The following is a 121896-nucleotide window of genomic DNA, read 5'->3' on the forward strand; positions in this document are numbered from 1 at the left end:
GCTGAATCAATGATTTGCAGCTGTGAGAGCTGCCACATTTATTTCTTTAATGATTTTTTTTCTACCAAACCTCCCCATTGCCAAAGCTGCCTGGGCAAAATGAAAACATATAAACATTTAGAAGTTTGTTGTAATTTTTTAAGCAAAACAAAAATGAATGTGCCCTAAAAGCAATTAGACTGTGTAGGTCAACCATTATTTTTTTAGTTCCTTTTTTTATACCAGCATATTTAGTAGCCAGAAAACTGCTGGAGTCTCTTTGCAAAATCCAAGCAACGTAAAATCACTGACCTCGGTTAAACTCCTGACCAGCCCAGCTAGTGAATAAGGTAAACAAAAATCCCACAACTAAAGCTTGATTTTATGCCCCAGCTGTGGGACAGGATGTGGATATTTTAAATCAAACAAACTAACAAAGAAATGCAACCACCGCCACCAACTTCCAAGCACCGGGGTGTAGCCCCCCATCACCCAGAGCAGCACGAGTCCTTCCCAAAGTGCTCCTGCAATAATTCCTTGATGAAGCTTGACTCAGAGCTCCTGAACTGTTAGAGCCGACCCGGAGTTCACCTGGCATTAATTTAAAGCTCTGACTCAGGTGGTATATGCGGAGGGACCCAGCATAGGTTGCTGCAGCTGTTGACAACCTTGAGTACGCTAGGCACTGTCCTGATTCTTTGTAGAGAAAGAAAAAGGGGAGTTAAAATCATTGAACCTCCTCTACCAGTCAGATGCTCTCATCTACCATATCTGATTTCATCGGCACAACAAACTTATGAGGTGACGATTATTGTTCCCATTTTACAGCTGAAGAAACGGAGGTCCAAAGAAGCAAAGCGGCTTGAGGAATGTCACCCAATAAGTCAATGGCAGAGCCAGGAATAGAACTCAGATCCCCATGGCAACTGCCCGGTAAGGATGGAATGGGAATTCCCTGGCATGGAGAATGCATTCCAGGAATCTCCTATATTAGGAATTCTCAGACCTAGTCCTTACCCCAAAGTTCAAATACTTCAACCTGGCCCTGTGACTAAGAGGGTTTCCAGGTAGTTTAAGGAAAAGTAGTAGAGTTATTTTATAAATGCCTCTTGTGCTCGTGGTGTGCCTATGTCAGCCAGAGCGATCATATCTCCTTTGTGACCAGGTCTTAGGAGATGAAGAGGACAATCCCATCTGGTCTCTGAATCTTGTCACCCGATAGCACAGGAGCCAGTCTCTTCTGGCCTAATCCTAAAACTCCCGTATCTCCTTTGGCAGGCTTAATTTTAGCCTAGAGGGCTACGGGGTTAGAAGATAATGGGTAAATATTTTAGGACCAACTCCTCATAAAAGAACAGGGAGGCCTGGGAGAGGATTTCCCCAAATCTAATCTAGCCCTGGTTGGACAACAGTCAATCTGTGTCCTGTGGACTGTGCCAGTTCACAGTAAAAGGGTTAACTGTTTACTGCAAATTTTACATAGTTCTCAACCCAGTGTTAAAATCAGGAGAAAATGCTTTTTGAAAAACTACGTACCATGAGGTTTTCTTTTTTTTTTTTAAGAATTAACAGTAGAATTTAAGGCACTCAAATCATTTGTCTCCTCTAAAGCCTCATGTCTTAATGACTACAAACTCTTGCCTCTGGAACCCTGGCAGGATTTTAGATTGGGTGTTAATTAATCTGGGGGAGAAGGGGATTGGCATGCATTCACTTGGAGTAGGGAGAGATTTCGTACTTCTTGAGGAGAAAGAGCAGAGGTGAAATAGATGTAAAAATGTATCCCTCGGGCTTCCCTGGTGGCGCAGTGGTTGAGAGTCCCCCTGTCGATGCAGGGGACGCAGGTTCGTGCCCCGGTCCGGGAAGATCCCACATGCCGCGGAGCGGCTGGGCCCGTGAGCCATGGCCGCTGAGCTTGCACGTCCGGAACCTGTGCTCCGCAATGGGAGAGGCCACAACAGTGAGAGGCCCGCGTACCGGAAAAAAAAAAAATGTATCCCTCCTCAGCAGGACTTGGTTCCCACAGCTGAACTGCTGATTCTACAAGCCGCCTTCTGCTTCATATGAAAATGACCTCTTAGTTTTGCTCTGATTTCCTTTTGGTCATAATTACCTGTTATTATAATATTCTCATTACCACAATATAAAACTGTAGAGGATTAAGAAAATATAAAAATCACCACTAATCCTATCACCAACCAATAACAGTTTCCAGGGTTTTTTTTTTTCCCCCTGCAAGTTCTTTTTCCCTCTGTATGAGCTTTATTCATCCATTCAACAAAAATTTATTGAGCAACTACTTCTATGTGTCAAACGCTTTTCTTTTCCATTGTCGTCGTCATCGCGGTAAACACCATCTTTTCCCTTGTTTTCACTGAATAATACAGACGGCTTATATTTCTAGCAACAGAAAAGAAAAAGGCAACATAAAACCCATCAAAATTAAACTCCATTCCTGAAGTCTGATGTGATGTCCTGGGAGTATCTTGGCATTTACTCTGTGTGGGAAGTAACTCAGGGTCCATAGTCTAGTTGTTTCTCGTTCATTTGTGCCCAGGGGAGGGGGCTGTCTTAGCTGCTCCAAGAGCACTGGTGGTCACTTACCTCTAGGCAGACCTATCCGCCCTGTCACATCTGGGCCCTTGACGGGGAAGGAGAATTGTCCTCCCTGAGAGGAGGACCTTCCACTCCACACCTCCTGCACCTTCTCACCTCTGCTGACCTGGGGCCTTGATCTCTTTGTCCCAAGGAAAGAGCACAAAATCTCTAGACAGTCTGTTCTGCCCCTCGGGCCGCTAGAAGAAACAAGATGGCAGCCCCCAGCTGGTCACTCTGGCCTTTTGTGATGGTCAGCCTGGAGCTTCACTCCCTCTAAGCCCCCTGGCCTCCCACACTGGAATGTAAATATAGAAGCCACCAACCTTCTTGGGATCCAACAAGCAGCGTGGGGGCCTCCGTCTTCTCCACCTGCAGGCACTCAGAACTCTCCCCCCTCCTCCCCCCAACCCACCTCAGGGCCCTGAGCTGCTCTCCTCACTGTTCATCAGCTTCTTCACCCAAACCACGTGAGAGAACATGAGCCGATAGAAAATGGGGAAGCGGCGGATCCAGCTGACTTCTGGGAGGCCTCCTCGTTACACAGATGGGCTTACTGAATGTGAGGGGCCCCGAGGAAATGGGGGTTTCACCTCCTTCCCCATTCCTTACTCACCACAACTCCCATCACCATCCTTGCTCTTGGAGCAAAAGCAGCACACATGAGGACTGAAAAAATAACCATAGTAATAATAATAGTCAACATTTCTTGATGATGACAATGAGCCAGGTCCTTTATGCCATGCTAGGTCCTTTATGAGGATCATCTCAATTAATCCTTGGAACAAGTTAGTTATTATCCGCATTTTATACACAAGGAAATTTGGGCTTAGAGAGGTTATGTGACGTGCCCAAGGTCACATAGTTATTAAGTGGAGGAGGTGGGATTTGGACTAGAACAGGACTCCTGAGCATCACCCTACACTACCTCCTGTGCCATTTACTCGCACCTACTATGTGCCAGGCGTTATGGTGGGGCCTTTATACAGGTTTCTTTAATCCCAAAACAACCTATGAAGGAGGCTGTATCGCATAGTACTAAGTAATCTTTTGGAGTCAAGCAGGCTTTGCCTGTTGTCTCTTAAACTCAATTAAGGCGATCGCCTGGGCTTGTGCCTTTCCCCCTCTGCTTTAAAGTGCCATATCGCAAAGAACATGGATTTTAGAATGCAGTAGACTATCTGAATCCCAGCTCTTCCACATGGCAGCTATAGCAGCTTTGTTATCTCAAGTCTCAGTTTCTTCATACATAAAATGGAGATAAACACAACCTCCCTAATGGGGTTATTGGGGGTGGTTAGTTAAGGGACATAATGCAGGTAAAGCACAACACCTGACATCAGTGTCCAATAAATGGCAATGCTTATTAGAAAAAATGGTAAGCATCAGAACCACAATACAAACTCAGGGATTATTGGCTCCAAATACCAGGAACACTGCACTTCCAGGGTCATGACAAATGGCCCAGCAATGTAATCAGGGCTCCTGCCTGAGTGACAGAAAATCGTGTGCTTTTGGAAACACTTGTTTGCTTTTATAGAACATGCTTGCAATGCTAAGACATGTGCACCTTTTCTCATTTTTCTTTAAAAAATGAGTGTACCACACTCAAACTTTTTTGGAGGCCCCTCGTCACAACTTCACTGCAAAGGTTCAGCAAGTTAGGCACACGTTAGAAGAGAATTCAGCAATATTTGCATCCAACATCCCTAATTTACAAGGCAAACGTGATATGATGGATTTGCTCCCTGCCAGCAGCTACTTTGAACACTTTGAGTCATACTGCTGATTCATAAAATGAGGATAATAATATACTTGTTCAATTACCTGAACAACATGCTTCCCAGGGCTCCTCCATTCTCTCCCTTCCTAATTCCCACAGAACAAAAAATGCCGTTTTCTCTGCGGAGGTACTCTTCACGCAAATCTCAGGGATATCTGCATTAAAAGTAAGTGTAAAATTTTGGAAAGTTTGGGCATAGTGGGCATATTTTGAATTGTAGATGATGGCAATGGGAAAAAACACACTTTTTTTTCATTCCATCTGACCCTACTTATGTATCAGGTTGGCCCTAGAAGTAGCTCTGAATTGTAGCACAAAGAGAAGAATACCAGCAAATCTGCCTTTGAGATTGAGCCTTGTCCACTACTGGCTCTTTGACTCTGGGCGAGGCTGAGCCTCAGTTTTCCTACCTGTAAAAAGAGTTGGTGGGGGAGGGTAACACCCAACTGCTAGAGCTGTTGTGAGGACTAAATAAAATAAAGGACATGAAAGCACTTTGAAAACCCTGGGTATCCACAGAGACGTGAGATTTTATTGTGGATTGTAATCATTAAAATCGGAGTTGTCATTGTTAACTGTAAATCTAACAGTAACCTCAATTTGTGTTTAATTCCTGGTGAAAAGCACTTTCCAGAATGTCATCCAGCTTTGGTCTGTGGTCATAGAGCTTACTAGTAAATACTTGTGCACGGGTGGCAAGCGACGTCCCCAGATGTGTCTAAGCCAACATTAACACCCGATAGCCATCATTCCAGTCTGGTTCCTTCTCTCTGAAACACTTTGTCCTGTTTGCAGAACTGGCCCACAGTCGGCACATCTGACGAGTGGTGAGGAAGCCAGTGGCTAGAACAGAGTGAGTAGGGGCAATGAGCTCAGAGAAGCAGTGAGAGACAGGACCTGTGTGACCAAAGGAGGCTGTGATCGAACTCAGGTTCTAACTGGATCATTTCAGGGCCAGAGTGGAAGTGGGGAGGCCAGCAAGGAGACCTTAATCCTGACGAGGGGCCTGGTGGGTTGGACCAGGGAGTTAGTGATGGAGGTGGTAAGTAGTGACTTGGTGCTGGACATAGAAAGGACGTGTAGGAGAACATGATGTCCAGGAGGATCCAAGATTTGGACCCGAGCATCTGCAAAGAAGACAGTACAGCAGGTGTTGGGGAGCCCAGGAATTCTGCTTTAAGAACTATTTTGAAGAATTACATTTGGGGGACTTCCCTGATGGCGTAGCAGTTAAGAATCCGCCTGCCAATGCAGGGGTCACGGGTTCGAGCCTTGGTCCGGAAGGGTCCCACATGCCACGGAGCAACTAAGCCCCTGCGCCACAGCTACTGAACCTGTGCACCTAGAGCCCGTGAGCCACAACAAGAGAAGCCACCACAATGAGAAGCCTGTGCGCCGCAACGAAGAGTAGCCCTCGCTCACCGCAACTAGAGAAAGCCCACGCACAGCAACGAAGACCCAACACAGCCAAAAATAAATACGTAAATAAAATTTTAAAATATACATTAAAAAAAAGAAAAGAATTACACCTGGGAATTTTAGTAAAACATTTATCCACATGTGAGTTTTTGAAAAGGCACACACATCCATAACACACATTATAATTTTCAAAGAAATTGCTTGTCTGTTATCTCATTTGATCCTTAAAGCAGCCTTGTGAGGTTGCTGCTACTTTCCCCACTGCATCATGATTTGATTGGACAAGTGGAATCACTATGGTTTGATATAGAATAAGGGGTTTACCATAGAAATTAGACCTTCTGCCATGGGTAAGCTCATGGAGAAGGGTCTGTGTCAGGTGTTGTGCCTACAGTTGATACTGGAAGTCGGGAGGGAAAGCTGGACATGAAGTGATGGAGAGCAAGGACGTGCTAGAATCCCCATGGAAAATAGGGACCCCATGAACATGAACCAGAGCCTGTGTCCATCTCTCATCACCTCCAGCCTCAAGTCACAGACGACCTACAGGAGAAGCCATGCCCTTTACGTGCAACTGCACACACTCTGACCCAGGACTTGAAAGGGCTACAGGAGGATGTAATAGGAGCTGAAGGTCCAGGTGAAGCGCCACACCGATGAACTGAGCTAGCAGATCAGCAACAGTGTGAGAGTGCGTGCGTGTGTGTGTGTGTGTTGCCACAGTGCCTGCTATAGCATAAAAATAGTTCCTGCTTCACTGCCACCTTCCAAATCTACCACAGATTTGTCTTGTAGCCAACTCGAAATGAGATCCACACAGGGAAGGGAATTCTGGGAAAAATGATTCCAGCATAGCTAAATTGACATGGTATAAAGCCACCACACCCAGTTTACAGACGAAGAAAATTAAGGCCCAGAGAAATGACCTGACTTGCCCAATGCCTCGCAGAACCTTTGTAGCAGATGTTTTTTCCAGAGCCAGTTTTGCTGACCCCTAGCCCTCTGGCTTTAGTTCACAGTTTTTGAATGCTTGCTATGTGCCAGACACTGAACGATCACATCCAATGCTCACCACCACTTTAGGGAGTAGGTATTACATTCCCCAGTTTATAGATGAACATACCGAGGCTCAAATAGGTCAAGTTAAGTAATACAACTACGGAAAGGGAAAGCCGAGATTCAAACGCGGGTTGGTCAGACCACAAGCCCCACACTCTCAGCCTCCTAGTGTGTGGTCTCTCCTCCACTGACCTCATGTCCCACCCTGCTTCCCAGGGTGGAGCATCAGAAGCTGGCTCACGCTAAGAGAGGTCCTGGTACCCCAATTTCTCCTCCGTGGTGCTGGCCTGGGGCCAGTTCCCTCCCACCCCCATGGACAGTGTAAAATCATGGTAGGAAATGCTTTGGTTAGTACAATAAGGAGCTGCACTGAAGGGAACGCGTACTCCAAACACAGCAGGGAAAAAACACCAGAGCACAGGCTCTGATGGGGAAGAAGCCCACCAGCTCTTGGCCACAGGAACCAGAAGCATAAAAATCAAGCAAGTGCCCCCTTGATGCTGAGAAATTTCCCACAGTTCCAAAGAGGCCAGAAAATAGATCTGGGTGGGGACAGGAGAAGGCCTATTGCTTTAGAAATAAAACCTAAGATTTGTGGCTTTAGAGTTATCAAACGACTCTACATTCATTTAATTCTCTTGGTAATAGTAATAATAATAATAACGTAATAGCTATTATTACATATTGCAGTGGACTGCTTATTTTGTGCCAGGCACTCTTCTAAGCACTTCACGTAAATTAACCCAGTTAATCCTCACAGTAAGCATATAGGGTAGGAAGTACTATTGTCCCTATTGGGAAATTGAGATATGGAAGGATTATAACTTGTCCAGGGAGCCCAGGGCGTCTGCCACCAGAGCCTAATTATTCAACCTTTATGCAATACTCATCTGTCCCTCAACAGCCCTGTGAGGAAAGGAGACACGAAAGGAAGGTGACAGGATTATGGTCTCCATTTTGCAGATGAGGAAACTGAGGCTCAGAGAGTGGAATAAGGTGCCTAAAACCTCCCTGCCAAACCCAAATTTGAAGCCAGATCTAGTGAACTGTGAAGCTCATTCCCTTTCCACTCTGCCGCTCAGTCCTGTTCAGTTAGTGAATGGCACATTCAGGACTTGAAACCAAGTCTTCCAATGTCTAACTCGAGCCCAGCACCAGTTGTTTATGGTTTGCCAGAAACACTCATTGCTTTGAATACTCAAGTGGGCAATTTGGCTTCCAAAGTCAGCCTGGAGGCCAAAAGCCATCTACCTGGTGAACAGAAGGGTCCTCTCACATTTTCAGTCAGGAAAGGACCAATGTTGACCTTCCCACCTTGGAAATGTTGCCTCACGCCTTGAAAACAGAAGAACAAAAATAATTTGAGTTTTAGAGGCTGGGCAACCCCAGCCCTGGTCTATGGCCATAACTGTGGTCACCCTAGCATTTAGCCCCTTGGAGGCAATAGTGTAATCACGCCTCTGTAATTCAACAAAACTCACTCACCCAGCATCGGCTTACTAGGCATCCCCTCCAGAGGCACACCCTAGGGGGAGGGGAGGCATGTACATGAGGGAGCTCACACACAGTCCCTGCCTTCGGTGACTTTACTGAGTAGCTGGGCAAACTCCAGTTCCCCTCCCACCCATCCGCACCACCACATACCTAAATAATATCAAGAAACATGGCCACAGGAACCAGTGGAAGCTACCAGGAAAATGGCTGATAAAAATGTCTTTCATCATTCACTCAATTATACATAAATATGTGTAGTTTCCTCTTATTTGTCAAGTGCTGTGCTAGGCACTTTGGATGTGAATCACATTTAATCTTCCTAACACCCCCGTATGGTATGTACTAGTAGCTTTATTTTACGGATAAAGGGAAGCACATGGTGGGAAGATGACTTGCTCAAGATGAGCCTGTGAGATAGTGTTTGTAATTCTAGAATCCAGATCATCTGACATCCAGTTCACAGCTCTTTTAATTCCATCATACTAGAAAGGGAATTATAAGATCCTGGAGTAAAACACAGGAGCAAAGCAAGCAGAGAAAAAAGGGTGAGACAGGCAAATCAATGGGCAGGTCATTACAGATTTTTTACCTACCCATGGAAGGCAGAAATAACTAAGACAGCTAGTTGTCCAGCAAAGCATTGTGTTCCCCTTCCATAGTGGAGCCATGTTGCTAGGAAATGACTGCCAAGCCAAGGCCTCACTTTGTCCTTGCATCTCGATGTGGCTGTGGAATCTGTCATCACCAATGGGATGAGAACAGAAGTCGTGTATGTCACTTTGGGGCAGTGTGTTTAAGAAGTGGTTATGCCTTCTTTATTCCCACTTTTCCCATCCACTGGTAGAAAACAGAGGGTCTCACCACAGACACTGCAGGCATCCCTGCTGGGAGAAGAGCAGTTGGGTAAACAGAATCTCACATTTGGGCTGGGTGTGAGCAAGAAATGAACTTCTGTTCTGTTGGTCCATCATACATTTGGGGGTTTACTTGTTACAGCATCTAGCATTAGGCTAACTAAATATGGCAGATGAGTGCTAGGCTTTGGGTTTTTGTAGAACATAATTCACTCTACCTCTCAGGTAGGCAATAAATCAATAAGGTACATATAGGTTAACCAGCCTTTCTGAGGACAAGAAGGGCCCTTGGCCAGAGGTGTGGCTTTCACTAGACTGAGCTCCTTGGGCTGGCCTGTCTCACTGCCCTCTGCTTCCCGGGTCTAGCACAGCTCCTGGCTCACGGGACACATTCAGTAGGTGCTTTATGAACAGATCACTTCCCAGGTCATTGCCACCAGAACACAGTGAGTGGCCGCAAGACTGAAACTTGATGCAAATATCTTGAAACCAGAAAAAAAGGGAGTATTTCTGAAATGTCTAGGAGAGAATCTGAACTAAGCCTTGAGCCTCTCTCAGCCAGACAGAGCTGACAAACACTATAGCGGATGCAATAAGGAAATATTTTGGACTTTAACAACATTACACATATAACAAAACAAAAGAAGAAATCCCTCAATAAAATACCCTTGTGAAGGACACCCCCGCCAACCCTTATCCCAAGGAAGGTTTCCTAAGTGATGAACTGGAGTGTCCCCATCCTTCTCCTGATGCATAACCATCACTTGTATTCCCAAAGGACTTTTCTACTTAGGAAGTTTTATGGGGAGGGCCTTGAAGTACCCTGGGGGAGAGCTTATGGTAAAGAGATGAGGGAAATACCCTGGGGCTTGGGGGTAGACTTCCTCTACCACCGTATCCCAAACAGCAACTTCCTCTTATCTCTCTCTAGCCTTTTACTCTCTTTTATTTTCCTTCATAGCACATATAACCCTCTGAGAGTATATATACCGATTTGTATGTCTCTCTCCATTAGAATGTAAGCTCATAATGTCAGAGACTTTGTTTTACTCACTGCTGTGCCCCAGTACCTAGAACCATGCTTAACACCTAGGAGGTGCTCAATAAATAATTGTTGAATGAATAAATAAATGAATATATGTATCATAACAAGAACAACAATTTTTGGTAGTTTTCCCACTTTTAATTTGAGCTGTCCTATATTTCAGCTTGGTAGGTATGGTTAGTACCCATCAATATCCAGTTCGCCCCTCCTTCCTGGGCACACAGAAGACCACTCATCCCAATAACCATGTGGTTAGGTGTGGCCGTGGGAGTAGATCTAGCCCCAGGGCTCTGAGGGAAAGTGGCGCTAGCATATCTGGGCTGAAGCACGGCTGAGAGGGTGTGTGTTCTCCAGGAGCTTCTGCCCTGCCTGGGCTGAGATGATGGAGACACCAAATCACAGGAGTCTGGGATTGCCGAGCCGCTGGATGGAGAGCAGCTGCTCTGGAGAGCTGCCCAGAACCACAGGGACTTTGCATGAGTCAGAAATTAACTTGTCTTAAGTCACTGAGATTTGAGAGTGGGTTGTTACTGCAACACGGCCTAGCCCAACCTGATCCCAAAAAGCCTGTTTGCTTCAAATTCCTTTACATCTGAGAAATAGATGAGGCAAATGTACAGGAAAGAGGGAAAGAATAAAGTGTTTCCATCACCCAAATACTAATCTACAATTTCAAAATACGAAAGTGTCCACCACGAGCCAAGCATGGTGCCAGGTCCCAAGCTGGGCCCTGAGGGAATTGGAATGAATCTGAATCAATCCCTCTCCGCACAGAGCTCACAGACCAGTGAGAGAGACAGGCGTGTTATTAAAATATGATGGGATGCTGCGATGGCTATAGTTCTACTACGTACAAAGTGCTCAGGGCACACATAGGGTGGAACACTGCATTCTGCCTGTTCCTATGTTAAGGTCACTCTGGGCTCAGCCAAACAGGAGCCGCTCCTAGAACACTCACAGGAGCCAGACTAGGTCAGACTGTCTCTAGAAGTTAAAGCGGGCGAACAAGGCAAGGGGCAAAGTTTCCCTTCCCTCCTAATCACACTTCCTCTTGGCTTGTGCATGCAGGCTCTCTTTCCCGGTGTGGAAGGCCTCCCCTGGCTCTGCAGGTCCTCCCCTTGGCCAGTCCTCTATATCAGAGCCCTAAGTGGTCTATGAGTCAGGATTCTCCAGAGAAACAGAACCAGATACGTGTTTGTTTATCTGTTTATTAATGATAAGGAATTGGCTCACACAGTTATGGAGGCTGAGAAGTCCCAAGATCGGCAATCAAGAAGTCTGAGACTGGGCTTCCCTGGTGGCGCAGTGGTTGGGAGTCCGCCTGCCGATGCAGGGGACACGGGTTCGTGCCCCAGTCTGGGAAGATCCCACATGCCGCGGAGCAGCTGGGCCCGTGAGCCATGGCCGCTGGGCCTGCGCGTCCGGAGCCTGTGCTCTGCAACGGGAGAGGCCACAACAGTGAGAGGCCCGCGTACTGCAAAAATAAATAAATAAATAAATAAAAATTTAAAAAAGAAGTCTGAGACGCAGGATTGCCCATGATGTGGTTCTAGTCCAAGTCCAAAGGCCTGAGAATCAGGAGAGATAATGGTATAAATTCCAGTCTGAAAGCCTGCCAGGCCTGAGACCCAAGAAGAGTGATTTTTCAGTTTGAGTCCAAAGGAAGGAAAAGACTGATGTCCCAGTTCAAGCCCGTCAAACAGCAGGCATTCCCTATTACCCAGTCGGTTTTGTTCTATTTAGGTCTTCAGTTGATTGGATGAGGCCCACCCACATCAGGGAGGGCATCTGCTTTACTCAGTCTACTGGTTTGTTGTACACCTGAAACTAACACAACATTGTTAATCAACTGTACTCCAATATAAAATAAAAAGTAAAAAAAAAAAAGCAAATGTTAATCTTCATCCAGAAACAGTCTTACAGACACACCCAGAATAATGTCTGACCAAGTGTCTGGGCATCCCTGGCCCAGTCAACTTGATACATAACATTAACCATCATGGATGGTGACACTTGTCCTGACTGCTTTCCCATTGATTCACAGCCGGTTCAGCTTGGGAAGCAAAAAGGGGAGGAAGGGAATCCAACAGACTAATGTACGTCAACGATGGAAGTAACTCTCATTCATTTAGTGGCTACTGCTAGCCAGGCATGTTAGATACATTCTCTCTAACCTTTATACAACTCTGCAACATGGGAGAATGAGCCCCATTGTACAGATAAGGAACCTCAGGATCAGAGAGATGACGTATACTGAGAGTAAGTCATTGTATCAGCTGGTGACTCTGAGAGGTCTGTACATCACAGCCTCATCTTCTAATTCCTGCCCTGTAACCAAGTTCCTGACTTTAATATCTGAGCTATTCTGTCTGCTCCTTAGTCTTACAGCTATTGTTTCCTTCCTATGTGTTTGCAATAGCAAAGTAAAAAATCCCAACCATCTGCCACTTAATAAAAAGAAAAATATTATTGAAATTTTTTAACTCAAAGGACATGGTCATGGCAGTAGGAAGCAAGCAGGGCAGGTAGATCAGCTGATTGCAAGGCTCTCACAAACCCATGTCCCTTGTCTTCTCCCACCACCTCATCTTGCTACTCCAAAGCCATTAAAGAAATAGCCCCTGGCTCTGAACAGCACCCAAGAAAGGCAATTCAGAAGCTGGTACTCTGATGGCAAGGTGTCTTCTAGGTCTATTGCCCTTGAGCTTGGAGACCTCTACCATTTCTCTGCCTGGTTTGCTTTTACAGTTTCTTTAGGACCAGGAGGTTGCTACTTCAAAATGGTCCCTTGCCTTTTATTCATTGGTCAGTTCATGCATGTGACCCAACTGCTTCTCCAATCAGGAGCATTTAAGAAGGAGGTGGTGAAGTCATCCAGCTCAACTGCAGCGGCAGACTGGCCTTAGGAAGAGTCCAAAGGACTGCTGTCATTGCAGCTTTTTTTTTGCAATACGCGGGCCTCTCACTGCTGTGGCCTCTCCCGTTGCGGAGCAGTCTCCGGACGCGCAGGCTCAGCGGCCATGGCTCATGGGCCCAGCCGCTCCGCGGCATGTGGGATCTTCCCGGACCGGGGAACGAACCCGCCTCCCCTGCATCGGCAGGCGGACTCTCAACCACTGCGCCACCAGGGAAGCCCTGTCATTGCAGCTTTAATTGACAGGTACGCTAGGGGAGGACAAGGAGTAAAACCACAAGCATCAGCCAATGTCTTAGTTTGTTCCGGCTGCAGTAATAAGTACCAAAGACTGGGTAGCTTATAACAACAGAATTTTATTTCTCAGAGTTCTAGAGGTTGGGACTTCCAGGATCATGGTGCTGGCAGATTCAGTGTCTGGTGAGAGCCCACTTCTTGGTTCATAGATGGCTGTCTTCTCACTAAGTCTTCATACGGCTGAAGGAGAGGAAGGAGCTCTCTGGAGTCTCTTTTATAAGGACACTAATCCCATTCAGGAGAGCTCTGCCCTTATCACCTAACTGCCTCTCAAAGACCCTACCTCCAAATACCATCACGTTGGGGATCAGGTTTCAACACATGAATCCTGAGGGGACAGAAGAAATACTTAATCTATAGCAGCCAAGAAACAAAAGACCTTTAGGAAAAAAGTATTTCTAATCCTTATCTTTTGCTGAGACATCTTTAGCCGAAGAACCAGGACATTTCCTTGGTTACAAAATTCAACTTCATTAGAGTAAAAAGCAAGATAAACATGCAGTTCTAAGAGTTTCTAAGGACAAGCCAAGGCAGTGTGTGTGTGTTTGTGTGTGTGTGTGTGTGTGTGTAAAATAGGTCTTACTTACAATTATAGCTGGGTCAAGACTTGAACCCAAATCAGCCTTACTCCCAAATCCACACAAACACCAATGTACCCTTCGTTTAATACAATGTCACCTGCATGGGTGATATGTTTAAAATAAGAAAATGCTTATTCCTGCCATCTGAGACACAAGCTCCTGGGGTTTCACAGGAACCTTTGGAAGGCAATGCTTTAACCAGTGATTTTTAGTCTGTCTTTTTTGCTCCAAACAAATAAAAAATAAATATTCATGCTTCCACTGGGAGCAGTAGTTCACTATGGCATAGACATAGAGTTTAAATGCAGGGTTGGGGGCAGAGAGAAGAGGGCATGTGTGGGCTGGACAAGCCCTCAGGTGATTTGGATACATCATGGAGAGATAAATAGTACGGGCTTCTACTGTACAAGGATCCTAATGTTCAGACCTGGTCTTCATGGGACAGATTTCATTTTAGTCCTTTGTTTTCTTCTAACTTAAATTTACACAATTTTTCATTAATAAGACAATTAAAAATAAACTCTAGTCTCCTTGGAGCTCTATGTTTCCTTTATTTCATTGCCAGAAAATTAGGCACAGCTGGGAGCTGCATTTACAGGAGGACATGGACTTTGGAATCAGAGAGACCCAGGCTCGAATTCCAGGTCCTCTCTAGGAAGGACAGTAAACCCCTTGACTCAGTTTCACCCACCCCTTGAGCCTCAGTTTCCTCATCCTCAGAACCAGGTGATCCTATCACCTTTCTGGATTTGGAGGGTCTTACATGCTACAGACAATAAATATTTTCCAGTCTGCTGCCTCTCACTGAATGTTGCTTCAGAAGTCCATTTCCAAGAATTGGCCTAGTGTGTATATTTGTCATTTGAAATAGCTATTCTATTGTGATAATGTGTCACAATTTGCTCTGCCATTTCCCCAATGGTGGTAGTGGGGATTGTTTCTAGTTTTCTTTTCTTATGAATTGGATTGCTATGAACATCTTTACACAGATGACTTTTTCCCCCCTTAAGGGATTTCCTTGGAGTAAATTCCCAGAAGTAGAATTACTGTATTGAAGAATAGAATCTTCTTTGTAGCCCTTGTTATTTGTTGCCAGATGAATTCTCATTTTCTAAGAAGGCTTTCACCTGGGAGAGCCCAGCATTTGTGGTAGATATTATGGGTGGTTTCTGTCTGCCACTGCTGTTCCTGTCAAAAGCCTTACTGGAGAAATCATTCTCAGACTCTCATCCTGCAATTGGCACAAAGTGGTAGGAAATATAGACTAAATATAGAAGAAAGTGGAATGTGTAGGGATGCAGGGCTGGGAGAGTGAAGGTTGATAAAGCTCTCTGCATTTAGGAATTAGGATCTGATTTGACTATGTACTTTGGTCTAGAGGTAAAGGCTGCTGGAAGAAAACACTTCAAATAAGCTAATATTTAATGTTTTCATTCTACATACATTCATGAGCCCTTACCCAACATGTGCCAACATTTATTTGGTGTCTGAGCATAGCCTCCCCAACTCACTTTGTAATATGAGGAAGGCAAGTGGTCAAAGTGTGGTCCTGCCCACCAGGGGCCTTTCCCAGCTCAGATACTAGAAGAGAGAGCCTGCTTAAGAAGCCAAATGAGGGTATGAGTAGAGCCTCAAATCAGAGGCAAATAACAAACTGAGGCACAGAACAACGAATCAAGAGCTTCCCTGAAATGAACAAATGCAAAAGTCCAGAGGAAGAGTAATGGGAGTATATGTGGAGTAAAGGAGAAAACTGCAGGGAGGGAGGGCGATGTAAACCAGTATAATTTCCTAAAAGTTTTTTAATTGTGCTATTCAAATCTTAAATATCTTTGCCAATGTTGTTTTCTGCTTGATCTATCAATAACCGAGAAAGCTGTATTAAAATAGTGAAGGATCTGTTAATAATTCTCTGTAGATCTAATAATATATATAATATATAACTTTGAAGCTATGCTATTAGGTGAATATGTTTTATACTGTTACCTTCCTGATAAATTGAACCTCTTAGCATGATGCAGTGATTCTCTTTATTTTTCTTAAAGCTTTTCCCCTTGAATTCTATTTTGTTTTGCATTGATTTAACTGTAGCTGCTTTTTTAGGTTAATATTTTCCTGCTTTATTTTTTCTAGCCTTTGACTTTAAAATTTTCTGTATTCATACATTATAGTTGAACATCCCATAGAAATCATATAGTTAAATTGGTTTCTATATAGCCTAAGAATCTTTGTGTTTTAACAGGAGAGTTTTATCCATTTACATATACTGTGATCACTGATTGATTTGGATTATTTCTGCCCTCTTATTTGTTTTGTTTTTTTTGAGGTACGCGGGCCTTTCACTGTTGTGGCCTCTCCCATTGTGGAGCACAGGCTCTGGACGCGCAGGCCCAGCGGCCATGGCTCACGGGCCCAGCCGCTCCGCGGCATGCGGGATCTTCCCGGACCAGGGCACGAACCCACGTCCCCTGCATCGGCAGGCGGACTCTCAACCACAGCACCACCAGGGAAGCCCCTGCCCTCTTATTTCTATTTCTCTTTTCTATTCTTACTGTCTTTACTGTTTTACGCCCACTCTTATTACCTTCTTTGAACTGACTGCATTTTTCCTCTTCCTCATCCTACTTCTCCCTGTACTTGTTTGGAAATTAAATGCTCCAAGTCTATTCTTTTCAACAAAGTATAAATAGCATTTTCACTTTTTTCTCAGAAAATACCGTGACCTTAGAATGCCTTAAATCTAATCACCTCCTCCTCCAAACTCACGTACTATTTTTGTCCATATTTCAGTTCTTGGCTTTTTGCCCCAGACACTAGATATTATCATTATTTTAGTTTTCTTAGTTTCGTCTACAAATTTACCAAAATCCCCACTCACCATATCTCCTTGAACATTTCATCATTTTCGTTAATAATTATCTGCTCTTAGTAAACTTTCTCAGTTTTTGTTTTTCCGCAAATTTCTGTATTTTACCCTTATTCTTGATGGGTAGTTTTCCTGGGTATGGAATTGTGGGTTATTTTATTTCAGCACATTGAAGATATCAATTCACCATTTTCTGGCTTCCATATTTTCTCTAGAGAAATGCAAAACAAAACTACAATGAGCTACGATTTCACACCGGTCAGAATGGCCAACATTAAAAAGTCTACAAATGACAAATGCTGGAGAGGGTGTGGAGAAAAGAGAACCCTCCTTCACTGTTGGTGGGAATGTAAGTTGGTGCAGTCACTCTGGAAAACAGTATGGAGGTTCCTCACAAAACTAAAAATAGAGTTGCCATACGACCCTGCAATCCCACTCTTGGGTATATATCCAGAGAAAACTGTAATTTGAAAAGATCCAGGCACCCCTATGTTCATAGCAGCACTAGTCACAATAGCCAAGACGCTGAAGCAACCTAAATGTCCATTGACAGATGAATGGATAAAGAAGATGTGGCACATATATACAATGGAATACTACTCAGCCATAAAAAAGAATGAAATAATGCCATTTGCAGCAACATGGAGGGACCCAGAGATGATCATACTAAGTTAAGTAAGTCAAAGAGAAAGACACATACCATATGATATCACTCGTATGTAGAATCTAAAATATGACACAAATGAGCCTATCTACAAAACAGAAACAGACTCACAGACATAGAGAACAGGCTTGTGGTTGCCAAGGGGGAGAGGAGTAGGGGAGGGGGTGGATTGGGAGTTTGGGATTAGCAGATGCAATCTATTATATATAGGATGGATAAACAACAAGGTCCTACTGTATAGCACAGGGAACTATATTCAGTATCCTGTGATAAACCATGATGGAAACAGATATGAAAAAGAATGTATACTCAATACTCTGTAATGGCCTGTATGGGAAAAAACTCTAAACAAGAGTTGATATACATATATGTATAACTGATTCACTTTGCTGTACACCTGAAACTAACACATTGTAAATCAACTATAATCCAATAAAAAATTTTTTTCAATAAAAATTTTTTAAAAAGAAAGAAAAAGAATGTATATATGAATATACATATATGTATAACTGAATCACTTTGCTGTACAGCAGAAATTAACACAACATTGTAAATCAACTCTACTCCAATTTAAAAAAGAAAAAGAAGAAGAAGAAGAGGCACCAGAGTGCTCGTCCTTTCTCTCTGCCATGTGAAGACATGGCCAGAAGGTGGCTGTCAGCAAGCCAGGGAGAGAGCCCTCACCAGAACCCAACCATGCTTGCTCCCTGATCTTAGACTTCCTGTCTCCAGAACTGAGAAAAAAATTTTCTGTTGTTTATGTCACCCAGTCTGTGTTACTTTGTTATGGCAACCCAAGGAGACTCTGCATAAAAACTGAGATAATATAGTAAAATATACATATATTTTTTCTCTAGAGAAGTCAGCCATCAGACACATTGCTGATCCTTTGAGAAAAGTCTTATCTTTTCTTTCCAACTTATCTTCTCTTTCATCCCACCTCCAAATACCTTTTTTGATTTTCTGGAGTTTGCCATTATTTGTATTTGTGTGTGTGTGTGTGTGTGTGTGTGTGTGTGTGTGTGTGTGTGTGTAACTTGTTGTTATTTTGGATCTGAGAATTGGTTTCTGTTGTATGCCTTATTCTCTGGAAAATAGACTCTGAGTAAAAGATTGGCATGCAGAAAGCTTTTTGAAGAGAGTGCTCAGGATCAAGGTCCGTAAAGTAAAGGAATAGGATTGGAACAGGATGAAATTGGGTTGTGATATAGTCACAAAAACAGCGTCATCAGCCCATCCTATGGGGGACTCTGGCACTTAGATGGCCAGAGTCAGAAGCATTGTCTCAAACTGGGCCAATGTAGCTGAGCCTTTATAATTTCACAGCAATGACTCATTGGACTGAGGCGGCCCTCAAGAGAGGTGTGTGACATTGGGCAAGGCAACTCTCTTCAGCTGTACCTTGTCAATTGCCAACACTCTTAGTAGCTGGTCCTGATGGGGGTAGGAAACAGAATTGGGCTGGAACACCAGAGCATCCACTACAGTCCACCCCTCATGATATTCAGATCTACTTGTTGGAATATGTCCTAGAAGCGTATCTTTCAGGAATTTACTGGACTCTTTTTCTGGAAAAACTTAAAAATAAAGTGAATGGTATAAACTACTGCACTGACTGCTGCAGGACAAAGCAGATACTCATCACCTCCTTTCCTCTACTCTCCAGACCCCTCATCCTCAGCTAGTGCCTCTGAAGGTTTAAACAGCTTTACCTGGAGGGGTGACCCAGGCTCTCATCTCTGAAGGATCTGAACTCTTGGTCACCCTGGCCTTCTCAGGCAATGACTTTTGCACTTATCTATTTACCATCAAAATTAGGTGAAGAAGTACCAAGAGGGCTTCCCTGGTGGCGCAGTGGTTGAGAATCCGCCTGCCGATGCAGGGGACGTGGGTTCGTGCCCCGGTCCGGGAAGATCCCACATGCTGCGGAGCAGCTGGGCCCGTGAGCCATGGCCGCTGAGCCTGTGCGTCCGGAGCCTGTGCTCCGCAACGGGAAAAGCCACAACAGTGAGAGGCCCGCGTACCACAAAAAAAAAAAAAAAAAAAAAAAAAAAAAAAGAAGTACCAAGAAACACTCAAATAAATCACCTGGGTGCCAAACATATTCTTCCCTGCCCCCACTGTGTAACATCAGCTCTACCTCTTCCTGCTAATCAGAATCAATTACCCCTTCCAGGAGGCTGAAGGGATGAGAGAGCAAGAGGTAGCTGAAAAGTTAATGGAATTCTTTCCAGAAGCATTTCCCTTTCTGTAAATAAACTTATGTAGAGCCCAGAGTCGTGGGGATGAAGCACAAATTCCCCAAGTGGATAATTGGGAATGATGGCAAGGAGGCTACTCCTACATAAACCCCTTGGTTTCCAGATCCATGTATTCAGACTACTGGGGACAGCACATCACCTCCATAGCTTTCTTCAGATCAGGCTCACTCTTCTGTCTCGGCACTCATTAAGATAATTGCAACTACTATGATTTTGACAATTAAATGCTGAAATCTCACCTCTGTTTTGGGGATCATGTCATCTCCATTGTTATTAGTATCCCAATTCCCCTACCATGACCTCTGGTCTATAGGGAACATCCATCACTGAGCTTCTTGGTGATGCTGATCCTCCTCTGGTCAGTGTGTTCCTTATTGCTTTGGCAAGTGATGTGTCTTTTGGGCCCACCTGTGCAACATAGTCTTCTGGTGGATTTCCCAGCCTTAGTTTGCACACTTCTCTGAGCCATTTCATCTCCTGTTCCAACATCTTCCATAGCAACTATGGTATTTCAGCTTCACTGACTGTGGGCTATAAGCATTCTGCAAACATTTAAGAGTCATCCTGAAAGTGTGTTAGCACTGTCTCCCAGCGTCCTAGTCAGGGAGAGTCCTTGTCAGGGAGAGTGCTGCCATATCTTTAAACTTTTCCTTATCCAGTTTTATGGTCTGTACCCCATCTTGGTTCAGCACTCTCGGAATCTAGGTCTATACACACTCTCCCAGCTTCTGTTGGTACATGCTGGCTCTGTCCTGCAGTTCCTCTGGGTTATAGTTCCTTTCTTCTTTTACCAGGCCTGGCACTTCCCTAGCTGGAATATGTTGTGATTTAATCCTATATTTTTCTGGTGGCTAAAAGGAGGGCAAATAGGGGTGTCATGTGTTAGCTCACAAGGTAAAGGCCTCTGCATTGTCTTCAAGTGAGGGGGAAACACTAGCCTTTAACGGGGAGTGGTAGGCTACTGCCGCAGACCCAGAAAATTCAGAGCAATCTGGAGACTCAAGATATTCAAGTACGTCAACCCAGATGTCCTTCTGCCACATCTCAGGGTCCCCTTCCTTTCCAATCAGGACTCAACATTGGTAGACTAACCCTGCCTGAGTTTAGAATCTCTGTTACTCTTATGCTTAAATCCTGGGTCAGCTGAGCTCTTTCTGTTCCAGAGTTCAGGTGATGGGAGTCTCCATATAAGCTGCTGAATATTTACCCTCAGTCTTTCATTATCTTTCTCTGGAGCATCAATTTCTCCCTGCCACACTCATCCAATTCCATCCTCCTTATAGAGCATTTCCTCCATATTACTCAAACATCTGACCCACCACTGTATGGAAATACACTTGTATACCTTCCCAGTTTACCACAGTGAAAATTTTAGCCATTTCACTGCTACCTTGTGCCAAGAATCATCTGTGTTCCATCCACCACCAGTGATAACATTCTTACTGCCTGCAGCCAGCTCAGAAATTTTATATTAACATCTGCATTCTTGGACACTCCAGGAACCAACTACTGCAGGTCAGATTTCCTGGGAAGCAGATTTTGAGATGAACATTTGCACATCGGAAACTTTTTGGAGAATATTCTCAGAATAAACACCTTGAAGGACATGAAGGAACAGAGTTGAACAGAAGGAGAAGGTAGGGTATTGAAGCACTCACAGCAGTTCTCAGCTAATCCCAATTGGACCACTGGAGCTTGGACAGACTTGAAGAATAATCCTGAATCTAGGCAAGGAGGCTGGCTTGATTCCTATGCATTCACCACTCACTGGAGGCTGACTGCCCTCAGGAAGGTGTGTGGGGGTGACCCTGGATGAAAGCAACTGTTCACAAAAGTTTCAAGTCAAAGAGAAAGAACAATGGAGCTACAGCGTGAGGACATGGTATGGTCAAGGAAGGAGTTCCTTAAACGAAAAAAGATGTTAGCGCTTTTTAGGCTAAAGGGAAGGAACTAGAGGAAAGGGAGTTTTTCAGCCATCAGGAGGTCTGTGGCCTGGTGGTGGGTAGGATGCAGGGAAGGTTAGAAGGAAGATTCTCCCTTTGCTGAGTACTGATGACACCGTAAGGGAAGCAGCCCCGAAAGCTATGGACCATTTGGGAAAATAGTTCTGTGTATGAGGGTAGATATGTGTGCTTAAAAGTTATTCATTATACAATCATGAGAATGGAGAGGTATGCCTAAGACTCATACAGATGGGGAGAGCTTGAAGGGAACCAGACCTGGAAGAGAATCTGTGCTTGGAGAAAATTTTCAATCAAAAAACTCTGTTGACCCTATTGAATCAGTATTTTCCAAATTTGTATGACCATGGAAGTTTTAATTTTTTGGAATGTCTTTTGATGTATCTCAGAACACTCCTCAAAACACAGTTTAGGAAATGTGGAGCCAGGTAATAACTTGAAGACTTTAATCAGTCTTCTAATGGCCGATTAATCGTCAGGAGAGAAATGGAATGAAATAGAAGGATGGTTGAACTTATTCAATGATGTTTCACTTTGGAAGACATTTACAGAGCATCTACTGTCCACTGGACCCTGTTCTGGGCCCTAAGGACACAGAGATGACCAAGGCAAAGGCCCTGCACTCAAGGAGCTGGCAGCCTGTGAGGAGACTCAGACAGGTCTATAAGTAGATATTATACTGAGTCCCTTGGGGAGGGAGATCCTTGGTGACCAGCCAGGAGCCTGTGCTTGTCCAGACATGGCCTGGACACCTTTTCTTCATCAGAATGGACATGAAGAAGGAGGAAGACAGGAGCTGGGCCTGAGTGAGGGGACTCTTGGAGAGACCAAGAAGGGCAGGGGGAGGCCAGCATTTGGAGCGAGGACCTACCTGGCCTGACTCTGCCATTACCCTGTCATGTAATCTTGGGCCAGGCCCATCTTTTAATCTCCCGAAGCTTCTGTCTCACTTGCAAAGTGTAGACAGTAATAATCCACACCTCACAGGTCCCCATAAGGATCAAATAGGAAAAAAGGAATGTGAAAAAAATTACGTATACCGTAAAGCACTCCACAAAGAGGGATCTTATAGCTTACTTATTCCTTCACAAAGTGCATTTCAAAGAAAGCTAAACAAACTCCCCCAAACTTTCCACTCTCAGGGCTATTTTTATTTTGTGATTTTCCAAGCCTCAAAATGAAATTGAAAAAAAAATCTTCAGCGGCTGCTTTTTATATGGTAGTTTATAAGAGTCAGGGTGAAATAGAAATCATGATAGCACAAGGCCCCAAGTTTACATTCTCAGAGGGAGGCCATGAGCTGGGAGCCACGAGGACTTTAGGGAGGGCAGCTGAAATCACTGACGCCAGCCTGGCTCTAACTAGCCTGTGTAGTTGTAAGTGGCCTAATCAGGCCTGCTTTTCACAAACACAAATAAATAAAAACTGACATTACATCGGGCAACAATATGGCATGCCCTGTGCAATTAGAACCGGCTGAGTTTATGCACCCCACGGTTTACGGAGAAGGCAGCCGTGCACTGCGCTCTGGGGACTGACGGCTATGTGGCTTCTTAACGCACATGTTCCAGGACAGCGGTTCCCAACCCCTCGGGGGGATGCAGGCTTCTTTCAGATGGTTCTAGAGGTTCATCTGTTATAGCAGCCATGTCAATAGGCTGGCTAAATACTGGCTCCCACATATATGTAGGCATAATTTTCAAGTGTGCATGCATCTACAGAGGCTTTGTTCTTTAGGTATTTTCTCAATTAACAGATACTAAGAGCAAAACGACTGTGCCATGCGGGTGAGGTCTTTTATGTTAACAAAGGGTCCTCTTGCTCGAAAGGGTTAGATTCCACTGCTCTAATGTGACAGAAGTCCCAGAATTCATTAGAATTAAATTATAGAATGCTGTGGTGCATGGAGAAAAGGTACCACAGGGGTCTGAGAAAAGACAGGAGTCAAAACTTGTTCTAGGAATCCCAAAGCCTGGACCTGCTCTTGGAGGCAAGAGATTTCTTCTGCATTCTTACTGTTCTTACTTGGTCGCCCAGTGTCTGGTGCTCCGGCCTTGCCTCCCTCCCGAGGGGGCTCCACACTGCAGTTGGAGTGAGCGTTCCAAAATGCAAATCGGAACTTCATGCTACCCAACTCCAGAACCCTACCGCCTCCCCCACTGCCCTGGGCACAAAATCCAAACTCTTTCCAGAGGTTCACAGAGCTCTAGGCAAGACCTCCCCCATCCCCTTTCCTCCCGGACCTCATCTCCTGCCCCTCCCTCTCACTCTCTACTCCAGCTCCTGGGCTTCCTGCCTTGTTTAGAAAAAATCCCAACACCCACGGCCCCCCACTCTGGCCTCTGCATTTACACACATTTATACTCTCAGCCTCAGACACTTCCTCCCTCCTCACCCTTGCCTGAATAACTTCTACTCTCCTAGTTTCACATCTTGGTTTACATGTCATTTACTTTGGGAAGGTTTGCTAGAATCTTCCCCCTCAAGACAGGTCTGAGTTAATTAGCCCTCCTATGGATACAGCTCCCTGTAGCTGTGTCACGGGAGCATGAGATGTGCCTGGTTCCTCAACCATCTCTCCATCACCAGACCTGAAGCTTCGTGGGCTTTGCTCCCTAGCGTGTCCCGGTGGCAGAAGGTCAATAAATAGGCTCTGAATGTGTGCAGATGTGCAATGAACGTCTTTCCTCTTGTGGGATTGGACAAGTAATGCTTTCAGACAGAGGAGCTACGCAGCCCCCGTCCCACCTCCCTGCATAGCCAACCACTTACTACAAGCCAGACGGACCTGGGCACAGGTACTAGCTCTTGTTCAAGAGCAAAGCAGAAACCCGCAGAAGGTTCTGGCACTGGTTGCAAGCTCTTGGGAAGAGAGATGCTTGTGCTGGGGAAAAAATGAAGAAAAAGTTGACTCAGTGGAAAAAACAGAAGACAGAGACAGCTAAAGTACACAGAGCTCTCTCTCCCCCTCCCTCCCCCGCTCCCTCTCTGTCATCTCAGTAATTTGCTGAGCAGAAAACTACTGATATTTCCTATTGAAGTCATAGGATTCTGCTAAGTGCAAAAGGGTCCAGAAAGGGTACCACGTGGCCCGAATTTACCAAACAAGAGAGAGGCAGACCTCAAACGAGAACCCAGGTCCCCCGATGCCAAGTTGCCTCCTCTTCTCAGATCACCATGGTACTTAGGCCTGTGTGCACACTTCTCTGGAGAAACTTCCAAATCCCAGAAGCAGCATATGTGCCCTTGGCCGGAGATGGCCTCAGTAAATACATAGTGCTTCTTGGCTTGCAAAGCAAATGTTTACTCAAAACCCACATAGCATGGCACATAAGTTCCTGACAGCCCTGGGCAGTTTCTAACTCACTTATTTATTTTTAATTTGCTTTTTAGTGCTTATATTTTCTCCATTAGACCTGGAATAAACAGAGTTCCGAGTAGAGGCTGGGTGAACTGAAAAGTGGTTTTTACTAAAAAACCCTAGTCTCTGCCTATTATCTCTAGATTCCAGTTTCTGACCAGTCCATGAAAAAAATCAGTCAAGCTTAAATGGAGGCAGTGCTCCATTCAGGGGTGGTCTTTAAGGCAAGACAACATGCCTTGCTTTAGGAAATGGGCTGAAGAGTTAAGGAGACACATGTGGCTCTCAGCATGTGCCTCAGGTTGAGACCCAGGATATCTGGGTTCTGGTCCTGACCTTGCCTCCAACTAGTTGATGACCTTGAGCAAGTCACTTAATCTCTCTGAACTTCAGTCTCCTAATCTGTATAGTGTGACTAATGATATCATTTTACCTAATTCACTATACGGACAACAGACCAAATTAAAGGTCACGTCCAATATCTCTCCATCAAGTATTTATTAAAGTCCTACCAGGGGCCTGGCTATTCTAGGAACTGAAAAGACAGCAGTGAACAGAATGAAATCCTGTCTTCATGGAGCTTGCATTCCAGTGGGGAGCAGACGTGATAAATAAAACATAAGTAATAGGTCTGATGCTAAGTTCTAAGGAGAAAAATTATCATGATAAGGAAACAGAGGATGATGGGAGCGGGTCACCTTTTTCTAAAGGGTGGTCACTAAGAGGCTCTCTGATATGGTGAGTCTTGGAGGAGGTAAGGGAACAGAGTCCCAGGCAGGAGGAAGAGTGGTAACAAGGCTCCAGGTGGTAAAGCTTGGAGTGTTCAAGTAGGAAGAGTAGGGTGACTGGAGCACAGTGAAAGAGTGGAGAGGGACAGGAGACAGGATCAAGGAGGAAGGATGGGGTTCCCCAAATTTAGTGTGCCTAAGCATCCCTGGAGGTGCCAGGAAATGTGATCCAGAGATGCTCCTGTGTACCAAGCACTAGCCTGGAGTCGAGCATGTGCAAAGGTCTCCCTGGACCACAGTAAACACCATCCCAACCTGACTCAAGAATACACATGAGGGCTTCCCTGGTGGTGCAGTGGTGAAGAATCCACCTGCCAATGCAGGGGACACGGGTACGAGCCGTGGTCTGGGAAGATCCCACATGCCGCGGAGCAACTAAGCCTGTGAGCCACAGCTACTGAACCTGCGCTCTACAGCCTACGAGCCACAACTACTGAGTGCTCGTGCCACAGCTACAGAAGCCCACAAGCCTAGAGCCCATGCTCTGCGACAAGAGAAGCCACCGCAATGAGAAGCCCGCGCACCGCATCGAAGAGTAGCCCCCCCTTGCCGCAGCTAGAGAAAGCCCTCACACAGCAACGAAGACCCAACACAGCCAAAAATTGATAAATAAATTTATTAAAAAAAAGAATGCATATGACCTCTGGTTGCCCATGAACATGTTCCCATTTACACCAGCTCAGCTCATGTGAATTACATGGTTTAAATGTGCCTGACTTTCAGCCCTCCTTTAGGTCAAGCCAGTGTGATTTAGAAAATTTCACCTGCAGAACTGGACGTTAGTGTGGACATTGTTAGATACATACATGAGGGCCTGGGCAGCCCAGCCACTGCTGCCTTTATTCATGAGGCAGACTGTGGTTTGTTATGTGAGGTCTGACAGAGGTTCTCAGCCTTGAGCCCTTGCTTACCAGACTCTTGCCTACTATTTTCCAAGAATCAGAGAAATATAATTATGTGCGGTCTGGATCTTGATCGCAGCCTGGGAGCCGTTGGAACCGCTAGCCTGTGGGCTGGAGCCATTAGCGGGCCCGCGTGGGCCAGGGCAGGCCGGTCAGTGTGGACACTATAGGAAGCATACGATGGGCTGGTCCAGGGCTGCACTGTGACAAGGCTTAAGTCTGGCCCAGAGAGCACTGGGTAGGGCTTGGAGAGAAGGGAGGGAACATTATTAAGCACCTCGTGTTTTCTAGGCAGCGGGTTGGGCTCTTTTCATGCACAATCACATTAAATCCTCGCTAACCTGAAAAATAGAATTACTGTTCTATACAAAAGGAAACTGGGGTCCAGAGAGGCTGAATAGACTGGCCAATGCCACATTGCTATTAAGAGGTAACTGGAAGCATTAGAACTCACTGACCACCAAGGGGGGAACGGGATAGTGGGTGGGATGAATTGGGAGATTGGGATTGACATATATACACTATTGATACTATGGATAAAATAATGAGAACGTACTGTATAGCTCAGGGAACTCTACTCAGTGCTCTGTGGTGACCTAAATGGGAAGGAAATCCAAAAAAAGAGGGGATAAATGTATATGTATAGCTGATTCACTTTGCTGTACAGTAGAAACTAACACAACATTGTAAAGCAACTATACTCCAATAAAAATCAATTAAAAAAAAAAAAAAAGAACTCACTGACCCAAAGACCGGCATCTTTCGGTGACACCACGACTGTTGTTTCATAATGAGTTACTTTATCATGAGCAGCTCAGTGAGGTCCGGTTGAGTTGGGTAGTTGAGACTAGTCATCCTTCCTGTCATCTCAGGAGTCTGGAGAGATGACCAGATTCTCCAGACAGATTTGGGATTCCAGTGGGGAAGAAGAGTCCATGTTCCCCAAGGGCTCCACTAATCTGGCCCTTTCAAGAAGATGCCCATCTCCTCGCATTGGAGCCCTCGTGTTTCAGTCTGGGCAGGGCCTCTGGCACTGGGCACCCTACCCCCCTTCACATGACCCGGCACCCAGCCACCCAGACCCACCTCTGTGGCCGCGGGCCAGGCTGGCTGAGACAGAGGTGTCGGTACTGACCTCCGTGTCTCCCCAAGTCTGAAACACTGACTTGTCTTATAACCATCTGCTTCTGCTTCCTTCTTCCTTCTTGGGCTTGTTGGCACTGACTCTCATTCGAGGGCACCCTTGCTCATGGAATCTCATCTGCAAATAGGGGAATCTATGCAACAGTCCCACGTTGTTGACATCTCTGGGGTTGTTTATAAAAGTATCCCTGGCGGGCTTCCCTGGTGGCGCAGTGGTTGAGAATCTGCCTGCTACTGCAGGGGACACGGGTTCGAGCCCTGGTCTGGGAGGATCCCACATGCCGTGGAGCAACTAAGCCCGTGTGCCACAACTACTGAGCCTGTGCTCTAGAGCCCGTGAGCCACAACTACTGAGCCTGCGCGTCTGGAGCCTGTGCTCGGCAACAAGAGAGGCTGCGATAGTGAGAGGCCCGCGCACTGCGATGAAGAGTGGCCCCCACTTGCCACAACTAGATAAAGCCCTCGTACAGAAAGGAAGACCCAACACAGCCAAAAATTAAAAAAAAAACAAGAAACAAAAACCCAGCATTTGAAGCCTTTAAAAAAAAAAAATCCCTGGCATTCCCTGCCCTGTGCAGCTCCGTGTCACGCTCCACTTGCAGGTGAGCTTTACCAGCCCTATAAGGAGTCCTTTACTTGCCCTTTGGGGAAGTTATGACTCACATCACCAGCTTTCCTTCCCTTTCTAGAGCTTGTGTTATCCATAAAAAGGGCCATTATAAAGGTCATGGAGAAGACTAATCCCAGTCCTGGGCTTTAAACATTTTCTCCAGGACACAGTTGAATCAGTGATAACTTGTGACCAATTCGTTTGAAAAGGAACTAGTTAGCTTAACTGGAGGATGGTTATCTCAGTGACTTGTCTATTCATCTTGGGACTGGCTAGTTCAGGTAGGATCTGGATAGCAAAACCATGGGCTGGCTAGTTCATATTTGGATTGGAAATTGTAGCTCAGGGGTTGATTAATATGTTTTTCTGGCTGATTACCTCAACTTGTTATAGCAGCAGGCTTTGGAACAAACACCTTGATCTTTATCTCCCTGAAAGCAAGTCAGCATCACTCTGCCAGATTCACCTAACTCCAGGTAGCCAGCGTACAGGTGCAGAGAGTATTAATGGATCCCTGCAGCACGGCAGCATCACAGCATTTATTCAATGATGCTTACTGAGCACCCACTCTACTCTGGCACCGTCAGGCATTGGGCATGCAGTCAGGACAGGATGCTACACGTGCTTCGATGATATTTCCCAGCCTCCTTTGTGGTTAGGAGTAGCCATGGGACTGAGGTTTGGCCAGTGGAACACTAGCAAAAGTGATGTGCAACACTTCCAGGTGTGGCCTTTAAAGTCTCCTACACAATCCTCCACAGTCTTTCTCTTTTCCTGTGTTTGCCAGTAGAGCAGACGATCCAGAAAAAGACTCTGAGATCCTCGAGGAGCCATAAAATGTATGGAGCCTGAGTCCCTGATCACTGCACACAACAGAGGCCTCTCTGAACCCCATGCTGACTGGATTTAATGGGAAGAGAAATACACTTTCATTGTGTGAAGCCACTAAAACTCAGGGCTTGTTTGTCGCAGCACTTAACCTATCCTGACTAATGCACAGCCCTTCACCTTTTACTCATAGCACTCTTGGCAGGCATTGCCACTTTCTGTTCCAAGAAAGACAAACCATCCAGAGAGTCCAACTTCCTTCTGCTATATCCCTGACTCGTCTGTGTCTTCACCCATTCTTTGTCCATCCCCACCACCCCCCAGGCTGAATCCATCCACCAGGTGCTTGATCACATCCCCCTATCTGTTTTGCACCTGCATTCTGTTGATTGTCCTCTGCCTAAAACAAAAAAAATACATTGAACTCTCCTCTTTCCTTAAATGAAAGAGAGTCCCATCTAGAAGCTGGGTACTTGAGGCAAGTCATCCTCCTGGTCATCCCAGGAGTCTGCAGAGACTGTCAGATTTTCCAAACAGATTTAGGCGGGGGCAGAGGGTCCACATTTCCTGAGAGCTCCATTGATCTGGCCCTTTGAAGGGGGTGCCTATCTCCTGAAATAAAGGCTGTGAAAGCGAGCTGCTTATCCATCCTGCATCTCCCTAAAGCAACCAACCTATTTGTCTCTGACCCTTTACTACCTAATTCCTGATGAATAAGCCAGTTACTATTTCTACCTTATCACTCATTGATTCCTTAACCCACAGAAACCTAGTTTCCTCTCCCACTGCTATCCTGATACTTTTCATTCAAAGGTCACTGATGACCTCTAACTGTCAGGTCCAGGGGATTCTTCTCAGCCTCTTCCAGCTTAATTTCTCAGAAGCACTTGACACTTGCTCAACTTCTCCTCTATCTCACTCTTGCTTAATGTTTGCAGCCCTCCTCCCTCCTAGTTCCTTCTGATGCCCCTAAATGGACGAAGGCCCCCATGTTCTGCTCTCTGCCAACTCTTTTTTCTTGAAATTCTCTTGTTTGACACATAAGACTACTTAATAATAATAACAATAACTAACATATATTGAATACAAGTGTCAGACAAGTGCCACGCATATCACATACGTTATCCCACCTCACCCTAACAAGAGCCCTCTGAGGTTGGTGGTGCTATAGCCCCATTCTACAGATGAGAAAGTCTAGGCAAAAAGCATAGGTAAGGAACTTGTGCCAGGCCACCACCAGCAAGGGGTAGAGACAGGCGAGGCTAGTGCTTGCCTGCAGGATGCCTTTTATTTACTTTTGGAGAAGTCAGATGCAGCCCCATTCCAGAGTGCATGTTTTGGCAAGTGGAAGGAGCAGCTGGCCGCGCTTGCCCCCTAGGCAAGCCCCTCATGCAGAACACAAATTACAGGAGTGTGCAGGCACTCAGAGAGCCAGAATTCAAACCCTGGCCTCTCTGACTCCAGAGGTGCTGTGCCCCTCACCTCACAGGGCATTGTGAGGATTAAAACTAAACAGAGCACAGAAGGATGTAAAGCTCTGGGCTCAGCATTCAGCGTGTAAGAAATATACAACATAGTTACTATCATTGTCATTATAATTCATCTCACCATTCTCATCCACTTCCAATGTTTCAACAAGTGAATTCATCAAATGTTTAATCATCTCTCATGTGTCAAGCAGTAGGCTAGATTCTGAGGTTACCAAGATGAATAAAACATTGTTCCTGCCTCATTAAATTAAAAATCTAGCAGGAGAGAAAGCCATGCAAACAATGTACTAAAATTACAAAGCAAGAGGCGTAGTAACAGAGCTGGTGCAAAGTGCTGTGTGAGCACAGAGGGGAGAGCATTATGCCGGCGTAAGGCAGGGAAGGGAACCAAGGTAAGTTTGGTGGCAGCTTCAGAGAGGAAGGGATATTTCAAAGCGTCTGGACCATGAGGAGGGATAATCCAGAGAGGGAAACTGCATGAACAGAAGCATGCAGGTGGGCAAGTACATGGTGTATGTGGCCTGGAGTTTGCACTTGGCAACGGGAAGTCGTTGAAAGCAGTGAGGCTGTGATGTGGTCAGATCTTGGTTTTAGAAAGAAAGCCCTGACATCTAGAACGGTGTTTTGCACATAGTAGGTGCTCAGTAAACATCTGATGGACATTAGTTGAAAGAAGAAATGGAAGAATGAATGAAGAACTTGAAGGAAACTTTTTTCCTGGGTAAGCACTGAGACACTGCACATGAATGTCAACGTCCTCTGGAGTTGCGTAAACATGTACGCTCACATATTTATTAGAATTCACTGTGGAACAAACTTGGACTTAGAGAACATTAGCACTGGAAGAATCCCTGATGGGGAATCGTTCCTGTCCAACCCAACCAGACCAGAAGCTGAGGCCCAGGGAGGGAAGTGGCTTGCTGAAGGGCTTTGTCTCAGGGGCCAGTCAGTTTGGGCTGCTGTAGTGTGGCTCTCCTTGAGTCTAGTGGCCTAAGTTTCTGATTTGATCAGGTGCTCCATTCAGGAACTCTACCTCCTACTGAGCACACCTTTCATATTTCCACCTCCACTCCTTGCTTATATGTCGGTGGCCCTGCCTGAACGCCCCATCCTGTGTTCTTTCCAAAGAGTATCCATCCTTCAAGGCTCTTTTCCTCCGGGAAGCCTCCTCTGACTACCCTGGCATAAAGCGATCTTCTCTTACACTTGTAGTAGTTCTTGAATACTTCTTATGTGCCAAGAACTGTGCTGGGTAATTTACAACCTCTACTATACTTAATCCTCACAACAGCCCTGTGAAATATGTATCATTGTTATCCCTCATTTTCAGAAAAGGAAAGAGGCACCAGCAATATACTAAAAGCTAATAGTACACCGGACAGTCGACTGAATACTTTTCATGGATTACCTAGATTATCCACACAACAACCCCATTACGTGGCACTGTTACTATAATTTCACTTGACTGATGAGAAAAGTGAGGCTCAGAAAGCTGAACTTGTCCAAGTTCGCACAGAGATGAGGGGCTGGTTCCAGAATCGAGCCCAGCATCCTATCTCTGGAGTCCCACTGGCTTCTCAGTGAGGTGAGGACTTGCTTTGGGTCACCCCAGCAAAGGCAGAGCCGGGGTACCAGCTGACCGGAAACCCACACTTCACCCCCTGTGCTGGATAGTTCTCTGTTGCCCTGATTGTCCATCCAAATCACCCATCTGACGCTTTCCATTGCTACTAAACAGCATGTTTTTTCCCGTGTTTTACTTCTCTAACTGGATTGCAAGTGCCTTCCGGACAGAGAATATGCCTTTGAGATCTCAGTATCCCTCAGGACCCCAACAAAGTGCCACTAATTCATGGGTGTTTGTGACTGATTAACTGATTGATCGGTAAGACAACTCAACGATGGAAGTCATGTTGTATTTTCTCAAGTATGGAGAGGTTTGTGGAAGCAAGTAGCCCAAAGTTATTACAGAAGCAGTGATTACAGATTCCATCTCCTTTTCAAACCTTATAAAGTAGATCCCAGAACAAAAAGGTTAAGCTTGGGCTTCACTGGTGGCGCAGTGGTTGAGAGTCCGCCTGCCGATGTAGGGGACGCGGGTTCGTTCCCCGCTCCGGGAAGATCCCACATGCCGCGGAGCGGCTGGGCCCGTGAGCCATGGCCGCTGAGCCTGTGCGTCCAGAGCCTGTGCTCCGCAACGGGAGAGGCCACAGCAGTGAGAGGCCCGCGTACCGCAAAAAAAATAAAATAAATTAAAAAAAAATTTTAAGCTTATTGTCATGTGCTCAATTTAAAAAATATTGAAATTTATATTTCTCTTGAAGGCAGGTTGCCTTCTTTGAATGCCACTCATGTCCCTAGAACCACCACTATAAATACTTCTGATCAACTGGTCCATAAAGACACATTATATCTTAACACTGAGGACTATTTTTGTTAGATTTTTTGGTCCCCTAGACCCTTGTAATATAACCTAAATCTCATTGATTTTATACTGGACCTGATTATGTGAATTTCTTCTCTCACTGACCTAAGGACCTACTCCCTGAGAACAGACTGTAAAGTGTTGAAACAGCTTTCTACAAAAAAAAAAATGTAGATTTTTTTTTTTTTTACTCCCAGACTTTATTTTCCCAGCTCCTATATGAGGAGGTTACATGTTTTCTGTAGGCTTCATCCTCTAAACTCCAGCTTTAATCCATTGTGTTGCTGCCCCCTACTGGTGACAAATGGAGGGTGACTTGCTCTGTTGGGTTAGGGCTGGAAGCTTCTTGCCTTGAAAACACCCCCATGCCTTTGCAGCTAAGAATGTTTTGTTTTCGGTAATAAATCTGCCAGCCAGAGGTAGACATGTTACACTTACCTAAATAATAAATAAATAAAAAGCTTTTCCCAATTCTCAGAGCCCTCCAGAACTAACTGTACAATTAACACTTACTTTCATTTTTTTCATACCCATACCCTACAACCTCATTCTCTCAGGGCTGCTCCTGAGGAATACGGTTTTGTTCATCTTTGTTTCCTCTGCACTTAGCACAGGTTTTGAGACATAGTAGGTACTCAATAAAAGTTCATTAAAAACAGGTATGCTTAATAATGAATGCATGAGACGATGGGAGAGAGGGAGAGAGGGAGGGAGGAAAGACATTTTCTACAAGCTCCTCAGCTCATGGTGAAATACAGAGAGCCACACTGGGTATACAGAATCATTTAGTCAACAACAAGGGCTTCAGAACTTTCACCAGCAGATTCTAAAAAACAGAATAAAAACTTCTTTCCTTTCTCCCTTTCTCCTATAGCTGAGCAGACAAAAGCCTGGTATTGTTTGAATTGTGGTCATTAGGCTCTCGACTCACAGGCTGCACTTCTCACTTTTTTCTTGAGCTTCTCAGTAATTACAGGGCAGCTGAGGTATTTTCCCTTTTCTAGAAGGGAGAGTAAAGGAGACTAGCCCTGCATAGCTGCGGTGAACATCTGCAGGTTGGGCTATCCAGTGACAGTTCCCCTTTCTATTAGGGGAATGCCTGTTGGGAGCAGCCTGGGAGGGGTAGGGCCCTGTCTCCGCCTGGTCCCCTGGCAGCCATGGCCCTGGCATGGAACCCAAGATCAGCCAGTTGAACATTCTTGCCCTGTGCTTGGACTCCTGTAGGGACGGTGGGAAAATGGCAAGTCATTAAAATTCTTTTATAGTAGCAGTTATGGTGGTTGGCAGAAGGGTATCTATGGGTGGGGTGGCCATGTCTACATCAGGAGGCTGTGTCTCAGCCACAGCTCCCTCTAGACAGTGGGGCTCAGGGGCTGACTTCTTGGACCTCTGGAGCTGTCTCAGTTCTAGCCTCTGTTCCAAGCGTGGTCCTCCAGACTTTCTGGAAATTCTGAGCCCACATAGTCTTCCAATCAAATCCTTTTTGACTGAGTGAAACCAGAGTCAGTTTCTATCACTTGCATCTGAAAAAAATTTAACTAATACAATAGGAATCAAAGGGAAAAGCGAAGACAAAAGAGAGAGAAGGAAGGAAGGAAGGAAGGAAGGGAGGGAGGGAGGGAGGGAGGGAGGGAGGGAAGGTGAAGAAAAGGAGAGGGGAGTCCTTTTCTGGTTGTCAAAATGGGTGCCTAGCCGCTGCTCAGTGCATAGTGGGCAGTAAATAACATTGAATGCGAGGAAATTTCCTTTATAAAGTTTAATATAGTGTAAGATGCTTGTCTGGTAGTCTCCTTACCTGATCCCCACCTCAGCTCTAGGGGTCCTGTAGGGATCAGGTAAACTCAAGTCAGGTATTAATTTGTCCTTACAACTCAAAGTCTGCGGTCCACAGACCAGCAGGAATCACCTGGGAACTTGGAGAATGCAGACTCTCAGATCGAGTCAGAATCTGCACTTTAACAAGGTCCCCAGTGATTGGTTTGCACAATACAGTTTGAGAAGCACAGGTCTTTGAGACCGTGGTTAAGTTACTTACCCTGCCAAGTCTCAGATTTTTCATCTGTACAACGAGAATAACAGTAATAAGACCTAATGCATGTATAGGACACAGGCACGTGAAATTGTCCATATTTAACCATTTTGACTTAACGGAAATGACAACTCCATGTGGTTCAATGGAATACTTGTACAGGATTGAATAAAATTATCCACAGAAAGTGCTTACCACAGTGCCTGGCACAAGGTAAGATCAGTAAATCTGTCCCCAACCTAAGTTCTAGCAGAATTTTTTCAATTCAATTTCACACTCTCAGGACGTTGGAAGTAAACTCTGACAAGCCTCGGATAGAAGGGGGGAAGGTGATGAATTAGCAGACACAGGGAGAATGCAAATGATTATTTCAATTAACATTATTTCTCATGCACCTGCTCTGTGCCAGTTACTCGGCTAGCTGCTGGGGATCCTGAAGGGAGCCTGACAGACAGTGTATTCAGCACCGTTACCTGCAGGCGGAAAGTCACTTGCCCGTGTTCTCTCACGTCATTCTCACAGAACCACGAGATGGGGATTAACTCTACACGTACATGAGAGAACTAGGCTGAGAGTCTAGCAATTGTCCAAAGTCAATGGCTAGTAGACGACGAAACTAGGTTTGGAATCCGGATAAGCTAACCAGCATGCTCAGCTGTCACAATATGTCAGCATGGTGGGCTGGAAGCTTTCCTCAGGGCCACCCGAGCTTTGAGGCCTCCTTCCCAACCCCCGGCTTCTCCCGGCCCTGCCACAACCTCACCTCTTTCATCATCCAACTCTGATTTGATAAAACATTGCCTACCCCACCAAACAGTCTGGTTCCTAAATCAGAGAACTCCTTGTAATTCCGGGTCTAGGATGCAGCACAGCATTGGTCTGGCAGCATTTCCTAGAGATCCGTGGGAAGCGTTTTGGCCCTAGGTATTATTCTGCCTCTCCAGCTTGAGCTGGTTTTAGAATTTTCAAGTCCTCTCTTCATCCCCAGCCCGGTGGAGGGCCAAGTCCTCCAGTCGAAGTCGTCTTACGGTTATATCCGAACGCCTGAGGTGTGGAGAAGTTACCGCACCTGGGTGCCCTACTGTTGCCTGCTGAACCAGTGGGTTACCTCTTCAGCCTTCGCTGTGGCCTTGCTAAAATGGGTGCAGTTTGGATTCATCAATTTAGTGGGAAAACACTGAGCGTCAGCTGTGGCCAGGCACTGCCTGGGGTCTGGCAATACCTTAGGGTAACAGATGCTGCTGGTACCCACATTTTTTTTCCAGGTAGGGGTGACTTTTATTTGAAACCAGAAAACACCCTATTTTGGGGTTCATCTTAACAGTTAAAAAAAAAAGAAGAGAGAGAGAGAAAAACCAGTACTCAAAGGCCTTCCCATCTCGGGGTGAGCTGGCCCACAGACAACATGTGCACCTCTTTGCCTTAGGGATTTTTCTTTGTTTTTCTGTTCTTTTGTTTTTCAATGGAGGAAAATGGCTCTGCCTGCTACAAGGCAGGACCGACAAGTCCTAGAATCCATACTCCAGAGGGGTGGGACTCTGGTGAATTCTGGCAGTTGGTATATAAATACTCCAGCTCCTGGGCTCCCGTCAAAGGCAGGTATTCCACATTGGCTCCCAGAGTCCCCAGTGGGGTCAGGTTCCAGTTTCCCACAATGGTAAGGTGATTGAAAACACGTTCCCCCTTTGCTTTCTTTTCTTCTCTGCCTCACCTCCACAACCCCCTGCTGGTGCTGGGCACCTCCTAAATAAACTGTCTACACTTTCCCAGTCTTGGAGTCAGCCTTTGAGGAAACTCCAATCAGGGCCAGCTGTACGCAAAGCTCACATCCTGCCCTCAGGGACACACTCAGGCAGCAGTCACTTGCTGTGCCTTCCAATCACTCTTCTCTGATTATTTATTCAATAGTTATTAAGTGAAGGTTGCAATTTCCTATGGAAAAATGCTATGAATAAACACCAATTTCCTATGAATAAATACTATTTACAGAAACAACTTAATTACTAGTTCTTGTCTACTGGCTGAAGCAGAATCAATGTTCAGGAAAATCTCACAAAATTTCCTACCTTTCAGAATTCTGATTCTGTCTTCAGTTTTCTTTGCTGACTTCCTGAAGTGGACTTCTTAAGGAGGCACTTCAGAGGATTTTTAAATTTAGATGATAAAATGAGTCATAAGTTCCCAGGAAACAGCACTAACCATGCATTCATTCTACGGTTTTCAGAATTTCATCGGAGCGCGACCATTGTGAGTTTCACAAAAACTCAACAGAGATTGGCCAGGGCTAGCCAGGAGCGTTTTTCATTCCCAGTGACAGATGTCATCTCCCTCAAGGGGAACAGGACCAATTTATATTTTGCCAATGTTGTCTAGTGACGTCCCAGTGCCCTGTATAGATGAGCATCCTGGCTGGCCGCTGCCTGGCCTGCACCTTCATTCACCTCCGTCCGCCTCCACAGTGCTCAGTCTGCACTGATTTCCTTTTGGTGCCCTTACTTCTTGATGTTAAGAGACCCTAATTGGCAAAAGTTTGTGGGCTCCACAGCCAGAAGCTAAGGTGAGCTCTACTGCATGTCACTGCGACTTAGGACATGGCTTCTGCGGCTGCTTTCCTCTCCACCCCTGTCCATACCCCTTCCCCAGACCCTGGGTGGGAGCTATCCTGTTGACAGAGCAATCTGGAAATCACAGTGATGGAGAGAACCCCAGGATATGAACAGTCTTGCTGGGGCTTCAGAGCAAGTAGGCACACGGGAGCCCCAGCCTGCGGCAGGTTCTTGAGGACTTCCTGAGTGTTCCTGACTCTTTTTTTTTTCTTGACAGCTGAGAGAAGTGGGTGAAACACTAACTCAATTTGACCTGACAATTATTTATGGAACATCTACTATGCCCCTAGCACTATATGAAAGCCCATGGAGGGAAAGGATGCTAAAGATGTCTAAGGTGTGGTCTATGCATTGAAGGAATTTATAGGCTTCTTACCAAGGAAATGATTAATGTGAATTAAACAATTAATTTTTAACTAATTAAATCAATTAAAATTTAATCAAATTAATTTAATTAGAATTTAATTAAATTAATTAAACTTAATTAACACATGAATCTGATGGCTATAGTACAGACCATTGGTCCAATTTTTGGAGAGGGAGGGGCAATGCGGAGAGGAGAAGAAATAACTTCTATTAAGTACCTACTACCTACTATATAATTTAAATTCAGTTTCTCAGTTAATCATCCAACCACCTTATGAGGTAGATATTATCATTATTACTATTCTCATTACCATGATTTCCATTTCACAAATGAAGAAGGCAGAGGCTCAGAAAAGAACAATTTGGTTACATAGTTATGGAGAGGGCAGAGCTGGGATTTGAGCCCATGTCTGTCACATTCTAAGCCTTGTGTTCTTTAATGTGACATTCCATCCAGAGTTAGACTGAGTTCATTTGGATGAACATAGTGAGAGAAGTCTTTAAGGGAGATGAAGGAGTTGAATTGGGTATGAGAGCAGGGGAGGATTTGGATGGGCAGAGAGGAAGAGTGAAGTCACTTTGAGTGTGGGAAATAATATGAAGGTGATGTGTCATGGGGTGTTCGGCACCTAGAATAGAGTCTGTTACATGGAAAGCTGTAGGATGGATGGATGGATGGATTCATGGGTGGATGGAGGAATGGATAGATGGGTGGGTGGACAGATGGAGGGGTAAGTGGATGAGTAGGTGGATAGGTGGATGAGTGGATGAATAGGTAGGTTGGAAGGTGAATAGTTGAAGGAAGGAATGGATGGAAGAGTGGGCAGATGGGCAGGGGAAGGAATGGATGGATGGATGCCACTACATATAAGACATGATAGTCACTTATAAAACATGAATACAGAAATAGGAATGATTTTTAATATGCATATCAAGATTTCAATTTGAAAACCACTGTTGTCTCTCAAATGGGTCAGCTCAGAGAGCCTGTAAACATATTACCAGGAGGGGTTCACCTGCCTTAAGAATTAAGAGAGTTAAGGTCAAAGGTAGTTAAGGTAGTTAAGATTTCAATTTGTATTTCACTATTTCCTAACTTGATTTCAATTTGTATTTCCTAGCTGTGTGACTTTGGGAAAGTTCCTTAACTTCTCTGGGCCTTGGTTTCTTCATCTATATAATAAGAATAATACCTTACAGCATTCTTCAAAGGGATAAATGAACCAGTCCATGTAAAGCTCTTAATATAATACCTGGCATCCAATAAAAGGTAAAGAAACTTTCAAAATAAGCAAATGCCATGGGGTTGATTAACCTGGAACTTTTTGTGGCCAGGAGCCTACCTAACAAGCAAGACTTATTATTTATTAAAAGCATTTTCAGGGAGACAGAAGTAGTCTAGTCTGAAGAATGCTAATTAGAGTTTCTAAACAAACACACGACAGACCAGAGACCAGAATTGGGAGCCAAGCTCCTAAAATCTAGAAGATAGTTCAACGGCACAGAGACTTCAGAGGTAGAGTCATTTTGAAATCTGAACACAGCTGTTGTTAATGGAAAATCAGTGGGTTGCGAATGGGAAAGAATCGCATCTATCCACCTGGACCCCATGGGCTGCGGTCGTTGCAACTAGAGTGTGACTGCAGTGCGGAGGCACGAGGGGATTTACTCAGAGCAGAGGACGCAGGCAGTGACTGAGCCCCCCAGTCTCCCCTGCAGTCTCCATGGTGCAAGATCAGAGTAGGGGCTCCCGCAAAGTGACCCACAGTGCTGGGAGGGCTGGCTGCCCCCTGGGTTCTCTTTTCCCACTGGGGGACCTGGAGGCTCATGGGACAGCCCTCCGCGTGCTGGGGGAGGGGCAACGCGGCCAACGCGTACCGGCTTCTCTTACCTTCAAACGCGGTCTGTCTTGGTCTCTGAGGTGCAGGGGGGTGCTTCAGCCTCACCCCATGCTCTAGGATTCTCTTGGTGGTGTCTTGTTCTTGAATAGACGTTACTTATTCTTGTGAGGGGGAGCGAGGTCAGGATCGACCTATGTCAACATTATGGTGACGTCACTCCTTCCATGCCTTTCTTCTCCCCCTGCCCCAGGCCTTCTTCATTGAACTATAATTGTCCTTCTTTCTCTCTCAGCAAACGGAGCTTCCTTAAGGACAGGGACCACGTCCTTCCTTGCTCACCATTGCATCCCAATTGGCACATAAATATTTGATGATATATAAGAGGAAGGAAGGAAAGGAGGAAAGAAGGAGGGAAGGAAGGGAGTTAATTTCTCAGTGAACTTTGAGAAAGGATTATCTAGAAAAAAAGGGATATGCTGGTGTTCAATGGCGTGCGTGCATTTCACAGGATCCTAAATACAGCAAGGAGCATACGGCAGCCACTCAATAACTGCTCGTTACTTCACCCTGCCAGTTAAGATCACTAGAGTGCCTAGGTCCCCATGTAAGACCAAGACTTAAGATTTCCCAAAAAGACGGTTTTAGAATCAGCCATTGTGATGCTCCTTTCGGCAGCCTCTGCATCAGCCTGTGGGGAAATGAGTAGTGGAAGATGTTCAAGCGGGTCCAGGAGAGGGCCTGAAGCCAAACCCACAGAGGCATATCCTCAAGTTCCCTAACAAGAGCGGCCTGAAGTGGGTGTCAGGAGCTGGGGTCTCTGGAACCAAGGGGGTCAGAAAGGCAGGAAGAGCGAACAAGTGATGGGGGTGTGTGTGTCTATATAAGGCAGGGGAGGAGGTCTGAATGGATCCTGGACTGCTCCCAGCAGGGCCTGCAGGGGCTTCTGGCAGTACAACAGCTGGATATGCCGGAAGCATGCAAAGGTCAGAGTGAAAGTCAGGCAATGCTGGGGTATAGGCTCTCCACTCTTCACGTGGTTCTTCTCTGCTCCATGAGTGGCCTCATCCTCTCCACACCAGATTCCCTTTGTTCCCTGCTGCAGCCCGTTCTCAAGGAAGAAAAGAGCTGGTGCCCTCACCCACGTGGGTATCTAGGGCTTTGCGCCAGTCACTTGCCTGCTGGCTCTCTGATCCATCCCCACCCTTCTCCTGCTCTACCCTGAATCTCATGACCATCCTTGCCAATGATCCTTAAGCTCCTTTGTCCGAAGGATTCTGGCCAGTTTCAGCGGAGGCACTAGTGGGCGATGGAGGGCTTGGGTTGGGAAGAAGCCAGGGTGTTTCGCTCCCTTTCTCTCAGCTCCAGGCAGCATCTTTAACAGTGGTCACATCTCTGTGGTTCCACTTCCCACTAAGCACCCTTCTCTCGGTGATCTCAGCTCTTGTCAAGCAACCCCTGCTGTGGACTCTTACCTGATGACCCAGGCCACGGGGCCCCTCACACAGCCCTTCCTCCAAGGTTCCAGCTCCCACCAGGCAACTCTGGTCCTAGTCTCTGGTAATACATCTCCTCCTTCTAAACTCATTCATTTCTGGGTCACCTCACCTTCCTCTGGTTGTCCTTTCAGCCCTTTCAACACCTCTGTAACAAATTCCCTAAATTAAACCCACTCTATTGAGTTCCATTTCCTGACTGGACTCTGGCAAATATAGGGTTAATCTGTTATCTTTCCCAGGCGTCTGATCATTTTAAAAGAAAAGTATAGGCTGAGGGCACTGTATATCACAGAGGAATGAAATACCGGGATTTTACTTTACAGGAGAGGGGAGATTTAGGACTGCTGGCTTCTCATAACACATCATTTAAGTAGGTGTGGGAGTCTTCTGGGTCAGCTGGCCTCTTAGATCACAAAGAACAGGCACTTGCTCCAAGTGAGCCCCAAATCGAAACACTAGAATAAAATAAGAAGAACTGACCCCAGGATCCAGCACAGTCAGACATCAGAAAGCCATTGTAGACCCAAGGCTAGGACCCTGGGCTTGAGGTAGGCGGTGGGCTGGATAATGACCCCCAGAGACATCAGGTCTGTAACCTGTAACTGTTACCGTTAGTCAGCTCAGGCTGCCATTGCAAAATACTATACACTGGCTGGTTTGAACAGTAGAAATGTATTTGCTACATTTCTGGAGTGTGTGGAGTTCAAGATCAAGGTGCTGGTCAATTTGATTCCTGGTCAGAGCTGTCTTCTTCCAAGCCGGCTTGCAGAGGACGCCTTCTCTCTATGTTCTCTCATGGGCTTTTCTCAGCGTGTGCACGTGGAGAGAGAGATTTCTCTTCTTCTTATGAGGCCACCAGTCCTACTGATTAGGACCCCACCCTTATGACCTCATTTAATCTTAATTGCCTCCTAAAAGCCAATCTCCAAATATAGTCACATTGAGAGTTGAGGCATCAACGTTGGAATGGGTCCCCCTTTCGCCCACACAAAAGCAGTTCATAGCAGTTACCTTATTTGGCAAAAGGACTTTGCAGATATGAGTAAACTAAGGATCTCAAGATGGGGAGATTACTCGGGGTCACCCAAGTGGGTCCAAAATGCAATTACAAGTATCTTTATAAGAGAGAACCAGAAGGATATTTGACACAGAAGAGAAGGCAATATAACCACAGAGGCAGAGATTGGAGTGGTGCAGCCACAAGCCAAGGAAAGCTAGCAGCCACTGAAAGATAGGAGAGGCAAGGAAGGATTCTCCCCCAGAGCCTCAAGAGAGAACACAGCCGTCAGACATCTTTATTCCAGATTTCTGCCCTCCAGGACTATGAGAGAATAAATCTCTGTTGTTTTAAACTGCCAAGTTTGTAGCCATTTGTTATAGCAGCCTCAGGAAACCAACACAAGGTGTGGTTCACTGCCTGCTGCTCTGCCTGGAGCAGGCCGCAGCTCTGCACGCATCTGCTCTACTCTCTCACCCTTGTTCCCACCTTCCGCTGTATCTTTTCTCCACCTCAGAGCCCCTGCTTCCTCACCGTTTCTGCTCTCTCATAGCGTTGGCTTACGCTTAGCCTGTCCCTGTCCTCTCTGGCTCCTGTCTGTATTAGAACCTTTCAGCTTTGGGACCCATTGCTCTTTTCACTGCCTCCTATAGTTTGCATTCTGCCCCAGGGCACACAGTTTGCTGGACAGCATATAGGTTGGCTTCCCTTAAGCCAAGTGCCCATCTGTGGTCCAGTGGCCCCTCGTCCAACAGAGATGTAGGACGATCACACCGTATGTCCCTGGAGCACGTAGGACTGTGTCTTCCTCGGAGGCTATGGGGAGAACCCCTTCACTTGGGCAGGGCTGTGAATGTGGCAGATGGTGGGGCTGCCAGATATGGCTCCGCTCAAACGTCTAGAAATTTTTAAGCAAAATGATAGGATCTTGGTTCTGAGGCAGCATGGATGAAAAGAAGGAGAAAACGATCATTCATAGAGTTAATTCTTCCTAATGAGGAATTACCAAAATCTTATAGGTGGGCCAGGGCCCTAGTTAAATATGGCATTCTTACTCCATGTCCTATTTATGTTTAGCTGGGGGGCTGGGGCTGATGGGACAAAGAAGAAACTGGGCTTTCTTTCTAATTTGGTTTTCCAGATAGCACTCGTGTTGCCATCTTTCAAAACTTCGGTGGCCGAATGAGGTCTGTCTACTCAGTGAGCTTCCTGGTCTAGCGACAGTAGTTTGGCCGTACTCTAACCTAGAGCAGGGCTTCCCGGGGGTTAATGCTGTGAAGTCACCAGAGAATTCAGTGGCGTATGGCTTGAGATTCGGCATTTCCAGCGAGCTCACGGGTGATGCGGCTCTGCCGGTCTGAACACAGTGCTTTCAGTAGCAGGGCTCTGGAGCAGAAGAGTTTCTGAGGACTTGGTTCCATGGATGTTTCTAGGTGTGCCCTTTTTTTCTTTAATTTTTATTGGAGTGTAGTTGATTTACAATCTTGTGTTAGTTTCAGGTCTACAGTAAAGTGAGTCAGTTATACATATACATAGATCCACTCTTTTTACCTTCTATTCCCACATAGGTCATTACAGAGCATTGAGTAGAGTTCTCTGTGCTATACAGTGTCTTTATTAGCTACCTATTTTACATACAGTAGAGTGTATATGTCAACCCCAATCTCCCAATTTATCCCTCCCGCACCCTCCCCCCTGGTAACCATAAGTTTGTTTTCTACATCCATCACTCTATTTCTGTTTTATATATAAGTTCATTTGTACCATTTTTTTAGATTCCCCATATAAATTATATCATATGATATTTGTCTTTCTCTGTCTGACTTAACTTCACTCAGTATGACAGTCTCTAGGTCCATCCATGTCGCTGCAAAGGGCGTTATTTCATTCTATTTTTATGGCTGAGTAACATTCCATTGTATATATGTACTACATCTTCTTTATTCTTTCATCTGTCAATGGACACTTAGGTTGCTTCCCTGTCCTGGCTACTGTAAATGGTGCTGCAATGAACATTGGGGTGCATGTATCTTTTCAAATTATGGTTTTCTCCAGATATATGCCCAGGAGTGGGATTGCTAGATGATATGGTAGTTCTATATTTAGTTTTTTAAGGAACCTCCATACTATTCTCCATAGAGGCTGTACCAATTTATGTTCCCACCAACAGTGTAGGAGGATTCCCTTTTCGCCACACCCTCTCCAGCATTTATTGTTTGTAAATAGATTTTTTTGATGATGGCCATTCTGACTGGTATGAGGTGATACCTCATTGTAGTTTTGATTTGCATTTCTCTAATAATTAGTGATGTTGAGCATCTTTTCATGTACTTTTTGGTCATCTGTATGTCTTCTTTCTTCTTTCATCTGTATATCTTTTCAAGGTGTGCCTTGAAAAACATAACTGGGCCAAATACTTTGGGGAAAGAGTGAGCATAGCAAAGTTCTACAGGTTCCCTTACTTTCAGGACTTCTTGCCTGCTCACATGCCTTGTGACTTTTGGAGACTGATATAAGTAGTGGTTCCCACATTATTTGACCACAGGATATGTGTTCCCATATACGTCAAAGACTAGGATTTTTTAAAGTATACCTCAGGAAATGCTTCTCTGGGAACCCAATCCTTACCCCTTGCTTTCTGCCCAAGACTCCAGGGAGAGTTTTTAACAATAAGAAAGACAGGAAACTGTGTTCTTGGCTTCAGAGCTGGACTCTCCCTTCAGGTAAAGACTTACACCAGAGAGATTAGCAGCTCTTAAGACAAAAGAGTGTGTAAAGTGTAATGGTTGGAATAACACAAACCTAAGTTTGTGTCCTTGCTCCACAATTTACTAACTGTATGACTTTAAGTCAGTCATCCTTTCTAAACCTTGGTTTCTTAATCTGTAAAATGGGGATACTCCACACTGCTGGCTCCATCACCAGCACAAGCCTGAGAAGGAGATATTATTATTCTCTCATAGAGAGAAGGTAAGGCGTTTATCATGGGTCACCCAGTAAGTGACAGAGCCAGGATCTGAGCAGAGGACTGTCCACTATAACCCTATTTTGGAGGCTTATGGTGAGAAATAGATGAGTTGAATGCAAGTAGAGGATGTGGTATGTTGCCTAGTATATAGTAAATGCCCAGTGGAGGCTCTTATTATTACAATGAGGCAAAAGTGTCACAACATTTCATTTGCACCCCATTTTTTACTCCAGTTTTTTTATTTTAAGAGAGAGGGAGAAGGAGACAGGGAGAGAGAGAGAGAGAAAGCACAAACATTCTGACTTGGAAGGGAACTTGTGCTTTGAAGCTGACAAGTATAATTTGTCTTGAGACTGCCAAGCTCTTGGGCTGAGGCTTCATATTGGAAAAAAAGAGACAAGTGAGATTAATCTGGGGCCTTCATTACTTACTCCATCTGGCCTGGCTTTGGCACGGCCCCTTCCCTCTACAAACCGATTACTCCTTCAAAAGCCTCAGCAGAGTGGCCGCTAATGGGTTCTGACATGGCAGGAATGGCACTCACACAGCACAGAGATAAGGGCTCCAGCATCAGAGCCAAAACACTTCCAGCGCTATGGCCCAGCCGCTCCACCACGAAAGAAATGAACTGAAAAGGAGCCAGGGCCTTTGGGTCAGGGTAGCTCTCAGGATTCCAGGGAACACCTGGTTCCCCACAGTGGGGAGTGGCAGAAGCAAGGCTCACGTGGATGAGACCGGTGACATGGGTTATCTGACTGGGGTGTGTTCCAGTGTCCACGGGAACTTTTTAACCTGGCTTCATAGTCACACTGGGGATAGGTAGGTGCTTCGGGGAAGTGAAGAAGGTTGTTGTTTTTAGGTCTTTGCCAGTAAAAACCTGCTGAGGAGGACTTCTTACCTTTTCTCCCTGTGCACATGGCTGCCCCAGGGTGGTGGGAGGGGGACAAGGAAGGGAACCGATGTTCACTGAGCACCTACTGTGCTCCAGGCAGGGCGCCAGGCAGTCTCCATACAGCTGGCTCCATCACCAGCACAAGCCTGAGAAGGAGATACTACTATTCTCTCATTGGGAGGAGGTAAGGTGTTTATCCTGGGTCATCCAGTAAGTGACAGAGCCAGGACCTGAGCAGAGGACTGTCCACCTGTGGGTCTACATTGGTAGTTGGGCTATTTTGCAGCCTCTGGATTTGAGAGAAATTATGAATAGGGAGAATCTTCCACAGCCTCAGGAGGTACCAACTCTGTGACTTGAAGTCTTCTCTCCTGGGAGATTGTAGAGCATAAGGGAAGCCTTTGGGCCACCCTGAGAAAGATGGAGTTCTCGAACAGAGGAACCAAACCCGAGCAATCAGTCGATGAATCAGGATTGTTTATCTTGGATTCGGGGACAGCCAGGCTCTGAAATAAAGGCTCTGCTACTGAGCTGCTTTGAACATGCAGCTCTCTGAAAGGGCCATGAACTTTGGCTTCTGGGGCACTGGGTGTCAAGGCCAAGCCCAGTAGCTCCCAGGGCCTCAGGGAAGCGTTTGGGAGGCTTGAGGAGCCAAAGACTGTACAACACTGCCCTCTCCTGGGAACAAGGTCCATCTGGTCTGGCCAGGCAGAAATCTAGCTCAGAATGAATACCTGACTAAATTACATGTTAGTTTCTCTGCTTCCCCCAGGGAGCCTTCAGTGATCACATTATGAATCTGGACTGCCAGTGTTTATTTATTAGTTAACAAAACCCACAGAGATGGAAAGTATGGGCTTCCAAGTCAAACACTGACCTATTCATTTCACTTTTTTTCATTCAACAAATATTTACGGGGTACCTATTTTGTGCCAAACACTGTGCTAGGCATTGAATGCACAATGATGATCCAGGCATATGGTTCCTAACTTCATGAATTTTCTAGTCCCATGGAAAGGATGGGCTATAAACAAGGAACTGTCTTATTGTAAACAAGGAATTTGTGCATTATTACTGTGACAAGTGTTTAGAAGGAAAAGCACAGGACGCTATAGGAGTACATAATGTGGAAGGGGAGAGGAGGACCCTGGCCTGGTCAGTCAGTCAGGAAAGCCTTCCCTAAGGACATGCTCTATATGCAGACACTTGAAGGGTGTGTAGGAATTAGCAAAGCAAAGTGATTTAGGAGAACAACATGTGTGAAGGCCCTGATACAGGAAGGAGCCTGGTGCTTTTGATGAACTAAAAGAAGCTCTGTGTTGATGGGCCATCAAGGGAGAGCAAAAGAGTGGTGTGAGGTGAGGTTGTGGAAATAGGCAGCAAACAGGTCACACAGGGCCTTGGAATGCCATGTTAAGGATTTGGCCCTTTATCGGTCAAGTCTCTTTTTGTTACATATGACAAGACCTAATGCAAACTAGTTTAAGTTGAAAAGGCAATTTATTGGTTCATATAGTTGGAAAATCTGGCATTAAATCTTCAGGTATGGCTGAATCCAGGAGTTCAGATAGTATCATCAAGACTTCCTTTTCAATGAATTAGTTATCTTTGCTTGTTTCTGCGTTTGTTATTAGTTCTAATTTTCTCTTGCACTAACATATTCTGTCAATCTGGTAGGAAAATAGGCTGATATTCCAGGCCTATATCTTTACAACCTATAATCCAAAAGGAAGAGAAAGTTACCCCTCTATCTCCATTTTGAAAAGGAAAATCGGGGAAAGACTCTAACTGGCTCAGCTTTGGTCACCTGCTGGAACCATTAGACTCACTGGACCAATCACTATGTCCACAGGGAGGCAGTACAATGATCAGCCTAACCTGGGCCATGTTCCTACCACTGTAGCTAGAATGAGGGTGGAGGGTGAATAAAGGAAAAGGGGAGGCACCGTGACTGACAGACGTAGGGCCATGTGGAACATGGGAGGAGATTTCCCCCAAAGAAAAGTGGTGCTGATTATAGAAGGGAAATGGGAAAAAAAGTGGGATATACAAAAACATTGACAAAACAAGATTATAATTAACAAAAAGCTATGAGAAGCGACTGAAATGTTGTATGCAAGTGAAAAACAAGATAAGGTTTATTTTTTTGAAAGATCACATTGGCTATTGTATGGAATGGAAGGAAAAGGGTAGAAATTATCTAGAAATGCTCTAGAAATTATCTAGAAATGCTCAATAAATCATAGCAAAGATCCTTTTAAATGCACAGTAGTACTTGCAGGAAAGTACGAGAAATCCTCTTGGGGGCAAAGACAAGGAGGAAACTGAAAAATAAGTGTTAAGTGAGTACCTGAATCTGCTTTCCCTTGGAAGTTCTTCCAGTCTTAGATAACCAAGAGACTTATGTTTTTAACAGCCGCATGGGGAAAGGAGAGAGGGTCTCAGGCCTAAATGAGATGGACATTAGATCTGAGAACCTTCCTACTCCTGCCCATACCCCACATAAAGCTGGGAATTTTAGTGAATGGTGAAATAATGAACCAGGGGAAAAAATGCACCCATCATCAAGGAGAGAGAATAAGAAAGTATTTGCATCTTGGCCTGGCCTCTGGGTAGAAAAAAAGCCATCCCCTTTGAGAGTGTATAGACATGAGTCTTCTCATGGGTTTGGGGTTGAAATTTATTCTGCTGGCATGGTCCTGAAATCTTCAACTTTAAAGGGATTCCAAACAAGTCAAACCCAGTGGGGTACCTGGAAGAAACAAACACAAATTTCTCTAGAGACCCTCAATCTAGGATGCACCCGGAGAAATTTCACTGAACTTGTGCTCACCATCCCATGCTGAGGTTTTCAGCCATCTTTTTTCCCCTGTGATGACCACATGGGCTGTTAGCTGGCCAGTGGCCACTGGAGCATCCTGACCCCTTCCCAATCTGCTTCTGACCTTCCTAGTGTCTGTCCTCATGATTCCTCTTCCTGCCTATGGCTGAACTAAACCCACTATAGCCCTGATCTTTGCATCATTTCTCTGGCTTGGAACTTCTGTCTTCTTCTCAACCTAGTCTGGGGTTTCCTTTAGTTATGAAGCCCCTGACTGCCCCCCAGTGACAGTTTTTCTCCACCTCTTAGGCCCAGCCTGGCTTTGAGATCTTACACACTGGCATGACCCCATGTGCACTATGCCCCTCTCAGTTTGTTCTGACCCTGCTTGCTGGACAAAGACAGAGGGAACAGGAGAAAAGGAGAAATGAACCAGGGCAGGCTCTGGGTTGGTCTTCATCCCAGTCTGTGGCATCTCGTGGAGGTGGTGTGGCCTGGGCTCCTCCTGACACAGAGCCCCTTTGCCCTCTTGCTGACCAGGCCAGAGTCAGATGGTGGGTGTGGGGGTCTCTCCTGACTCTGCCCCCCAACCGAGGAGGGCCCAAACAGTGCTCCAGAACCTGAATTCCTTCCCACACCATGGCCTGTGGCAGTGAGGCTGGCAACACAGAACACTGGCACAGAGTTCTGAGGTGGAAATCAAATAACTGTCTGACTCAAAACAGATCCAACACAGCAGTCTTTGTGAGAAGAGAAAAGCCACCAGCAGGCCAGAAACACTAAGGGAGTGGGCTGCCAGCTGCACCCTGTCCTGCAGCCCCGCAGTGAGGAGGAAAGGCCCAGTCACCTGCTGTCCTGAGAGACAAGGGCCTTGACAGCCCTGACAGGCCAGGAGAATAAGCACATCCAACCCTCAAGGCAGCCCTCAAGGTGTGGAGGAGGGTGACAATGGGCCCCATGAGCTCGTGCATGGGGATGTGCTTTGCTAACAGCACTGGGTAGAAACTGGCTCAGGCCCTGGGATGTGCACCCGCGCAGGCACCTTGGACCCACCATTCCTGCAGCTCTCCGTGCACATATACCTCTACCTCGTGCCCGTTGCAGGGAATTGCTGTTGTTGGTTTAATTACCTTTGTTCTTGACTAGCACGTGGTCTCCAATGTAATGTGGTGGCTGGCACATAGCATGGGCTCAAGGAATGTTAGGTGCCCTACATACGAACGAATTCTGTTCTGAGAGCCCGTTTGTAAGTGCAATTTGTTCGTTAAGTCCAGCAAAGTTAGCCTAGGTACCCAACTAACACAATCGACTATATAGTACTGTACTGTAATAGGTTTATAGTACTGTTCACACAAATAATACATAAACATCAAACAAACATGGAAAATAAAGAAAACACTTTTAATCTTACAGTACAGTACCCTGAAAAGTACAGTAGTGCAGCACAACAGCCGGCATCCAGGGGCTGGCATCGAGTGAACAGGCAAGAAGCGTTACTGACTGGAGGAGGGAGAGGAGGTGGGAGATGGTAGAGCTGAAGGATCGTCAGCGATAGGAGACAGAGGGCAAGCTGCAATTTCACTTACAGCTTATGTGATTGGACATGCGAACACACGTTCACATCTTTGAAAGTTCACAACTTGAAGGTTTGTATGTAGGGGACTTGCTGTAAATGCATTATTGATCTCCATTTTCTTGCTGCAGACAGAGGAGGTTAGACCCTATCTCTAAAGGACTTTCCTTTGCATACAATTTAGAAGTGCAGACTCAGAGACCGAGGACACGAGTGCAGTCTGGCTCCACCACCCACTGTCTTGGACTTGCAGCAAGTTTTTTAACCTCCTTGTCTTCCATCTGTAAAATGGGCATGTTACAGTAATCATCTCGTGGGGGTGTTATGAAGGTGAAGTGAGGTCACTTTTGCAAAGCACTTAGCACCCTGCCAGGTCCATAGTGGGTACTCAGCAAACGTCAGACTCTGAGCTTATTTAGTGTCTACATATATTTATTTCATAATTCATTTGCACGTTCAGTCATTCATTTAATCATCACAGTGGATTCAGGGCATTGTGAAGACAAAACTGAACAGAAAGTCTTCACACTGGAGGAATTCATAGTTTAGGGGCATTTGCTTTGTATTAAAATAAGAGCTCTACAGACACAAAAGGCCATATATTATACAATTCCATGTATATGAAATGTCCAGATGGGGCAAATCCATAGAAACAGAAAGTAGATTTGTGGTTGCCAGGGGCTGAAGGGAGCGGAGAATTGGGAGTGGCTCTAGTGGGTACCAGTTTTTTTAGGGGCAAAGAAGATGTTTTAGAATTGAATAGTGGCGATGGTTACACAACCTTGTGAATACACAGAAACCAATGTACACTTTAAAAGGGAGAATTTCATGTATGTGAGTTATAACAATTTTTTAAAGGGCTCTAGAGTCTAACTGCTTGCTACTTATAGCTACTGGACCTTGGACAAGTTACACAACGTCTCTGGGCCTCAGTTTACTCATCAGTAAAATGGGGATAATAATCACCATCTGGTGGAATACTGGGGAAAACAGCTCAGTCACCACGCTGACTTTACCAGTGTTATTTTAATTTATAAGCTCACACAATAATTCCAAATTGCCAACCAGACAAGAGTAAGATCCATTAAAAAAATTAATTAAATAAAAAATAAACTTTTATAAACATACTGCTTGGGTTTTGTCACATCGCACATCACATGATCTGCAGAAAACTTCCAGAGTATTTTGGAACCTATACCATTCCATGACTTAAGCTTTTCCAAAGGAAAGCAAACAAGGGCTTGACTCGAGGATCTGAAATTTTTTACTCTAAAGTTCAAATTTTCAAGAGGAAAGCATCTGGGCATTAAAAAAGAATCCCTTCTTGAACTCACAGCAACTTGAATTAATATTTCAAGACAAATAATTTTCAGCCATATTTAATCAACTTTTTCTCCACATTCCCTGGAACGGTACCTGGCATAAGGCAAGTACTCACTGCTAGCTCTGATTATTACACTACGGGAATTTCTCTGCAAAGGGTGTGAATAAATTAAATATGAGTGAAATAAATGCTGAAGAAACATGAAAAAAAGAGGGACCAACTAATGGTGGAAAGGAGTTGTAGGTCAGAGCATCTTATTCGTTCATTCATTGGTGAGTAGCAACATTGGCTAAGATGAAATATGATGCAAACTATTATATACAGGATGGATATACAACAAGGTCCTACTGTACAGCACAGGGAACTATATTCAATATCCTGTGATAGACCATAATGGAAAAGAATATGAAAAAGAATGTGTATATATGTATAACTGAATCACTTTGCTGTATAGCAGAAGTTAACACAACATTGTAAATGAACTATACTTCAATAAAATTTTTTTTAAGAGATGAAATCTGATTAAGAGTGAGGACTTGACTGTGTTTTATCTGAGACCTGTCACTTGTTAGCACTGTGACCTCGAGCAAGTTACCTAAACATTCTGCACCATTGCTTTTTCATGTAGAAAATGGAAATAAAAATCTTCCATTGCTGTGAGCATTACATGAGTAACATAAAGTGTCCAATTAAAAAAATAAAATCCTGACAGCCTAGTGGAATGGGGGTCACAGCCAGATTTAAGTTGCCTTGAGATAATGAGAAATGTGAATTTTTCTTGCCCATCTGAGTTTATGGACTCACTACACATTTACTGAGCCCCTACAGTGGGCCAGACATTGAACTAGACCCTGTGGATACAATGCAAGACATCATTTTTCTCCTTCAGAGACTATTGTAAGGAGTATGAAGCGTTGTGTTCATCTGAAGGAGAGGGTCTGTCTTACTCCTGGCTAGGTAGATTGAGCAAATTTGTTCTTGTCTTACCTCAGATTCCCAAGAGAGAGCCTGATCATTCCAGCTTATCTTTTGGAACCAAGCCATAAGTCAGAGGTGATAAGTTGTTGATAGGCCAGTGGATTGGCTGCCCTTGAGTCAGGTGCTCACCCCTGGTCTAATCAGCTGTGGCCAGGAAATCTGAGGGTGGATCATGTTCAACTCATGGCCATATCCTCCTCCCCAGCAGAAGCTAGTTTCCCTTAGAAGGGGAATTGGGTGGAGCAGACAGTATGACATTAGCACAACAGGGAAAATTTTTCCAACAGATGTAACAGCACATGCAAAGTCAGACCGGTGTGGAAAAGTATGAGATATTTGGGGAACTGTGAGGGTGGAGGGTGGAGAAGTTGGATTGTGATTGGAGATAAAACTGGAAAGGGAGGCTGGGGAAGAGCAGCTGGGGTGAACATGGTCCCCTTTCTCTGGAAGTCAGGACATTCTTTCACTGCAGGGCAGGAGTGATGGTGGTAAACATCATTATCCCATAAACACTCACTGTGGTCCCAGTCTGGGTCAGAGATCACAGTGGGCACTAGAGTGGGAAGCCCTGCCACTGTTGTCAGAGGTCCCCTCCCCACCCACCCCCCAAAAAGACATTTTGAAGGCAACCCTTCATTTGCTGGAAACTGCTATATAATAGGACATAAATCTGCCTTGAGCATGGAGGTGGGAGCATAAACATGAACTTAGGGGCCCTGAGAGGAACTGCTCTTATGATGCCAAGCACTTCCCTAGCACAACCACCAGGCTAGACTGGTTCAGGGAGACTGCACAGATGCGGCAGACCCCCAGGTCTTTCCTGCCTTCTGTAATCAGCCACATTGCAAGGGGCTCCCTCCTGATAACACTTGGAACCCCTGAACGTGGGCTTCTATGCAGACTAGGCTTGACTTCTCCCCAAGTATCAGTTGTGTAAATATCTCCCTTCCACCACCACCCATCTGTCAGAAACATAATATCAAATTATACATCAAATTTTATCATCAGTTCGTCTTGCTAAAATCATCATTTAAAAAATTAGATCTGAATAAAATTTTATTTCCCAAAGGAAGTAACTGAGGCCTTGTTTCTTCTTCTAGGTTTTACTTGACTGTTATAATCTGATCAACTCTGGTTTAAATCTCTGTTCCACCACTGGCTAACTTTAACCTCAGGCAAATTACTTAATCTCTTGGCCTCCATTTCCTCATCTGTAAAATGGAACTAATATTACCCACCTTTAGGGTTATGATAAGGATTCAATGACATGGTGTATATAAAGTGATTAAATGGTATCTGGTACCAAAAAGTGATCAATACATATTAGTAGTAGTAGTGGCTTGTATGATTTGGGGCAAATAATCTGATTGCAAAATGTCATATTTACTGCAAATCTACATATTTGACAGCACTGTTGTGAAGATTAAATTAAAGAAGGCGAGTTGAATGCTTTGAAAGTGCTGTACAGCTTTAGGAATCATGAAGTCAGACACGGGGGACTGTTACAGGCGAGGCTGCAAAGTGGCAGATGGAAAAAGCCAAAGTGTAGAAAAAAGCTGGGGCCATGAACTTAAACTACTGAAATCAATCTTTAATTCACTTCTGAGTTTAAAAATTTCTGTACAACTATTTTATTAATATGTTTTGTACTATTTCTGAAATCAATTGTGATTTATCTCATTTAATAGTAACTACTAATTGTCCGTATATTGGGCACATATTTTTTTATCAATTTACAGATTGGCTGGTCTATTTTCAAATAGGCTTTCACACCCACAAATGTTAATTAAACATTTGTGAAAGAAAGTAGGAATATTCCTCAGAAGTAGCAAATAAGTTTTCATTGACATTCCCACTACCATTGATTAATATATCTTGTCCAGTGCATTGTATTGAGGCGTCTGGGGCCCTATCTGGACTTAGTAGAAATAGTGCTGCAATTGATTAGTTATGTCTGCCATGGGCATGGGAATGTGAAATAATAGCACATGTCTATACTTAGAAAATTGACAAATGGATGTTCTTGGTGAAAATAATTTCAAGATTAAATTCATTCTCCTGCCCACCTGACTCAGAATGGTATATTTAGCGGTGGGAGGGGGTGGAATATTCAAGTATTATGACAGATTGTGTTTTCCATAAGATGGCTACAGAGCTTCCAGCTCACATGCTCTTCTGCAATGTGACCTTGCCACTCCTCCAAGAGGTAGAGTGTAATGCCCCGTCCCTTCAATCTTGGCTGGCCTGAGTGGGTCATAACCAATTGGATATAGCAGAAGTGAGGCTGCCTGACTCCCGAAGCTAGGTAGGAAAGGAATCCCAGCTTCTGCCTGGCTCTCTTGGCATACCTGCTCTTGGGAAGCTTCCTCTGGGAAGCCAGCACCGTGCTGTAAGAAAAGCAAGCTACACAGGAGATCATGTGCAGGTCAAGCTGTCAACATTCCCAGCTGAACCCAGCCTTCAATTCTGAGAGGCTCCAGATGATTCCTGCCCATGGCCTTTGAGTCATTCCCAGCTGTTCTGGCCTTCCCAGGTAAGGGCTCAGACGTCATGGAGCAGAGACAAGCTATCTCCTCTGTGTCTGCCTTCCTGACCCACAGAATCTGTGAGCATAAAAATATCATGCAAAAGTTTAACACCACTAGATTTGGGGTGCTTTGTTACACAGCAATGGTAAACCAGAAGAAGCATCCCAAACACCAAGGGTGGGTGCTGGTGGCGGGTCTGCTTTTTCCTTCATCTTGATTGTGAGAATCTGCAGAGGACAGGAAAACTCTCAAAGTTTCCATTCCTTTATGTGGGATAATAATAGCCTTCCTATCACAGTACAAAAATGAAGTCAGAAACCAATAGAGACTGAGCTTTTATGAGACAGGGTGTTTATGAAACAACACCGTCATGAAGATCAAATGATTGCTACTCTTGACTAGCCTTTCCGTCGACTGGAGAGTGGCACTCTGAATCACGAAAGACGTGCCTTTGGGAAAATAGTTATTACCCCACTTCCACAAATCCAACTTAATGGATCTAGGTAGAACTTTCACATTTGGTAAAAACCAAACCAAAGCCCTCAAAAATTCCCACATGACAAGCAGACATGAGATATACTCTTGCTGGCGGTGACCTCACTTCTCTTAGATAATGACACGCCAAGTTTGTGGGACTGCTTCTTACCTCTGATAATAAGAATGGAGAAGAGCCTCTCAGCCTCCCAGAAGTACATGCTGTGTGCCCTTCCAGTGCGAGGCCCAGGGCCAGCCTGCCCACCTAGTCCCATCATGACTCCCCTTCCGAGAACCTGCTTGAGGTGGGGCTTTGGGGCTTGGGCCTGCCTTTGTTGAGTCTACTCCTTAAAGAAAAATAACTCCTTTTGGATTCAGGCTAAGTTGGTAGAACCCTCCTCCAGCTATACCCCCAATTAACTTTTGTAGCAATGGGAGATAAAATACTTTTTAACATGTAAATCTAGTTTTATTCAAAGTGACCATGATACATATCTCCCATCTCCTGCCAGCATCCCCCCCCCCCACCCCAACCCTCTGTCCTGGGTGCTTCTCCCCTTCAGCCTCTAAAGCTTTAGGAAAGAGTTCTTGGCTAGCCAGTCACTAGCTGCAAAAGTTGGTCAACTCACTGGTCACCTGTAAACTGAAGCTAATCATACCTCACAGGTTGGGGAGGTCACAGCATAAGGAAATTCTGCCATGCAACAAACATTTCATTCACTCTTTTCTTTTTTTTTTTTAACATCTTTATTGGAGTATAATTTCTTTACAATGGTGTGTTAGTTTCTGCTGTATAACAAAGTGAATCAGTTATACATATGTTCCCATATCTCTTCCCTCTTGCGTCTCCCTCCCTCCCACCCTCCCTATCCCACCCCTCTAGGTGGTCACAAACCACCGAGCTGATCTCCCTGTGCTATGCGGCTGCTTCCCACTAGCTATCTATTTTACGTTTGGTAGTGTATATATGTCCATGCCACTCTCTCACTTTGTCACAGCTTACCCTTCCCCCTCCCCATATCCTCAAGTCCATTCTCTAGTAGGTCTGTGTTTTTATTCCTGTCTTGCCCCTAGGTTCTTCATGACATTTTTTTTTTCTTAGATTCCATATATATGTGTTAGCATACGGTATTTGTTTTTCTCTTTCTTACTTCACTCTGTATGACAGACTCTAGGTCCATCCACCTCATTACAAATAACTCAATTTCGTTTCTTTTTATGGCTAATATTCCATTGTATATATGTGCCACATCTTTATCCATTCATCTGTTGATGGACACTTAGGTTGCTTCCATGTCCTGGCTATTGTAAATAGAGCTGCCATGAACATTGTGGTACATGACTCTTTTTGAATTATGGTTTTCTCAGGGTATATGCCCAGTAGTGGGATTGCTGGGTCGTATGGTAGTTCTATTTTTAGTTTTTTAAGGAACCTCCATACTGTTCTCCATAGTAGCTGTATCAATTTACATTCCCACCAACAGTGCAGGAGGGTTCCCTTTTCTCCACACCCTCTCCAGCATTTATTGTTTGTAGATTTTTTGATGATGGCCATTCTGACAGGTGTGAGATGCACTCTTTAAAAAAAACGTTTATTGAACTTTTACGATGTGGCAGGCATGGGGCTAGACCCTGGGTAAACATTGGTGAAAAAGGCAGCCCCTGCCTTCTGGGAGTTCCAGGACAGTAGGAGAAATGGAAAATAAACAGGTAGAGTGTGATAAGTGCTGTGAAGAGGATGCTGCTACGGGAACACTAGAAAAAGCTCCCAAGCCAGAGACTGGAAGCTCAGAAGCTTCTGAGGCCTGAGGAAGGAGTAGGAGCTGGGGAATATGGGGGAGGGTGGGGCGGAGGAGAAGGGTGATGCAAGCAGGTCCGAAGGCCTGGAGACGAGGGAGCACGGTATTTCCAGAGAACTGCAGGTGGTTTCACGTGGCTGAAGCATCCAACATAACGCAGAAGGTAGAAGAGGAGCGGGGGGGGTGGGATGGAAAGCGGCAGGCAAGTTTGCATTGGTCTTGTAGGCTACACAAGGCATTGGGGAAAGAGCACTTGAAAGAGTCAGCGTTGGAAAGAGCACTTAGCCAGTGATGAGAATAGCGGATGAGAGGGGACAAGAATGAAGGCCAGGGGCCGTGAGGAGGCCTCTGCTGTAACCCAGGTGGGATGCAATGATTCTGTGCATGAGCTGCTACTCATTTCCAACTCCTTTTGCTGGGGATTCAGAACATAGAAAGATGAAGGGTGTGTCTTTTACATATTATGTTTTCTGGAAGATTCGAACACAGTAAGGCCACTTTCTGTCCGATGAGTAAACAGGAAGTGCAGCAGAAGCAGCATGGGATGAGCTCTGAGGCAGAGGGGGCAGAAGGACTCAGGCCCCAGAGCTGGCCTCCGGGACACTGCAGTGAGCTCGGCCTTTGCTGTCATTCTCCATGAGGCAGGGCCCACCCCCTGGAAGCCTGGCCATTCCCTGGGCCTGAGGAACATCCCTGAACAGGAACCTCCTTCTCTGAAATCAGAGCTGAATGTCAAGAGGGAGGGGAAAAGTTGAAATTTCAGAGTTGGGCCCCAGACAGTTGAAACCCAATTATCTCGCTGTAGTCCTCACCACACCCTAAAGAAAACAGGCCTGACTCACGGACCACATCAATCCTGGGAGGCAGGGAAGCTTGGCTGTGTGCTGCTGGCCGGCGTCTCACGGTTCCGTCTCCCTGCACGCCTGGGGGCACGTGTTGGGGTGTCTCTCTAGAGGCCACAGAGGGAGGAAGGGCAGCCCATACCCCAGCCCATCCCACTGCTCCACGGCCCCAGACACCTCCCTCTTCCTCCTTTGAGCTAACGGCTCCCAAACCTATAGCCAAGTGGATCAGGGAAAGCAGCTCAGTTATGATCAGGTTTGAGGAGGAAATTCTTGAAGCCGCTCCAGGGGCCATAGACCCAGAACTGTGTGCAGCTGATTCAACAGATGGGGGGTGCAACAAAGGGTCACGGAAAATGAGCGAGATTCAGGGTCAAAAGTCCACTTCTACCACATGGTAGCTGAAAACCTGGGGCAAATTACTTAAGCTTCTGTTGAGTTTCAGTTGCCTCAGCTCTAAAACGGGCACAAGAATGTCTTGCTTGGAAGGTTACTGGAAACCATCTTCTGAAACAGAAAAGGTGCTTGGAAAATTTGGATTTTAACAGCATGTGTTGCCTATACAACTCCTAAGGCACTTATCCTACACAGCCTTTCTTTCTTTTTTTTTTTTTATTGAAGTATAGTTGATTTACAGTGCTCTGTCAATCTCTGCTGTACAGCAAAGTGTCTCAGATATACACATCTATATAGTCTATTTTTTAATATTCTTTTCCATTATGGTTTATCCCAGGGTATTGAATATAGTTCCCTGTGCTATACAGTAGGACCTTGTTGTTTAGCCATCCTAAATGTAATAGTTTGCATCTACCAACCCTAAACTCCCAGTCCATCCCTCTCCCTCCCCTGCTCCTCCTTGGCAACCACAAGTCTGTTCTCTATGTCTATGAGTCCTACACAGCCTTCTATTTGTGTGGGACTCCATTCCTCTAGCTAGTCTCACAGGCAGCTGGAGGGCAGCAACTGTGTGTTACACATCCTTTCCTTCCCAAGGCATCTCACACTTAAGGCGGTCAATACGTGTTTCCTGGCTGACTGATACACCCAGGTATCCATATCCCCAGGGTAGGGGTTGGACAACAATGCCCAAAATTAATAGAGTTTCTGGCACCCAAGGCATCACCCTTTAATCACCAAAATACAGGGGCATTTGCACACCTTTCTTCCACCTGTTAGAAGTAGTTGAGAAGTAGCCAGTTAGTACTAGAGGCAATACAAAGCATTGGTAAACCATGCAGGACTAGGGCTGCCCTGCCGGGGTACATGCCACCACCCTCCCGTGGTGCGAGCTTGGATGATGAGCTGAACCTCATCTCTAAAGCGGGGATATTCAGAGTACTTACCCCATAGCTATTGGGAGCATTTACAGAGTATATGGAAAGCACTCAGCAGAGCGCCTGGTATAGGATTAACGTTCAGCAAGTATTCATCTTCACTTCATCATTGTCAAAGCTCAGTTCGGTTTGCTGGGCTGGACTCCCTGGTTAAATGGCAACACTGGAAATCTCACCCCAGATAAAGACCCTGCCACCTGGAATGGGGATTCCACCCTGGGTCGGGGAGGGGTGCAGAACTGGGCTGTCTCTCTGGAACAGTCCATATGGCAGGTGACTATGGGAAGTGCCTTCCAAACCATAAGATGCATTTCAAATATTTGTTTTATAGTTTTTGTTTTTCTGATTCTTTAAAATCTAGAAACAATATTGTAAACGTAATCCTAGTTCCCATTTATTTGATAACCTACCATGAATGAGATACTGTGCACATGGCTTTTCACAGGCTTACTTGCTTTATATTCTCAATGACCCTACAAAGTTAGAACTATTTTTCAAGCCCATTTTAAAGATAAGGAGAATGACATTCCAAGATCACTCAAGGTCTCAAGTGGTATTCAAACTCAGGTCTGTTGGCTCCCAAGACTATGCTTTTAACTACTAAGTTACGCTCGTGGGCTGAACATAGTCTAAGATGAATAAGATGCCAAGGGGCTCAAGATTTCCAGCCAAATGCCAGAAATCCTGCTCTCAGATTCCGAGAGTTCTGTTTCTGTCCCCTCAACAGGCAGGGTGGCATCTCAGCACCACAAGGCACAAGACGGTGCTTTGCTATTTAAGATCTCCTGAAAACTATCTTCCTTTTCCTTGTTCCAAGTTAACCATGTCGAGCTTAATTTATCCACCTCAGAAGGAGCCAGGGCCCAGCTGACCCTGCTAAGATTTGAAATTATAGTTCTTGAGTCTAATTTTAAACCAAGCACAGAGAACATTTTTTTTCTAGCTAGGACATCCAAACAAAATACAATACCACCCACCCCCTCTAAAAAAATCTGGTTTCTTTCTGAAATCAAAAGAGCATTTTGTAGGAAAGAAAAAAGACATATAGAAATAGTAGCTTATTTTGCTTTAATATCCCAAAATATTTGTGTGAATGGGACTACGCTGCAGAACAAGGCAGAACTCTGCAGACAAGCACGTCTCACTCTGAGGAAAGAACTGATTGGAGAGAAGGCACCAGAAACTGCATTTTGCTGGATTATATGTAAACAGTAAATGGGGGGAAAGGCTCACAAAGGAGAAAGGAACTTGCACTGTCATTTCACGGGTGGATCCTAAGGATGGAAATTAGCCTCATGAGCTGATGCTCAACCTCCATCTTCCACTGTAGTGTAAACAGGACCTGGTGCTAAGGAGACAAACACCCACACACCAGTGGTGCACGAGGACACAAAAAGGAACTGACAGTAGTATAAGCCCCTGGGTCCTTTTTTTTCTCTTTCCTGCATGGCTCCTACGGGCATATCAATTGGCAATGCCTTGGAATTGTACCATTTGTCAATGACTGGTTAGTGGAAAAACCGAATCCTAAAAAGCCTGGGTGAATACACTTTGTTTCTGTTCATGCTCTTCAATCAGATGACTCGGAGGGCCTGGGGTGGAAGGATGTACCGCATCTGGCCTGTCTTCTTAGGTGATAACAGTGGGTGCAGTGCGTCCCGTCCTTTCCTGGAGTTGGGACAACTTCAGGGCAATAGAAATAAGGGGAGCCAACATGACCTGAGGGAGACACAAAGAGAAAAACCTTTGCCATCACTTTCTCTAGACACAGATCCATAGCTCCAGCCCTGAGTAGGCCTCGAGCTCCAGACCCATGTCTGATTGCCTACTCCGATAACCCAAAGGCTCCTCAAACTGTGTAAGTCTAAAAACAAAGACATGTTCTTTCTTCACAAACAAACCTAGTTCCAGCATTCCCTATTTCAGTCAATGATCTATTACATAAAGCAAGTGAATGAATAGGAGTCATTCTTGACACCTTCCTCCCTCACATTCCTGTTGTCCAACCCACCAGCAGCCTAAGTGACTTATCTTCTACCTCTCTCCCATTGTCACCCAGTTCTCTCCATCCCAGTGCCACAGCTCTCGGTAAACCAAGTCCTCCCTCTTACCTGGAACAGGTAAGATGTGCTTCAACATCCGCTTCTGCACCCTCCTATTTGTTTCTCACACTCTACCCAAAGCACTCTTTTCAAAATACACCACCCTCCCATCTACCTCTCACTTAAGGGAAAAAAGAATTCTGCTGTTGCTTAAATAAATAAATATTTTAATATGAAAAAAAGAAAACTATGTATCTAGTTGAACTGCCCATTTTATAGATGGGGAAACTGATACCCAAAGAAGTGAAGTGATTTGACCAAGTGATTCAAGGGCAGAGCCAAGAGTAGTACATTTTCTATTGACCACTGTTGCTTTCCCTCGTCTAAATCTCTACCAGCTCATTACACCTGGAAGAAAGTTGGAGAACCACTGCACACACTGGCATACCACTTGCCACTCCCTTTGGGGCTCCAACAGTCCCAATGAAGTGCTGAGGCTGAGGCCCAGGGGAAAGGCATGTCCCCAGATAGAATGGTGGTAGACCTGGGCATGTGGGCACCTTGCATCCTTCAGGGCCCTCCCACTTCCTGAGGACTATGGTTCAGACGAAACAACTCTCACTCATTCTTTGTATTTACCATGTGTCAGGTATTAAGACAGAGAAACACAACTTCCTTCCTCTTTTGCTCTTGCGCTATTATTCTGTGGATCTACAATATAGACACCAACGCCTTTGATTTTAGTTTTAGGGATGTCTCAACACCACAGCAATCTGGCGATAACTGGAGCTAATGCCTGGCCACTGGAAAAACTGTAAACTTGAAGCACCCTTTCATTTCTCTCTTTTTGTAATAAAAACAATTGTAAGAGCCACTTTTCCTCAAAAGCTAGTTCCATATGTCAGGCAGTGTTCAGAATTTTGCCTTCATCATCTCCTTAAATCCCTGTAACGACTCTGTGAGGTAAGTAGCATTCTGCCATTTTACAGACAAAGAAACCAAAGCTCAGACAATTGAAAAGACTTACCCAGGGACACACAGTTATAAAGGAACTGAATTTAAAACAAGATCTAACTCCAAAACGGGTTAGAGAGATCAAAATCACTATGCCAGGGGTTTCCAAATGAGTTTCACAGGATTCTAATTAGGTGTCAGAAGGAAAAAGGCTTTGTGGGAGAATAGACATGGCGAACTGGCATATGTACTGCAAGTCTGCTCCGACCTTTAAGGCGAGGTGTGTGTTGTGAGCTGCTAAGACGGGGCTAACGTACCCCAGCACTTCCTAAACTGGTTTTGGCTCTGGAGCTCTGGTTGGGGAGCAGTTTCCAAAACAAGGAACACACGTGGGGAAACTCTCCCCTGTGTGTCCCTGCTTCCCCATTTGGGTGGCTGTCCTCCAAGTTCTCTGTTCCACCTCTGGCTCCCAGGGACCCTCCTCACTCTAACATACTTCTGGAGACACTCTGGGTGGGGCTGGGACCCCAAAATACAGGTTGCAAGGCCGAAGACTCTCCCATAAAGACCTTTCTTTCTGGGCCACGAAACAGTCTCTCCCTGCCTACCCCCTAGCCCTGACCAAATCTAGAGCCAGTGTACGGTCTGCCAGGGCAGGTGATGAGACCAAGCAAAGTGGCAAATAATCAGTGACAGACCAGAATACCAGATCAGGGGCTGATTTGAAAGATTAGTTCTCTTGAATCTGCCACTTAACCAGGCGTGTGAACCTATTAACTATTATTTAACCTTTCTGAGCCTCCGTTTCCTTATCTGTAGAAGGGGTATTAATAGATAAGAATAACAGATTTGAGAATGAAATGAGTATATCCATTTGGGTAATGGGTTTAGAACAGAGCTTGGTGAATACAAAATGCTCAGATAATTGTTAGCTATTATTGTTTTCTGATGCACTGAAGAAGACGTGGAGGAAAGTGAGCCCACCTGTCTGATCATTCGAGAAACGGGTTGTGATGACAGGCGCAATGGAGCCACTACCCTTCCCTCCAACAGAAAGAACTAGCCGGGGCGCAGGGCCTGGGCATTACCTGGGGGTCCTGGTAGATCTTGGCGATGTCCTTCTCATAGCTGTCGACGTACAGTCGAACGGTGGCGCCTGCACTCCCGGTGCCGCTCAGTCGAAATATGATGCGAGAACCATCTGCAAAAATGAGCCGCAAGCCCTGGGAAAGGTAACAGAGTTTCTTTTTTCCTCACATGCTGGAAGAAAGATTGAAGGCTGACAAATTATGAGGGGTCTATTTGGAGATCCAATTTCATCCGTACTTGATCAGTCAGAGGATTAGATCCTTGAGAAACGGCCACAGTTGAGCCCCGTGAGTCTGCCCTCGGTCAGCCTGTCACTGCATCCAGCCAGTGGGGGTTGGGCTCATGGGGGCGAAACATCCCTGGGGTCAGGCGGGAGACAGCATCCTGGGGAGGCTGGCTGACACAAGCCCTGCCCTCTCCATCCCGCTTCCCTGTGATTTATGGACTAACCATTCCAGTTTGAAGGCTAATAAATAAGTTAATAAATAAATAAGCTGCTAGATACGGAAATCCGATTTCCAAATCAGGAGGGAAACACGGACAGAATGGGCTGAAACCAGAGCAGAGGAGGTTTCAGGTGAAACAGAGGAAGAACTCTTTGCAAAACACTGATGGAGAGCCTCAAAGTAGAACAGGGGGCCATGTGCCCCAAATGGCAGAGGCCAGCTATTCCGACCTATTGAGCCAGATCCAGCAGTCAGCCTCCACCAATGCCTGATGACTGAAAGCAGGGCCCATGTGGGTGCAATGCCAAGCCCCGCCCCTCTATCTCCTGCCCTCCCCCTTCCCTCTCTGGTCACATCTCTTGTCCTCAATAATCTTGATTCAGGGAATAAAGGGTGGGGACTCTTGAGGTAAGAAGGCTGAGCAAGACAGTTATCTGAAGACCCTTCAGTCTTGATGAGGCTGTCAATTCTTCCATAAAAAGAACTTTGCATAAAGCTGATGGCCTACCAAAAGGAAAGGTACTACCTCTCATCTACTATTTGTCACCAGACCCAATCCAGGGTTTAATCATGCCACTCAACACTGAAGACAGCAGATGAAATACACAGAGTACATTCCCACTTAGTCAACATGGGGAGGATACAGTTAATACCCGTTTACCATTTCCTGCTTTCTAGACACATACCAGGGTTGGCCTCCTTCTCCCACAACTTTCAACTTGAAGCCTCTTAAATTTTTTTCACTTGATTGCAGATGCTATATCTACTTCAGAAGATTTTCCCCCCTCCCCGGTCTTCCATCTAAATGCTCAGACTTTCTGATTATTAAACGTGGAGCTGCTGACTTCCTCCTCTGAGCACAGAGCACATGCCGACGCCCCTCCCATGCATACCTCAGCATCCCCCCTCTCTCCTGTTACATGCCGGATGCCGCGCAGAGTCGGGGTTTACTTTGCCTAAGGGTCTGTTCTCTCTCTGAAGCCTCACCACAAAATCTTCTGCTCTGCTCTGCGCCCCCCGGACCCCACCCTCCCCTTTCCTACACCCACTCTCTCCTCAACCCCAGGCCTCTCTTTTTCTAATTATCTCAGACATCATTTACGATCATCCATACTAGACCCAAAGTTCTCACAGATGGTGAAAAAGCATAAGGAAGAAAAGCCACGGGGCCAGAATTTTGACAAAGGGAGACTCCAGGCACTGAGGGTCACTGTGGCCATGCTCCATCCACTCGTCCACTACCTGCTCTCCAGAGAGAGACTTTAAATAAGTCCTGCAGCCCAACTCCTTCAAAGCCTGCTGGATGCCTTGAGAAGGGCCCAGCCAAAAATCTGGGTCTGGATCAGAAAAAAAGCTAACTGGACAGCTATAGCATAATCTTACCTCCCTCTTTATTATCTTTGTTTCTAAGTTATGAGTCCATTCTGTGACAACAACAACAGAACCAGAGGAGAGAGGAGCCTGAGCCCGGGTGTTAGTGAGAAGGGCTGACCCAGCCTGCACCCTGGGTGCCTGGTGCCCAGTGAGGGAAACGCTAACAGTTCTGTACATATCCAGACACGGTCCAGGGTCTCAACTGTGATGTCCTCCTACGCGCTGCTGTGTTAGGGTCAGCTGTGAGTCACGTGCTACAGGTAATAACAGTGAATGTTTCTAAGTCTGTAAATGGCTTGTCTGTTTTTTTCTTCTTTTTTAGAAATCAGAACATATCACAGAAATGTCTATGAAGAGGCTACTCTCATGCCACGCCGGCATTCTGCTACAAGCTCTTGAGAGAGAAGAAGGAGGTTGAGGTCTAAGGCAGCAGTTCTCCATCTTTTTAAGATTCTAGGGCTCTTTTCTGCACACACATTCAACATGACCTCTTGCATAGAATTCTGGAGAATGTAAAAGTCTTTCTGGAGTCTACACTAAGAATCCCAGAATGAGGGCATAGGGGTGTATGTAGAATCAGGGCAAAAACCATTTTCCCTACAAGTACCTGTGCAAATCATGTGTGACTCAGCAGAAAGCCACTTGAGAAAACAGGGCAGCAAAGGACAAATGACCAAGAAGCCTTTTTCTTTTTTCTCTTGAGATTTCAGAGACAAAGCTCTGAGGCTTCTCTCCCACATTGCACATACGTCAGTTCCTACCTGATTTCTTGAAACACTTCCATCCACCGGATCACTGTATTCAAAGTTATCAATTTTCACCACAGTGTAAACTTTATCTCCCACTGGGAACTGTTTCCCCACGAAGGAGCGATCAGAGATCAGGGCCTCCAAGTCCTTCATCATTTTGTTTGCGCCCTCGGCTTCCACCTCCTCGTAATCATACCTGGAAGAAATCACAAAGTTGAGGCCTGTGGGCTGACTTCAGATCACACCAACTTATATCACCACTTTCTACAGCATTTGTTTGGCCCTCCCCCAAACCATCTAACTTCAGAAGAAGCTGGCAAAAATATGAGCGTGTCATTCTCTGGGGATGGAGCAGACGAGGGATGAAAAGAAGGGTTTGGAGGGTTTCAGGAAAGGCTTAGGAGCTTCTGAATAAGCAGAAAACTCCCATCTTGGCTCTTCTACAGAATAAAGCTCTTAGAAGCTTCAAAGCCTTTTGAGAGAGATTATCTAACATTTAATCACCACATCCTGAGGATGTAGAAACAAAAGCAATGTTATCTGCATAAGTGCACACGTGACTCAGGCACTGCTCTTCCAAACTGCTGGAGCTTCTATGGGATAAATGCTGGGAAGGGTCCCAGTCTGGGACCTGCCTGAGGCTCCTGAGATTTTGGATAAGGAGAGTTCCAGTCTCCACAGGAGCTTCCTCAAGTAAGGCCAATTCTTTTTTTTTTTTGGCGGTACGCGGGCCTCTCACCACTGTGGCCTCTCCCGCTGCGTTGCAACAGGCTCCAGACGCGCAGGCCCAGCGGCCATGGCCCACAGGCGCAGCCGCTCCGCAGCATGCGGGATCCTCCCGGACCAGGTCACGAACCCGCATCCCCTGCATCGGCAGGTGGACTCCCAACCACTGCGCCACCAGGGAAGCCCAAGGCCAATTCTTCATTGACCAAATGAAGGAGCCAAGCCTTAACTCTTTTTTTTTTAAGCCCTAACTCTTTACACCTGAAATGCCTCCCGCCTCTCAGTGAGAGTGGATTCCGGTCCACAGCATTCACCCTGACAGAGGAGGCCTGGTGTGGATGCAAAAGGGCCAAGAAACAAAAAGTACATCACAAATGAAATTCTATGACTGTTACTTTTCCTCCAAGAATTGTTCTTGACTTCTTTCTTATGAGGTTAAAGACTCTTACAGGTGGCTTTTCTTGTCCTAGTGGCACACACCCTCTTGAGAGAGTTCTTTTTTAGAGGCTCAAGATAGCAGAGTCTATATTTATTTGCAATAGTGAAACAAATATGATATGTGCAAGCAGACACCTCTGAGACATGAGAAATACCAGGGAATTAAGGCCAACTATTCTGGCTCCAGGATTCTATGAATCAAGGACAGCAGTCGCCTTAATCCTGAAGTCAGCTCTTTCCCCCAGTTAAAATGATAAACAGCAAAAAAATTACAACCAGGTGTTTGTGCTTTACATCTGTGACCTTTGGGTGTTTGAGGGAAATGTTCTATAAATCCTAGGCACAGAAGGGTATAATGGAAAGAATCTGGGCTTTGGAATCAGAACGAGCTATGAACCCAGCCTTTATTGGTTACCAACTGCAACTATGGGAAAGCTGCTTCATGTCTTAGAATCTCAGTTGCCTTATCAATAACTGTTTTCGAAGCTGATGTGAAACAATGCATGCAAAAAGCACTTTTTGTTAAATAAATGGAGGGTATAATGGAGTCTTAACTAACCATAAATTCAGTTTCTGAGGACTTTATTTGTAATACTTGGTTAGCAGTTATTTGAAATTAATAAAAATGTGTTAAGATAGTTTATAGATGGAGACTCCTAACTGATTCAAGAGTGACCCTCTCTGAACAAACCCTCCTAACCTTATTCCATTCTGGTTACTTTTCATTTGTTAACTCATTCATTTATCTATTCAAAGCATATTTACACAATGTCACTATGAATTAGTGTTTGGTGATACCATGGATTACAAAAACAGATATGGTCCTGCCTTCATGATCCTTTAGGCTCTAGAGAGTTCATGGCTGCTGTTCTAAATTACCAGATTTTTCTGGTTCTTAGAAAGTAGAGATTCTTGCATTGGTTACCAGGGCTACTGTGTGGTACCATGTGGCAGATACCACTTATACCTTCCACAAAAAATAACCTGAGGGAGAAAGATAGCAATATACTTGTCCAAAGTCAAAAAAAGGATCCTGATTAAGGAGGCCAAGTTCCTGAAGGCTGAATTCTTTTCCTGACTATCCAAAGATCATGGACCATTAAATCTGTGACATATTTTAAAAATTCTCTAGTCTAACTCACCTATTTCATAGAGAAGGCAACTGAGGCTCAGAGGAATAATACCTTTGTGTTTCTTACATAAATAATTTATTTAATATGCTTTTCCTCATATTTATTTTCCATAATTAGAATAGTGAGGTTCAGGAAAAAAATTATTAGATTTTTACACTTACTGTGGGAAAGGCAAATTGAAATTAGTGAAAAGTACAACTGGAAAAAAATGTTAATGCTTCTTAAAAATAGAAGTATGGGGCTTCCCTGGTGGCGCAGTGGTTAAGAGTCCGCCTGCCAATGCAGGGGACACAGGTTCGTGCCCTGCTCCAGGAAGATCCCACATGCCGCGGAGCGGCTGGGGCTGTGAGCCATGGCTGCTGAGCCTGCGCGTCAGGAGCCTGTGCTCCGCGCTCCGCAACGGGAGAGGCCACAACAGTGAGAGGCCCGCGTACCGCAAAAAAAAAAACAAAAAAAAACAGAAATATGTATGGGAAAGAAGACTTACTAACTAGTCTAAGTATTTTGTCCACTGATGAATCCCCAGTGCTTGGCAGAAAGTAGGTACACAGTCAATATATATTGAATCAATGAATGAAGTATTGATAACTACACAGCCTTTGGGGACCTATTTTAATGAGTCAGAAAAGTTGATTTAGACTAAGCATAATTGTTTCCATAATTTCAGAAAAAGTTTCCATACTTTCAGTGTCCCAGAGTTTATAGAACACTTTCAGACTCATATTTCATTTAATCCACTCAATAGCTAGACTGTTATTTCCATTTCTACAAATGAGAAAACTGAGTACAGAAAGAGGTTAAATGACTTCCCAATCTACTAGGGGGCAGAAATAAAATTCTAATCCGTTCTTCTGAATCCAAATCCAATGTTATTATCATGTCCACCTGATAGGTACATTTAAAAGGCTGACAAAACATTCATTCTTTTGAATATGTTAACTAAAAGTTTTAAGCCTCGTTCTTTACGACTAACATAAAAGTTGATTTCATCTCGACCCTGACTGAATTATATTAAAAATCCTCAATTGATAGAGGCTGAAGGAACTGAGGTTTTATTATCACTTAAGACAGGAAGTAAAAAATTTGTACACATGAGAATTCTCTCTATCCACTTCCCCATGCTACCTCTGTGCCCAGCCAGGCTGTGGCTTACCTGGTGAAGAAATTCCGGCCATACTTTTGCCAGTGATCTTTGAGGATGTCCTCCACACTCTGTTTGCGGGTGGCTAGGATGGAGAGCCAAGCAAGGACAGCCCAGAGTCCGTCTTTCTCACGGATGTGGTCAGAACCTGGTCGGGGGACAGCATGCGGCTGTGAGAAACGTGATTTCTCCAAAATATTTGGGAATAAACTCCTCAACAATATATGACCCAACCAAAAAAGTCATAAAACTTTACTGAGGAACTTGAATACATGGAAGAAACCACATATTGAATAAAGCCACATACTATTGAAAAGAAGATGATGATGTTTCCCAAAGTAATTTTAGAAATTTAAGGCAAATGCCAATAAAAATGTCAGCAGAATAATTTGGTGGAACTTGATGTATCAGTTATGAAGTATGAATGTGAGTGGAAAAAACAAAAGAACATGACCACTGTGAATTTTTAATAACTAATAGTCTGGTAGCTTAACGGAATGAAAGAGAGCACCCAGAAATAGACCCAAACACATATGAGACTTGAATAAATGATAAAGGTGTCACTTTAAGGCTGTAGGAAAGAATGGATTACTTTTTAAGTAGTATTTGTCTAACTAGCTAAACAGTTGGGAAAAAATCAGTTTTTTCCCTGTAAAACACCATACAAAAGAATTCCAGATGAATTATACATTGAAATATAAAAACCTTTAAATATTAGAATATATATGTAATTTTTTAAAATCTTAGAGATGGCAAATACATATAAATTCAGAATTCATAAAGAAAAAAAATCTATGTATTTTTCTACTTAAAAATTAGCATTTCTATCAGCAAAACTACTATAGATAAAATTAAAAGGCCATTGGTAAACTAAAAAAAAATAACTACACATTTGCAATATACAGTAGATACTTAAAACACTCAATATAGAAAAAGTTCTTATATATTAATAAGAAAAAAGTAAAATCTTGATAGAAAAACAGGCCAAGGGTATAAATAGGCAATTCATGGAAGAATAAATACAGGTACCCAATTTACATAATAAAAAGCTGTATTATTTTTAAGAAGACAAATTAAAGTTAAAATCACAATAAGAAACTGCTGTTTGTTTGACAAATGGCCATAGATTTAAAAATGAGAACACCTAGCATCAGGGGAGGTATAAGGGAAATGGGATTCCAACATGCTGCTGCTGGGAGGGGTACAGTCCTTCCAGAGAGCAATTTGGCAAAAAGTATGAAAGGCTTAAAAATGGACCTACTTGTGGATCCTCCTGGATCCTCCTCCAATTCTAGGATATCTTTCTTTAACCAAAAGGGGTTTGGTTAAATAAACTCTGGCACATCTGTCTCCTGCTAAGGTCCTTGCTAAACTCTTTATCAAAAATAGCAAATTGGCTCCTTTGGATGTGCTTATATGCATGGAGACCCTTTCCCAAGAGCCTGATGGGGAACAGAACTCTCATTTTTTTGCCTTTAACTTCCTTATTCTAAAAAGAGCAGACGATATTGAGCTTTACTTTCTGATTTCTGAATAGGACTCGATACAATCCCTCCAATAATGTTTTGCATGTTATCATGCCTTGAACTTTTTTATGTACCTCTCTGTCCTTCTTGACATCCCACTGGGTCTTATTCTCCTTACAACTGTGAGAGTATCTAGCACAATGCTGGCGATGAGGCATGAGGTAAGTTTGTTTCCCTCCTCTCTTCATCCTTTTTGACCCAGCTGAAACATCCTCTCCTATCTGAGACTAGCTCCCAGCTTCCCTGGACAGTGATGAGCTACTTGTTCTTCTCGTATAGCAACTGCTCAAAACATGTGGTGCGGCGCCATACTCCTTGAGCCTCGGCCATCTATTTATGAGCCTTTCACCCCACTATCCATGTATGTCTTGGAGGCATCTCTTATATCCTTGTAACTTAGTCTGGTGGCTAGCATAGCACATGGAATATATTAAATAACTAATTGTGAAGGAGTTCATAAATGAATTAATCAATTAATATTCTACTCCAACATCTTCTCTTTCTCTTTTTGGTTCATAAAAATATACAACTTTTCCCCCCAAAAGAGTCCTTCTTCAGTAAGACACTACTTTTAGAAACAGCAGTTCTCAAAACCTGGATGCTGACAAACTAGAAATATCAGGCAATACTTTTAGCACTTTATATAACAAATTGCAGAAATGTTAACCTAATTTTATTAGCTATGGACTTTTATTTGCCTTTAGTGCTATTTCAAGGAACAGAAAGTTAGCTCTCTGGCTCCTACAGCTTTTGCAAATGATGATATGCTTTGGCAATAGTTTACCCTGAGCAGTAAGATCCTAGCAGCTTCCCCAGTATACTGAGAATTCATGACAGAAGTGTACAGCTTGGAATTATTCATCTGTGAACCCCTAGGTTTGGTTTTTTTTTCCTGTCCTTCCTTCCTTTTTCTTTTCTTTTTTCTTGGGGGTGGGGTGCAGAGAGGCGGAAGGGAGGTGGCTAGACTGAAAGCATAGGGGGCAGTGTTCCTTTGTGCTTTTCCTATTCTAAGTAATGAACTGGCTTTTTCCTTTATGTAGAAATGACAATAAAACCAAAAACTCTCACCCAACTCTGACCAAGTTACTTGGCGATAACTAAATCACACACCTAATATTATAAACGAATCATCCGCCTTGGATAATATAAATAAATATTCTCTTCCATTTACACAATCCCCAGTCTCTTTGAAAATTCTCATTAATTTCACTAATCACCTTGGATGTATCAAAACTCTAGGTAACTCTGACTAATACTCAGGAAGTCTGGGTAAGTTTCATTTTCTTTAGGGTTCTAATGAATGATGACAAGCTAGTAGTGAAAAAAGGCAATGGTGTGTGTATGTGTTTCTCAAGCTACTGTTGTTTTTGCAGTTGTGGCAGTTGTTGTTCAAGGGAAAATGTTTTATGCTTAAGAGTCAGAAAACCTGAATCTGAAACTTACTTATAAGCTGCTTGAATTTGGACAAGTTACTTAACTTTTCCAAGCCTCAGTTTCTTCAACTGTAAAATGGGGATGATGCCACCTTTCTCACACAATTTTAAGACTTTACTGCGATAGAGAGTGGAAATAGTTTATAAATTGTTAAGTACAATATAAATGCAAGATACCATTATTAATAAGGAAAAATAAAAAAACTTTTAGGGAAAATTAACATTTTCTACTACCTCATTAAGAATTCAAAAATAACGTCCCTTGCAGCTCAATAACAAAAAAAAACAACCCAATCCAAAAATGGGCAGAAGACCTAAGTAGACATTTCTCCAAAGAAGATATACAGACTGCCAACAAACACATGAAAGAATGCTCAACATCATTAATCATTAGAGAAATGCAAATCAAAACTACAATGAGATATCATCTCACACCAGTCAGAATGGCCATCATCAAAAAATCTAGAAACAATAAATGCTGGAGAGGGTGTGGAGAAAAGGGAACCCTCTTGCACTGCTGGTGGGAATGTGAATTGGTACAGCCACTATGGAGAACAGTATGGAGGTTCCTTAAAAAACTACAAATAGAACTACCATATGACCCAGCAATCCCACTACTGGGCATATACCCTGAGAAAACCATAATTCAAAAAGAGTCATGTACCAAAATGTTCATTGCAGCTCTATTTACAATAGCCCGGAGATGGAAACAACCTAAGTGTCCATCATTGGATGAATGGATAAAGGAGATGTGGCACATATATACAATGGAATATTACTCAGCCATAAAAAGAAACAAAATTGAGCTATTTGTAATGAGGTGGATGGACCTAGAGTCTGTCATACAGAGTGAAGTAAGTCAGAAAGAGAAAGACAAATACCATATGCTAACACATATATATGGAATTTAAGAAAAAAATGTCATGAAGAACCTGGGGGTAGGACGGGAATGGAGACGCGGACCTGCTGGGGAATGGACTTGGGGATATGGGGAGCGGAAAGGGTAAGCTGTGACAGGGCGGGAGGGTGGCATGGACATATATACACTACCAAGTGTGGAATGCATAGCTAGTGGGAAGCAGCCGCATAGCACAGGGAGATCAGCTCGGTGCTTTGTGACCACCTAGAGGGGTGGGATGGGGGTGGGGTGGGGGGGGAGGGAGACGCAAGAGGGAAGAGATATGGGAACATATGTATATGTATAACTGATTCACTTTGTTGTGAAGCAGAAACTGGCACACCATTGTAAAGCAATTATACTCCAATAAGATGTAAAAAAAAAAAAAAAAAGAACATAGAATCAGAGAAATCTGAATTAGGTAGAATAGAAATTTCAGAAGGTATGGTGCTTGATAAAAAAATAAAAACAAAATAAAATAAAAAAATAACATCCCTTAACTCTACATAATGGGAAAGAAAATGGAATATAACCCAATAAGTTCTTTTTTTCCGGGCAGTGTGATTACAGTGATTTTCTCTTCTTCCTTACCTAATTTTTTCCAGTTATGAATGCGAATTACTGGTATCATTTTTTTAATTAAAAAAAAAAAGCCAATCCCACTGAAGTGTAAGGAAAGGGAAAACTATCAGCAAGCACCACTGATCCTAGCTGACAGGAGTTTTGCCTCAGGTCTTTTCATACTTAGTCCAGGTCAGGGACCAACTAAGCCTATGGGGATTCTGCCCTTTCAGCATCTCCAAACACCTGTCACTTGACTTTGACTTAATCAGCACCTTGTGATATGTATAAACTGCTCAGTCAGGGCACACTCTGGTCTCAGCCAAGAAAAATGTCAACCTTTGTTCAGGGAGCCAAGAGCCAATAGTTTTGGGATTAGGTTTCATTTACCAGTACGAGCATCTCAGGAGTGCCTGGGCTTCTGCCTCTGCCAGGCCAAGGCCTGTGGATGGACCACAGCAGCAGAAAAAGAGCTCCACAGAGTTCTCTGAAAACCCTAGCATCCATCTGTCTGCCTCTGTCTCTCTGCCTCTCTCTCTTTCTCTGACCACCTCTATCTCTCCTTCAATCTCCTAAACATGCCTGGAAATGTCCACCCCACATATACCTATTAGCCTGGCCAACATCTCCTGCAACTACTTTCAACTTCCTCCTTATCTAGGATGCCTTACTTGTTACCCTCTGTCCTTACCCCTATTCTATCACACCCTGTCTGCTCCTACCCCAACCTACGCCAAGAATTGTATCCCCAGCTCATGCCTGGTGTGCAGTCAGCTCTCAATACAGGTTTGCCCGGGGGATGCCCAGACCTCAGCTGACTGGCTGGGAGGTCCAGCAGACCTGCTCTGTCCACTGTGCTGTCCTCTTTGGCTTCCACTGCACAAATGACTTCCCTGTGAAAGGGCAGATAAGCTCCTCAGGAAGCCTTTTCCAGACCACGCTGGCCTTCAAGGGGGCTCCTCCTCAGCAACCCCCAAATTTTCCATTTATCAATTCACCTTGTGCTGCTTCATGACTGCCCCTGGAACTTTGTTTCTTTGGAGGAAATTGGTAAGCGCCTGACAGGCAGGAAATGTGTCTTAACCCAAACTCCATTTGATACTCAACAAATTTGAATCAGTGCCTACCATGTTCCAAGTATATGAGAAAATACTAAGATGAATAAGATACATTCCCTGCCCTCACAGAAGAGCACAGATGTACAGATGAGGGAGACAGACATGCAGGTAACAGTTTAACTGAGTTAGTTATAATTAGAGTATCAGCCTAGTTCTACTGGGGTGTTCTGCCTGGGAAATTTCCAGAGACGGGATGCTCTAACCTTCCTGCGGGGGCTTTACCTACAGGAAAATGTACTCAGTAGGTATGCAAATCAGGGCAGGCAGAGAAGTAGATAGGACATCTAATCCCCTACACCACAGAACCAGGTTAGGCGCCCTGACTATACAGTTCCCAGAGCATCCTGTACTTCAGTTTCTATCACTTTCTATTACACTTGTAAGAGCCTGGCCGGGGTCCGATTTCCTTCCCCAAATGTGGCCTCCACGGAGTCCTCCACAGGGAGGTTATGCTTAACACTGTGTTCCCAGAACCTAATTCAGTATCTGGGTTACAGTCAAAGCTCAATAAACATTTGAGGAATGAGTTGATGAAAAGAAGTACAAATATGAAGGACTTTTCATAAGAAATTAAAATTAAAAGAAATCTGCAAAGCATGAATGCTGTACTTCTTCAAGATAATCACTCCTATATAATATATCATCACTAGGACCTTTTCAAGATGGGATGGGGGAAAAATATTGCTAACCTTTGGACCCAACCAGATCAGAATTTACTGGCATATTTCTACATGATACCAAGTTAATCCTCAGCCTGGTTTCCTATCCCTCTTTCCCAGGACCCCCCACTTTTCCCAAGGAAGAGTTTAAAAAGCAGTGACATTCTATTCTATTCAGTGACTTCACTTTCTACTTCCTTCCCAGTTTCCCAAGAATTCAAGGTTTCCCTCCACCCTTGTGCATGAACACGTGCATCAGCATCCACAGTTAGGGGGGCAAATAACTGCTCCATGAGATCAACCAGAAACAGCAGGTTCACCCTGTCTAGCTCTGGTGCCCTAACAAAAACGCCTTTATCGGGCTTCCCTGGTGGCGCAGTGGTTGAGAGTCCGCCTGCCGATGCAGGGGACACGGGTTCGTGCCCCGGTCCGGGAAGATCCCACATGCCGCGGAGCGGCTGGGCCCGTGAGCCATGGCCTCTGAGCCTGCGCGTCAGGAGCCTGTGCTCCGCAACGGGAGAGGCCGCAGCAGTGAGAGGCCCGCGTACCGCCAAAAAAAAAAAAAAAAAACACCTTTATCCCTGGCATTTGTAATGCTGATGTCTGAGGAAGCGTCATAGCCTTGGTGGCTACAGTAATCATGTTAGACAGTTGCTGTTTCTCCACCAGGAACAGACTAACGTATACTTGGTAAGAGTCATATTATGGCTTGTGCTTTTAAATGCTAGTGGTTTGTTTTATTTGGTGAGCCAGTTCTGAAGTCTGACTCCTATGCACCTCTTTGCCAGTAAACTTCTCCTTTTCTTTCATGAAAGGTCATCTCGTCTCACAAAGACCTTGGGTCCTCAGGTCTGGACTATGGAGAGGGAATGATGCTGAGTCCCCACAAGAGTCCCAGACTGCAGCCAGAGGTGAGGTGGGCATTCTCCACGGAGGCGGGTGTTTAAGCAGAAGAGCACTGACTGGTTATTCATGACTCCAGCAACACACAGAAAATTATGTCGGATAACGTTTAAAGTTCTTTCCTTTCCAACAGCAGGATTCTGTTGGTCTGAATGGAGGATGCCAAGTAAAGAGCGTGTTCTCCCATTCATTCAACAAGTGTTTGCTGAGCACCTGGTCCATTTTGGGATTTATAGGAGGCTCTGGGGATATGACGGAGAACAAGACAGATGTGACTCCTGTCCTCATGGAGCTTAAAATCTAGTGGAACCAACAGACGTTCTAGTGGAACCAACAGACGTTAATCATAAATAATTGTAAAGTTACAGCTGTAATACGTGCAAGGAAGAAGTATGCGGTGCCATGAAGTCCAATAATAAGGGGATTGGACCTACTCTGGAAGGTTAGGAAGGCTTTCCTGAGAAATTGCCTCTGCTCTTGCCTAGAAAAATACACAAATAAATGACCCTGTACTCAATTAAGCTACAGAATTTAAATATTTCAAAGCTTGTAGAATCACTTCTCCTTTACAGAGAAGCTCTGTAAAGGAACCGTTGGAAGCATTTGCCAACAAGGGACATAGTAGGTGGAAATTAACTCCTCTATAAATAAGGAGATCAGAAGTTCAGTTAAATAAGTTCAGCTGCACTCACTTAGCAGTGGAGACCCATGGCTATGCAGCCTGGTTTTTTAAATGCTTATCTCAGAAATATTGCAGAACAATTGTCTTTTTTTCAGAGAGAGAGAGAATGAGTTTGTGGATTGTTCTTATGATGAATTCTCTCTTTTGATATAAAATATATCAAAGGGAAGATAAAACCATGGTTGGTACTTAGTATTTGATGAGTGGGTTAATAAGTAAACAAATAAGAACAAGTTTTAACAAGAAATAACTTAAAATCTAATACTTGGATTCAAAGAAATCAGTTCCACAAACGTAACATGGGGACTTTTCTTGGCAAATGTTCCTAAGTAAAAGCTTAAGGGGGTTTAATTATCTACAACATTACATGGGCTAAACAGTATTACGAAATGTCCTAAAAGCTAACATAAATGAAAGTTACATCAAGAAAACTACAGGGTCCAGTTTTCTAGAAATAGTCATCCCATCTACTCTTTACTTGTCAGGTCAATCCTGGAGGATTTGGGCTCAGTTCCAGACACGATCTTCTTCAAAGGGCATTGGTGAACAGGGAAGCATCAAGAAACTCATGCTGGGTATATAACCAATGTGAAGTGGCGGATGACTGGAGGACTAGGGATGGGTGGCCAGAGAAGAGAGGACCTGAGAACTGCCCTCTGGCATCTTGAAGGCCTGTCATGTGAGGGAGGAGCAGCTAAGACTCTGACCCACCTTGACCAATGCTACCCACATGGGTCTGTGGGGCAATACGTTACTAGATATACCACAAAAAAGAGATATCGCAGTTAACTATGCTTAGGTAAAACTGTACAAACAGGATTCCTTATAGCAGAATGTTTTGGAATCCTCAAATGATAACATCATCATGAATATCCAAGACAGAAAGGTATATTCCAAGTTTCCCAATCTGTATTGAACTCAGAACTCTTTCATGGAACTAGTATCTTTCCACACATCCGAACACCCTGGAAAGACCTGTTCTAGACTTTTCTCTTTTCGCTAGGCTCAGCACTGAAATAGGTACATGGGGTCAGGAAACCAAAGGTTTAGACACGGTGCCTGCCTTCAAAGACAGCTTCATCCATAGGGAAGAATTATTGACACCAAGTCTGCACTGGATAACACTGAGGAGATTTCATGGGAGAAGACCACCTCACAGGTCCATTGGGTATTCATCTAGTATCCCATGGAGTAACATGGCACCATCCATACTTTATGAGGTAGGAAAGGACTAAGCAGTAGACTTGTCACCTCTTACCAAAGATCTAGAACCTTGGGAAATCATGTAGCCTTTTTTGTAGACATTGTTCAACCCCCCAGACTCATCCATCTTGCTTAATACTCTCCGATTCCATCAAGCCAATTCATTACCAAGAAGTATTGCCACTCCCTCAAGGATATTAAACTGCTTAGAATTTTGTCAATGGGTGTCTCAAATTTACCAGCTCATTCTACCCACCCTGCCCTAGGACTTGTAGGAAAAGAAATCAGCATTCTATTCTGTTTAACTAGCATGGCTTGCAACTTAATGGCAAGGCTGATAGAATGCTAGATTTTGACCTTTTCTTTGCTAAAGGATGGAAGAATGGTACTGAAGGACCCAGAAGACTGGTCCTTTTACTTCAAAATATTGGGTAGAGGAAATAGGAGGAGAGGAAATAGGGCCACTGAAGTACCTTGTAACCTGGCTGCTGGAGACAACACGAGGGAAAGGGCCACACACCTGAATGAATGTTTAGAAAAGAAAGAGACTGATGTAGGATGGGTTACAGGAAAGGTCATGGAGGTGGGAATTCAGGTCGATATTGGACAGACATAGAAGAGGAGAGAGAGCATAGAAAGTGGGATCTAGGTGTCTTGGGACATCTCCCAAAGCGTACCATGTTCTACTCTTTCATCATACCACAATTTACATATAGATCCTTGTCGTCAACTTCTTGATCACCTAGCAACTTAGTTCCACCCTAATGGTCTCCCTCCACTTAACCTTAATAAATCACAACCTGTTGCTAAGGAAAATGTGTGCCTATTAAAGAGGAAGATGTAATGCTGTGGTGAAACCTTCTCTTAAATAAAAACAAGAAACTGACTCACTCCACCATATTTCTTCTTAGAAATGAAAACATTTATAAAGGTTTCCTTGACGACCGAGGGAAGAAAAATGTGTTTATCACTCTGTTTAATCCCCACAGACTCAAGGATCAAACTTCCTGCCTCAGTAGATGTGATCCTCTGAAAGTAAAATTAGCCCTCCCTGGCAGAACGTGCTCATTGCTTTTCAAATGTGTACACTCCATCAGGGTTGTTATAAATAAGCTGTATCTTGATTTAGGACACATCAGCTACTGTTGCTATTTCAGTGCTGCCTTTAGCAGTCTAAGCTTTCTTTCACTGCAAGTAGCATTTACAGGAAAGAAAGCGGTGGCTCAGGACTGCACACTTACCGGTCCCGAAGCTCTCCTCCCCACAAAGGGACAGTCTGCTTGCATCCATCAGATTCCCAAAAAACTTCCAGCCAGTTGGGGTTTCATACAAAGTGATCTTTGTAGCATTAGCCACCCTTCAAAGGCATGAAATCAAAGTTACATCACAGCAGGACTGCTAGCATAGCCATGTGAGGGATGGAAAACAGCAACCATTATTGTATCAAGGGTCCCGTTTAGTATTCCTCAGAGGTACACATAATTCTAAGATTGGTGAAAAATCATATGAGAAAACTTGCACACAATGTGCTATTATATGTGGAGTCAGCGGAGGGGGGAAAGGGGGACGAAGAAAGAATTAATTCAGGTCACTGAGTTTAACATTTTAGAAGAAGCAACAGTGGCAAAATGGGCAAGGCTGTTTGGGGGGCCATTTAAACCCACATGTTTTGGATACAGACAATATTTATAACCATTCCATAGTGAATAAAAGAGTGATGTTTTGATGCACCTATAGTCATAGAGACATAGAATATTGGGTCTGGGAGGTCAGTATCTTACTGAGAAGGAAACAGGACCCAGAATGTTATGTGATCAGCCCGAGGTCACACGGCCAGGATGACCAATGCCTGCTATCCAGCTGCCCAGTCAGTGCTCCTTTCATTTCCCTGGAAGGCCCCCCAAGGACAGTGCCCAGTGCAGTCTCCCGTGTGCACCAGCTGCATCCACACTGATGCATGGTCCCCTGTCCCCTCCAATATATCTTTTACCTCTCCCTATATTATCCTTAGCCTATTTGAAACCTTTGAGTGACTGTTTTTTTAAACCCTTGCCCTTTGAACAGGAAAAGTTACCTACAATTCATTTACTCTTTTAGTGAGATTTGCTTTCCAAAATGCTTGTCTTATCACTAGCAACACAATATCATATTTCAATTCTAATATTTGAGGAAAATTAGATCTACGATTTTGAAACCTGTGAAAGTACAATGAACTTTTTTCTGGGTAATGAGGTATTTTCCATTGTGATTCTATATGTGGATTATCAATTTTTTCAGAACTTGGAATTAAACTGTTTTGGATTACACAGAAGGTATTTCAGGACCTGATCAGTCTAATGTACAAGAGCGTGGCCACACACCAGCTCACGACTTCGGATGGAGGATGTGAAGGCAGAAGTACCAGGTTCTAATTCTAGCTCTGATGTAGCTGTGGGGTCCCGGGCAAGACTGCTAACTACTCTTTTGGTTTCCTCCTCTTTAAAATAAGGACTGCTATGAGGATCAATTGAGATGGTGAATGTAAAAAGGTGCTGTGTCAACTATAAACTACTATATGAATATTAGCCACTACTTTGTTAGCTGAAGTCAGCACTAGTTCTATAACATACACACACACACACACACACACACACACACACACACGAAATAGAAAACTACTGTATAGCTCAGTGGTTGGGAGCAAAGGTTCTGGGTTCAAATTCTGCTCCATCATTGACTAGCTGGGTGACCTTGGGCAAATTAGTTAATTTCTTTGTTCTTTTGTTTTCCCACCTGTAAAGAGGAGTTAAATATAGCATTTACTTCATGGGGTCGTCTGAGAATTAAATGACTTAAAACATATCTAGTGTCTAGCATAAGGTAATGTTCAATTAATATTAATTATGATTGTAAGCGCCTAGATACATACATTCTGCTTTCCTCCCTGGCCTCGACCTTTTATTCATTCACTTGTTCTTTATCTATTCATTCAGGAAACATTTATTGGACACCTAACATGGTCTAGTTAATACTCTCCCTGGTTGGTCCTCATTTATAACTTATATTTTTCAGATGTTTTAGATGTGATCCCGTAAGCTACCCTAAAGCCTTTGCAAGTGAGATGAAATACAATCAATCAATAAATAAGCAAGTCAGAGATATCAACTGTTTACTGTCACTGGTACCGCCTTTCTCAAAAACTGAATGCACTTTTTTTTAACTATTCTAGCTTTACATTTACTCAGATTTTGGACAAATGAACATTTACTATGCTTGTGTGTGTATGGGCATCTGATGGGGGCTGGATGAGGGCTGTTTTTTGAAAGCTCTGCTGAAACACTGATCTTACATCAAACTGCTCTTTCATCCAAACTCTGTGTACACTGCTAAGGGAAAGTGAGTCTCTAGAATGATGTCTTGACTACAACGAAGTGCTATCCATTCATTTATTCATTAACATTCAATCATTCATTTTTAAAAATGATGTGTGTGTGTGTGTGTGTGAGGCACACCATGATCAGGAAGAGTTTAGGACAGTGAATAAGACATTCATTTCTCTGTAGAAGTTTCTAGTCTAACAGGGCAGATAGTCAAGTAAACAGGCTATCAGGACACAGTGTGATAAGTGCCAGGATGGAAGAAATGCAGGGTGCTAAGGGAGCACAGAGGGGAGACAACCAATCCAGAAAAAAGTTCATCCATTCCTTCATAAAATAAACACTTCCATAGCACATACTATGCATCTGATGCCCTAGCTGAAAAGGGAAGAAGGATGTTCCCAGCACTGTGAAGGGCCTGGCGGGAGCCAAGGGAATGGAGAGACGTACCGGTCCAGGGCACCACTGGTGGGCATGCTGCGTGCAAAGCCGCGGACCCCGGTTTGCTGGAAATATGGAATGCTGAAGATGTTGGCAGCAATGACAGCCACAGAGTCTGAAGGGTTCACAAAGAACCCATGCTTGCCCAGAATCATGTTTCGATCCTTTGGGAGAAGGGGAATTCAAAGGAAGATCTTTTAATCAAAGTGCTGAAGAAACCAAACTATCTTACATGGAGGTTTTATAAAATTTAAAACTATGATACATTTATTCATACTAGCTTCTAAACACTGGATTTTATTCCTAATGAATCTGTACAGTACCACTGGGCCAGTGGCACCTCCGTGCCGAAGAGCTAAAACTGTTTTAAATTAAAGTGCAGGCACAAACTCCTTCTGGGCCGAATCCTCTGTTCTCCCTCCAGAGGCCAGCTGACTGTAACCTCCCTGACCTTTTCCAAACTCTGGAACTAATCACCTCTCTTCTCTCCCAAAAGAGAGGAGAGATCACAATGAGAGGAAATATGGGCTCTTTAGAGTCTGGTAGGTCTACCAGGCATCCTTCAAGGAACAAAGCAGATTCCCTCAAGGGAAGGCTTCTAAATCTTGGGCCCTCCACATGGTGCAGGACCCAACAGAACACGCAGCCACCCCACCGCCCTCCTGGTGCCTGACATACCGGAAGTACTCAAGTAACTGAGAGTATGGAGGGAAAAACTCCCATCATGCACTGCCACAGAAAGATGTATTGCAAATGATGTCTGCTAGGTACCCTTCTAATTTCTCCAAATTTTGATATTGGAATATCTATTTTTAGGAAACAATGAATTCTAGATGATGTTAAAGAATAATAGCAACCACCAAAATATATTTTCGACTAAGTAAATATGTGTAGTGTTTACTATCTCTGAGATATCAAGTATACAAACCTAAGACAGTTTCCTTCCTCGTCTGTCATGTACTCACCAATGTAAATAAAAGTGCGTGTTCATTTAAAATATTAATTGTAGCTAAAGAATAAAATGTTAATTCTCTCATTATAGTTTCATCTTTCAGCTAATGTGAATGAACAGGTGGGTATATTATAAGGCCAAGACCCTTGCCAGAGATTAAATAGCTAGCTGCTCGTTTAGAGCAAAAACCTACCTCAGGACAGGTACCTAGAACCCAACTAGTTCATGAAGCACCAGTCATGACATCATAACCAGGCCCCAATTACCCTGCCCCTCTTAGCAGACATTAAACACATGGGTTCCATTTCAAGGACTCATTCTGTTCAAGAGGGTCTTCTAATAACTGAGCCCTGACTCCAGGTGCAATGAAGGAGGTTGACTGGCACTCCTAGGCCCACAGGGCCTGGTAGAAGCAGTCTGCTTTTTCCCCCGTCTTTAGGATCAGGCCTGCCCTGCATCAGAGTTCACTTAAAAACACTTGTACCCACCCCATCTCCATCAAAGGCAGCCCCCAAATCATGCTCTCCTGTCTTCATAGTCTCTACCAGGTCAGCTGCATAGGTGAGGTTGGGGTCAGGGTGGTGGCCTCCAAAGTCCTCCAGGGGAACACAGTTAACTGCTGAGTTCGCGGGGGCTCCGAGTTCTTCACAGAGGATCTTCTTCACATACGGTCCCACAACTATGCAGAGCATGAAATAAAGAACCAGAAAATAAAAACTTACTACAGGAGGTGAGGACTTACTACATAAGGTGGAGGTGTTCTAGGGCGAATGGCAAAGAGAACATGCAAACTGTATTCAAGGGCTTGTGGGGAGATAAGTCTGGAGTAGAAAGCTCTACAAACAGGAATATTGAGAGCTTAGGTTGGAAAGGGTGAGGCCATTTGTTGAAGGAAAGAGTGGGGGAAGGGAAGGGAGCGAACCATTATGAAGGCCCTGCTACACACCTGTACCAGGTGCTTCTCAACTGTTTTCTCACTCAGTCCTTCAAAAAAGGCCCATGAAGTGGTACAGCATAGTGCTTAAGAACCTGGACTCTGGAATCAGAGTGTCTGGGTTCAAATCTCAGCTCTGCCAATTACTGGCTGTGCCATTTGGGGAAAGCTATGTAATCTCTTTGCTGTGCCTTCGTCTACCCCACCTGCAAAATGAGGATAATAATAGTTGATGTGAGAATTAAATGAGTTAATAGATATGAGGCACTGAGAACAGTACCAGCACACATTTTATAAATTTTGTATTACGATTATTTCCTCCAATTTATAGATAAGAAAACTGAGGTTCTGAGAGGAAGCTATTTGCCCAGACTTACACAGAGAGTAGGAGTGGGAGCTAGGATTCAGAGCCCTAATCCTTCTCCTCTATCAAGCTATCCGGAAAACTGATCAAAAGAATACAGACAAACAAACAAAAAACAGTAACAATGAACAACAGGAAAAACCAGTCACATACTTTACAGTGATACTTAGTGTAACGATCAAGAATGTTCATCTCTAAAATGCTGAGAATGTTTTTTCACCAAGGAAGGTACCGACACCAATATATGCGACAGAGGTCAGAACAGTATAGAATACGTGTCTCCCATTAGGGGCCTCCTGTTAAGGAGGCTACTGACACACCACAGAATGAGGCCGAGGCAGCCAGGGCTGTGAGGGGTATAGCAACTGAGGCTTTCGAGGAACAACTTAAAGGCCTGGAGAAAGAGGTCAGCTTCGTGACTGGCAGCGACTAGCAAATACCCCATCACAGGCTCCGTTCTCAAGCCAGCCCAGGCTTCTGCTCATTCCCCTAACGTGACTTCTATCTTTAAGCTTTCATGCATTTGCTACAGCCAACTGCCTCAGCTGGGAATGACCATCACTTGACTCTCCACCACCCTACGTCTTTCTTTCATAAAAGATGAGTTGGTTGCCACTTTTTCCAGGAAACCTTTCTTGATACCTTTGGTCAAACTATGCCTTCTTCCACACCCCGAGGAGAATACTTGAAATTCTACCTAACCCTCATTTTGCTGGCCTGGCAATGGTTGGTTTCTTACCTACCTCATCTCTCCAAGCATCGCAGAGCTCTTTGAAGAGAGTCTCTACTGAACCCCTGCCTACCCCCAAGCATACACGTAGTAGCTACTCAATACATGTCTGTTGAATGCTTTGAAAAGTCAGAATAGCCTTTGTCTGAATCAAGAAGGAGACCCATTCTATGGGACTCCAGAGGCAAGTTAGGACCCAATGGGAGAAGTTCCAGAGACAGAAGATTTCAGCCCACCAGGAGAAGTTTTCTAACTGTGGTTTTGCAGTGTAACAGAAGGCCCTGACAGCATCATGGAAAGGGTTCAAGCACAGGCAGAAAGTCTTCCACAACCAGGCAGGCAGATGGATTCCAACACCAGGGAAAATCCCTGTGACTCAAAGAGTCTAAAATTGTAAATTATTACAAAACAAATAAACTCAAGTGCTCAGGAATTCCCTACATGCAAGAGAACCTCATGGTTCTGGTTCGGTGACAGCTGCTCTCTCTACTGACCTGGCCACACAACCCACAGAGGAAGAAGAGGGAGAGACATACATCCTGTTGTTCCTGAATTTAATCCTCAGCCTGCTCTGGTCATCTTCTAAGTAAAGGCTTATGTGGGAGCAGGCAAGTGGGGTGTGGGGCTCAGAAGCACGTTTATCGTATCTAGCAAACCACAGGCCAGCTCGGAAATAGATGGGGGCATTTAAGAAGAATGTAAGGCATCTTCTGAGGGGGAGGGAGAGTACACAAAAATAGTTGCCTGTTACTCAAAACCTGATGCTTAATGTGGAAACGCTGACCTTCACACTACCTTACCATTAGGAATTTTTCCTGCATACAATTAGATTTTTATCTGCGTGAATATTACTCTGAAATTTTTGCAACGTAACTGTTTAAAAACCGTCAAACAGAGAGAGTCTTAAGAAAAGGTTTATTAAAGCATCATAATACACAAAGTCGAGAGCTGCTTCATGTCTTTGAGGGAAGGGAACAGAAAACAAATGGCTCCATACCTCCGTGCATGGCGTCTATACGGATCTTTAGTCGGTTTGGACCAGAAAGCAGTTCTTTCAGTGCATTGAAATCAAAGATGCTTCTCAGCATCGTAGCATAAGCTTCCACCGAATCCACAATTTCCACTGTGAGAACAAGCAACATTAAAGATGGAGGAACTAAACACATTTAGAAATATTCTCCTCTGAAATGATCATATTGCTGTAAACGTGCAATTGCTATTTTAAAAGGACATTTACGGAGCAGCTCCAATGTGCCAGGGCCGCGTTACATGATCTCTTATTCAATGCTAACAAATTTCCTGAGAGGTAAATGTTATCAGTTCTATTTTATAGACGAGCAAGTTCAAGTTCTGAAAGATTAAGTGACTTGCCCACACACCTGGGATGGGGCCCAGAGGGGAATTTTGACAGAGTTTTGCCTGATGCTAAACTCTGTTCTGCTGCCACGTTGATTCCCTATCAGTCTCCATGAGAAGTGTATTTTGGTGTCAAAAAATAACAGAAAATGTAACACCTACTTTATTTTACTTTTTCCAGGCCGCTTGCCATCAAGACATATTAGTAAAAAGCAGAGAAAATAATTTTTTTTAATTAATTTATTTTTTTTTGCGGTATGCAGGCCTTTCACTGCTGTGGCCTCTCCCGTTGCGGAGCACAGGCTCCGGACGCGCAGGCTCAGCGGCCATGGCTCACGGGCCCAGCCGCTCCGCGGCATGTGGGATCTTCCCAGACCGGAGCACAAACCTATGTCCCCTGCATCGGCAGGCGGACTCTCAACCACTGTGCCACCAGGGAAGCCCCAGAGAAAATAATTTTTAATGAATCACTTTTCACATGCACTGCTAAAGGAATAAAACAAATGTAAGAACTAAGTATTGTTCTTGTTGAATTTTCACAGGTCTGAACATTTTCAAAACATGAAGTGTTTAAGAAATTCTCTGCTGGTGTTTTCTAAACCCTAAGAATGTCTTCAGAATGTACCAAAGCACCCCTTCCTCTTTGTTGGGATGCAACTGTCAGCTCCTTATGGGTAGGTTCAAACAAAAAAATGCCTCCCATAAACTTGCAGCCCAGAGGAAAGAATACATGTTAGAGCAAAGTTGAAATGCAAGTCACATTGCTAACCCATCTCATCCTCGTTTATTAATATGAATAATTTTATAAACATTTATTCCATCAATTATTGTCAAAACTTGGCATTCAACAACACAATGTTTACCACAGCTGCTACACAGGGAGTTTCAATGTAGCCCCCAAAATGGTCTAAGTTGATTTTACTGAAAAGGAAATCAAAGCCCAGGCTTTGGAATCATTCACACCTGTGTCTGAATCCTGGCTTACCACTCACTGACTATGTGACCTGGAGCCTGTTACTTAAGCTCTCTCAGCCTTTGTTTCCTCATCTGGAAAAAGTGAATACTGACAGTGCTGCCCTCACAGGGCTACTGTAAGAATAAAATGAGATAATGCATGTGAAGAGCTTGGCACATAATAAAAGCTCCATAAAAGATAGCTATGAACATGATCTTACAGGTCTTCTCCTCAAGGCTGTTCGTTTTATAGGTATGGAAACGGAAGCCGAGAGATTTGGAAACAACTCACCCAAGGTCACATGGCTGATCCCCAGCAGGGCCCAAAGAGCCCAGGTCTCTAGACTTCCAGACCTGCTAATTAATGCATGCAAAGCTTGGTGACCACAATCTTTCCAAAGATAAAGACCCATGTTATTAAAACCTTGAAAGGCAAATCCCTCAAGTTGGAACTAGGAGTGGGCAACAGAGGAGAAGAGTAAACATGCCTGTGAAGGGTTTGAACTTGTTTTCCAGGTCAAACTGCTGCTTTCCCAGAACCCCAAGGTCTACATGCAGGTCAGGACAAATTGCATAGTCTTCGATTGTCTTGCTGATTTGGAAAATTTTATCAGTTATTGCTTCCGGGGCAGGACCTGGAAATCAAACAGCAAACAGTGGGTCATTTTGTACAGTTGACATGGAAATACAAAGGGCACAAAGCTCATCAACTCCTCCTTACTAGCACATCTGCCATGCCACCATTCAAGCAGCAAAGTGTCGGAATTTTCTAAAAGGAAATATTATGTTAATGATCATTCATGCACGGCTCCTCATACTCAGGTACAGCAAAATGAGAAGCATCTCATTTTCACCAAAAGGAAACAAAAAGCTCCCTTGCTAAGGATCAGAACGGGAACCCTGACCTCCCAAGGCCTTGGTTATCAGTGTGTCCTACAGAACATAAAATTGGCTATACTCAAAATGACAGCAAACTCACCTCCATTGGAAATATTGAATTTGATTCCAAAATCTCCATTGGGTCCTCCTGGGTTGTGGCTGGCTGTCAGAATGATCCCACCAATGGCTTTGATCTTTCTAATGATGCAGGATACAGCAGGGGTGGAGAGGATTCCATTCTGTCCAATAACCAAGCGACCGATCTAGGAGAAGAAATCCAGAACACACACTTTAATGTTAATAAATCCAGAGCTACTGCACAGAAATGCCAGAACAGCCAGATGGACAAAGAAATATTCTACTGGACAAGAAAAGATGTCCTTTAATGAACATCTAACAGCTTGGGTTAATAGTATTATTATATCGAAGTAGAGTATTTTATTGCTGTTGTTGAGTAATATTATTACTGAAGTAGAATCAGCATTGCTGAACAAAGCCATTCCTTCAGATAGCTTTTTGGGACTTTGTAGTGTATGATCCAGGGACGCTGTAAGACTTTGGCAAGAAAACAAAACACAGCCTTTCCAGACTAGGTTCATAATTTGGATACATTAAAAATTTGTGAGAAAACCCACATTTTTATCCACTATAATCATACTTTCAATCCACATTGGGAAAAAGAATATAAATTTAACTAGTTAAAGGAATTCTAACCCAAACACAAGGCTTCTGTCAACTAAAATATCTGACAAAGTAAAAGGGGCATACTTTACCTGAAGAAATGTTACAAAATGTATCTCATAAATTTATGTTTCCAGTCAAGCTTGGATTTGGGGGTTCCTCGAAGCAGGACACACCTACCCATGTTAGGGTGTACCTGAGCTACCTCCTGGGCCTAAGGCAGGGAATGCTGGGAGTGTTACTGGGTAAACCAGCCAGAACACCTACATGAAAGAGCTACAGGTGGTACTTCTGTTGCGTTCTTAACTCACCTTCCCATATCTCTCACAGAAGGTATCAGCACAGCTCCTTTGCTAAAATGAGAGTAATTTATATCTGTTTCAACACGACGCAAGTTGGAAAAGAAGGAAGAAGTTCTGTCCGTTCCTCTGACTAGAGAAGATGTGACTGCTACATGAAAAGATTTAAAAAACAAGGAGTTTGTGCCCTTCCTCCATTCTCCCCTCTGAAAGAAGGAAGGGATGAGGATGTTTTTAGGTTTTCCAGTTGTTATTTCTTCTTGCCCCACCCAAGATAAACATGGTTGAAGAAATGACTTGATGGTGGAAGATGCATTTCTAATGTTGAAAATGCCAATGAGATACCTGGATTCCCTGGTATCTCTGGGACTGTTTTTCTGGGACTGTTAGCTTTGCCACCTTCCTGCAGGTCACTAACGGCTCGACTGCCTTATAATTAACCCTCTCCACTACCAACCACCTCTCAGGAGGCAGCCACTTCATTGCAGGCACATCCTGGCTCTCATGTGTCTCTCTCTGAACAATTTCTGTTATCCTAATATATTTCTTACGTTCTGCCTCCCTCAGGAAGTGGTAGCTCCCTGACTCAATACAGTGGTAATGGTAACATCTCACCCTTCCAGCAGTTTCTGGGTGTGGTTCTGATGAAAATAAAAGCCTATGGCTGAGCAGTTCCATAATTTCGATGAGAGGAGCTTACAGATGGCAGTTTAATTAGCCAGAGTGGCTGGTGGAGTTATCTGGAAATAGTGTTTTCCCATCAAGCACACTGACTTTTACTTGGATTCTGTATGTTCTTAATGTGGAAGGGGAAGCTGATAAGTGAATATTAAGCTATGCCACCCAAGTCACCCCTTAATTCTACCATTCCTTACGGTGAAATCTGCAGTCAGGAATGGTCCAAGACTGAGAGGACTATACCAGAAGGTAAGAGTAAGAGAGAAAGTCAAGAGAAGCAAGGGAAGTCCATGGTAGGTTCCTTCTCCTGAGCCCAAGAATAGGTACAGCTGGCCAAAATATTCCCTTCCAGAGCAGACTCTTTTCCACGAATTATCCTCAGCAATATTAATCCTCAACCTGATATTGGGGAGACATTACTCTATTATCTTCCTCCCCTTAAGGATGTCTGGAGCATTGTAACAGCTCCTGACTCAACCTCCCCTGCCTCTCTCCCACCTGTACCTCCCTTGCCCTACCCTGGCTGAATCTATCTGACCTACTCAGGCCCACCTAGTTCATCTTTCTAAACCATAGTTCTAACTGTGTCCCTCCCCTACTCAAAAACCTTCCCTGTACCATATGATCCAGAAATTCCACTTCTAGGTATAGACACAAAAAGAAAGCAGGGACTCAAACAGATATTTGTACACCCATCACAGCAGCATTATACACAATAGCCCAAAGTGGAAACAACCCAAATGTCCATTAAAAGATGAACGGATAAACAAAACGTGGTATACACATAAAATGGAATATTATTCAGCCTCAGAAAGGAAGGAAATTCTGATACATGCTACAATATGGATGTACCTTGAAAACATTATACTAAGTAAAATAAGCCAGACACAAAAGGACAAGTATTGTATGGTTCCACTTATATGAAGGACACAGAACAGGCAAATTCACAGAAAGTAAAACCAAAGTTGCCAGGGGCTGCGGGGAGAAGAGAATGGGGACTTCTTGTTTAGTGGGTACAGAGTTTTCGATGAGATGATGAAAAGGTTCTGGAACTAGATAGTGGTGATGGTTGTAGAACATTGTGAATGTAATGAATACCACTGAATTGTACACTTAAAAATGGTTAAAACAGCAAATTTTGTTAGGTATACTCTACCACAAAAAGGAAAATTAAAAAAAAAAACAACCCTTCCCTGGGTCCCAAGTGTCTACCAACTTAGAGATACCCCTTCATCCCGCACTGAGAGTCCTTCACCAAGCAGCCTTTCCTGCCCTTCCTCCTGGCCCTCTACTCCCTTCCGTAAGACTCATGTCCTGCTGCCAAGCTGGATACCTCACTCTCCCCCCAACCCCATATTTGATAGTTAACCATGACAGGGAGCAAACTTTAAAATATTCCTTTTAATTGAAAATAGGGCCTGGTGTTTTATGTTTCACACAAAAACAAACAAAAAACAAGTTCCATTTTCTTTGCTCTGCCAGTCATACACACAGGTTCTATTCTCATTTCCAAAATTATCTCTAGGTTTAAAGCTCGGGGGACTGAATGACATACCCGTACTATAAACGGGGCCCCACCAATGTTTTATTTTGTACATTAAAATTGCCTGTAAATGCAGACAGCTCTGTGCAAATAAAAACAAAGGCAGAGTGTATTCCATTATCTGTAAATGTACCAGATAAAACTGTACTAAAGGGGAGAAATGAAATGGTCTCCGTGTAGCTCACTAGGCTGAGAAGCTCTCCTAGAATCGGCTCATAGGTGGAGTGGGTATTGACAAAGCTGAGGAAGGAACACTGACTTCTACCAAAATCTGTGGCAATAAATTTTCTTTCCTTTAGATTGCCTCCCTAAAGTTCTGCCCACAATCAAAGGGATGTTAAAATAATCAGAATTTAGGATATGTTAGAAAACTATATAGGGTTTGATAGGTTTTATCAGATGAAAGTGCTTTATGGGTCCACTAAACGTTTTACGTAAGTCAGCTGGGTAGTGTGACTGTTTTAAATGCAACACTATTTTTAATGCGGAATGTCCTTGGAAAGACTTGAAAATATTGCTGGGGCTGTCACAGCTCTAACAAATAGGCAGTTACCATATTTAGTCAAGTATTATCACTTAATTGCATTATTTAGCAAACCTTCAGATGGTAAATCTGAGAAAGTCTATAGCGTCTGCCTGAGTTCCTACCACACATTCCTACCACGTCTTCCACATCCTTCAGCTTTGCACAAAAATGAAATGAAGCCAAATATATCACAGCAAAGGGGACAGTGTACCAGATCCACTCAACAATCTAGATATATTCGGAGAAATAATGTGCCATTCGTTCTCCCCCAAAAGATTAAAAGCATCTTAATACCGTTCGTTCCCTTTGCAGCTCTCCTCAAATTGACAGCATGTCACATTTTATCTTAAAAATGTGTATGTGTCATAATTTCGTATTTGAGTACTTTATCAGCAAATTTTACATGAGAGGCATTCTCATTCTGAAACTGGGTATAAAGGAAACCTCACATAAACAATAGGATCTACAAACTCTTCTAAATTTGATAACGTATGCTTTTTTTAAAATTTGGCTTTTGTAATCACACCTTCTTAGTGTGTTGTTAAAACAGACTGAAAATGAATGCCCAACACATTTGGCTACAATGCTAAATTTTTATGTTCTCAGAATCAGAGTTGCTTCCAGAAAGGAAATAAAACAGATTTTTAAAATTTGTAAGTACTGAAGGACTGTGTGCTCCAAATTATTGCTAACTGTAATCTAAAATCTAAAAATATATTTTTGGTCCCACAGAGGAATTTGCAGAGCAAAAACAGCAATGTCCTGATGCCTGCCTTCCTGTAAATCAGTAAGGCTGTGCAAATAGTTAGATTATCAAGATCAATGCTTCCTGGTGCAAGATTCCTTCTGATTTGGTTAATTCAGGCAACACAGTTTTTCACGATGCAGAGCTTTAGCAGAGCCTCCATATATTATAGTCTTACAGGAGTTATTATCTCTACCCTGCTGCACAAATTCACCACACACAGGGCTTCTTTGTGTTCAAGGTCATTATAAGTGGGTTCCCCTGTAACAGGTCCTCTTGGAAAGCTCACACCTAACATTTTCCAATTCCCTCCTAGCATTTCTGCACAACTACTGGGATCCACAAATAACAGCGTGCCCTGGCTTTTGTTTTCCTGTTTGACAAGTGACTGAACTTCAACAAGGAAGCCATTGAAAGAAAACAAAATCTTCTTCTCTCTGCTGCTCATTAGAGCCTCATACACAGGACAGAGTGTCCCTCAAAACTAGTTGAATGTAGATAAGACAGCTAAAGGCTGGGGTACGCTTTGAATGTCTAAAAGCAACAGGTACTTTTTCAAGCAACAGGCACAGAGCACAACATAAGAAATTAAGCTTACATTCCCATATCCCAATGTGACTAATATAATTTCAGGGGTAACATCACAATATACAATCTCTGAAGTCACAATGAAACTTAATTGGATGCTAGTAGCATTGAGGTGTTTACAATATACAAATCTTTGTACTTGTGTATATTTCTGCAAAATTAAGAGGTTATGTGGAGAGCCAGAAGCATAGCAATACTTATCGTATACCAACCCCATTGGCAGCTGCCATCTGCACTATTGTCTCTATTGCTGATTTATTAAAATACCGCCCATCTCCACCAACCACCAGTGAGGATCCCTGGCGATCTTTTAGGTCTATGGAAAAGAATACACTCTGGATGAAATTCTCCAGATAGCATGGCTTTGCCTCGAAATAATAGGTTTTCTTCCGTAATCCACTAGTTCCTGGTTTCTGGTCGTAGTAGGGAGCTGTAGCAAAAGTCAACAGAGGGAGAGGACCTTCTTCCATTTTTCTGTATTTCCCAGAAATCCATTCATCAGGATCACTCATTTTTCACTTCCACCAGTTGGCTCAGCGAGGGTGCCCAGAAAGCAGCCAAGGGTCCCCCAAATAGTCTGTCCAAACTGAAGCTGCAACAGTGTTGGCCGAGTAACTAAAATAGAGGTCTTGCCTGGAAGATCACTCTCAATGACGAAGCAGAGTTAATTCCTGTTGTCGTCACCCCATGTGAAAAAGTTACGGACCAAACCCCCACCCACATCCACAGATCTTCAAAGTTGTTTTGATGAGGACAGTCTGCCCACATAACCAAGCCAAATACCCTTCAATTATTTTTGCCTCGTTTCCCTGTTAGGGTGGAGATGGGTCCAGAGGGTGTTGCATGCAGCAGACTTCAGTTACAAACACCAGGTGGCCTCCAGACTCCACTCTCAGAGCCAGACAAAGACGGAGCAAGTGCAGTCCTAAGAGGCAGGATCATTAACAAGACACCTGGTGTGGCTCCCACCAGGCTCTCTGCTACTGACACCCCTTAAAACTGAGCCTCTCTGGGCAGTCATCACTGAGAAGGCCATCTGCAGCTAAAGTTGTTCCAGGCCATCTCACAAGTTAAAGGTCAATCTTAAAATGGAAGTGAAAGATCTCAGTTACCTCTGGTTTCCTTTCATCACTGTCATTTTGATACTTAAGTATTTGATACTCAAGTGATTTTTTTTTTTACTTCCCACATGCAATCCCAGTTAGAAGGGAAAAAAGCATCTAACAGAACAGATTTATTCACTGGCCACCAGAGATTTAACAAAAAAGTATTCAGTTCTAGAAGAATAGAGATTCACAAATATGCCCTGAATGACCAACAGCTTGGTCGTTCCCTTGAACTTATAGAAAAGTAGGGATGAAGATGCACCAAATCCTTGAAAACATAAGCAGAATAGTGTGTGTGTGGTAGGGGGAGAGGGAAGTAAGTTTTTCTGAATGCATGAGGCTTGATCAAGTTATTATTTGGAAAAATAATATGAACATAAGATTAAAATTTGTATATTCATATTCTCAGTTTTAAGTAGATTTGACTTTTAAGAAAACATTTTTAGTGAAGCAGTTTAAGTCCTTTGCATTTGAAGAACCTAAGATGTCTAAAAACATTCTACCTCATCCCATTTGATCCCTGAGATTTTATTAATAATCTATTTCGGTACATACATGTTGTGTTCTTTATCTGGCTCAGCAAAAGCTGTCAATTATGAAGCTCCATTGTCAAGGTTTTGGTGAACTTGTTAACAAGGCTTAAAAAGTAAATCAAGACTAGTTACGCCACATGTCTGGGGAGTTTGATGTGCACATAAAAGTCAGGTTTTCAAGGGAAAAGTAGTAATCTCTTGAGAAACAAAATCTGAATATTTTTCTAATAATTTGTCAAGCCAGTTCCAAAAGCAGACAGGCCCTGAGAGCAGCAGACTGCCCTCTGTGAGGCAAGAATGTCTCTGTGCTCCAGGGGCTACACATGCTGGACCAGAAGAGCTAATGGGCTCATGAGCAGAAAGCAGGCCACTACCAAAGAAGCCTAGTCTCCTTCAAATGGCAAACAGCGCTGGCCCACCTGAAAAGAGGACCTCGAGACATAACATTATAACAATTCTCAGGACACGTCTATTAAGCTGAAAACCAGTCAGCCAAAAGACAATTGCTTTTTATAGCTTATTTTTCCCTCTTATTTCAAGTTTAAAACCAAAATTCTTATGAAGTAAGCTTCCTTTATGAACAGTAGTTTACCCACCAATGTTTTTCAACTTACTACAAATGCATTTTTTTAATTCATATTTTTTAAGTTCCATGGCCAGTTTTCTCTGGTTTTAGATAGGTTCGCAAATTATGCCAGTCTATGTGTCTTGACATATTTAATAAAAGATCCGCATTCATGAAATATCAACTCAACAGTCTTTTCATTGGGAATAACAGAGCAACCAACCATGTAATTGGTAGTGTCCTTAACAAGGTCTTAAAAGCCCAGCACAGATTCAGGGACACTTCGTTGCAAAGGGGCTCCAATATCCCCACTAAAACTTCTCTGCCCACACATTCCAGCATGTTCTCTGCTGGTGATCGATCGCTTTCTCTCGAAGCTCTTTCTGAAGCCAGAACTAGAAGAGTAAAGTTTTGTTGGGGGCTTTTCCCACACATTCACTTATTTTATTTACAGTTTATGGTCAATGCAAATCAATTCCGTAAAATGAGAAATGATGAAGAATCAAGGCATAACTATGAAAATTCAAAATTGATAGATGTTCAACACAAAAAACCCCACAATCATCAAAATGGGTTTGTTTGCAGCATAAGATCCAACAGGTGTTATTTCAAAGGATGGTAAATGCTTGCTTTTTTTTTTTTTTTTAAAGACAGTGGCCACATCATATACTAGAACACCTCAGCTTAGCAGTGTGTTTTCATATGAACTAAAATTTGTTTCTAAAAATATTTTTTACATTGAAACTGTTGTAAGAGCTACACTTCTCCAGGATTAAGCCTGTTCCTAGGCCTAGTACCAGTTTCTAACCACCTAAAAACTGACTGATACAGAAAGTATTCCAAACGTAAGTATTCTGATTCTTCAAGGTTAAAAAATATATATTCTAAAGTAGTTTAGAAGAATCATTGCAAACAATAATGCTGGTGGTCTTCTACTCCTAACTCTCCAAATAGCTGATATGCCACTTTGGGGTTCATTATTTGATGGCCTCTCACTTCCAAGGTTTTTAAATATAGCTCCCCAGTGGAACATCTTCATATTTAACACATTATTGAACACAAATGGAAATAGACAGCAGTGTTTGAGCATCGGGAAGTCCTACCTGTGAAACCTGGGGAATCAGGTGACTAGGTGAACCCAGCGCCCCCTTCCTGGATGGGAATGTCCGTGTGGGCACATACACTTTTTTACTTCACTGTATGTGAGCCAGCTTTACGGCGAGGCATGGACTGGAAAAGACCCCATCTCTCATGGCCCCTGCACATGCCAATGAATATCCAGCAATTTAAGTGCACCTCAAATCTAAGGCTCCGAAGGAGAGAGTTCTGTACCCCAAAATGAAGAGCAATGTTTTCACCAACTACACGTGTCAGCATGGTGTTTGTCAACATGCAAAACTAAACCAAAACGATATAATCCTTGCCCTAGAAAAGCTTCTGTTCTAAAGATGGGCCTGGGTCATAATTTTATGGACACTATAGAATTCAACCCCACATAAAAATATTACCAGAAGCAGCAATGTTAGATGGACTATGAAGTGTGGTAAAAAAGAAGAAGCATTAAAAACATTAAGCTTCCAAAGACGCTCAGACTAAGTGGGCCAGCTATTAAGAAACTCATTTGTCTGAGCTCTCCAGCAAAGGTTGAACTTCATCTTCGGAAACGTTACTGTCGAGCATAGCGAACCCAATTTGGCCTAATGAATTCGCCTGCCTTGCCATTACTCCTTCACAATGACACAAATTACATTTAAACCATGCAGGGGATTTAAGGATTATTCCCTTCAGACAAGGAACTTTCATACTGGTCTTGGGTCCAATCAATTTCACAATGGCAGAGTTATGAAGCCCTTCGCTCCCAGCCTCGCAAAGACTCCATCTCCCACTCTGATCAGCAATGATGCCTTCCTAGTAGAACACAGCAGAAACTGAAGACTTGCCAATCCTTTATTCATTCTACCTTTCTTTGTTTTTTGCCATTGACAAATATTTACTGGGTTACTAACTGCTGTGCCCCAGGGCCCGTGGGAGGGCTGGACCCAGGGCCTGAAAAGGTTCGCCTCTTCACACCAAGAATTATTCTTTAGAAAATGCCACAGGTGTGGGCACAGTGGATAGAACTGGTAACCCTTTCTCTCAGCACAAGCACTAGAAAGAAAGCTACTAACTGGGCTAAAAGCAGCAGGGCTCATTAGACCCCCAGCCCAAAGCCCTGCGCTTGTGACAGCTGCAGGTGCCTGCCTGAGTGCTTGGGGGGTTTGACCCCAGTGACAGGAAACAAAAGCTGGGAAAAATCATTCATTTCTCCAGCCAACAGTAAGTAGGCATGTAGTGAATGCCAGCCCCAGGAGAGGCACTGCAGGATAATGCAAAAACCACAGGTTCAGGAGCCAGACACAACCAGGGCTCATATCTTTTTTTTTTTTTTTTTGCGGTACGTGGGCCTGTCACTGCTGTGGCCTCTCCCGTGGCGGAGCACAGGCTCCGGACACGCAGGCCCAGCCGCTCCGCGGCATGTGGGATCCTCCCGGACCGGGGCACGAACCCGTGCCCCCTGCATCGGCAGGCGGACTCTCAACCACTGCGCCACCAGGGAAGCCCCAGGGCTCATATCTTGCACTCTAAAATGTATGAGGAGGTATAATCTCGAGCAAGTTAACTTACTTGAGCCTGTAAGATGGGGATAGCTGTCAAGGTTGTTCTGAGAACTGAATCAGGCAACAGGTGTGAAAACACTTAGTACCTGTGTCTGTCATACAGCAGATTATCAGTAAATGTCAGCCCCTCACCCTTCCATCCTTAATGTCCTCATCTCTAAAATGGGATAATGATACCTGCCTCACAAGGTTTGGGGGACGATGACTTCCCCGAATGTCTGTGAAAGCCTTTGTGAACTAGAAAATGATGTAAAGATATGAATTTTTTTCACATTCTGAGGGGTGATAGGGACAGGAAAAAAAGGCGAACGGGCCTTTGTTCTTAAGAAGTTCATTTCGGAGGAGCCATCACAGCCTGGTGGCCTCGGTGCTGTCCCGGAGGTGCATGGACAGAGCCATGGCTCGCAAGAGGTTGTAGTGATGGGGTAAGGCTGAAAAGTAGTTGGGGCAAGATTATAGAGTCTCATGAATCACAATAAAGTTTATTCTGCAGACACCAAAAGCTATGGAAATTTTTAAGCCGGAGGAATACAAACTGCTATTTTTTGGAAAGTTGAATGGCTGCCAGTGGTGCATCAAATAGCTTGGAGGAGAGACTGGAAAAAGATGAATCAAGGCTTGCAAAAAAGGATTGCCTCTGCAGCTGAGGTGGCTCTGAGGATCCTGGTCTCTGTGATCTTGTCAAGAGCTGCTCCTCTTACAAAGGACTTCAACTTTGAGTCTTGGCCAGTTTGGGCCCTTTTAAGTTATTTTCCTCCAATATGAAGACACTACCTGAACAAGCTCTTTCCTCTCACCCCTTCAGTTCACTCTCTCTCTTCTCTGAGAACTGTCCCCTATCCCACCCCACAACAGTGGATACCTAGGGCCAAGTTTCTACTGCAGGACCCTGATGGCAGGCCATGATCACCAACGGCAGACACCTGACCAAAGCTGGATCACTCATATTTTTTCTCCTAGGAATCTAGAATTAGGACTCAAAAGTGTGCCAGTCAGATTCAGTTAGTTCTTGAACTGGGAATACAGGTAAACTCAGGCGCTGTGGGGCAGGGATGTCATGTCATGAGAATATCTATAGAATTGTAACTGGCAGCCAGATGATACATGAGAATATGAGACAATATTATGCAGGATCCAACTCTGGATCACTCAGGCATCCCTAAGAGCTGGGGGCCTGATGTATAGGAAGAACCGGAAAAGAATTCAGAGTAGATCCAGGCAGAATATAGGTTAGATGAATCTTCTCAAGTGGGTAAGGGTTGCAGACTCATGAGACATGAGAGTTGGGGATTGTGGTCTTTGAACACAAGCCACTTGAGACTCCCCTGGTGGCACTGGCATTCTGGACTGGGGTGCTTCCATAGCCAGATTTCCGGTCAGTGTCACCCCCAATCCCATTGGAAAGGTAACTCCTAATTGCTTGGGATAAAAGAATTTTTTTAAAAAAACAGATCTTTATTGGAGTATAATTGTTTCACAATACTGTGTTAGTTTCTGTTGTACACCAAGGTGAATCAGCCATATGCATACATATGTCCCCATATCCCCTGCCTCTTGAGCCTCCCTCCCACACTCCCTATCCCACCCCTCTAGGTCATGGCAAAGCATCAAGCAGATCTCCCTGTGCTATGCTGCTGCTTCCCACTAGCTAACTATTTTACATGGGTAGTGTACGTATGTCGATGCTACTCTCACTTCACCCCAGCCTCCCCCTCCCACCCCGGGTCCTCAAGTCCATTCTCTATGTCTACATCTTTATTCCTGCCCTGCAACTAGGTTCATCGGTACCAATTTTTTTTTTAGATTCCATATATGTGTTAGCATATGGCATTTGTTTTTCTCTTTCTGACTTACTTCACGCTGTATGACAGACTCTAGGTCCATCCACCTCACTACAAATAACTCAATTTTGTTTCTTTTTATGGCTGAGTAATATTCCATTGTATATATGTGCCACATCTTTATCCATTCATCTGTCGATGGACATTTAGGTTGGTTCCATGTCCTGGCTATTGTAAATAGAGCTTCAATGAACGTTGTGGTACATGTCTCTTTTTGAATTATGGTTTTCTCAGGGTATATGCCCAGTAGTGGGATTGCTGGGTCATATGGTAGTTCTATTTTTAGTTTTTTAAGGAACCTCCATACTGTTTTCCATAGTGGTTGTATCTATTTACATTCCCACCAACAGTGCAGGAGGGTTCCCTTTTCACCACACCCTTTCCAGCATTTTTTGTTTCTAGATTTTTTGATAATAGCCATTCTGACTGGCAAGAGGTGATACCTCATTGTAGCTTTGATTTGCATTTCTCTAATAATTAGTGATGGTGAGCATATTTTCATGTGCCTCTTGGCCACCTGTATGTCTTCCTTGGTGAAATGTCTATTTAGGTCTTCTGCCCATTTTTTAATTGGATTGTTTGTTTTTTTGATATTGAGCTCCATGAGCTGTTTGTATATTTTGGAGATTAATCCTTGGTCTGTTGTTTCATTTGCAAATATTTTCTCCCATTCTGACGGTTGTCTTTTTCTCTTGTTTATGGTTTCCTTTGCTGTGCAAAAGCTTTTACGTTTCATTAGGTCCCATTTGTTTATTTTTGTTTTTATTTCCCTTTGTCTAGGAGGTGGGTCAAAAAAGGTACTGCTGTAGTTTATGTCAGAGTGTTTTTCCTATGTTTTCCTCTAAGAGTTTTATAGTGTCTGGTCTTACATTTAGGTTTTTAATCCATTTGGAGCTTATTTTTGTGTATGTTGTTAGGTACCATTCTAATTTCATTCTTTTACATGTAGCTGTCCAGTTTTCCCAGCACCACTTACTGAAGAGGCTGTCCTTTCTCCACTGTATGTTCTTGCCTCCCTTGTCATAAATTAGGTGACCATATGTGTGTGGGTTTATCTCTGGGTATTCTATCCTGTACCATTGATCTATATTTCTGCTTTTGTACCAGTACCATACTGTCTTGATTACTGTAGTTTTGTGATATAATTTAAAGTCGGGGATTGGGCACTTCTTAACATAAAAAGATTTAGAATTAAGTGTAGACATGAAGTAAATCAAACTCGTAGTAGAGAGATAATAAATCATAGTATTAATATTTTTGCAATAAGCTTGGGAGAAAATCTATATTTAAGTATATTAAGAGACTCTGGGATATTGGTTTATCTAATAGATCGGCCCTGTGATTCCAATTTATAAGATATAGGTGAGTAACTTATTTTGACTTATGATTTCAAGTAAGAGAATTTTATAAAAGTTATAAACATTATTGGATCATTCAAGACAACTTTGAATGTACCATACTTGTATGTTTAAATCATCAGATGCAGAGAGTTTACTGCAATATTTCAGGGAATGGATTCTAAGGCCAGACTGACAAGAGTTGGAACCCAGTTCTGCCAGTCACTGGCTGTGTGACCTCAGACAAGTTACTTAGCCTCTTTGGGCTTCCATTGCCCCATCTGTAAAAATGGGGAGAACAACAGTCCCCCTATCTCACTTATTGTTGCAGTCATGACTGAATGAAGTAATATACAGAAAATTCTAAAACCATTGCTGGCATAAGGTACCCTACACAAGTATCTGCTATTATCATTATTAGATTATATGAGAACAATGGGAATATTTTCAAAGTTTTGCTTGTTAGACAAAGGCTGTAAAAAGTAAATAAACATTTGATTTATAAACTTGAAATATTCATAGGAGTTTGAGTATATAGCTAAGATCTCTCTCTCTCTCACACACACACACACACACACACACACACACCCCGTACCAACTTACACTGACAATGGAGTCAGCAGAGAGAGGAAAATGAAGCAGATGTGCTGAGATAAACAGAGAGGAGAGACAGAGGCTAGCTGCCTGGGCTCCTCTTGCCTCAGGCTCTTGTGAGGCCCAAGTGCCCACCCTGCCCTTGGCTTTCAGGAGGCCCTCTGGCCTTATGATACAGTCCTCTTAGAGGCTCAGTGTGTCAGACTGGGTTTCTATTACTTGCCACACCTGCACGCTTCAGTGTGTTGAGCAGGGCTCTGTAGTGCATGGCTCCCATTTGCCAGCTCTGAGGCAGGCTCCACCTGCTGTCCCATCCAGGCAAGAAGAGGAAGAAAAGAAACCTCCTGCCTTCACACTTTGAGCAACCTCAGCCAACAGCAAGGAGACCTTGGGCAAAGTATTTAACCTCTCAGCGCCCCCATTTTCTCATCTTTGAAACGGGGACTGATAATAGCACCTCCTTAGACTTACTGTGGCGATCATTTCATAGTATTGCAATCTAGAATCATTAGCTTGTACACCTGAAACTAACACAATGTTATATGTTGATTATACCTCAATTTTTAAAAAAATGCATCTCTTAAAGAGAGTTAAAAAAAGAAAGATGTAGTACCTATTGCACAGGTTTGTTGTATAAAGGTACAATGAGTTAGTAAGTATAAAGAGCTTAGCACTGGCTGGTTCTAGTGCCCTGTGAGTACTACATAAGAGTTAGCTTTTATGACTACCCTGAACCAATCTGAAAATATGTAGCTGCGTTTAATAGCTATCTATGAGTACATATGTTTTAATAGAGTTAGGAAGTGTCCTTTAAAGAAAAGGAGAAACTACATTAAACTATAAAGGTACAAGGCCAGAAGAATTACAAGGACCAAATGGTTTGTTTAGAGTTGTACAGAATCCCAGGTTCAAAAAATACTCCTGAAGCACATTTTGAAGTTAAAAACAAACAAAACCGCTGCCTAGGATCGTGTACATCCTTTAGCATCTGCCAGTCTGTTGGCCCTCTGCTTACACCCATATGTCCAACAGTTACTATGTAAACTGACTTTTTCCATTCAGATCATCAGGCACCATGCACCACGGGAAGATGACAGACTCAAGTTATCAAACTCCTGATCTAAAAGGAGAGATTAATAAGTCAATAAATCATTTTAAAAGGAGTAAAATCTGGGAGCTTGCAAGGGTGCTCTGAGTGTTCAGAGGAGAGAGAAAATTTTTGGAAGGCATTCCCCACTCCACAAATACCATTCTTAACTTGTGTGGTTAAATCTAAAAACAGTCTCTCCAACTTGAAGATGCTCAAGGCTTAGGAATTACTTTCATACAAAATGCACATGTCAAGAAGACTCCTGTTTAATAAGAAATCACCAATATTCAATCATCCTGACCTAAAAAAACAATGAATATGGTTCATATAAAATTTTTATATGTATTTTTATCTTATTTCCTTTTTGGAGCATCCTTAAAAGTTTTTTTGTTTAAATCCGTGAAGAACATTCATTTGGAGTTAGCAGAATATTTTCCCATATTCTGGCTATTACCAGGAACTATGTATTAAAATCCTTTGGTAAAAAGAGGGCTATCTATATAGAACTGCTTTATTTCAAATCATTCATAGCTGTATGCTTCCCTCTTGTGTTACAAAATGGAAACACAAGCAAGATTTCCTACAGCCTCAGAATGGGTGGGCTACCTGCCTGGAGCAGCATTACACAACTCTCGAGGGTACCATTCACCTGGAATACAATGAGAATCAAGTCCCTTGGAATTCTGTGGCAGACAGTGACTGGCCCTCTGTCAAATAATTAAAATGTGGCAGATTTCTTGACTTTTAAGAAGAAGAGACGTTACATTATTCTGTCTCCTCACTAAGGATTTTTCCAATTGCACGGTCTGGCCAAACTAGTATGTCCAGCTGTAAAGAAACTGAATGAAGGTGGCCACAGAGAGGGAACATCTTTTTCTATGGGGTCTTTGTGAGTCTGAGTTTCTGTAAAATGGGGATAGTAAAACTTCCTTTAAAGGTTCTGACAGCAAATGAGGAAAGGCATGTAAAGTGCTTATCACAATGCCGGCCTGTAGAGTAGCCGCTCAGTAAATGTTATATAAACTACCAAAATAGAGATACTGAGGAGCACTGATCCCATCCTTCTAACACAACCCCTGATCTCTAAAGCACGTGGGCCCAGGCAGGAGAGAATCAATGCTTTGGGTCGGCCTGTGGGATAGATTAAACACTTACGATGGGCCAGGGAAAAGGTGGAGGAAGGGGAATCTACAGTCCCTGCTCTAACCAGAGGAATCTACAGTCCCTGCTCTAACCAGAGGAATCTACAGTCACTGCTCTAACCAGAGGACTTCAGACAGGCCTGGGTCCGAATCCTGCCTTTGCCAGCTTCTGGCTGTGTATGGCCTTTCTGGTCTCATTTTTCTTATTTGTAAAACAGGGACAACGACACTGCTTTAAAGGCTGTTGTACAGTAGGAGATAATTGCAGTAGGTCACGATGTGCTGGGCAGTGTTCCAAGAGCTTTACAAGCATTAACTCACTTAATCTTTACAACAACCCTATGAGATCAATACTATTATTCTCAGCCCCTATCTTAGGAATAAGAACACTGGTTATGTCATCTACCCAAGGTCAAATAGCTGGGAAATTGTGGAGATGGGTTTTGAACCCAGGGAATCTGGCTCCAGAACCCACCCTCTTAACCATCATGCCGTGTTGCCTCTTATTGTATTATGTGGCAAATACACAATATGCAATAGCTTTTAAAACAGCGATCTAAAGAGATGTGGTCATTTTCCCACTCTACACCATTTATGGGAATTCCTGGGATAAACAGTAGCCCAAGTGGGCAGAGGCAGGACACTCTCACTGGGTTTTAAGATTTAAGTGAGAACAAGGCTTCAGGAAAATCAAAAGTTGCCCCACAACATAAAAGATTCGGGAACCCCCTAGACTACAGCTCTAGATAACTCTATTAAAAACGTCTACCTTAAGGAATTCAGCATAGTGGAAATCTAGGTTTGCATCCTTACTCTTGATAATTTTTAGTACCTTGGTGATCTTGGGCAAATCACTTACCCTCTATTTCCTCATCAGTAAAACAGAGGTCTAAATACCAACTTCTTAAGAGTTGTTGACAGGATAAAAGGAGATCATGTAAAGGGCTTATCATGGTACACAGGATTACATGTAGGTTCTCAGGCAGGTTTATTTAATAACAACCCTGCAATATAGGTATCCTCACAACCCCCATTTTACAGATGAGGAAACTGAGGCTTAGGGAATAAATGACTCGCTCAAAGCCTCACAACTAATAAACTGGAAGGCAGGCTTCGACACCAGTTTTAACGCCAAAGCTGGTGCTTAGGCTGTATGGCTCCTTTGGATGATCAAGTGCATTTGAACTTGGAAAAAATTAAGAGGAAACAGATTCCAGGTGACTCTCATCGGGATATTGGGCAAGTGCAAAGTATATGAGTTCTGATGCCTGTACAACCCACTGCACTTGGTAGACAGAGCACAGGTGCTCTGTGTTGAACTGAGCATCCCACCAAAAAAAAAAAGATATGTTAAATTCTGAACCCCAGATACCTGTGAATGTGACCTTATTTGGAAAAAGGGTCTTTGCAGATGCGATCAAATTAAGACGAGGTCATACTGGATTAGAATGGGCCATAAATCCAATCACTGGTGTCTCTATAAGAAGAGGGAGATTCAGAGACAGACACATAGGGAAGAAAGCCAGTGAAGACAGAGACGGAGATTGGAGTTCTCTGCACCAATGACTGCACCTTAGAGTCTTCCAAACCTTTGTATGCCCATTATTTAAATGAATTCTCATAAAACTCTCCAAGAGGGCAGATACTAGAATTGATTCCATTTTACAAGTGTGAAAACTGAGCTTTAGATCAGTTAAGCAGAATACATGATATTGCATAGTAAATGGTACAACTGAGATTTGAAACAAAATCTTCAATTCCAACCCATCACTATGAACTAAAGTTATCTGGTAAGATTCAAGGAGCCACCAAGTGGCCTGTCTTCCATTTGACATTATGTCAGAAGTCTACAGAAGCAGTGTGGATTATGGAGCACTGGAATCTTCTTGTCAATTATTACCATTAGTATAGTTTTAAATAGGACAACAACGGTATTAGGTATATGCATTAAAGCAGCGACTGTGCCCTGCCTCCACCCTCACTTCACTCTCGGCTAAGGTCTCCCTGATTCCTCTTTATCATCCTGCACTTGTCTCAAAAAGCACCTTGTCTGGGCAGAGAAAACATCCTCATTCTTCCCTTCCCCTTCAAGGTGGGGTTGAGTGACTCTGTGATCCTTTGATTCCCTGAACTTCTCCCCTGGAGATTCAGAGGGAATGCAACCCTGCCAACACCTTGATTTCAGACTTCTCATCTCCAGAACGGTAAGAAAATAAATTTCTGTAGTTTTAAGCCACCCAGTTTGGAGTCATTTATCACAGCAGCAACAGGAAACTAATACACTAGTATTCACACCATATTTTTGTAACTACTTATGGATTCTCCTCTACCAGCATGAATCCTGAGAATGAAGATTTTGTCTTATTTATCTTTGTACCTGCAACTATCTCACACAGTGCCTGGCACTCAAAGAGTGCTCAGCAATGCTTGTTGAATGAGAAAATACATGTGGTCCAGGAGGTGCACAGTAATGCCAGCACACATTTTGTGCAGCTTCCCATCTGTAGCATGACATTGGCCTGGGCCAGGTAACCATGCCACAGATCCATCCCAAAATACCCATCTTCAACTACGCACTGCTAGCTCATGACTCCAGTAAGGTGAAGGCCTCAAATCAATGGCCTTGTGACTGACACTTAGAGCAACTGTGAACCTCTGCCTCACAGATCAAATTCAAGGGACAACGTATGGACAGAGAAAGGATAGGACATGTTGGCAGTGGAGGTGACAGACACAGAAGACCTTCCCCTCTGCCCCTCCACTGGCTTCAGAGTTTGGAATAATCATAGTAATCATTAGAATCATCAGAATCTTCTGTTTGCTACATACTTCCAATGTCAGGCACTATAGTGAGCGCTTCACAAATTCTACTTTGTTCTCACATTAATCGTTAAGGCAGATATTTTTACTCTCTTTATACCAAATCTACTTACACGGTGAAAGGCTATGGTGAACTGTGTGATAAGCATGTTTCTAGTGAATTTGACCTCAGAGGGCTTGGCGCCAACTGCATGGCCCAACCCAGAGAGGCAGCTGTCTTTTGTGACAGGAGCCAACCTCACTCCCAATTCCATCTGAGTTTCCTACACTTATTTCCCTTTTGCTTCATTTTTAAATGGATTTCATTTGGCTCCACAGAACGCATTTCTTTCAAAGTCCCCATGGGGCAGCGTAACATAATAGTTTTATTACCAAAGCAAAAGGTCTTTCCCCATCCCCACCCAGTTATGCCAACCCAGCTCCATTTTCTGGCCTCTTTGCAATCATGGGATGATCTCTCAGAGTTGAGGTGGACACAGGCTTAACACCTAGGTTTCTGGTTTTCGTGGCTTTGAGCTGATAGTACTCCCTTCCAAGGTCAGGGTCATTTTGTCTACTTGGGCTTTCACAAAACTTTCTATTGTGTACAATTTCTAAATGCACCAAAGCATGCTGAGATGCTTACCAGGATGGACGAGAACTGGATCCCCAGCCCACTGCGGTAAACTGCAGAAGGAAAGCAGAACGCCAGAATCTCCCTCAGCATGAACTGTCTTCTAAGACCTTCTCGACAGGGCAGTGTGCTTGAACAGTATAAAATGTAACTCATTTTCAACAGTTATACCAGAGTATTTTCATCTAAATTAATATTATCTCCTTCAAAACAAGCACCCTGGGTAGCAACGTATGTATTCAAACAATGCTGACTTTGCACTAACATTTCTGGAACTCTTTTTTGGGCAGCTGTCTTTACAGTCTGTGGTACTTTCTTTGAACGTATTCAGTCTTAACAAATTGCATCCTTTGAGAACAGATGTGAACTTTGGAAAGAGAAGAAAATTGGTCGGAGCCATGTCTAATGAATAAAGTGGGTGATCAAATCTTGTTACATCATTTTAGGTGAAAAATGAGGCATGACTATAAAATAATGTGACTGGTTTCCCTAGGTGACCCATAAACCGACTAGCTGAAAAATAATTCCCGTAGAGGAGTTTCAAAATGCTTTGAGCACTAGATGCATCACTGGAATAAGTGTATGGTTCCCAGAGTGGTGATTTGGCAGGGTACAATACTAATTTGGATATATAAGTTCAAATATGTTTGTAAAAAAAAGATATCTGATTGCTTACACTCATGAAAATGAAGAAGCTATTCTCCTGGAGAAATTTCTCCTCCTTTTTTTGACAGCCTGGTTGGCTTTGGACAAGGAGTGTGCTGAGAAAAATAGACTCATCTCCTGCAGAAAGGCTTCGTTGGACACACTACCCCCTCCCACACATAACCCCCACCTCAAGCGGGGGCAGGCATCCCGGCTCTGAGCGTCCACAGCCATCTCTTTTCCCTCGGGTATTAGCACTTATAAAACTTAGTGGTGATTGTCTGTTTTTGTGTCAATCTACCTCTTTCAACTAGAGGCTCCTTGAGAATGAGGACATTATTTTGATCCTGTATCTCCGATGCTCGGACAATGTGCACAGAAGCACAGGACACTAATTCCCGTTCTGGAGGCGGACCCTTTGCCTTTGCTTCTCACGTTCCCAGGACTTCGCCTGCCAAATATAATTTCTTCTGCCTGGCAAGCAAAACTGGACATTCAGTCTGTGTAAAATCCACCCATACAAATTTACAGAGGCCTAAGGTAGAGTTAGTGGTTGCTTAGGGCTGAAGGTGTAGGGGAGCAAGAAGGATTGACTGTTAATGCACAGGGCTTCTTTTAGGGTGATGGAAATATTTTAAAATCAGATTGTGGTGATGGTTGCATAACTCTGTAAATACACTAAAAAATACTGAGTTGTACACTTTAAATGGATAAATTGTGTGGTGTGTGAATTATATCTCAATAAAATAGTTTTATTTTAAAAGTCCTCCACAATGAGAATGATTGTTGCCTAGGTTCCTTTCTAAGCCTCTAGTTGGAATAAGTGATAGTCAAGGTCTTTTAAAAAAATCTAGGTACCGATATAAAATTAGGTCTCTATGTTCCCTCTGTAAATCTATCACTTGAAAATGACTGAGTGGTTTTCACTAAATTTGGAAAGCATGTTTATGATAATGAGGACTGTGGGGTATTCCCCAAGATTAATACTCCCCTTCATTTAGACTGACACCCCCAATATTTAGCCTAACACATAGTACCCAGAATAACATCGATATAGGCGTACCTGAGAGATATTGCAGTTCCAGACAACTGCAATAAAGTGAATATCACAATAAAGCAAGTCATACGAATTTTTTGGCTTCTCAGTGCATATAAAAGTTATGTTTACATTATTCTGCAGTCTGTTTAGTGTGCAATAGCATCATGTCTAAAAAAATTGTATATACCTTAATTTTAAAATATTTTATTGGTAAAAGAAAATGTTAAGCATCATCTGAGCCTTCAGTGAGTTATCATCTTTTTGCACCTGCAACTTCAAAGATCATTGATCACATAACAAATATAATAATGATGAAAATGTTGGAAATATTGCGAGAATTACCAAAATTTGACACAAAGACACGAAATGAGCAAACGTTGCTGGAAAAAAACTCGTCACAGAGTTGCCACAAATCTTCAATTTGCAAAATATACAGTATCTGTGAAGTGCAATAAAGCAAAGTGCAATAAAATGAGGTATACCTGTATTTCCCAGCCTCCCTTGCTGCTTGAGGAGGCCTTAGCCTAAGTTTCAGCCAATGGAACAGGAGTGAAATCGATTACATGCAGCCTCTGAGAAAGGTGTGCCTTCCTCTCTCTTTCTCCCCTTCCTGTTGGCTGGAATGACCATATGGTGGTAGGCAGCCACGTTGGACTATGCAGAGAAGGGCGATTCACTGGGGAAGGCTGAGCAACAAAAGAAAAACATGCATCCTCTGACACAGTGGAGCCACCACCCTAGGCCTGGACTGCCCACACCCAGTCTATTACAGAAAGGGTAATACTCTTGAACCTATTACTATGAACTTTTATTTTAAGTAACTTATTTTAGAACTCTGCTATAGCAGCCAAAACCTATGTTTTAACTAATGATAAAATTTGGTGTTCTGTACCAAAACAGAATCTAAAATATGCAGCATTGGCATACTTTTTATGGCCATGGCAAAATTTTTACCACCACTACCCTGGAAGGCAGACCACGGGCCAACCAAACCTGTAGCTCTAGGCAAATGGTTAGGAGAATTCAGAACAGTAGTGTTTGTTGGCTGCTTCTTGCCACAATACAGAGAGGAGCTCAGGCAAGGACTAGGCATCCTGCAAGCAGAAATGGAGGTGATGGTTCTGCTAAGGAAAGTTTTCTTTGTGGCTTGTACACCATGTTGCCCAAGTCCAGTAATCTGTACACTGCAGAGTTGAGATGAAGATCATTTGTATACCTAGGCTAAAGCAGTTACCCATGAAGCAGCAGGTGTAGCAGAAAAGGCTTAAATCTTTCCTGGGATTCTCTGCCACACAGTGGGAACTAGCCTACCAGCAAATAACCCATTAAGGATACTGTCTTCTTACCCAGCCTAGCTTTTCCTACTGTCTTAAAGCGACCATCAGTGACAGAGAAATCAGGGGAGGGACAAAGCATAGAGGCCAAAAAATAAAAGCTAATGTTTTCAGGCTTCTAAACTCCATCTAGTTGAGAACTTTCACTGTGGTTATCAGTGTTGGAGAAACAAAGGACTTTTAGGCAAGATAAATGGGGCCTTAAAGGAATGGGTAGGGGATATTATAATTTTGTGATAATGTCTGTTTAGGTGTGGTGCTGAGTCAATTTTCCTTGGTTTCCAGAAACTCTCTCCCAGGGATGGGATTTATGACAACTGAGGAGGCTCTGCTTTTAGGCAGAGAAAGGGGTTCAGAAAAATGCCTATTCTCAAAGGCCTTCAGCTCGAAATAGTTTTTAATGCCACAGTGATGTATTCTGGACCCCTTCAGACTTCAGAAAAGCTTTCAGAAGAATGATTTGAGTGGGCTACACCTCTAAGAAAGTTAAGCAGGCAAGTTTCTATGATCCATTCATTCTCCCTTAAATTTCCTTGAACTTGACACAGACATACCCAGTCATTCTGTGGCCATTGGAGCCGTGGTTACAGTGGGGAATCACCTTTTAAAAATGGCTACTGAAGCACTGACGTATATACACTACCAAATGTAAAGTGGATGGCTAGTGGGAAGCAGCCGCACAGGGAGATCAGCTCGGTGCTTTGTGACCCACTAGAGGGATGGGATAGGGAGGGTGGGAGGGAGATGCAAGAGGGAGGAGATATGGGGATATACGTATGCATATAGCTGATTCACTCTGTTATACAGCAGAAAGTAACATAACATTGTAAAGCATTTATACTCCAATAAAGATGTGAAAACACACACACACACACACACACACAAATTAAAAAATAAAAAAAAAATTTTTAATGGCTCCTGAGTGTGCCAAGTAATCGAGGGCTCACCTTCAGTTGGGAGAATTTGGAGAAGACTTTTCTTACCTGGTGTCCTCAAACGGGATGGACCACAAACGGGGTAGCCCTAGGGGTGGGGAGGATGTTTGGAAAGGGTGAAAAGGGGCTGCCTTTGCCTCAGGGTTTTGTTGCTTTTTTAACTTCAACTGTTGGAAGTCTCCCTTCCCAATGCTTATCCCAATCACCACTCAGATGAGTCCCTGAGGCACAAGATAGAAAAGGTGAATGAACCCTGAATAAATACAGTGAGGAATGTCAATCAGCTCAGGCCAATGAGTCTGAAACACTTTGAACACTACGTTTTCGTACTGGAAACAATTTCTTCCCTTTTTCCTCTTCATGAGTGCCCCAAAGTGTTTCTGAAAAGAAGAAACGTGACAGGTAGGTGGTGGTACAGAAAGACTTGGTTGACTTGTCCAACCTGCTAGAAATGGTGGAGTTGTAATCAGGACTCTGGTCTTCTGATATTTCATCCAGTTGATCTTTTCCATAAATAAGTATATCCCAAAGCAAGCAGTTTCAGGGATTGTTATATCTTATTTAAAAGCTTGGGAAAACTGGATTGAGCAATGTTAAGTAGGACTTTCAGAGCTTTTAATATACAAAAGAGTCATGTGAGATTGCAAGAGGGCGCCAGAACGATATTGGCAAGTAACAATTTCCACCACCCCAGGGTTGATATGACTATCCATACATTATAAAAATCTTCCCAGGGTTAAGTTTGGCCTCTTCCTTTTAAACTGTTGTTAGTGGCATACAGGGAGGGTGAGATCCTGTTTTCCTATAGATTATACCATACGGCTCATTTTGACAACTGATACATGAATCTGCTTTTGCCTGCTGTTGAGTGTGAATGATTCTGCCCAAGGAGTACTTTCCTCCCAGGTCACACTACCTGGTAGGATTTGGGGATAAGGATCTGGGGGTAGGATTTGGAGTAACTTTCCTCCTGAGTCACCACATGGTAGGATCTGGGGGTAAGGATTTGATTCTGAATAAATATTAGTCTCTTATACTGAACTCTAATATGCTTACAAACACCTGTGTTGCTAAAGAGTGAGCTGAAATGGTCACTACATTGTGTGAGTCCCATGGGCTTAATCAGCGGGGTGAGTAGCCATTCTGGGGCCAAACCAACCAGCGCGAGGACCACAAACACTGGCGGGAGCTCCAGATGAACTCGCAGTTCATCTGAATGGTCTCCTGGGATAAAGCAGAGAACGAGACAAGCCCAGGCTTCATCCACTTGAGACCTACAGTCAAGAAGGTTTGTGTTGGAGGCCAGGTGGGTTACAGACAAGCAACCCAACAACCACTATAAGATGCAGTCAGCACTATCATGGAGGTGAGCAAGACAGGCTACGAGAGCAGAAAAGTGGTGCACCCGATTCAGGGATTGGGAGCGGAGAAGTGCCAACTAAACCCAGACCTGAAGGTGAAGGGGCGAGAAGAACGCTCCAGGTGGAACCAGATGTGAGAGAGTAGAGCATGTTGGAGAAGTAGGTTGAAGAGGCTGGTTGGAGAGAGCCCCGTCCTCCAACTCTGTTGTTTCACACTCTACAGGAAGCAAACACACTAAAAACCCCTCATGTTTTATATTTTACAAGATACTTCCACACATACTGCTTTATTTTCTCACTACAGCAAACATTTCAGGCGTCCCTGGCCCACACTCACAGAGTCAGGAAAAGAGACTGGGAATTGCCCCCTCTGTTCCTGGAATGCAAGAGATGTTACACAGTAGCAAACACAGATATGCCAGGACTGTGTTCCCAATACTAGATTCCCGCAGGGAGTGGCTGAGGACACTGTCAGTCTGGGTAAAGGTTTTTTTTTTTTAACATCTTTATTGGAGTATAATTGCTTTACATTGTTGTGTTAGTGTCTGCTTTATAACAAAGTGAATCAGTTATACATATACACATGTTCCCATATCTCTTCCCTCTTGCGCCTCCCTCCCACCCTCCCTATCCCACCCGTCTAGGTGGTCACAAAGCACGGAGCTGATCTCCCTGTGCTATGCGGCTGCTTCCCACTAGCTATCTATTTTACGTTTGGTAGTGTATATATGTCCATGCCATTCTCTCACTTTGTCCCAGCTTACCCTTCCCCCTCTCCAGTCTGGGTAAAGCTTTAAGCAGTAAATGAGCATTTGGAAGGTATCCCAAATTCCCTCCTTTTTCGCTTGGGCTAATCTAAGTTTTTGTCACTTGTACCCAACTGGGTTCTGACTAACAAGGTATCCCTCTATTTTGGTTGGGGCCATTGAGGGTAAGAGGAAGGTAGGAGACAACGCTGAGATCTATGGGGTGTGGGCATTAATATGTGCCTCAGGCTGGGTATGACTAACTAGTGTCCCCATATTAGCAGAACATTGATAACAGAAAGTCCTGCCCTCAGGCTCATCCTGAGGTTTCCCTACAAGTGTCATTCAAACAGTTTCCAGGTGAAAAGGGGCTGCCAGGCACTTTTAAATATGTTGTTTCATTTAATCCTCACAAGAGCCTCACTGCGTACATATTATCATTTCCAGTCTTCACAGACAAGGGGGAAAAAGGATCCGAAATTGAATAACTTGCCCAAGAGAACTGTCCCCAACTCCTATGATTTTTATTCTTTCTGTCTAGAATTCCTCCCCCAACAAATCCATCTTAGAAACTCCAACTCATCCTGTAAGCCTCAATCCCGCTACCACCCCTCTGTGAAAACTTTTTCGCTTCCCCTTCCGCGCCCAAGTACAGCCTGCCATGCTCCTGTCCCTTCAGCATCTGGCACATAACTCCCTCACAACACCTAACACACTGTGTTGTCTGCTTATTCCTGTCTACCTCCCCTTCTAGGCTATGTACTTACTGAGGGCAGGAATGTATTATATCCCAAGTACTAAGCACAATGACTGATAAGAAGTAAGCACATAATAAATGTTTAATGAGAATAAATGTATGGGTCATAAACTATATGCTGGCTTTAAGTGCTGGAATATACTTGAAGTGTTTTCCATATACTTCATAATTCAGGGCAACAGAACAAGGATTCATTGAATGCTGCATTGCCTTAGGTACGAGGGAGTGTCACATGTAAACTGACAATTTCAACTATTCTAGCGGTATCTACGGGGAAAGGTCAGTTAAGGGAGAAGAGTGGCAGACAGGGGCTGCTGGGAAAGGCTTTCTGAAGATGCTATCTGGATTGCACCAGAAGAGAAAGAGCAGCATATTTAAATCCCTGGTGAGGGATGAGAGAGAGAGAATCAAATCAGAGAACAGTGAGCTGAGGATGGAAACCCAGGGAATAGCTAGGATGTGGGTAGAGTAAGCAGTCCATGAAGGAACTCTCAAAAAGTGTGAGTAGAATTGGGAGACAGTGACCAAGGCAAGGGAATGAGAATTTTTAATGAGTACAAAGTCAGCAGTGCCAAATGCAACAAGCAGGTCAGATAAGATAAGGCCTAAACAGTGTGCAATGGATTTAGCAACCAGAAAGTCATCAGTAACCTTGGCAAGAGCAACGTCAGTGGAGTGGTGGAATAAACAGAAGCCAGACTGCAGTAAGGCGGTGAGTGAACGGGAGTTAAGAAATCTGTGATGGTGAATGTACACAACCTTTACAAAGATTGGCTAAAAGGGGGCGGGGAAAGCAACAGGGTAGAAGCAAAAGGGTGAAGAGGTTTTAAGAACATATATTTTTAGTCTTAACTAATTCTTTTCTTCCACCCCACGCTACTCTCAAATGGACAGTTTTCCAGTTGGACCCCTTAAATTCCCACTATGCTGTAAGCCCCCTAAGGACAAATCTTGCTTCTAAATCATCTTTTTATTCCACCCATTTCTCTGACATAGTATAGGCTCAGTATTTGCTGAAGAAATGCAAATTCAACACAGGTGATAACAGGGAAATGAACAAGAGCTGTACTGGGATACAGGTCTTGTTCATTCTTCGTTCTTCTTTCAAGGGAATGTGAGGTTGTCTGAAAACTCAGGATTATAAAGAAAACAAATCCAGACAATCTTCTCTCACCGATGCTTATAAATGTTTGACCCAGAGAGGCAGATGTAGATTGTTCCCAGTTTAGATTTGAGAGACAGCTGGAAAATATGTCTTTAGGCTCAGGGTCTCTTCATTCCCAGAAACTGTTCAAGTCCTTGGAACTAGCAGGTGTATACTAGATTCTCAGTGCTGCCATTAGAGTTCCTGTTGAACCTGCCTAAGCTTCAGTTTTCTAATTGGCATCTTGAAGATGCCCATAATAGCATCTACCTCATAAGGCTACAGGAGGATAAATGAGATACTGCAGGGAAGTACTTTTCACAGGGCTTGGCAAAATGGCACTCAATATGTTAATAAGAGAAATAAAGTACTGCTAAAATGGATAAAAATATTACTAAATATTACTGAGTTCCAGAAGAGGTGAGTGTAAGTCAAATCTTATGTTAAATATAGAAAGAAAAAAGAAAACTTAAAAAAAAAACTCGTTAGAAAACTTTTTTATAAGAGTAGACAATTACCCCAATTTACTTATTTTATAAAGCCGCATTTTCGCAAACGTACCAGGTTGACTGAAAAGTCTACTTCAAGGTTTCACCTAAGTGGACCTGCCCCATTAACTCATTTAACGTTCCTTAGCTGTGGTGGCAGAACCAAGGTATTGCGTTAATTTCCTGGCCTGCCACGACTACTTACACAAGAGCGCCCTTGGGTAGGTGGTTTCTGTTCTAATGGAAATTCAGCTCCAGCCCCCTCGGTGGAACAGATCCAGTAGCAACACCGAGCAAAGACTACCGTTTTCAAAAGCCTGTCCCCCCAGCAACCAGGCCGCTCCAGGGCAGAGGCAGAAGCTCCGTCCCAGCAAACTTAGGGGACGGGGAAAAGGACTTTGCGACCGCCTCCTCAGAACTGAGCGCTTGACCACCAGCGGGGCGGGTGTCCAAAGCCTTGAGCTCGCAGCCAGCGGGAAGCGCCAGTCCCGGACGAGAATAGCAGGCAACCCGGCGGGATGCAAAGGGGTTCTGAGCAAGGCGGCGGCCTCTAACCTTTCCGGGTTAAGGCGACTGCACTCTGCTCGGTAACTGCATCTTCACCGGCAGAAAAGGTTAACGTAAAGGTCAGAGGCCTGGACGGCGGCGGGGGGAGGGGAGGGGGGAGGAGGAAAGAGAAGGGAGGCGCAGGAGGCGGAGGGGCGGGCCTCCCAAGGTCAAGCCCTGCCCTTCGCCTCGCGCCTCCCCGCCCGCGGGGGCGGAGGGGCGACGAGGGAGGGGAGGAGCTGGCAGAAGAGCAGCTCTGCGGCGCCCCGTGGCCACTGTCCGGCCCGGGGCCACCTCTGCCCGGCCCGCTAGGCCAGGAAGAGCGAGCGCAGAGAATTGTGGGGGTGGAGACTGAACCGGCGCGCGCGGAAGTGGCCCCGCAAGAGTGAGGCAGAAGGCGGGCGGGCGACGAGGGCGACTGAGGAGCGGGCGCGTCCCTTACCCCGTTGGCGGCGGCGATGCGGACGATGAGCTGGATGGCCTCCTTCATGTAGAACCTGCCGTCACCGCCCACCACCAGGGTGGCCTCCTGCCGCTTTGCCGTCTCCACGGTGGAGATGATACTCTGGATGAAATTCTCGGCATAGTTGGCGCTGCTCTGAAACACCTTCACCCGCTTCCGCAGCCCGCTCGTGCCCGGCTTCTGGTCTTGGTACGCCTTGGTCTTAACGGTCACGATCTTCACCATGGTGGCGACTAGCTTCCTGGGGCCCGAGCGGACTCTGCTAAGCGAGGGGCGACCGGAGCTGTGGCTGCAGCTGCTGTGTGGTGAGGCCTCTGACGGGTCGGGGCAATACAGCTCTCTCAGCGGTGCTCGTCCCTCCTCCTTAAAGGGACAGGGGACAGGGCCCTCCCTTCGCGGCCAGCCCACCTCCTTGCAGGTCCGAGAGGGAGGGGAATGGGGAGCGCCCACCCCTAGGCCTCCAGTGTGATGGGTGGAGCCTCTCTGATTTACCCTCCCCTCGTAAACCCATCTGCTGTAAAATGAAATCCGGAACTCCTCCCATAAGTGGAAGAGCAGAGCTTGGGGTAGGGACCGGGTCACAGGGCAAGGACTTGAGGCAAAGTGGGAAGAATAGAGTAGGGACAGCCGGACTTAGAAGACTTGGGAAGGTTCCAACTTAGGATTTTTCCGCTTTATGATGGTGCGAAAGCAATAAGCATTCAGTAGAAGCCATACTTCTAATTTTGATTTTTGATCTTTTCCTGGGCTAGCAATATGCAGTAGGTACTCTGTACACTGGAGATGCTGAGCTGTGACAGCAAACCCAGCCCCAACTCCCCGTCAGCCACTTGATCAGGAGGGTAAACAACCAATACACGTGGAACCACTCTGTATCCATACAACCATTCTGTTTTTCACTTTCAGTACAGTATTCAATAAATTGCATGAGACATTCAGCACTTTAGTATAAAATAGGCTTTGTGTTAGATGAATTTGCCCAACTGCAGGGTAAAGTAAGTACTCTTATAGGTAAGCTAAGCTGAGCTACAGTGTTTGCTAGGTTAGGTGTATTAAATGCGTTTTCCCCTTATGATAGTTTCACCTAACAGTGGGTTTATCAGGAGGTAACCCTAAGTAGAAGATCTGTACAACATTTCCTGTGGTTAAGCTGGAGTTTCATGTGTAAATAACTTTCCGGAAACACGTTCTGAGGGATGGAAGTGTCAGCCTTAGCTAGATTTTGACTCATTTTTTCTATTCTCTAAATATTAGGGTATTTGTGTCTAATTCAAAGGTCTAATTCAACCTACTACTTTCCACCTGTTTACTGATGGGCCACACTTCATTTGGTTAGGGTGGGTGTACTAATAGGTAAGATTTATTGAATATAATGTTTATTGAGTATAATGTTTCTAAAGTACAGGTTTTATTTTTTCCCCTATTTCATGCTCACAAAACTGAGATTCAAAAAAAAAATGGGGGCTTCCCTGGTGGCGCAGTGGTTGAGAGTCACCTGCCGATGCAGGGGACATGGGTTCGTGACCCAGTCCGCGAAGATCCCACATGCCGTGGAGCGGCTGGGTCTGTGAGCCATGGCCGCTGAGCCTGCGTGTCCGGAGCCTGTGCTCCGCAACGGGAGAGGCCACAACAGTGAGAGGCTCGCGTACCGCATGAATGAATGAATGAATGAATAAATAAATAAATAAAAACTAGTCAAGGCCACAGAGACAAGTACATGCAGGAGGCCAACTCAGGTGGATGTGGCTCCCAAGCCAGGGCTCTTACCATGATTTGCCTGCATGTCACCAGGTTTGAGAACTAGGACATGTATGGGGAAGCCTTGATAAACATATGTACAAATACACGGTAAGGCTGAGTGTTACTACCACCAGTTATTCATGTAGTACAGAATTGGTGAAGAGATCAAAAAGAACTGAGGTGGCCACAAAGGGTTGGAGGAGACAGAGTCAATCAAAGAGGCTCGATTGTTAACTAGGAATCTTCTGTCTTTTAGGTTCAGCATCTCCCTTGATTTGGTGAGAGTGGTTGTCCCCTCTGCTTGAGAAATGTGTCATTTACATGATGTGTTAACCAGGGAAAGCTAGTTAATATCTGTGGGCATATGTTTCTTTACTATAAAATGGGCACAAAACCTATCTTAGAGAATTTCTGCAAGAATTAATGGGGTTTTGTATGTCCCTAGTTCTCAATCATGCATACACAGTAGACTCACCTGAGACCCTTTAGAAACTAGCCATGTTCTGATCCAAACAGATTCAATCATAATCAGCGGATGTAAGTAAAGCAGCATGATGCTTATAGAGTAGTACCATCTTGTGGGTTAAGTAGTATAATCAAACTCATTTTATAGACTAGAGGATTGAGAATAGAATGGTGAATGTAATCAAGGTTACCTGACTCCACAAAATGAAAATATAGCATAGAATCACTGAGTCTTAGAAATACGAACCTCTCAGAGTTGTATGGATTAAATGACATACTGAATATAGAGCCCCTCGCACAGTACTGATAGCTACTCAGTAAATGGTAACTCGTTATTATAAAGTGGTGGGCTCAACTTCAGATCTCATGCTCTTTCTCTGTTCTTCCCTATCTTTGGAACTAGGATGGGGCTTTTCATTTAAGAGGACTTGTTCCATACTTCTCTCACCTCAGAAGTTGTAACAATTAGCTTTAGCTATATAACAAACCACTCTTAAACTTAGAGAATCACCATTTATTCTTATTGCCCATGATTTTATGAGTTAACTGGGTGGTTCTGCGTATCTTGACTGGGCTCCTGTAGATGGTGGTCCCCACGATCCCCTCCTCCTGGTAATCATGCTTTTATGTAATCCCCTTATATTATTTGTCTTGCTGTGTAACACATTACCACAGAGTCAGCAACTTAACACCCATTTATTATCACAGTTCTACAGGTCAGATGTCTTGGGGGTGGTTTGGCTGGGTTGAATGTTCATAGTACCTGTACAACAAGGCTGAAATCGAGGTATTGGCTAGGCTGGGCTCTTACCTGGAGGCTCTGGGAAGAATCTGCTTCCAAGTTCATTCAAATTGTTGCAGGATCCATTTCCCTGCAGTTGTATGTCTGAGGTCCTTGTTTCTTTGGTGGCTGTCAGCCAGGCTCCACTCTCTGCTCCTAGAGGCCACCTACAGTGAGTCCTTCTCATGGCTGCAATCTCTGACTCCCTCTTCCACCATCAGCCAGAGAAAACTACTGCTTTGTAAAGGGCTTGTGTGATTAGATCAGAATACCTGGATAACCTCCACTTTGCCACATAATGTAACAATCATGGAAGTTATATCCCATCATGTTCGAATATTCTACCTGCACTCAAAAACTGACTTACAGATTTCCAAGTTGTAGTATTGAGAAAAGCAGCAGAATGATTCCTGTTCCTTCCTGGGTGGCAAGTGAAGTGGGAAAAGAAGCCATTGGACCTGAAGTGCCCATACAAATAGAAATGAGAGGGCTTCCCTGGTGGCGCAGTGGTTGCGAGTCCGCCTGCCGATGCAGGGAACACGGGTTCGTGCCCTGGTCTGGGAGGATCCCACGTGCCGCGGAGCGGCTGGGCCCGTGAGCCATGGCCGCTGAGCCTGCGCGTCCGGAGGCCTGTGCTCCGCAACGGGAGAGGCCACAACAGTGAGGCCCGCGTACCGCAAAAAAAAAAAAAAAAAACAAATAGAAATGAGAATTCTTGGCAGTGTGGACCAATGGTCAAGAATTCGACAGGATGATTGTGTGCCTCCAAAGACATTTGGTATCAGAGGCCAGGTATTCTTCCCCAATGTTTGGTGCCATATAAGCTAACTGTACTTAATGATAGTCCCAGATGGATTATCTCAGGC

The 121896-nt window shown here is 44.0% G+C and overlaps 1 protein-coding gene across 2 annotated transcripts; it reads right to left on the minus strand.

Moving 5' to 3' along the window:
- Positions 1-61238: 61238 nt before the first annotated feature.
- Positions 61239-118512, minus strand: PGM1 (phosphoglucomutase 1). Of its 2 annotated transcripts, none has more exons than XM_022581233.3 (11): positions 118024-118512; positions 89329-89491; positions 88838-88984; positions 87037-87162; positions 84500-84690; positions 83069-83223; positions 80504-80619; positions 70292-70427; positions 66854-67037; positions 64272-64406; positions 61239-61906 (listed from the first exon to the last, which is right to left on the minus strand). In XM_022581233.3, exons 1-11 carry the CDS (start codon positions 118267-118269, stop codon positions 61817-61819), a joined length of 1689 nt encoding a protein of 562 aa, XP_022436941.2. In that variant the 5' UTR covers positions 118270-118512; the 3' UTR covers positions 61239-61816. The 2 variants fall into 2 exon arrangements, with proteins under 2 accessions (XP_022436941.2, XP_022436942.2); XM_022581234.2 differs by lacking the exon at positions 118024-118512 and adding an exon at positions 94501-94815.
- Positions 118513-121896: the final 3384 nt, after the last annotated feature.

This window comes from Delphinapterus leucas, chromosome 1 (assembly GCF_059928025.1).
Source record: "Delphinapterus leucas isolate spDelLeu-1000000601 "Yukka" chromosome 1, BTC_Dleu_Yukka2, whole genome shotgun sequence".
Classification (NCBI taxonomy): Eukaryota; Metazoa; Chordata; class Mammalia; order Artiodactyla; family Monodontidae; genus Delphinapterus; species Delphinapterus leucas.

Bases quoted from the DNA above. Each gene is read 5' to 3' on its own strand.
- PGM1 (XM_022581234.2), bottom strand. From the start codon at position 94,800: ATGAGTGATCCTGATGAATGGATTTCTGGGAAATACAGAAAAATGGAA. The intron at 89,492-94,500 runs GTTGGTATACGA...TTCTTCTCCTAG, and splicing joins AGATGGCAGCTGCCAATGGG to ATCGGTCGCTTGGTTATTGG. The intron at 88,985-89,328 runs GTGAGTTTGCTG...TTTGATTTCCAG, and splicing joins ATTCAATATTTCCAATGGAG to GTCCTGCCCCGGAAGCAATA.